The sequence below is a fragment of the Mercenaria mercenaria genome, chromosome 5, assembly GCF_021730395.1.
Source record: "Mercenaria mercenaria strain notata chromosome 5, MADL_Memer_1, whole genome shotgun sequence".
NCBI classification, from domain to species: Eukaryota; Metazoa; Mollusca; class Bivalvia; order Venerida; family Veneridae; genus Mercenaria; species Mercenaria mercenaria.
This window is the reverse complement of record NC_069365.1, coordinates 23690768-23834946: the sequence shown is the minus strand read 5'-3', so window position 1 is coordinate 23834946 and position 144179 is coordinate 23690768. Positions and strand designations below refer to the sequence as shown.

Here is a 144179-nt window from a genome sequence, read left to right as displayed (position 1 = left end):
TCTGTATTGCATGTGAAAAAAATCATAAGTTCGAGCAAATGTTTGACGATATGTATAATATTTACATCGTCGTTTGGCCATTCAATATGATCAATACCTTACAAATGTACATCATTCCTTATTTTAATAAAAAAGCACATTATTTTAATAAAAAAAGCAACAGATCACATACTTATTAATTGCCCTAATTGATTCTCTAAAACGACTGAAACCGTGTGTGTGAAATGAAGCCGAAACAGTTGCAGACTGAGAGATATTTATTTTAAACAGCTTTTGAACAGGAAAGGAATACGAACCGCAGCCTCATTGATATTTAATAATGCAAAGGTAATTAGTTATCTGCAGTTGTATCCCGAGAGGTTCGAGTTACTGTTAAACATTTGTTGATTTTACCATACAAGTCTGTTTGTTCTAACGAACGTATAACTGCTGTGTAACCTTGACCTTGGACGTAGTGACCTGGGTTGTGCACTCTGCATATGGTCTTGGTGAAATTAATATTCTTATCCTTATGATATATATGAAGAAACCTAGAAACCAAGATAGTGTGCTTTGCATGTCGTCTAGATAAGGTTTTAATTGATGTTTGTTTTATTAACATATTCCCTGCAGTTTACAAGACGATATGAAGTGACGGACGGAAATGCACGTAGCAATATAGCTCTCCATAAACTTTGTTTCAGGGAGTATTATAAAGAAAAGTTGTTTTAAACAACAAATCCAATTGTGGCATGTCGACGACGACTGGTAGATTTAATATTATATTATAACTTTGTAGGCTGTGTACTTGACTCCTGACCTAATGACTTCATAAACAACATCTACGGACAACATGCAATCATCGAGAGCAGTTCGAAGGCTGTATGTCCAAGCGTTGACCAGTAAATGATCAAAAACAAATTTTAAATTCAATCACAGTACATTTAACAACAGTGTTACTGACAACAAAACAAAAAGCTCATCTTCTGTCCTACAAAATCTGACGGCAGTTAACACAACAAAAATGCTCAAGTAACTGATTAAAAAAAAAAGTTTTCAGTTTCTAGATCACTATGACCTTGACCATTGACCTGCAGACATCAGAAACAATACGCATCTTTTGAAAGAGAAATAAGCTTTATGCAGTATAAAAACAGTAGCCAAGAACAATCTTTAGTTTTCAGTCTCGGAGCCATTGTGACCATTGACATTTTAATCCTCTCAACAATAGGGATCATTTACTGAGTTCAAGCAATTACACTATAAAATGTGGCTACTGCAGACATAAACTTTCTTTAGTTACTGATTGGAAACCAGATATGATCAAAAGAATATATCGGGTGCATAAATATGTATACATGTTGAGAGTGTTTCATACCTTCATCAAAGTCGGGTACAATATTTGAATCATATCTCGAGGTATTCAGCAAATATGAAGTTATCTGGCGCCTGCAAATTATAATACAAGTTTATTGTTTTCTAGAAAGCATGTACAAAATACTTTTCCTACGAAATTAAGGACAAGTCAGCGCATAAAATGTTTCTATAAGGTTAAGTCAAATTAGGCTCTTCGTGTGTCATATAGTTTTATCATAACTTAAGCCTAGTGCGACATTGGAGAACCTTAAACATGAAATAAGCGGAAATGTAATTCTAGACAATTAGAAATTAATTTAGACTTCTTTATATTCAGTATTTGGGATGTTTCTTCTATTCCAAAAACGTCGACAGACATCCCTTTATACAGAAGCTCTGATACATTTCCTTCGAAAACAACAAAACGTCAACTATCAGAAAAATTATTAGTCTAAAAAATGAAAATCCGAACTATTCAATTTTTCCGCCTGTATTATACCATTAAATATATCATTTGCTTTTGTGGTTATATAATATTACCTTGTTAATTCCTCGCATCCAATTCTGGAAGAAAGTATAACCACAGAAAAAACTAGGTATACAAGAAGAGTGTATATCTCCATATTTGTCAACATGTAGATTTACCTGAAACTAATACAAGGAAAAATGTTCTACTATAAATTCCAAACTATAGTTGTATTAGTGTCACTTAACATTTAACAGTGCGATAAAACACACAAATTTAATTGCAAAGTAATGTCTCATTCCAACAATGTTTTTTGTGTTATTTTTGTGTTACTTCGGTCTCCTTCGGAAATGATAGAAAAATACCTTTCCTTAACAAATGGAGAACATGATATCAATTGCCTTGACGATTATAGTGTTAATGAATTTTGCCTCTTTAAATATGTTGGGATTTGGTTCATTGAAGTCCAAAACGTATGAATGACTTATTACTCTTATTTTGCTGAAAATAAATATCAAAATTTAATTATTAAATTAATATCCATTAAACTTGTCTAAGTATTTTATAATATTATGGATTGACAGTGATGTAAATAGCAATTAGATAATTGAACGCTGCTACTTTTTGATCAGTGTTAAGTACCTGTTTTTGTTTTTGTTTTTTGTTGTTGTTTTTTTTTTTCATCTGAAGAGCTATAAATTTCTTTAATGGCGGAATATTTAAAGACTTTGCCAATATTAATTCATATGAAAGCAGATATGATTATACATGTAGGTATAAAACACTTTAACGTACAATCACATTTCTCACGATTAATGTAAGACTTGTGAATTTATCCATTCTTACGTTCGATCTATTTCCAGAACTATAACATACCAAAGATGCAACATACATTAATTTCAAACTGCAACTACATGCAAATTAATGCACCGAGTGTCTGCCAATCTATGCATACAAGCTAGCAGTTTTTATCTGTCGCTATGCTGACATGGTTCTGCATCTGTTTTTGTTGTTCTTGTTTTTCTCATAGGTATCCCAATCAATATCATGCAAACACAATGCAAAAACAAAACTGCAGAAACTATAGCTAAAGTAATGTGTAGCACCAAAACCTGATAATTTAAAGATTCCTTAAATATTATTTCGCAACGTGTCCAAAAGTGAGGGAACATTCCACTTAGAAATTTCAAGGTTTAATTATATTAATTAAAAGGTAGCAAAATGACATATATATTTGTAACTGTATATTGAAAATGACATGTCTAGTATGCAAAGCTGATTAACTGGTTTTACTGAAAGAACTAATTTTCATTTTTGACAGCAAGAATTAATTAAGATTAACTTTGACATCGTGACAGGCAGTGGACAAAAGCGACCTTGTTAACATTGTCACAGGAACATTTTTCTACATTGATATAATTGTAAGGCATGAATGTAACACGCTATAGAGACATGTCGTACATTATATCTGTGAAAGCCATTTCAACTTCAAGAATTTATATCTGAAGACGTTTCTATTAGGAATAGTCTTGTTACTGCTATTGGCAATTAATAGCATCTGTGATATGACTGGTTGCTGTAACGCTATACTTAAGTTTATAGCCGTTTTCAATTTCGTGTACTAATCAAATCACGCCTGACTATGGTTTTCAATATATAAGAACCGCAAGAATTGTTGTAACTGTAAAAAAGAGTTTTGCCTGTGACGCTGTTATTAGACAATTAACATGCTACCGGTATAAAAAATATTGTGACACTGTTATTACTGTCATTGATAGTATTAATGCCGGATGGTATGCAAATGTACTGCGATCATATTAAACAATTAACGTCTGGTATGCAGATATTGACATATGTACGTATAGCTTCCAAGACATTACAACCATACAAAGAAATGTTAGTAAGAGTTTTATTAATTACACGTTCATACCAATATGTAAAGACCAAGGTTGTGGTCTTAAACATTTTTTTTCTATTCTTCATGGAAATGATTCTGTCGTCTTATCTTTACCTTAGCTGTGTTACATTTTGTATCCAGCTTCATACAGAAATCGCAAGAACGTCATAAAACATAAATGTAAATTTCGTTGTTTTGAACATGAGGGATTTCTTTCCTTTTACTTATAATTACGTTCTATACACTGTTATCTGACATGATTATTTTATACAAAATATAAATCTATGTACCTAATATCGCAATTGGTACTTTTGGTTTGATCGGCGAATTTCTCACAAATAAGAAACCGTACTGTTTTCTCAGCGACAACAACCATGTATGAGAGGATTTACTCGCAATACCTTCAAAACTGTTGCTTTAATCATAAAGAGAGAGAATTATTTTAATTTGTTATCGTAAAATATGAGAGATAATTAGATTATATAGGACAAGACTAAAATTCAATGCATTATAGGTCAGAACCATTTTGTTTTCATCGTTGCATAAAACTACTGTTTTGAATGAATTTGTAAACATATAAGCTACTTTAATAAAAAGAGCTGAAAGAAAAGTAATTCATTTATTTTGTTTCTTTAAATACTGGTTGAAGACGATATCCTTGCAAACTAGAATATCCGGTTCTTTGCTAACAGTTGATAACGATCGTTTACTCGGTAATCTTGCAACTGAATCAGTAAAGTTCATGGAAACGACAACTTTCACACAGGAAACCTAAATAGAAATGACAGCTGTCACATTCACGTTGCGACGTTGCGAGTCTGCCAAGTAAACTTTATAAATTAGAGACCACTAATTGTTTTCTTAAATTATCGGGTGTACGGCCTTCCATAAATCGAAATGCGTGAATGATATTACCACTGTTTACATCGTTGGCACGGCGGGAGAATCATTTCAGGAAACAGTATTGTCTTAAGGTTCAGCGTAGAACAATAATCACTTCTTTGTTTACATAGCATACCAGTCAGAAGTACTTAACATTACTTTATTCCCAGATATACGATTATCTTATTGCCAGTAAGTCCCCTGTATTTTTGAACTGGTGGTCTCTGACCTTAACGAAACGACAACTGTTCTATTCACATTACGCGTCCACACAGTGCACCTTAGAAAACGACAAGTCCACCAAGTAAAAGTTACAAAAATGAAACTATTCATTGACATTACGAGTCCACCCAGTACAAGTTACAGAAGCGATGACGTTACGAATTTACTTAGTAAATGTATAGAAATACAACTATTCTCTTGACGTTACAAGTCCACCCAGTAAAAGTTACAGAAACAGAACTGTTCCCCTGGCGTTATGAGTCCACCCAGTAAGAGTTACAGAAACGGCAAGCATTCCATTGACGTAGGGAGTCCAGGTAAACGTTAACTATTCCCTTGATGTAGGCAGTCTTCCTTGAACAAATTATAGAAACGACAGCTGTCCACACGGAGCACGTTTAAGAAACGACAACGACTCCTCATCGTATTCGTTGTACTCTTATCTCGTCGAAATGAGCAAAATTACGTTATTAAGATGAGCGGACGCAATAAACCATGTAAAGAGAAGTGTGTTGGGGTTTCACACAAATGTCCTGAAAATTATCTGTATTTTTTACATTTCGTGCTTTTTTGAAATTACATGTGCCTTGCGTAAGTTAAAAAAATGTTTATGTTACGTATCGTGAAAGAAACATCATACACTATAGATGGTAGTTATTTTGTCTTTTCTTACTTTAAGCACTGTTTTCTACAATATTCAATTATTTCCGAGCAAATGTCACGCTGGTTATTGGGCTACCTACTAGTGTGAGCGATTCCATCCTCGTGTGATTTATATACATGTAGGTGTACTGGATATTCCCACCTAAACATTAGTATTTATTCCGTATTTTAATGAAGATTTGAAACGTTTTAGTATTGAGTGTGTAAGATCATACCTTAACTATATCCATGTCAAATTTCTATCTCATATGACATAAATAATTGTGAAAAAATACGTTTCTTTTGTCGTGAACATTTTAAAGCGATACTATCTGTTTTCATAAATAATGGTATTATTTAGAATTATATTAGGAAATCTTTGTTAAGAAAATTTAAAGCAGGCATCCTGTGCGTTAGCCATTGTTTTCGTTTCACAAAAACTGGAAGCACAGTAAAATTAGAGCGTTTTCTCCGAAGACATTGTGTAGAAAACGGGATACCTCTGACGATGTACCATGATACAATTGTATCGTTGTTTCTGTCAATCGAGTGGATACCGTCCTCGTTATTGAAATGAACATTACATTGACACAGATCCCTTTTCTTTAATTTAGCGAAATATGCAATGACCAACCAAGATAAAGATTAAACTTGGGTCTTCTATACCTTTCAGCTACTAGAAGCAGACTATCCGAAGAAAACGTCCTCTTGCATAATTTGCTCTTGCATAAATTTGCTACCAAGATCTAGGCCAACTCGTGACGTAATTATCACCTTCATTTCTTTTCAGTCAGGGGAGGTAACTAGAGTCACGGATTGGAACTAACCAAGATCCATCCACATATACCCATTCTTGTGTATTCTAACCGGATTGCTACTTTAGAGCAGCAAAGTCTGACAGTATGTGTTGTTTTGTCTTGTTAAAATATTCACCCGTCAAGAAGATATGAATTCGGCTGTTCCACTAATATTTCATTGCAGCGGTGTCTACAGATAGACGTATTGCCTGTAGACATTGTGACGCTCCCTTACTGGAGATGTAAAGCCTTCCCTTTTGTTAATGTCTGCTACTCGAATTTTTGCCAAGATTAGGAGCATGTGCCCCCTTGCCCCCGCCCCTTTCCACCGCCCTCGTTCCTACGCCTCTATGAACCGAAGAGACCCAGGGGACCATAGGCCCTGCAGACATTGAAGTTGAGACTGACAGTAACATTAATGTTTCATTGTTACCCCCTCTAGTAGCAGGTTTGCAGGTTTGTCGAACAAATTCAAGCCTCAGGAAATTTGCTAATTATCAAAATTTTGAAGATCGGACCTAAAATGGTGGGAAATGAAAAAGGTGAAAACGACGAGAAATTTTGGTGAAACTATATACTTTTTGCAGTTTGGCCCCATTGATAAAAATCCTGGATCCGCCCTTGGCTTGGTCTATGTAACTATTTGTATATCATTTCAAAGTTATTACAGTTCGTCTGAAACTTAAACTTTATTTAAATACCATCTTACCTGTTTTGGCGTCTGTCGTCATGTTGTGAATTCATGTATTGCAAATGGTGATTATGAATCTGAAGCCGGGGAGTAAGTTGAAGTACATGCATGAACAAACCAATCTGTTTATATTGTATGCACTTGTAAATAAGTCACCTTAATGGAGGTTGCGCCTATAAACAGAGGCGAATATTACCCGATACGATATAAGGCATACATATGCAGATCACGAGAGGGGGTCGAATTCTTTTTAGCGAAGAAAAGGAAGGTCTTACCATATGCACAGGTACACGGTGCGTCCACAAGTTTTGTCGATTTCAGAAAGTCATTGTCAGAGAAAAAGAAGAAGAATTTCAAGAAGACGAGAAGATTAAAGTGTAGGAGTAGAGGGTGGGTGTTATGGAAGGCTTAATATTGATGAAATACTGTCAACACGGTCCACTCTCAGTTCTTTACATCTTAAAAGTTAACATTCTAATCATATAAATCTACTTAAGGTCGGGTTTCATATGATGTACTCCATCATCTAGTTCTTATAAATTACCAAGCTCCTCACAGCGGTAACTTCCATTGCGTTCATTTAGTGTACCGTAATGGGGTAGTCGCTGCGGGGAGTTTTATAAATGTTCATTAACATAATGAGGACGGTATCTATGTGCAAACGGATAGGTATCTTTGTTAATTTTCATCCATCGTCAGAGTATCATTAAATACAGCGACAGGGTGCATATAATTGAAATTTTATCAACAAAAATAAATTTAAGGGATAGGATCTATACGTTTTGTAGTTGAGTATGTATAGTTCTAATTAAGGAGAGTGGCAAATTCAGTTATCTGAACTTTAAACAAAGAAAAATACGTCTTAAAACATCAAAATACACGAATTTCGATACAAAGTATTCAACATCCTTAAATATGTGTCATACGTTGGTGGCATTGTTTTTATTTACTCTATACAGCCTACATGAATATAAGTCACACGAGGACGGTATCGCTCACGCGAGTAGGTGGCCGAATAACCAGTGTGAATGTGTAATATATATTTTCATCCCAGTTCATAAAGTGTCTGCTAAAGACGAAACGCTCCTTTACAGTCTACCTCTAATTTATATAGTGACTTTGCAAAGAATAAATTTGTACCCTCTGCGGAAAATTCAGGAAACCCGGAATAGATTTACTAGCCACCTTTTAAAAGGTATGCACAATCAAAAAGTAATCAACCAATAACATAAAATATCATTTGCTTTCAGCCTTTCATTGTTATAAAATGTTTACACAGTAATTGTGAAACACGACTGTTTCAGCAAACAGGTTTTAATATCATGTCATCTTCAATGGATTGTGACTCGTGTTTCTGAAATATATCTTTATTATTTATGTTTATTTATCAATCTTTAATATTCAATTATTTCATGTCATGCACCGCCTGTAGAAAGTCATCTGATAACAGGAATATTGATGATGTCGACTGTCTATTTATGGGACGAATATAAATTTCAAATCCACCATTAAGAGCAGTGAGTGTCTTATTTTTCAATCATAACTGTAAACTATATGAAGGAGGGAACGTTTTGATGTATAAGGTTTTTCCCTAGGGAAATCGTTTTGAACAAGTGCCTATAAATCTTTTATGATTAACTTTTAAAATTGACAGAAAAATATTCACCATAATAATTAATAACTTAATATCAAAGTATATAAATGGTAAAAATTCGACTGGTTTTCAACAGGAAAACGCTGTAAGTCATTATTTTGCTGCATATATTATTATCTTGAAAGTTCAACTAATTCCCCTGTGTCATTTAGTAATAACTTTAAACATTCTCTCCCGTTTTGTCATGGGTCACATATATATTTCTCATTCTCATCCATCAGATGTTCGTCAAAATCCCGAGATGGACTCATCCGGGGAACCACGGTAGACCTCTGGTATGCGAGAATGATATTTCTATGCATCTGCAAACATTTTTATGTCGATATATACTGCCTTAAATAAATATATGAATCATTTATTTACAGCTGTTACATTATGCCGTAATATATGTGAGGGAATTTCATGAACAATCTTGACAAATTCTCAATAACATTAGAATTGTTTGCTGCATTAATATATTGTCAAAAGATGCGGCACTAAGTAGGTTTCAGCATTTTTTAATTCCATTTTTACGAATGGTCACGATCTTTGTTTCATTTTTCTTCTCGCGTTTACTTTTATGGAAGAATGAACTTACTATCTGGACATTCTACGGGAAATCGTCCGCTTTATGTAAAAGCTTACTCTCTGGACATTCTACGGAATATCGTCCTTAGAATAACATTTATTGTGTAGATAAACTTACTATGTGGACTTTTTATGAAATATAGACGTATAGCCTGTATATTGAATAATGGCAACTTGCATAAAGACGATAGAAATATACGAGTAAACATTTCAAGAAAGTCGCTAAGCGGTCTGATTTAAGATTTTATAGGAGGGATTAATTAAAATAATTTCAGTCACATAAACGCCGCCATTTTATCAGAATCACAATAACTTCTATATCGTTTCCAGGAGTTCGCATTGGATAGTGTATATTATGGATGTGCAACACTAAAGAATATATAGAGGATATTTGTTTGTTTCAGTGTAATATTGAAATATCTTCCAATAGCAAACACAAGACGCAATATCTTATGTCACTCGCGAAAATGTTAGATATGGTGTTCATGGACGAAATGTATTTTGATTTTACATGCAATCAAACCAATTTTCATTTTATTTCATATTTTGACTAAATTATCCCATTCCATAGTTTCTTACCAGTGACAATATTTTTCACTGTGAAAATACCAGATATAGTTCTCTCAAATATTTCGATTATGCACTGAAAGAAATGTAACAAAAACATTGTCTGCCTCTCAAGTTAAAGAAGAGTATGGTGATAGTGCTTATATAAAGATTTGAAAATTGCTGACAGATTTCAATCCTACTGAAAATCTTGGTTTGAATTTGCTGACTTGTATTTTAATCTTCTTCAAAAGACATATTTGTATTGTCTTCTGTTGCACAGTTGCAACTCTCCCGCATTAAGGAGGTAGGTTACCTTGTTACAAGGGTAAATTCAAATTAGTTGAACCGCAGCATCTTTTTGTATTTCGTGTAATATGAAGTTTTAACTGCTAAAATCTCAGTTTCGTTTGTCTCTGTCCCTTCAAGTTCAATTTTTATCCAGGTTTGAAGAACATGACCCTCCAAGGGTATTTCATATTGAAAGAAGAAGGAAAATACGGATATTTAACACTTTTCAGTGTATTTTAGTTTCATTGGTATCCGTAGAAGTCAGCATAATCTATAATTTTACTAGTATGCACGCTAGCTTTCTAATATAAGCTTAAAATGTATATGTCGCGGGGCTCGTGTTTCCATGGTAACGCATTTTCCCTCATTTTTAAACAACTATGTATAAAAATAGGGGTTTTCGACGGCTTCAGTGCCATTCTGTTAATGACCAACATGGAATATTTGGGTAATATTATTAGCAAAATACCAAGCACTATACATGGTACCCTGTTTTTCTTAAAGTTTAAAGTAACCATGGCAACAGAGATGTTTAAAATGGCTTATATCTTGCTTTTTGTCGTAATTTCTTATAAAATGATATTGAATAAGATTATCTTTCTAGCTGATGTAGCTTTAAAACATATTATTTCTAACGTAAGTTATATTTTCGTGTTATCTGCATTTATTCAAACAAATTTCTGAGCTTAGAATACTTACAGCAGTACCTCCGTCTGGCATTTTTCATGGAAAAATCGTTCAGCATGCTACTATTATTCTCATGGATATTGTTGAAATGAAAATAAAAAGCCGAAGTTGTGTTTCTTAAATAGACTAGTGTCAACGCTTTTGAATTTTACATTTAGATACATAGGTCACGGGCTTCGTTTCCATGGTAACATCAGTTCAATTCAAGAAACCACAATTTTCTACTAAAATTTGAACAATTTTAGATCTTAGTTTTAGTATATAAGTAACAAATTATCAACGTAACCTGAAAAATAGGTATTACAAATCAAACTGCTAGATTTTTTATTTGAAAATGGCCGTGACAAGTAACCTCTCACCCAACTATATTCCAGATAACATTGGTTACCATCATCCATTTTCTTACATTCCGCATTACATTTCAATATAACTACATAAAAGAAGCAAAATATTGATTATTATTCAGAGCAAAAGACTCATAAAAAATAGTTCAGCAAATAATGGTTATTTGAAAATAGTTTGAATAAAGAAAATGCACAGAATTACGTACTTTCAAGATAAAAGCTATTAATTTTGCGCGGTAACTGACACGTAACGTCATGACGTCAATGACGTCATTTTAAGGCAACATTGTTTTGAAGCGTTTCTGCGGCAATTTATTCATTATTTCTGCATTATTAAACCATAAAGCGTCAGATCGAAGACAGGTCTATGATTTGTTTTCAGAAGAATGAATAATTTAACACATTTAGTTTGTCGTAAACGTTGTCGTAAATCGTCACGTTAGCTTCCGGTTGGACATGCGCACATACAAATATAAAGGTAACCTACCTCCTTAACTCAAACAAATTCGTATGAATTCGATATTTTTTAAAGAACTTCCTTGCTATTTCGTCAATGCTAATGCAGACGAGTCACAATGTTATTTATTATACTTCATCATAAACTGAGTGAATGAACGAATTGAATTGAACTGGATAATTTACGTATTCACAAGTAGTAAGCTCTAAGGTATATCTACCGATCCCAATAAACTCCTAAACTGGTCCGGAGACTTAACGTTAATATACAATAATTGTAGATATATAACTATCCGAACCTTTTTACATAGACTATGCTGTATGCAGAACATGAACTATTCTAATTGTTTGTACACTTTTCATCATTCCCTTCAAATATTTCGAAATATTAGATTGTTCACGCATATTTCGAAAAGCAGCCCTACTCTTCACGTTTCCACTTCTTTTTTAAATGTCGACACTATGACAAAAGTGTTTATGCGAGCAAATACGTGGCAATTTAGGTGTGAAATTTATCTGTTTTCTTTAACGCATTTCTAGCTCAACGACAATTCAGGCCAAAGTTTTGAAATTTCAATTATAATTTAAAACTTTCTTTTTTTCTGATTGGCAACTTTACATAACACGAAGTAGCAAGTGGTCTTAGGCAATCTTCATTATATAGATTTAACTTAGAACTGAATTAGAGAGTACGCGATTGCTTACGTGCATTTTCTCGAGAAATCAAGTTCATTAATAATGCAGTTTTACAAATAACATGAAATGTAATGGTTTAAGTAAAATAAGAAAACGTAAAAAATTACTTACAGCAATTATTCACAAAACTCCGTCTTTCCGTTTGGGTTGTTATAAGAAATAAGTAGTAAATGTAATTCACAGATGCACAATTTATTGCGACAATAATTCCAAGAGGTCAACAAAAATGAAATCAGCAAAGAGAACCTTTACCCATCTGTTTAACACGTGTTTTCGTAATCAAGAAAACGTATGTATGTCTCTTTATAAACAGGGGATCAAACAATACCTGAAATCGATTGGTCTCGTGGTATTATATAATCAATTCCAAAGAGATTATCGCATTGAATATTTTAAGCACTTCCCAACATATTAGTTACAAACATAGAATTTAATTATTCAGAAGTGAAGAAAGATCGACTCTTATTATGTTATAATTGAATTATATATATATTGCAATTTTAAATGAGTCATGACAAATTTCATCATCAATTGATAAAACTACATTCTGGTTATCTTTTTACATTTTTTATATCCCAGATCTTTCAAGTTTTGCCAGAGTTTCTTTGAGGTATAACGGTTTTCCTCTATCTTGTCTGAAAAATAACTGGATTTAGCAGATTTAATTTATCTCTGTATTAAATTTCTATAAGACAAAATTTTTTTAAAGTCCTCTTTCTGCCCAGACTTTTTAAAACTGTAAAGGAAGCTACCTCTTAACTTTATTTTCTCTAAGATCTCAGAAGTCATCCAAGTTTCCGACTTTGACTTCAGCCGAACTTCCTTAATAGGTGCTACAGAATCTAAAATTTTGGTAAAAATGTCTCTAAGGATGACCAGGCACTATTCACATATGTCGATAAAAACAAGAGCTCTAGTCGGTTTGTGTTAACCTATAAATAAAATCTTCCTTACAGTAATTTTTTAAGGATCTTATTTTAACAGTGTTATGTCGATAACTTTTAACTTTATAACTTTTCCTTGTACAAAAAGTCATAAAATGATCACTAAGGCCCACAGGTATAACACAACTCTGTGAAATTTTCAAATTGTCAAATTTCTATCTCTTATGACATAAATAATTGTGAAAAAAATACGTTTCTTTTGTCGTGAAAATTTTAAGGCGATGCTATCTATTTTCATAAATAATGGTATTATTTAGGATTGTATTAGGAAATCTTTGTTAAAAAAACGTAAAGCAGGCATCCTGTGCGTTAGCCATTGTTTTCGTTTCACAAAAACTGGAAGCACAGTAAAATTAGAGCGTTTTATCCGAAGACATTGTGTAGAAAAAGGGATACCTCTGTCGATGTACCATGATACCATACTCGTTGTTTCTGTCAATCGAGTGAAAACCGTCCTCGTTATTGAAATGAACATTACATTGACACATATCCCTTTTCTAAAATTTAGCGAAATATGCAATGACAAACCAAGATAAAGATAAATCTTGGGTCTTCTATACCTTTCAGCTACTGGAAGCAGACTATCCGAAGAAAACGTCTTTTTGCATAATTTCTTCAAATTTGCTACCAAGATCTTGGCCAACTCGTGACGTAATTATCACTTTCATTTCTTTTCAGTCAGGGGAGGTAACTAGAGTCACGGATTAGGACTAACCAAGATCCATCCACATATACCCATTCTTGTGTGTACTAACCGAATTGCAACTTCAGAGCAGCAAAGTCTGTCAGTGCGTGTTGTCTTGTCTTGTTAAAAATATTCACCCGTCAAAAAGATATGAATTCGGCTGTTCCACTAATATTTCATTGCAGCGGTGTCTACAGATAGAAGTATTGCCTATAGACATTGTGACGCTCCCTTACAGGAGATGTAAATTTTCCTTCCCTTTTTTTAATGTCTGCTACTCGAATTTTGGCCAGGGTTAGGGGCCCCCTTGCCACCGCCCTCTTTAAACCGAAGAGACCCAGGACCGTAGACCCTGCAGACATTGAAATTGAGACTGACAGTAACAACAGTGTTTCATTGTTACTCCCTCTAGTAGGTTTGCAGGTTTGTCGAACAAATTCAAGTCTCGGGAAATTTGCTAATTATCAAAGTTTTGAAAATCGGACCTAAAATGGTGGGAAATGAAAAAAGTGAAACTATATACCTTTTGCAGTTTGGCCCCATTGATAAAAATCCTGGATCCGCCATTGGATTGATCTATGTAACTATTTGTATATTATTTCAAAGTTATTACAGCTCGTCTGACACTTAAACTTTATTAAAATACCATCTTACCTGTTTTGGCGTCTGTCGTCATGTTGTGAATTCATGTATTGCAAATGGTGACTATGAATCTGAAGCCGGGGAGTAAGTTGAAGTACATGTATGAACAAACCAATCCGTGTATATTGTATGCACTTGTAAATAAGTCGCGTAATGAGCACTACCTTAATGGAGGTTGCGCCTATAAACAGAGGCGAATATTACCCGATACGATATAAGGCCAAGCCTCTCCCTATACGCATACATGCGCAGATCACGAGAGGGGATCCGAATTCTCTTTAGTGAGGAAAAGGAAGGTCTTACCATATGCACAGGTACACGGTGCGTCCACAAGTTTTGTCGATTTCAGAAAGTCATTGAAGGAGAAAAAGAAGAAGATCTTCAAGAAGACGAGAATATTAAAGTGTAGGAGTAGAGGGTTGGTGTTATGGAACGCTGAATATTGATGAAGTACTGTCAACACGGTCCACTCAATTCTTTATTCATGTATTGCAAATGGTGACTATGAATCTGAAGCCGAAGAGTAAGTTGAAGTACATGTATGAACAAACCAATCTGTGTATATTGTATGCACTTATAAATAAGTCGCGTAATGAGCACTACCTTAATGGAGGTTTAAAAGTTTGCATTCTAATCATATAAATCTACTTAAGGTCGGGTTTCACATGATGTACTCCATCATCTAGTTCTTATAAATTACCAAGCTCCTCACAGCGGTACCTTCCATTGCGTTCATTTAGTGTACCGTAAGGGGAAGTCGCTGCGGGGAGTTTTATAAATGTTCTTTGGCATAACGAGGATGGTATCTATGTGCAAACGGATAGGTATCTTTGTTTATTTTCATCCATAGTCAGAGTGTCATTAAATACAGCGACAGGGTGCATATAATTAAAATTTTATCAACAAAAATAATTTTCAGGGATAGGATCCATACGTTTTATAGTTGAGTATGTATAGTTCTACTAAGGAGAGTGGCAAATTCAGTTATCTGAACTTTGAACAAAGAAAAATACGTCTCAAAACGTCAAAATACACGAATTTCGATACAAAGTATTCAACATCCTTAAATATGTGTCATACGTTGGTGGCATTGTTTTTATTTACTCTATACAGCCTACATGAATATAAGTCACACGAGGACGGTATCGCTCACACGAGTAGGTAGCCGAATAACCAGTGCGAATGTGTAATATATATTTTCATCCCAGTTCATAAAGTGTCTGCTAAAGACGAAACGCTCCTTTACAGTCTACCTCTAATTTATATAGTGACTTTGCAAAAAATGAATTTGTACCCTCTGCGAAAAATTCAGGAAACCCGGAATAGATTTACTAGCCACCTTTTAAAAGGTATGCACAATCAAAAAGTAATCAACCAATAACATAAAATATCATTTGCTTTCAGCCTTTCATTGTTATAAAATGTTTACACAGTAATTTTATTTTTTATTGTGAAACACGACTGTTTCAGCAAACAGGTTTTAATATCATATCATCTTCAATGGATTGTGACTCGTGTTTCTGAAATATATCTTTATTATTTATGTTTATTTGTCAATCTTTAATATTCAATTATTTCATGTCATGCACCGCCTGTAGAAAATCATCTGATAACAGGAATATTGATGATGTCGACTGTCTATTTATGAGACGAATATAAATTTCAAATCCACCATTAAGGGCAGTGAGTGTCTTATTTTTATATCATAACTGTAAACTATATGAAGGAGGGAACGTTTTGATGTATAAGGTTTTTCCCTTGCGAAATCGTTTTGAACAAGTGCTTACAAATCTTATGACTGACTTTTAAAGTTGACAGAAAAATATTTCACAATAATAATTAATAACTTAATTTCAAAGTATATAAATGGTAAACATGCGACTGGTTTTCAACAGGAAAAGGCTATAAGTTATCATTTTGCTGCATGTATTGTTATCTTGAAAGTTCAACTAATTACCTTGTCTCATTTAGTAATAACTTTAAACATTCTCTCCCGTTGTCATGGGTCACTTATATATTTCTATGCATCTGCAAACATTTTTATGTCGATACATACTGCCTTAAATAAATATATGAATCATTTATCTACAGCTGTTAAATTATGCCGTAATATATGTGAGCTATTTTCATGAACAATCTTGACAAATTCTCAATAACATTAGAATTGTTTGCTGAATTAAAATATTGTCAAAAGATGCGGCACTAAGTAGGTTTCAGCATTTTTTAATTCCATTTTTACGAATGGTCACGATCTTTGTTTCATTTTTCTTCTCGCGTTTACTTTTATGGAAGAATGAACGTACTATCTGGACATTCTACGGGAAATCGTCCGCTTTATGTAAAAGCTTGCTGTCTGGACATTCTACCGAATATTGTCCTTAGAATAACATTTATTGTGTAGATAAACTTACTATGTGGACTTTTTATGAAATATAGACGTATAGCCTGTATATTGAATAATGGCAACTTGCATAAAGACGATAGAAATATACGAGTAAACATTTCAAGAAAGTCGCTAAGCGGTCTGATTTAAGATTTAAGATTTTATAGGAGGGATTAATTAAAATAATTTCAGTCACATTAACGCCGCCATTTAGTTGATGAGAATCACAATAACTTCTATGTCGTTTCCAGGAGTTCGCATTGGATAGTGTATATGATGGATGTGCAACACTGAAGAATATATAGAGGATATTTGTTTGTTTCAGTGTAATATTGAAATATCTTCCAATAGCAAACACAAGACGCAATATCTTATGTCACTCGCGAAAATGTTAGATATGGTGTTCATGGACGAAATGTATTTTGATTTTACAATTTGGCGATCAAACCAATTTTCATTTTATTTCATATTTTGACTAAATTATCCCATTCCATAGTTTCTTACCAGTGAAAATACCAGATATATTTCTCTCAAATATTTCGATTATGCACTGAAAGAAATGAAACAAAACATTCTCAACTTAAAGAAGAGTATGGTGATAGTGCTTATATAAAGATTTGAAAATTGTTGACAGATTTCAATCCTACTGAAAATCTTGGTTCGAATTTGCTGACTTGTATTTTAATCTTCTTCAAAAGACATATTTGTATTGTCTTCTGTTGCACAGTTGCAACTCTCCCGCATTAACTCAAACAAATTCGTATGAATTCGATATTTTTGAAAGAACTTCCTTGCTATTTCGTCAATGCTAATGCAGACGAGTCACAATGTTATTTATTATACTTCATCATAAACTGAGTGAATGAACGAATTGAATTGAACTGGATAATTTACGTATTCACAAGTAGTAAGCTCTAAGGTATATCTACCGATCCCAATAAACTCCTAAACTGGTCCGGAGACTTAACGTTAATATACAATAATTGTAGATATATAACTATCCGAACCTTTTTACGTAGACTATGTCAGTTTTCATTTTAGAAATAATGGCTACTACATGCTGTATGCAGAACATGAACTATTCTAATTGTTTGTACACTTTTCATCATTCCCTTCAAATTTTTCGAAATATTAGATTGTTCACGCATATTTCGAAAAGCAGCCCTACTCTTCACGTTTCCACATTTTTTTTAAATGTCGACACTATGACAAAAGTGTTTTTTGCGAACAACATACGTGGTAATTTAGTTGTGAAATTTATTTGTTTTCTTTAACGCATTTCTAGCTCACCGTCAATTCAGGCCAAAGTTTTGAAATTTCAATTATAATTTAAAACTTTCTTTTTTTTTTCTGATTGGCAACTTTACATAACACGAAGTAGCAAGTGATCTTAGGCAATCTTCATTATATAGATTTAACTTAGAACTGAATTAGAGAGTACGCGATTGCTTGTGGTCTTACGTGCATTTTCTCGAGAAATCAAGTTCATTAATAATGCAGTTTTACTAATAACATGAAATCTAATGGTTTAAGTAAAATAAGAAAACGTAAAAAATTACTTACAGCAATTACTCACAAAACTCCGTCTTTCCGTTTGGGTTGTTATAAGAAATAAGTAGTAAATGTAATTCACAGATGCACAATTTATTGCGACAATAATTCCAATAGGTCAACAAAAATGAAATCAGCAAAGAGAACCTTTACCCATCTGTTTAACACGTGTTTTCGTAATCAAGAAAACGTATGTATGTCTCTTTATATACAGGGGATCAAATAATACCTGAAATCGATTGGTCTCGTGGTATTATATAATCAATTCCAACGAGATTATCGCTTTGAATATTTTAAGCACTTCCCAACATATTAGTTACAAACATAGAATTTAATTATTCAAAAGTGAAGAAAGATCCACTCTTATTCTGTTATAATTGAATTATACGTAACCTGCAGTTAACTGACTACTAAATTAATTTTCTACGGGTTTCAATAATTTTTAGAAAATTGAAAAGACTTTAAAAACGTTTAGTATTTTGTAATAAATACTAAACAAAATACAAGACGGTTTCAAAAACGTTCTTTTTTCAGTAATGAAAGAAAATGAACTATAGATGCTATATTTCGTATTTCAATCGGTTACAAATGGTTGTTATATAGCTATTTTATAACAAGGTTGTAATATATCTTGGACAAAGAGCTTAATATTAGATAATTTTACTTTGGAGCTATGTTCATGACAATAATCTATTCATAACAAACATTGCCTTTCGTTGATTTTGATGCCTTGTGTGTAATTAAAGTAGAGACGTTTTTAAAGAAAATATAAAAAGAAGAGACTTATGTAAGTAATCACACTGTCTTCATGAAAATTATATAAGCTGCCAGCAAGCTTTCATCATAAGTATAGTCTCAATTCAACAGAATCACTAAAACTATTGATCTTGAAACATGTGTAGTACCAGGGCTGTTCACCTAGCAATATACAGTTTAAAACTTGATTAACCCAACTAGCCGAAGCTTTGAACTTTTTTATGTAATAGCGTTGACATTGTCGACCGAAATAGACACTGGACAAATCGGATATGTATTTTACTGTAGCTTTACATGAGCATTTATTTAAGAAATTAGATATTCTTTTTCGGTGTTCATGCAAAATGAACGACAAAATAGGATCGGCAAATCCATTAATCGCGCTAGCGATTAATTTTTAGTTTGCCGATCCTATTCTGTCGTTCATTTCAGGAATATATTATAAATTGCACACATTTTGATGCATTTAACATTAGAATCAGCTTCCTGGCTATTCTGTTTCACCAGACGGGAACAACTGAGACGTCATCTAAGGAACGTCTCTCTGACTTACGCGGACGCCGTCAAAACAACGGCCCATTATCATTAAACAGTGTTGTCTAACTTTGGCACCTTTCGATTTGCTTTTCATACAAAATGAACATCACAATTCTCAACAGAAAGGAATAGGGTGAATGTAAATATTATTCATTCAAGATTATCTCACCATCTTAATATAGTCAGGGCAATATGTTCTGTTCCCAGTACGCCTGTTTATTTTTTTCACTAAACTATCCTCAGTGTAAAGTTAATGGTTTTTACAATGCAGCAGTTTTCACATACGGCATAACTGCATGGTTAAGTTTTTTATTCGAGATATCACGCCTATTAAGAGACTTGCATTAAGATACCACCTTTCCAGTTCCTTTATGTGTTGTTACAGAACAAATTATGTTGTAGTAAGAGACCGTTTGTGTAAAGAGAACTCTCTTTGTCCTCTCATACAAATTGTATTGTAAATGTTATACAACTATAATCATTTGATGTATGTATGAACTGACTTTCAAAGGCACTCACGAAGGACATGCAAACATCCATATTACCTGTCCGTCCTTGCACTGTACATCTACCTAGGCATTAGATGCCAATTTAACTTGGTATGCGTGTCGTTCTAGTACCAGCCCTACGTATCAGCCAACAATCTGTTTACATTCAAATGTCTCTTCTACGAGAGTACTACGGCTTTGTAAATGATCAACTTGCGTAACGTTTCATTGCATAAGATGGGTCTATTTACATATGTATAAATGTGAAAATATACAAATGTAAATTGGAACTTCCAATATTGATTAGAAAACAAATCATGTTTTAAGTTCAATCAATGAAGTTGCTATTTACATCTCTTTTTTTTCAACTTGATGGTGAACAGTAAAATTTCTGTATTTGTTTCTACTTTCAATGCAAAACCATTTTATGAACACAATATCCAGTAGTATCTTTTAATATATGTGTAAGCTCACGATTACTTGATTATCAGAGTGTAATTATTTCATTAAATCTGGTGCAAGAAAACCGAACTGGTACGTTATAATCTGTATCATTTTCTGGGCAATATTTTAGCGTGTGATAATAAAAGATGAAATAGAAGCTGTATACGTGCAACGAGCTCAGTTTTATTGCAAACTGTTTTATTATTATTTCTCAGCAGCTAAAACACAACTGGCGTCATCTTCGCCAATTGAAGTTCTACTTAGTTTTGCTGATACTCGTTGAACTGACTAGTGTATGCCAACAAACGGGCAATGGAATGCTTAAGAATGGAAAACTGTAATACAATAATGATACATATAAAGATATAAGAGTGATGACTGTAGCTGTTAGAACCTGTACATACTTTGTAGCGCTACCGTGAGAGCTGAGATGGACAATTGTATTGTCATGATTTTTGTGGTATTATTTAATGTAACTTTACTCACGGTGATACATTGTACAGCGGATGTAGCTGGCAAGTGAGCCAAAATATACAAGAAGGTTGAGGCAATGAAGCTTTTAAATCCATATTTTATGTTTTTACATAAAAGTTGTTTACATTCGAACTGCAAATAGCTATAGAGGGGATAGACAATGCACGTGGATCATATAAAGCATATTATCATGGCCCAAAAGTTAACTGCGTTAAGTTCGGATGCTCGCCGCTGAATAGAGCACGCTTGCAAAGTGTTTTTCGTTAAAAATGATAAACTGCATCGATTTGTTGATTGTAATGTTAGAACAATCCATGTCAAATACTGGAGCTTTGCGAGTTCAACTTACTGTGAAATACATCACCAATCATACCCATGGGCTATACAGGGTATAGTTCCTATCGCCTGTATACTATTGCTATAACTCAATTGATTGTTAATATCTATATGTTGCTATAATTATATATATACATGTATTATAAGCAATAAAATATGTTTAAACTAAACTATACTGTAAGGGAAACAGTTGTAATATGTACGGAGTATAGAAGTACATATCTTAAACGGATTCGAATGTTCGTTTTAAATGTCGGCATTGATTCTTAGCCCCATAAATTTAACTCACCACTAGAAGAAGAGTTTATCTTTTGTCCATCTGCACATAACTTCTCTGTCATTTTGTCAATGCTACTGGCCTTTCTATGGTAACCATTGGACTCTCCGTCTTAAGAACGAGACGATCGAGCACAATGACGTTTCCTTTTGACTTTTCTGATGAGTAGTAAAGCAGGGGATTCATGCAGGTCATTAACTTGTACGTTATGTTTTGGCTCACCCATAAATCTCAAGAAACTTTAGGTCCGTACCCCAAAACAGTTTACACACTTCAATGTACCTCATTAATGTTGTATACATTTCCAAAGCAAATAATCTTACTACATGAAAAAAGTTGCAATGCTGTATTGTCTAGTGGAAACTTCCCTTCAATTACGAGGTTGTTGAATGCAACAAAATCTAATTTACCACATTCACCAAATGATTTAATATCACCAGGTAACATCAATATGAGATCTTTAAAACCTTTCGTTTTTATAACTCAAATTATGCTTCGTTCTCTCATCTTCTATAAATCCCTCACCAGCATGTCCTCTTTGCTTTGAATAATGTCAGGTTTCACTATTTTTAAAAGGCTTTCTTATGGGAATGAGTTTTGTTTAGAAACATGCAATTGTAACCCTAAAACTTCCTGCAAAGTTTTTCACTATTATTCGATACCGGCGTTTGCTTAATGTGCATCGCATCCATTAAAATGGCATGTGGATGTTTTACAGCTATAACATGTTTATTCCTGTTCGGGGTGGTGAATATTGTGAAATTGTCGTTTATGTCAGTGTTTCGGTACGAATTTTATCATTACTATACTAGCTATCTGCATTTAAAGACTTCGTTTGATCATAATTTAAGTTGAGGTTAGTTATCTGCTACATATGCCCTATTGGCATCCTACCGGGCATTATTTTAAGGACAGTGACTTATTTTCCGCGACACTAATATACATTTCTACACTGGCCATAAAATGGGCTCACTAAACAAAATGAAATACATCTGCTTCGCTGTTTTTTTTTTAAATAGTGTGAAAAAAGATGATTCGTTTCCATAGTTCCGTGACAATAAGTTTCAATATTTGAATTTAGATTTGCATGTAATACATCCAAGGGATCTTACTATAAATTTTATTAACTGGTCGCAACAGCAGTTTTTAACGGTACCCTTTACTTGGAGCTGATGTTGTTATTTTTACTGGTCCTTTGAAATCAAAGAATCCATTCACATTTATATGCACAAATAAGAGTTACACTGAAGCCGGTACTAGGCGGCTCGGGTGTGTTTCACATTTAATTACCTCTTGTGAACAGTCTTAGTCAACTTGGGTCAACTAATATTTTGTTTGGTTGCATCCTAACCTTCGAAAATATCTTCGTATAACTTGTTTTTTGGTTTAGCAATAACAGTTCTAATGTTTGGGATGACAAAACTGTAAGTTATTAAGAAGAATTTAAATACGTTTTTATTTCTTGTAATATTGTTTGTTTATTTTATGGCATGCTTGTGAAAAGTAAAAGTCTGTAAATAATATAACAATAAATTTTTGTCTTCGTCTCTGTGTTTGTTCATATGTCAATCGTTATATGTTAACACAACCAGCGGAGTGTGGTTTCAGGAAGGCTTCTTTCTTGGAACACGGCTATTTCTAGTGGATCATTGTCCTTGTGTTTAAAGATAGAAAAGTACTTTTGAGGACCACTTGTAATAATTCAAAGGTTTGGTCCTTTTGTCTAAAAATAGAAAAGTATTTTATGAGTGCCACTTGTATCATTTTACAGATTTGGTCCTTGTATTGTACCATTTTAAAGGTTTGGTCCTTGTGTTTAAAAATAGAAAAGTACTTCTGATGGCCGTTTGTAACATTTCGAGATTTGGGGCTTGTGTTTAAAGGTAGAAGAGTACTTTTTAGGGCCTCTTGTAACATATCAAAGATTCTATCCATGTTTTTAAAGAGGGAAAATTTCTTTTGAGGACTGGTTTTAACATACCAAGGATTTGTCATTGTTAATTATAGGGTCTCTTGTAATAACTCTATACTAAGGAGCTTTGTCGCCTCTAGTTAGTCACAGATAACTTATGTAAAGGCAGAACGATATGATTAATTGATTATGTCTATAGATCACACTAGATACTACAAAATATATACATTGTATACCGAAATTGTTTCAGGTCTGTAATTATCTTTATACTAAATTATCTTTATTTCATACCGTATCTCTTAATATTTCAATCGGATTAATATCTTTTACTGCATGACACCTTATATAAATCATCAGTCTATAGTATGTGCTAAATGTTATGTGTATACTTACTGTTTCCTAGGTTAAAGTTCGCCAATGGCCTCTGAGCTTGACATTTTGACGAGTTTGTGACTGTCATACTTTGTATCTATTAAGTTAGCAGTTAGTATCTGGAAAATGAAAGGTTAGCTCAACAAGTAAAATTGTCATGTTTTGGGTGTATATAAAATAGGTTTGGATCCTGTCTTGAGGAATTCTATTAACATTGTTTTGCATTCTGTGATGCTGATTCAATTTATTAGTTCAAAGCATACTATGTTTTGTTCTGTTCTCTTCTGTTAGGTAATTATGACAAGTCAATAAATGTTATAAATGTTTATTACTGTTTATACAGATTCTACTTTGATTTGAACATACATTTATACTCATATTGCATGTTTGTCATACATCCTATATTTGTTTTATTGCAATACAGTTTATAGTATTAATAAAGTCAGGTGACTTATCGCGCATTGAAATGTTCACATTTTGTACTTCTGTTTATTAAAATATGAATGTTGAAATATTGAAATACAGTTTATAGTGTTAATAAAGTCAGGTGACTTATTTACGCATGTATTATTCAGCCTTAACATTATTATGTTAGCTGAAATATGTTTAATTGTATATCATTATAATTATATTGTATATGATGGTTGTATATGATAATTTACTATACACAAGTCAAAATAAAATGTATGTTTTGTTCTCTAAATTATTTACCAATTTTAGGCCAATGATAGTGGGCTCTTGAACTTGATCTGTAGGAAAATCTTCAATGCGGTATTTGTTTTCAGTGCAAATCAAAAACAAATAATAAAAACAAAAGAAGCAGAAAAATGGGCATTTGGATCATAGACCAACATATTTTGTTTGTTTGTTACATGCGTACCATTTGAGCTACCAAGCGTTTCCGTCATACGTTACCAAACATCCTCTAAGCTAGGGACTGACTGTATATATTTCACAGTGCAGTAAGGTCTCAATATAAAGAGGCAATCCTAATTATAGTGACACGTATGTTTATTATTCATAAACATAAAGTTCATAATCATGAAAACAAGCATCGGCCAAGTGGGACTATAACGTCACCTAGTCTAACCAGAAAACAAATATACGTGATTAAAGTATATATATGATAAGTGTATCTATACGTGAAATAATATGCTGTAGAATATTTGAAAGATAAATATTTCCATCAGTTTATAAAGAACATAAAATACAAAATAAATACAAGAATAACTACATGTGTCACTACATATCAATGTGAGACAGTATAAGAAGATATCGTTAACATGTAAAAAACGGTTAATTTTCCTAGTCTGGTAGGCTTGAAGTATGACTTTGGAAAATTTTCATGGATATTCATTTAACAAGAAAAAAACACTAATGAATCACATATTTCAAAATGATACTGTTAAAATTAGTTGTAATACACTTTTAGATGTCAACTTTGAATGAACTAGTGGTATTAAATAAATAATTTGTGGGTAACATAATTCTTTTAGGAACACGTCAAATGCTTAATAAGCAACTGGACTGAAATTCTAAAGATGCACTTACGTCCGCACGAAAAGTCACCACTTCTATATATACACTAAAAATAAAAGTGTAATACCCATTGATGGTAAATATTGCATCCGTGCAACTCGTATATAAAATTAGTAAATGTTTGTTTGTTTTTATCAATTCCGATCAAATGTTGTGGTTTCGTTTGTGATACTTTAAGCGTGACCATTGCCGCCAGTGCGCTTGAAGCTTGTGTTGTAATTCATGTCATACCAAATCCATAGAATGAAATGTTATATTGAACCATAGCACTGAATTCTATTAATAACTCTTCCAAAATCACCCAATTTTCTTAAATGTAATATATGTGTTTTAAAATCGATAGCGATTTGAATATTAGGGAGTCCCCAAAAGTATATCGCATAGACAACGAAGTAGGTTACATCGTGTAATATCTCACCAACATAGACAAATAGCTAGCATATACAGTAACATAATAAAATATACATGTCCATTTAGACTGAATTATAAGAAACAATCACTTAACAAAACGGCAATGCATTATATACACGATAATCAGCAAATATTGATGAACTATTTGCCATTTACTATCCTTCAAACAAATACTGAAAAAAAATCTGGCAAACGGAAAACAAACAATAACGTTCTCTTTTAGAAGTTTTAAAACATGACATTATCCTGACCAGATCAAAAATAATCAAGTTAATATTTGCTTCTCAGATTACACGATTTCCGTTGTTGAAAAATGTTTTAAACACGTTCCGGCTTTTTTCTCTTAACAAGTCAGGATTGCGTGTAGATATCACCTTGAGCAATTTTTGTACATTAATGAACGCACTCAACCTAAAAAGTCGACAGAACCTGTGGTTATTGAGCCATTCTTCACATCTTTGACTTCAATGATAAGTTCTGTTCCTCCGAAAATTAGTTTTACCATTAGTTTGGACCATATGTCTCCTCTTGGGTCTATGTCTACCCTTATGAGCCCTACAAACTCACAACCATCCTCATCAATAAATACAGGATTCCTCTTTTTTGTTTTATATACTTCTAACACTGCTTGTCTTTGCTCAGCCGCAGCAGGAAAATACTCATGTGCTTTGGCTTTTTCTGGCGTATTAACGCTTACATCAGTACCTACTTCTATATGTTTATTAAACGCGTCATCACAATATGTGAATTTGTCCATTCTGACTTTCTTTTTCTCAGGGTGTTTTTCTGGATCGAACTTTATCATTCGCGCAATGCCATAAGTGTAACTGCACTTGCGGGATGATATTGCTTTTGTTTCATGGCCATAGATCACTGCTCCTTTCAGAACGGCTCCTGCTGGTTCTTTCGGAAGAACGATAAGATTGTCAAAGTTTTGTTTCATTACGTTCTGCAGATATAAAGACTCCGAGAATCCCCCAACCAGTAAAATACAGTCGATATTATCAACTTTTTCAAGTAGTTCACTAGTTTTATCTTTGATTTTTGCCACGGCAGAATTGAAAATGTCTTCCATCAGATTTTCTGTCATAAACATTTTGCCCTGTTTGAATTCAACATGCCCTGTCAAGGTCGAATACATCAGAGTTTCTTCAACGGTCTCTCCCACATCATCCTCGTACAATTCTAACATTCGCACTGGAAATTTGAGAACAACCCTTCCTGAACCATCAAATTTCCGCTTTTTGATTTCGAAGTCAGACATCAGCTCCCAGTACTCATTCGTGTAATACGTTTTGAAACGTTTTATGATATCACCACCAAATATTCTATTCAGAATGTTTATAAAGCTGTTGTCTACAGTTGTGCCACCAAAGTCTCCCCCCGTCGGCGGGTGTAATTCTTTCAAGGTTCCATCAACGTTAACTTCATGGCACGTGATGTCAGCTGTGCCACCTACATTTTAAATAGCAAATGGAAAAGCACTTTCATTTTGTACAATTTTCTCATAAGTAAAACGAAAATACATGTTTCATATTCATTATCTTAAGCAAATTCGGTGAATTTAAGTCCCCACTTTATAGGATGTTTTGTGAAAGAGAGACTATATCTTCTTAGATATTTAATGTCCATATAAACACAGCTTATATAAAAATGACTGTGCAATGGTTTTTTTGGTTGCTACTCTTTACAAATCATGTTTAAAAACTCTGCCCTATAATGACCTACATTTGTGTTAAGTTGGAGATCCATCGATGTGTTTATTTGTTTTGTGGAAATTTTATGAATTTTAATGAAAAAGGCGATAACTCTGATGTTACTTAAGAGATCCTAATCAAAGATGTGCACGTGCCTTCGCACTATAACGATCTATAATTATGTGTGATGAATTTCATGAACATCTATTGTTGGATTACTTTGTTCTGTTGGAATTTATGGATTGTAAAATAATAAAAGGACAGCAGCTCCGACGACGAAAATGTGTATGCACTACCACCATATAATGATCTACATTTGTGTAAAGTTTAATGAAGATGCATAAAAATGTTACTTAGATACAGCCATAAATTCCCTATTTTCAATCAAGGGGTAAAACCTGCTTTTACTCGGTGTAGCAGGATAATACTATATGTAAGCAAAGCTTATGTGCTAATTAATAATCAGGTGAGGTTTAGTAAATTCAGTTAAAATACTTTTTGAATTATAAGCGTTTTCATTTTGTTTATAAAATCAAGGGTTTACTGGATAAAATATATAAACAAAGGACATACGCTTATTAATGATAATTTGAGGTTTGATTATTCAAAATGAAATACAGTTTGAATTATAAGCATTTTCAATTTCGGTCGAACGGACGGTTTCCATCATTTCCGGTTTATGGAATCTCTCTCTCTCTCTCTCTCTCCCTCTCTCTCTCCCTCTCTCTCTCTCTCTCTCTCTCTCTCTCTCTGTATTTGTGCGCGCCTGCGTGCGTGTGTGTGTGTGAAGCAAATAAGCATCAAATAGGACCTAGATTCACAGGAATCGCCATATACATTAAATTCCATCTTCCAAAGCAGACCACTAGGTCACAAAACAAGAAATTTGAAACTAAAAATCTACCATTAAACATCACAGTCGAATAAACGAAATGAAAATCTCTGGATCCGCTTTGGAAATGTATGCAGCAAGAGCAAGAAGCTAAAAGGAAAATCCCGATGTGCACCGTTTTGGAAAGATCTGCAGCAAAAGCAAGAAGCCACAAGAAAAATCTCGAGGGATACCACCTTGGAAAGGTCTGCAGTAAAAGCAAGAAGCAACATGGAAAATCTCGAGGGATACCACCTTGGAAAGGTCTGTAGCACCAGCAAGAAGCCACAAGGAAAATACCTAGGCATATCACATTCAAAGGTCCGCAACATAAGCGAGAAGCCACAAGGAGAATCTCGAGGCTTAACGCCATGGAAGTGTCTGCAGCAAAAGCAAAAAGCCACAAGGAAAATCACGAAGCATACGGCCTTGGAAAGGTCTGCAGCAAAAGCAAGAAGCCACTAGGAAAATCTCGAGGGATACCGCCTTGGAAAGGTCTGCAGCATAAAGAAGAAACCACAAAGAAAATCGAGGAATACCGCCTTGGGAAGGTCTGCCTCAACAGCAAGATGCTACAAGCAAAAGCAAGAAGCCACAAGAAAAATCCCGGTGCATACGGCCTTGGAAAGGTCTGCAGCAAAAGCAAGAAGCCAAAAGGAAAATCCCGAAGCATACCGCCTTGGAAAGGTCTGCAGCATAAACAAGAAACCACAAAGAAAATCTTGATGCCTACCGCCTTGGAGAGGTCTGTGGCATAAGCAAGAAGCAACATGGAAAACCTCAAGGAATACCGCCTTGGAAAGGTCTGCAACAAAAGCAAGAAGCCACAAGGAGAATCTCGGGGGATACCACCTTAGAAAGGTCTGCAGCAAATGCAAGAAGCCACAAGGTAAATCTCGAGGGATACCACCTTGGAAAGGTCTGTAGCAACAGCAAGAAGCCACAAGGAAAATACCTAGGCATATCACATTGAAAAGGTCCGCAACATAAGCAAGAAGCCACAAGGAAAATCTCGAGGCTTTACGCCATGGAAGTGTCTGCAGCAAAAGCAAAAAGCCACAAGGAAAATCACGAAGCATACGGCCTTGGAAAGGTCTGCAGCAAAAGCAAGAAGCCACAAGGAAAATCTCGAGTGATACCGCCTTGGGACGGTCTGCCTCAAGATGCTACAAGGACAATTCCGAGGCAAACCGCACTGGAAAGGTCCACGGCAAAAGCAAGAAGCCACAAGGAAAATCCCTAGGCATATCACCTTAGAAAGGTCCGTAGCATAAGCAAGAAGCCACAAGGAAAATCTCGAGGGATACCGCCTTGGAAAGGTCCGTAGCATAAGCAAGAAGCCACAAGGAAAATCCCGAAGCATACCGCCTTGGATAGGTCTGCAGCAAAAGCAAGAAACCACAAGGAAAATCCAGAAGCATACCGCCCTGGCAAGGTCTGCAGCAAAAGCAAGAAACCACAAGAAAAATTCAGAAGCATGCCGCCTTGGAAAGGTCTGCAGCATAAGCAAGAAGCCACAAGGAAAATCTCGATGCTTACCGCCTTGGAGAGGTCTGCAGCATAAGCAAGAAGCAACATGGAAAACCTCAAGGAATACCGCCTTGGAAAGGTCTGCAGTAAAAGCAAGAAATCACAAGGAAAATCTCGAAGCATACCGGCTTGGAAAGGTCTGCAGCAAAAGCAAGAAACCACAAGGAAAATCCAGAAGCATACCGCCTTGGCAAGGTCTGCAGCAAAACGAAGAAACCACAAGAAAAATCCAGAAGCATACCGCCTTGGAAAGGTCTGCAGCGAAAGCAAGAAGCCACAAGGAAAATCTTGATGCTTACCGCCTTGGAAAGGTCTGCAGCAAAAGCAAGAAACCACAAGGAAAATCCAGAAGCATACCGCCTTGGAAAGGTCTGCAGCAAAAGCAAGAAACCACAAGGAAAATCCAGAAGCATACCGCCTTGGAAAGGTCTGCAGAATAAGCAAGAAGCCACAAGGAAAATCTCGATGCTTACCGCCTTGGAGAGGTCTGCAGCATAAGCAAGAAGCAACATGGAAAACCACAAGGAATACCGCCTTGGAAAGGTCTGCAGCAAAAGTAAGACATCACAAGGAAAATCCAGAAGCATACGCCTTGGAAATGTCTGCAGCAAAAGCAAGAAACCACAAGGAAAATCCCGAAGCATACCGCCTTGGAAAGGTCTGCAGCATAAGCAAGAAGCATCAAGGAAAATCTCGATGCTTACCGCCTTGGAAAGGTCTGCAGCATAAGCAAGAAGCAACATGGAAAACCTCAAGGAATACCGCCTTGGAAAGGTCTGCAGCAAAAGCAAGAAATCACAAGGAAAATCCCGAAGCATACCGCCTTGGAAAGGTCTGCAGCAAAAGCAAGAAACCACAGGGAAAATCCAGAAGCATACCGCCTTGGAAAGGTCTGCAGCAAAAGCAAGAAACCACAAGGAAAATCCAGAAGCATACCGCCTTGGAAAGGTCTGCAGAATAAGCAAGAAGCCACAAGGAAAATCTCGATGCTTACCGCCTTGGAGAGGTCTGCAGCATAAGCAAGAAGCAACATGGAAAACCTCAAGGAATACCGCCTTGGAAAGGTCTGCAGCAAAAGTAAGACATCACAAGGAAAATCCAGAAGCATACGCCTTGGAAATGTCTGCAGCAAAAGCAAGAAACCACAAGGAAAATCCCGAAGCATACCGCCTTGGAAAGGTCTGCAGCATAAGCAAGAAGCATCAAGGAAAATCTCGATGCTTACCGCCTTGGAAAGGTCTGCAGCATAAGCAAGAAGCAACATGGAAAACCTCAAGGAATACCGACTTGGAAAGGTCTGCAGCAAAAGCAAGAAGTCACAAGGAAAATCCCGAAGCATACCGCCTTGGAAACGTCTGCAGCAAAAGCTAGAAGCCACAAGGAAAATCTCGATGCTTACCGCCTTGGAGAGGTCTGCAGCATAAGCAAGAAGCAACACGGAAAACCTCAAGGAATACCGCCTTGGAAAGGTCTGCAGCAAAAGCAAAAAGCCACAAGGAAAATCCCGAAGCATACCGCCTTTGAAAGGTCTGCAGCAAAAACGAGAAGCCACAAGGAAAATCTCGATGTTTACCGCCTTGGAGAGGTCTGCAGCATAAGCAAGAAGCAATACGTAAAACCTCAAGGAATACCGCCTTGGAAAGGTCTGCAGCAAAAGCAAGAAGCCACAAGGAGAATCTCGAGGTTTACCGCATTGGAAAGGTCTGCAGCAAAAGCAAGAAGCCACAAGAAGAATCTCGAGGCTTACCGCCTTGGAAAAGTCTGCAGCAAAAGCAAGAAGCCACAAGGAAAATCTCGAGGCTTACCGCATTGGAAAGGCCGCAGCATAAGCAAGAAGCCACATGAAATACCGCCTTGGAAAGGCCTGCAGCAAAAGCAAGAAGCCACAAGGAAAATATCGAGGCTTGCGCCTTGGAAAGGTCTGCAGCATAAGCAAAAAGCCACATGGAATTCCGCCTTGGAAAGGTCGGCAGCAAAAACAAGAAGCCACAAGGAAAATCTCGAGGCATACCGCCTTAAATATTTTTCAACAACTTATAAATGACCTTGTTAATAGGTCAGTTTTCAATTATCTTCTCTGTACTATTTGTCAGACTAGATAAAATCTGAACGGACAAATGTGACATATTTACCAAGCGGCATACATTAAGGCCCTTAATAGGGTATAAAGTATATTTACCTATTGTAATATGTTTCTATCAATATCATGTACTGTGACACCAGAAACTAAGGTCTTCAGCGATATTCCAGTGTCAAATGTCTGGTTGATGGAGGCTTAAGGTACTGATCCGGATATCATTTCCGGCATTTATGTTTTTGTGTATATTACCGATGTTCCACCAGCAAGCATGCTGATTTTAGACCTGATTTTACCGGAACGGCCCCTATATCATAGTGATGAAAATGTTTGAAAACAATTCTGCACGTTAGACAGGTCAACTGTTTGCTTTGATTGTAGAGTAAATCCTACAGATAAAGTTATATTTGTTTGTTTTAAATCAAGTCCATTAATAGGAGATAAAGACAACAGTTATTATTGACGTAAAAGACCATATGTCTAACCCTCACCTCCAAGGTCAAGAACCAGGTATCTACATCCTACAGGAACTCTATCAATTCCTAGTTCTCTCTTGCAGAAAACGGAAGCTGCCTCAGGTTCAAGTGCCAGTAGAAGCATGTCATCAGGAATGCCAGCCTGGATGAAAAATAAAAGTGAGTATTCATATGACTTGGTGACAATTGAGGTATTTCATGTTATAAGACCTTTTACAAGGTTGCTTTGTGTTTAGATTTTGAAAAAAAAGTCCAAATGTTATGATTGCCAGGTGTTTCCAATGTATTTGTTCAAGTAAAAATGTAATACGTAAATCGTTGTACATAATGAATTTAAATTATGATAGTACATTGTACAAATCAGCTTGAGAGATAGCAATATATTGCAAAACACTGTCGAAAGCTTCTACTCTGTAAGATAAATCTATGACGGATACGTAATATTAATTTTGATTAAAACCTATATAGACTAAAAACCGCTGAAACTCTACTGTTTGTTTGAATCTGAAAGATTTATGTTGTTGTTTATATGTAGAACATGTATAAAACCTGTTTTATATAATTTTGTTGATACTATTATTCAGATATTACTTTATTTCTATACGAAATATAAACAAGTTTTTCAGATATATGTAAACAGTTAAAGGCAACTGTTCATACATTTTTGGCGGCTTCCCTCATGAACTTCTTGGAAAGATCATTCCATATAGCAGGCACTGTAAGGACCCATCGTATGTCTGTATCCTTTTGTATCGGCACATGGCTTTCTCTTGTAGGATCATTAAGAACACCTTCAAGATGTTCTTTAATATATCTGATAGCTTCAGTGAAAACGTCAATCGCCTTCATAGGCTTACCAAGAATATCTTCAATTTCAACGTCTTTTTGAAGCGGCTGAAAATGAATAGTATTAATCTTTCTTTATATTCCATTACAATAATACGTTTGAACTTTTTATGTAAAACCTTTGTTTAGTATGAAATAAGTCTATAATGAAATAAAACATATGTTAAGTTTACATTATTTTGCTCATTGCCTTTATGTCAAGGAATTTGCATAATCAAAATTATTATTCTTTCAAAACTTGTTTATTTCAACATTAAACAGAACCTCATAGATATCCAAATATTTTCAGATTAATAAAACATTTTATACTTAATATAAAACAAGAGGGCCAAGATGACCCTAGGTCGCTCACCTGAGAAACACACCATAACACACCATAACAGTGTAAACATGTTTGACCTAGTGAGTTCATGGAAATAAATATTCTGACCAACTATCATTAAAATTGGAGCAAAAATCTTGAGTATAAACAAGTATTTTCTTTGATTTGACCTAGTGACCTAGTTTTTGACCAGATAACCCATATTCGAACTGGACCTAGATTTCACAAAGTCTATCATTCTTACCAAATTTCATGAAGATCAATTGAAAAATACAGCCTCTATCGCATACACAAGGTTTTTCTTTGATTTGACCTAGTGACCAGGTTTATGACCCCAGACCATCCATATTCGAACTTGGCCTAGATTTCATCAAGGCAACCAATCTGATTAAATTTTACGAAAATCCAGTGTAAAATGCAGCCCCTACTGCATACACAAGGTTTTTCCTTGATTTGACCTAGTGACCTAGTTTTTAAACCCAGATGACGTATATTCGAACTTAACCTAGATTTTATCAAGGCTATCATTCTAACAAAATTTCATGAAGATCAGTTGAAAAATACAGCCTCTATCGCATACACGAGGTTTTTCTTTTATTTAACCTAGTGACCTAGTTTTTTACCCTAGATGACCCATATTCCAATTCTATCTAGATTTCATCAAGGCAATCATTCTAACAAAATTTCATGAAGATCAGTTGAAAAATACAGCCTCTATCGCATACACGAGGTTTTTCTTTTATTTAACCTAGTGACCTATTTTTTTATTCTAGATGACCCATATTCCAATTCTATTTAGATTTCATCAAGGCAATCATTCTGACTTAATTTCATGAACATCAATTGAAAAATACAGCCTCTATCGCATACACAAGGTTTTCCTTTGATTTGAGCTAGTGACCTACTTTTTGACCCAGATGACCCATATTCGATCTTGACCTAAATTTCATCAAGGCATTTATTCAGACTAAAAATCATGAAGATTAATAAAAAAATACACCCTCTATCACATACACAAGGTCTTTTTTATTTGACCTAGTGACCTAGTTTTTTGACCTCAGATGACCCATTTTCGAATTTATCCTAGATTTCATCATGGTAATCATTCTGACCAAAATTCATGAAGACTAACTGAAAAATACAGCCTCTATCGCATACACAAGGTTTTTCTTTGATTCGACCTAGTGACCTAGTTTTTGACCCCAGATAACCCATTTTCAAACTAGGCTTAAATTTCATCAAGGTAATTATTCTGACTAAAATTCATGAAGACTAATTGAAAATTACAGCCTCTATCGCATACACAAGGTTTTTCTTTGATCTGACCTAGTGACCTAGTTTTTGACACCAGATGACCCATTTTCGAATTCGGCCTAGATTTCATCAAGGTAATCATTCTGACAAAATTTCATGAAGATCAGTTGAAAAAAAGCCTGTATCGCATACACAAGCTAAATGTTGACAGGCAACAGACAGACAGACGACGGACGCCGGACATCGAGCGATCACAAAAACTCACCTGAGGTGAGCTAAAAACAGAGCTACCATAACATGTATTTGACGTTGGATACTATTAAAATAGCACATTTGTCAGACTATTTTGCAAGATTTATAAATAATACGTACCGTTTCTTTCACGAACAGTTTCATTTTGAATCTTTCGAACAGATACCATTTTTTGTGGGCGCCTGTTTTCATTAACTGCTCATAATCCCTTCTTGCTTCATCTCCAAAAGAATGAAACCTCTTTTGGGGATCCATCAACACTACGGTTGGAGTCTGTTGCAAGGTCAAAATTAATATTTAACATGAGAATAATGCAAACATTTTCTACGTATTGTAAAGATATATACTGTGTAATGGTAAGTTATTACTCCCTTTAGCTATTATAATATAGAGTTTTAATTCCTACCTCTAGGTATATTATAATGATTGATAATTCTGCTTGTCCAGAATAGAACTTTTTATAGCATGTGTTTTACCTGTGGAGTTTGTTAATTAGAATTGAAATATCTCGAACAGTTCTAATGGGCTTAAGTATAAATTCCTCGGGCTGGGTCCTGGTGATATTATTTCTTCTTACCTGAATTCAAAACAATAAATCACATTTTGGGATATATTATTTCTTAAACAAATCAATTAATCACCTAGCATGGTTTTCAAACGTGTCATTTATCTGAATAATCGTCCATACTAAATTTGCATAAATGTACAATTTACGGATATTTGTTATAATATTTATACAATACCACATAAAAAGATTGCATTTCCTATGATAGATAGTTGAACGCCTACAGATATTATAGGCGAAAAACATGCTACTAAAACATGTAGGTTTAGATGTTTCAGATGATCAAAGATAATTTGACACAATACACCAGAGGTATCTGTATTTCTCAAACAAGGAGCAAAATGTTTGATATAGGAAACAATGATAAAAATGATGATAAAATTTGAAGTGCTTTTACCACGATACATCCATTAAAGTTTGGAGTTTTAATTGAAACATGCATTTATTGCAGAAGTCTTTTCCACCCTCCTGGTGTATTAAGAAGAGATAAACCTATTTAACGTTTGCTTCAAACACAAACGAAATATATATATAATGTATATATTTGACTTTCAAAAGACGTAAACAGCTTGCAAATAAACTATTTATCTAGCATGATATTCAGAGTACATTTTTTCTTTGAACTATCTTTTTTTTAAAAAATTAAAATATGAAAATATACAGATACTCAGCAGAACATTTCTACGGTGCCCCTAAAGTGACATGTTACACACATTTTTTCCAATTAGGTAATGTGAGACTTTTTTTTATTTCGTTTAAACGAAATAAAAAAAAAGTCTCACATTACCTAATTGGAAAAAATATGTATTACATGTCACTTTAGGGGCACCGTACATTTCAAAATACTCCAAAAGATATTTACTTGCAAGGCTTTCATTTTGTATGACATTTCTAAACTCCAACAGGTTTCATAGAAAATAAACCCATACACCTGTGTTAAATTTAATTCAGGGGGAATTATAACTACAGCGTTCTATTGTATTTTTAAAACTACTGTATCTTTTAAGTAGTTAAAAATAACATAGTCCAGTTATTCATGTTTCCAGATTACTTTTTGTGCTTTCACAGAGAAATATACTAGTAAAACATAATAAATATGGGTATTTTTCAAATTGGATTTTCAAACACTTCCTTACTATTTTAAAAGTGTTTTTCAGTTGCATGTACAGTTCTCATCACGAGAAGGAAGTAAAATAATAATGATTGCGCGGTTTACGAATTTCTGTGACTGATTCGGGGTGCTCGGATGTTCATGCAGACAAACAGTCTGTGGTGTGTACATAAACTGGAACCGGAAAACATCGAAACAATTGCCTCAGTATATGCAGACAACAAAGACGAATAATTATATATGGACGTTACCGTCTCGGGGATTTTCATCCCCGGCGCTTCGCGTCGTGGATAAATCCCCTATTACAGTTTAAAAGTAAAAATGCTGCATTACAGGTCTATATTACCTTCATCGCCGTATTTTCCCAGTAATTTGTGAGTATTTCATTCGGTGTCTTGATAAACGAGTAGGCGTAGCCACTGTATGTTGTACCAAAGTCTATTGCAGCAACTAAGAGTGCACTACTTGTCTTACGCTGTATCACCTGGTATATACATATATATATATGTTATAAGATAATAGACTGATGCATTAAACATGCGATTGCTATTGTAAGATCTAAACAAGGTTAGTTTATTGCAAAAGCTTGTTTAACATGACGGAGACTGCGAAATCCATATACTACTATGCGCAAAAGGAAACAGCTTACATAAGGAAAGAGACTCTTTGCGTTTATATATTGCAATAGCTGGTGCCCTGCTTGCTTATGCATTTGCAGTTGCTCGCACACACACAAAGCAAGGTAAAAAGTATCAATACGATTCAAAAGCTTTTTTAAAGTTTAAAGCTTTTAAACAAAAGTTATATCGTAATACCAGGCCAGAATTAGATGTCTTTTAAGACGGAGAATAATGCAGATTTACAACTGCCGATACAGCGCTATATGGATATCGGTGCTGTTTTACTTTATTTGATGTAAGATCTGAAGGTAAAAACAAACGTTTTTTTATGTGTAGGCGTTTTAAGGTAATGATTACATGCGCATTTTTCCATTCTAATGAATCTGATGCTACATGCACCTTTATTTGTCATAATATATTAATATCTGTTAAAATATCAAGTATTCCTGAAATTCCTGCATTTTATACGAGTAGTAACATGTTCTGTCAAGGTAATGACAATTTCCCGCACAGAAATCACAGATAAAAGACAAACTTATTGTCTTCTGATAGAATTTTCCTCGTCTAGCCTTTAATGAGGCTTTTACTTGTTCTACCCACTGCGCGTAATGCTTACTTCGTAATATGAACTGCACTATACAGGTAAACATGAATTAAACTATACAGGTAAATATGAACTAAACTATACAGGTAATTATTATTCAACTTTACAATATTACACACTGTATTAGATCAATTGCAAACATCATATGAAACAGACAGAGCTAATACAAAACATAACTGAGCCAATATGAGAAAAACAGGGCCAATACGAAAAAACAGGGCCAATACGGAATTCAAGCATTTTGATTGGTTCAAAAGAGAGGGCCAATACGGAGAAGCCACTTCCGTTTGATTTTTAAATGACGCCATTTTGTTTTACATCAGAGTTATAGATTACATTTTTTTTTCACATTTTGATAAAAAAAGTCATCCAACATGTTCATTTAATAACCAAGTATGACTGAGCGGGATGTACGTCTTCGGAGATTACAACGGTACTTTCGCTTATTCGGTATTGTGTAAAATGCAAGTGTTTCCTGTCAGAAATTCTAACAGTTGTCAAGGAAAATAATAAGAAAATATGGAAACTCAGATTAATTAAAAGGATGAGACTTATCTTTAACAGACATTTGATAGTGTGGACTATTTGTGCAATGATAAATAGCGATTCAAGTGCCGGAAAGTGGTTATTAAATAAATTGGCGGACAAGAGTGTCAGTTGTGAACTGCAAACAATTTCGGATAAGAATTAAACGAGGCATGGGACTATATAATATGTGCTTGATTGGTTGTATTATCTTGATCAACACATATGTGTATAATTTTGTGTCTCGTTGCTTGCAGCCTAAAAGGAAACGACTTTTAAAGCAGTTTTTATCACAGTTCAAATGGTATGGTACTCGCTAAAGAAAATAAATAGGAATTCCAAAAAATAAGGTATGTTCTAGTTACTCTTGATTTTGTCGCATTAAAAGTAGCTTTCAAAATTATTCTCAAGTACCTACATACAACTCATTCTGTTTTACTGGCGAAAATGATCATGATTTCTAAAATACGTCTAAACTGTAAACAACTTGTCAAAGAATGACACGATTTTTCACCTGAACGTGCATAGCTGTCATAAGGTAACTCACAGAGTTCTTATACTGTTACCGCCAACAGTTGAAAGTTGAATAATAATATTATCATTAATCAAGCGATTTCATATTGGCCTAGTTATTTGTCCTCGGGCAGTCGTATTGGCCCTCGGCCTACGGCCTCGGGCCAATACGACTACCCTTGGACAAATAACAAGGCCAATATGAAATTGCTTGATTAATAACATTATAATATGAATTAATATGATACTAGCTAGTTATCTAGCTATTGTAAGTAATATTTTCTGTAATATAATTCACGTACCGTATGCGTGAGCTTCCTGGGTCTTTCCCGGAGACGGTCTGTAAAAATAACAGATACGTGTAATACATTTTGCATGCGTAACCTGATCTGCGAAGATTCAGCATTTGATTTGATACAAGAACATATGAAATTTATTTCATTTAGTCATTCTGATCATAGAATAATTCAATAATTCGAAGGCAAACGCACAGGAGACCCACTTCAATCAAACATTTAATTTAAGAAATGCTTTAAATTCATAAAACAAACCAAATATTAGTATCTTTTTAAACGGAAATTTATTCCATATTGATTAACCTAGTATCCGCTCTCTTGGCATTTTTATTAGTTCACATATATAACATCCTTTACTTAGCAAAGAATTAGACTGTCTAATCCATTACTATGAAATCTTTTATAATTTCTAAGTGAAACTACATGATATTTGCACCATATACATTTTCTGACTATATGTTTTTTACGCTTTGTATAAAGAAAATAGTGCCAGTTATGTACTTACTTAAAGAATGTGGGATTAAAAGTACAGGTCGTGGACAGTTGACTGCCCTTATCTAAAGATTGTACAGTTAATATGAAAAAAAAATATTGTTCAGTATTCATAGCAACTGCACCTAAGTCTGTCGCAGATTTGGAGTAGCGAGCCCTGTATGAACGGTATTGCGTAGACGTAGCATCATCCAAAATATTTTCTGACCTGCTGTATACCAATTCGGATGTTGCATCGTTTGTCCTAGTGGCTGATTTCTCTGTAATACATTTAGGAACTTCACTTAATTGTCTTTAAACGTTTAAATATAATCTGGCAAATGACAATAAAGATCTTTAATCTTACAGAAATTGATAATACCCACTAGGCAGTTACAAAAAATTATTCCTGATGTCACAGTGTTCGATTGGTTACGTGCTTACATACGTCTCGTCGTCAATTTTGTGTTTAAATAGCATCTTCGGTCTCAGTACATCAAAATGAAAACTACTCAACAGCGGTTCATTTCTCATATACTTTGTTTTAAAACCTATTCTCATCCCGTATACATTTTGGATTCGTTTGTATCAAAACGAAGAACATTCCATGCTATCACATTAATAGTTCAAGTGCAAGCCTGCTGATGGCCGCTAAACACTCATTTGTATATCAGTTACTGGTAAAATACGTTGACTTCTAAGATTTGGTATAACTTGAGTCACAACGCTCGGCCGACCGCATTTGTTTTATCTATGTGACCCACTAATATGAAAAAAATGCAATTACCGGACATTGCCAGAGGAAAGCGTGAGTTATGATACGAACGTATTCTTTAGCCAACAAATGTCGCTATTTGAAAGATGTTTTTCTTTTCTTAAAAGACGAAACTTTAATTATAAGAAACTTAGATATTCTATAAGTACCTTCACCCAATTATCAAAGCGCATACTCACATTTTGGACGTTAGAGGTTAGTACTGATGAAACAAAAACAACAAGTAATATACACAAACCAAAGCAAACTACGTGTCAAATAAATCCAATGTAAATAAACAAACATGCATGGAGCACATATGAACGCAAATCACCAAAGACAATACGTTAACCGCAACACATGATACATTAGTTAACTAATTGTACCTGCAGAGATATCGTCACCGCTGACCACTTCCGTGTAGTTTATTGAGAGTTCTTCTGAATCAAGATTTAATTAAAACAATATAGATACTCCACATTTATATTCAAATATTATTACTTTTTGTTGGGATTTAGATCACCCGACACAGTTCTGGAAAAATGTCGAGTTTTTTTAAAGGTGCCAATTACCCCATCTTCCACCCCAACCTCTTGTATTATTTTAGTTCGGATGGACACTGTAGTAGGACAACAACCTTTTCGCAAGCAAACTGTATAGCTTTCTCATATGATCATGGAAGCTCTTTATAAACCAAAAGAAGTATTGTTTTAAAGTACAGATATGTTATATGAACATAGGCCTAATGAAATATAAGCATTATTGTAAACTTTTGCTTGCTTAGAAACATTTACTTTCCAAAACGACAGAAAGCCAGTAAGTTAATATTATACTTACCGGTACCTGGACGTAATGTCTGTCCTCCGACCGCACCATCTATACAATAAACAAATTTTGCAAGTTGTATATATTATTACAGAACATAAATTAACTCTCTAGAAAAGGCGTGTACTAATTATTGTGACGATTGCCCCTAGAATTTTCATTAAAAAGATAGGTCCATTTCAGTTTTACGGTAATGATTTATACTTTAACATTGGTTTACGGATGTGCGAGTGTTCTTTTTATCAGGATGAAATAAAAGTTAAGTCATCAAAATATGGCTAACAGTGTTTACTTAACTATTCATATTCTACTTGTTGCGAAAAACTGACCTTTAGTTTTGTCCGGAATTTGCCTTAATCTGATGTAAGATGCACCGTGGGGTAGCATCGCGTATTTATTCGTAGTAAACTTTAAGACTTGAAATACCTATGACATTAAGTTGAATATTATGTGTTCTATAAAGTACCCCTACTTGTAAGTCTACCTAATTCTGATATATCTTAATACTAGGGGGGAGAAATGCCGTATAAAAAAATAAAACGAATGCAATGACATGTGCTTTTTTGTTCTTATATGTCTCAGAACCTAAGATAAACGAGCAAAATCAGTGAATTCATATCCACGCCGAATAGGTTGTTTTTGTGAGTGAGAGGACTATATTTTCCAGATATGCACAAGTTATGTATAACAGAATTGTGCCATGGTTTAATCGTTCCTTTTTTGTACCAAATAAAGAGGAAACACTCTGTCCTATACACGCCTGGTAAACTACAAAGCTATCTCTTTAAGAGGTATACGGTAAACTGCTCTGTCGCAACTTCCGAGGTAGTGCACGTCGCGATAAAAGAACATCAACAAAGGTGAGTGTCACCATATTTTTTGCATTTTTACAAGCAGTGTATCGAATATCAAAAATCAGGGAATGGTAGGCGATGTAGATATGATTTAACTTTACAGAGAACTTCATCTTTGCTAATTCATTCTTAATTTGTGGTCGTGGTGATGTTTACCAACAAGCTGATTTTGCAGTAAATTTGGCCATTTCGGCAGGAAAGCACTTTCATTGTCAAATATTTACATTTTAACTAATAGTTAGAAGCAAACCGAGTAGGCGTGAGACAGCTGTAAAATATACAATGCATTTCGAAATAAAATATGTACCGAAAATGGTTCGGGAGTACAATTATTCAATTTTTATTGTGAGAGATAGCTCTTTCGTGACGGAGATAGTCATGTCGCTAAGGAGATAGCTCTGTGTAACATAAACAGAGCTCTGTGTTCATAATTTAAACGTTTAAATATTTACCTTGGGTTGTCCTCATTTGGAAGAATATAATGTTACTGTTCCATTTGATATACATATATAATTTTCCAAGTATTGTTTTGATTAAGGTTTTTCATGAGGTTATAATTGTAAATTTTGAATAGTTGTACATTTTATTTACTTTTTTGCTCAGGTGAGTTTGTTCGATGTCCGTCGTCAGTCGTCTGTTTGTCTGTCTGTCAACATTTAGCTTGTGTATGCAATGTAACAGTGATCTATATTTATGTTAAATTTCATGGATTTCCATTAATGGATTACTTTATATGGGAATTTGTGGATTATAAAAACATTAGAGGGCAATAACTCTGGTTACTGAACTGATCCTGACGAACGTTGGGTGTGCACCAACGCTTTAAAGTGATTTACATTTGTGTAAACTTTCACGAAGAACCAGCTCACTTAGATACAGTCAACAATCGCTATTTTGGCCAAATCAAGGGGAAAAACTCTGAATTTACTTAGTCAAGGGGCGATTATACTCATTGTTACTAAAGTTTATTTGATAACTAATAATTATATGAGGTAAGGTAAAATGGTTTTTGAGTTATATGTATAAACATTGTCATTGCTTTTTACCAAATCAAGGGAAATTCTCTGTCTTAACTGGGTCAAGGGGAACAATATCACGAGAGCAAACTTAAGGTCGTGTGTCAATGAATAATTATATGAGGTGTGGTGGTTTTTATGCTAAAATATTTTTTCACCAAATCAAGGGGGAAATATATATACTGGGCCAATGGGGGTAATACCATTTGTAAGAAAAGGACATGTGTTAATTAATGATGAGGTTTGGAGTTTTAAGTTGAAAAAAAACAAACTTTTTTAGCATTTTCCATTTCGGACGGACGCACGTACAGACGGATGAACAGCCGCACATACAACGCAAAATCAAAAATACAATAGCAGTTTTTGTCTAGTGGTTTTATATTAATTCGTGGTTTGAGACAAAATGGTGTTATTATATATACATGTACTTACCTGTAGGTCTATTCTTTTGGCGGACCGGTGGTGGGGAAGGTTTCTTGACCTCTGTAAATAAAAGTATGTGTTTATTATTCATTACTGCAAAGGTGTGCATGTCTGAGATAAATGTGTTAGTTTATTTACTATCAATCAAGTAGGATAGGATTTTTTAAAATTGCAAACCAGCATTTCATGATTGATGTTCATGTCTCATGTTATCCTTTTGTTGTGACAATTAAAGTTCAACTAAAGAGGTTCATAATTAGCAAAACACCACCAAACTATTTCGTTGGTTTATCGCATTATGTCATTCAAAAGAAAAAGACACGTGGCAGTAATGAAATACGTAAAAAGGATTACCTTCTTTTGGAGGCTCTTTTGTTTGTTTACCTCCCATTGTCAGAGAGTGTTCATTTTAGCTTCAGATGATGATTTTTGTTCTTCTGAAATTCAAAAATTAATTATATATATATATATATATATATATATATATATATATATATAATATTTTATGTTAATATAAAGTTAATACATTAGCTGAAAATAATCAGAATAAAAAAGTTAGTAACAGTATATTCCGCGATAAGAGGATTCGGATGAATAATTGTCAATGTATATAACACGAGTCGTACTCGGCAATTTGTTTTTGAACTTCATGTAAACTATAGGCATATCTCCCATGCTTGGAGACAGAATAAACTCCCTTGCACAACCTACCTGTTTGTTATTGAACAGACTGTTCGAATCATCACAGTACAGTTTACCGGCATCTTGGCTATGTCTAAATCCAATCCCGTATCATGTAGGTATCCGCACTATTCATGAACCGGTTTACAAGTAGTCCAAACAGAGAATTATTTTTAAAAAATGTGAGAAAGGAACCTTATATCTCCGTTACGCCCCTTCTAACACAGAATGCAAATTTCTGATGATGACATTATCTTTTTTCATTTCACTTTTGATCAATAAATATCATATGTAAACGACACACAGGATACCATTGTGTGTAAACAAAGTTAACGTCATGACGATCCAGAGGCGTATTAAAATTTCTTTAGAGAATGCTTCGGCAAACGAACTTCCAACTTGTTTTGCAGATGGCCCCTATTGATTTCGAACTCGGTTGTTCAAAGATCATGGAAAGGGCATGGTAACCTTGGCCTTGACCTATATTAGGATCATGTTTAGATCATGTGTACAGTAAACATTTAGACATGAATTGTAGAAAAGTTGACTGCTACTGCAGTGATCATCACTGGATGACTTGTGCAGTTATTCCCGACAATCAGTATGGAAACTAAACTTTTTTCTTAAAGGTACTATGTGATGTGTAATAAAGACAGTTTTCATACCGTTTTTGTCAATTATACGGCTCTCATTTAATCAGTGTCTGTGTCAAAGCATGTCTGCCAGTTTGTCGACCATGGGTTTCTTATCGATTACTGAAGAATGCTTAGGTCTACAGGCGTCAGACTTCTTAGGATGACTGCCAGTGGTCAGTAATAACCCTTATTGTGTTGCGGTTAATTGGGGGCATAATGCCATAGTGAGTTCGGGAGGCATCATAGGGAAATGCCTGTTTATCAAACACAATCTATTTACTATACAATTAAAAATAATTGAAATTATATCAAATTTCAAAAACTTTCATTCTTTCAATGATGAAGGGAATATTCGGAAAAGATGACATTGATTTTATCTTCTTAATGCAAATTCAAATGACAATAGTTTTATTTATCATATAATAAAACGTTGTTGCCATTGATATAATGAATGAAACATAACATGCACCGGCTTGACTTTAAAAGCTACTTAATAGATTACAGAAATATATGGCTTTATAACTTGATATTCAAGGACTTTGTTCCCGCTAATTTATTGTACTTCCTACTCTCCTATCAAATAGATTCAGTGATACCGCCGTAAACAGAAGATTTTCAAGAAAAGTTTTAGTGTGGTCTTGAATGTGTCATCCAACTGGAAAGCATTTGAAGGTATTCCTGTTAACTTGTAGTAACCTCAACCAATTGGAATTTTCATGTACCCACTCACCTATGTTATTTTTCAGAAAACGAAGTAAATGTGTTTTATAATTCTGTAATTGCAGAATATTGATTTGCAGACGGACAGACGGATAGACGAACGGACGGACGGAGGACATTCCTATAGTCCCCTCCGACGTTCCACCGGTAGGAGACTAATAACGTAGACGTACAGGTTAACGATTATAGAGTAATACTGTTATGTATTATGTAACATTATACTGTTATGTATTATGTAACATTATATATTATCAGGACAATTTAAGTTGTCAAAGATAACATTTTATCTCAAAGTGTACGCCGTTTCACCTCCCACGTGCCCGATCACTGATCAAACATTTGATCACGAGATAAAGAGCACGTTTCAAATTTGCGGACATAAACAGAATTCTTTATGTCTAAACCTAAGAAAAAATAAAAGGTTATCTATTTTAAATTCTAACACGACCAGCAAATAACCTATATACACATATTAGGAGAAAATCAATCAACGGTTATCTTGCGATAACCCATGCGCGTGCAAAGTAGTGACGTCATCTTCTATGTATAAAATGATCCAGGTGCGTAGCACGAAGTGTAGTTCATGTCGTAAAAAGTGGTAACCATTTTTTTCTAACACTGTTAATACTAGTATGTCGTGTTAGAATTAAAATAACAAGTTCCCGAGTGTGATTTATCGTAGAATAACCAGAGCTTTTCGTTCATATGCGAAACAATAAATCAATCAGGCCTACGGCCATCGTGATATATTCTTACGCATAAGAACTCAAAACACGGGTTATTCTAGAATAAACCACACTTGGGAATTTATTATTTCTTAAATAAAACAATTGTGGACTGGCAGTTTACCTAAACGTGTAGAGACATTGCTTTAACAATTGTTTGTATTTATTTTTAACAAACCACTACCAATGGAACACTGTTATAAGTTCAAAAATCATTTTCAACAAATAAATGAAGAAAATGCTACTTTTACAAGTTACCTTTGTTTTGTTTAGTCTAAGAGCAATTTCTATATCGTGAAATTTTAGATTAGGTTCAAATTAGTGTGTAAAAAATATAATCCTCAGGGGATAAAATAACTTGCTAAAGTAAGAATAAGAAATTTTGATAAGTGTACTAAGATCAAAAATTCCCTACAGATAGCCAAAATTTGCTTTTTGTTGAATACTCTCTTCCCACGGAATGCAACTGTTTGACTTGTCATAAAATTGTGCTTTTCTCATTGCTTGCTTTTAGCTGTGTTTTGAATTTTGACAAGTTTATTGAAATAATATGAAACATCAATAGGCTTATAGATAATGATATTATTATTACTATCATGTTAGACAAATACCATTAACAGGAAGACAATATCGTTATTTAAATGAATTTGAATCAGCAAAATTTTATTTCTACTCTAAATATTTATAAATAAGTTATAAAACTTTGTTCCGAATACGGCGCGCAAATTTAAAATTAAGTCTTAAGTTTCTGGCAACAAATTTCATTTTAATGATGAGAAGAATGATTATTCCGATTTTTATTAAGTCATATAATTATAGCCAATTAATGCCGATATGTTTACATATTTATTTTTGTGAAAAAAAAAAAACAAAAACAAAAAGAACGTAATTTTCTGTAAAGAATGCCTTTAATTTACCGCCGATAAATTGTCAAGTTTTGAGAATACACGAGTGTCTTTTTACATATTTTATTGAACATATATATTTTTTTGTAGGAAATAAGTATGGATAACTTTGTGCTTAATTGTCTTCGCGCATCACTCAAAGCGCGAAATAAGAAAAAATTCGTCTTGCTCGAACAAAACTGATTTCACAGTATTCCACTAATGTTTACTTTGTCCAACTTTTAAGAATGGAACTTTGAAAATTAATTTATCATGCCATGTTTCGAAATAATTGGTGAATGGTTTGCCGACCGACAGTCATAACTATTGCCCGTGATCCAAAGGACTTAGACATGTAATGTTTCCGTATCAGCTATGTATATCAATTTGATTATAGAAATTTGACGAGGCTGCTGATGTTTTAATTCGAAAAACTTAATTTCTAAATATATTTGGCAGTATAGTTCATACATTTCAGTCAGAAGTTGTTTTAATCCTTTAAAATGCATTTTTTGCTACACAATCAGAATTATTAAAAATATCTCCAAAAGTAGAAGTGTCATCCTTTCACTACATTGGACATTCAAAAAGATACTACTGATTAAATATGGTCAATGCAAAATCATGAGGAGAACAGGTTTATCTATTGTATTATCAAACGCCGTCGTCATTGCTTCAAGGAAACAAACATTAAATAGGCCAGCTTATCTTCATAAGCAATTCGTAGCTTAGTGTGCATTGATAACTGCGGACGTGTATTTTTTAAAAGATACTTCTTGTTAAATAATTGATAAAACGATCACTTAAACAAGTGTTTAACTGTAACCGCTTTGGCCCATATGCGTCAAACGTCAGAGAATGACACAGACAAGGTCACCTTAGGACTGAAAATGGTTTCCGCCAGATAACTGATTTGTTTGTTTTGTTTGTTTGTTTTGGGTTTAACGCCGTTTTTCAACAGTATTTCAGTTATGTAATGGCGGACAGTTAACCTAACCAGTGTTCCTGGATTCTGTACCAGTACAAACCTTTTCTACGCAAGTAACTGCCAACTTCCCCACATGAAACAGAGGTGGAGGACGAATGATTTCAGACACGATGTCTTTTATCAAATCGTCATGGAGAACATACGCCTCGCCCAGGGCTCGAACTCACGGCCACGCGATCCGTAGCTCTTCGCTCTCCCTATTTAGCGGGTGGGCTCCTAGATAACTGAAGAATACTTTAGGGCCCCTATTGATGTCGAAGTCGGTTGTTCAAAGATCACGGAAAGGTCATGTTGACCTTGGCTTTGACCTACATCAGGATCTTGTTTAGATCATGGGTACATTAAACATTTAGACATGAATTGTAGAAAAATTGACTGCTTCTGTAGTGACCATGATTGGGTGACCGTCAGTTATGACCCATAACCTTTTGCTTAAAGGTACGATGTAATGTGTAATAAAGACAGTTTTCACACCATATTGTCAATTATACGGCTCTCATTTAATCAGTGTTTGTGTCAAAGCATGGGTGTCAGTCTGTCGACCATGGGTTTCTTATTGATAACTGAAGAATGCTTTGTTCTACAGGCGTCAAACTTCTTAGGATGATTGCCTTTGGTCAGTTGATAACCCCTATTGTGTTGCGGTTAACTGAGTTCGGGAGGCATCATAGGGGTGCCTGCTTTGCAAACACATCCTGTTTAATATACTATCAAAATAATTGAATGATGAAGGGGATATTCGGAAAAAATGACATCGATGTTATCTTATTAATGCAGATACGGAAGAAAATAATTTTATTTATCATATAAAAAAACGTTGTTGTCATTGATGCAGTGAATGAAACATTACCTGCACTACATGCACCACTACATGACTGTACATTGCGCAAGTAAACTAGAATTGTTTTACACCCTAAATATATTTTTCATGTAATTCTGTTAAAGAAACTCAACTTTCTTTTTTGTCATAGTATGTAGAAGATAGAGTGTATTAGCGGACATAAGTTATAATAATATAACAATATTATTATTATTATCAACAGAAATGTCTTGCGCAAAATCAATGAGTAATCGATATCAGTATTTTAGTTCAAAATCGAGAAAATAACTAAGATATGACAGACAATATATTCACAAATAAAAAGCTATTTTCGAACAAAGTTCCGAGAATTTGTATTAGCTAAATATGAAAAAACATTTAACTGATTTCGGACGATTTAACATTGAATGATTGAGCTCCGCTATACATTTTTTAAATGTCACTTTGCCGCTAAAGGTCAAAGGATCTTAGTTTACCAATGTTTAACACAAAATTCTTGCACTTCGCCATGTCGTCACACTATAACATATACTAGAATCGAAATAATATTTAGGAGAACCATTAGACCTAGTGAAAAGTTTCGCAGCCGTATAACTTCTTCTTCGTGTTTAAATGTATGAAGCACACTATTCTATGTATGTATCATCTCTAAAATAATACGATAATAGACTCCTTATTTTACGAATGTAACGCTTCTTGTTCAAAATGTGGCCTAAGAACACAACAAATGACCGTAGTGAATAAAAGCCCCAGTCACATTGTCAGATATTAAGGGCTATGTATTACTACGTTTCCCATCCCTACAGAGAGCTAGATGTTTGCCCCGTAATATAAAATGTAGCAAGACGTAGTAAAGACGTACGAAAGCTTAGATAAAACGTAATAGTACGCGAAACATTGTCTCGTCGTGTGCAGTACTAAGATAATCCATCATGGCACATAAAAGTATTGAGTGGAAACAATTTTACTTGACCTTCAATAGTGACCTTGACATTTGACAGGGGCCTCCGTGGCCGAATCGTTAAGGCCGCTGACTTCAAATCAATGGGTCATATGCGCGACACAAAGTCTAATCATGGGAAACATTTCTGTGTAGTAATAGAAAAATCCTTCAATGTAATTATAAGTTATGGAGTGGCAAAAAATTGTACTTGAACTTAAACAGTGATCTTGACTATAGATCAGGTGTTGACACATTGTCTCATCATGGGGAACTGTCGTGTATAGCACTAAGATAATCCATTAATGCATATAAAAGTTATGGTTGGGAGACAATTTTTACTTGACCTTCAATAGTGACATTGACCTATGACCTACAAGCATAAGTCATGTATGTGAATATTTTACATTTTGCCCTCTATTCACATACCAAGTTTTATTAACCTAGATTGAACACTTTTTGAGTAATTGCAGGATCCTGATTTGCAGACGGACAGACAGACGAACGGATGGACAGACGCATTGAAGGACGGAGGGCATTCCTATAGTCCCCTCCGGTGTTCCACCGGTAGGGGTCTAATAACGTAGACGTACAGGTTAACGATTATGGAGTAATACTGTTATGTAACATTATTTAACATCAGGACAATTTAAGTTATCAAAGATAACATTTTATCTCAAAGTGTACCCCGATTAATCTGATACGTACCCGATCACTGATTAAACATTTGATCACGATTTCAAAGTTGCGGACATAAACAGAATTCTAGGTTGAGAATTATTTAAGTCTACACCTAAAAAAAAACCAAAAGGTTATCTATTTCAAAATAACACAATTGTGGACTGGCAGTGTACCTAAACGTGTAGATACATTGCTTTGATTTTAGACATCTGGAGAGGCTGCTGATTTTACAATTCAAAGAACTGAATTTCTAAATATATTTGGCAGTATATTTCATACATTTCAGTCAGTAGTAACTGTTGTTTTAATCCTTTAAAGTACATTTTTGCTGTACAGTCAAAACTATTAAAATATCTTCAAAATCAAAGTTTCACCCTTTCACTACATGGGACATTCGAAAAAAAAGAATACTACTGATTACATACTGTCAATGCAAGATAATGAGGAGAAACAGGTTTATCTATTATATTATCAAACGACGTCGTCATTGCTTCAAGGAAACAAGCATTAAATAATCAGCTTATCTTAATACGCAATTCAACGCGTCCGCTTCGTGTGCGGGAGGTCGTGGGTTCGATCCCCGGCTGCGTCATACCAAAGACGTGAAAAATTGAACCAGTAGCTCCCTTGCTTGACGCTCAGCATTAAAAGTTAAACTGGCCTCTTCTCTCATACCCTCGTGGCGATGGATTCCATGAGGAATGAAGTGTCGAGAGTGATTAATATAAGTTGTAGAACTTCCTTCACAATCGACCTTAAATGAATTATGTATAAACTAAAAAACTAACTTATTTCACAGAAATAAAGTTAAATAACCTGTGATATTCACGGACTGAGTTTCCGTTGTTTCGATGCACTCCTTTACCTTATTAAAACTTATATGATTTAGAGATTTCGCTGTAAACAGAAAATTTTCCTGAATACATTTTAGTTCCCTCATAAAGATGTCATCAAACTTAAGAGCTTTTGTAAGTGTTCCTATTAATTCGAAATAACTACAGCCAATGGGAATGTTCATATACAGATTAACGTCTGTCGATTATCAGAAAGAAAATGAAAAACATGTTACGGAATTAATGAAACATTACTTGAATGTATCAGCTGAATTTTTTCACACTTTACTTATTTCGGAGAAAATAAGGTCATAAATTCCGGAATAGTAACGCACTTTGATATAAACTCTGTAATCAGGATATAGTAGTGTTAATTCTCAAAAATCATTTAAAACACGTGGTTTTACAAAGGTCTTTCTCGCAAGTTAACTTGTTTCGAAATATTTTTATGCAATTCAGTCTTTCAGAGGAAATGCTCTTTTGAAATAAAAAGCCTGGTTTCGTTCTCGTTTCCGGAACATATTTTGATATTTTAGACTGCGCGTTGTACAAGTAAGCTACATTCATTTTAGACTGTAGATAAACTGTGTCATAAAAATTTGGTAAAAAAAACCGGTCACCGCCAGTGTCCTTGTCATAGTCGATAACAGTTAGACTGTATTACCTTATACAAAATCAATAACTAATGTTGTGTTAAAATCGATTTCGATATAAAATCACGAAAAACAAATTTTTAAGATATGACAGAGAACAAATTAAGATATAAAAAACAAATCGTCAATGTTTCAAAAATTCATCAAAGCAAAATTTTTTATAAAACCATTTAATTGATCAATATAACAAAAATGTTCTAGGTCCAATGTCAGCGACTTGAACCATTCGAATCAATCCGGGACTAAAACTTACTGCTTACGGTTTAGAATGATTTAGCATTGAATATTTGTTGCTCCGCTAAACGTCATAAAGCCGCATAACGTCACAAACCGCCGAGCGCTTTGCCATGGCGTCACACTATAAAAATACATGTTAACAAAATAGGAATGTTCTGTAGCATTTATCGAAATATATCACGAAGTGGTATATATTTTTGTATGAAATTATGTAAATCTGAAACTGAAACTTGAGTGTTTATTCGTGTTATTTATTGATTTATTATTTAAAATTAGTCAAAATATATTTCAATAATTTATTGTATGTATTCATTTTTCTTGTATAAATATCCCCCAATGGACCTTTGCCGTCGCTAACTCGCCATGTATTGCACATTCGATTATAAATAAACCAGGAATTTCATATTCATACCATGAAATCGGTCAGTGACCTGGTTTTATTACAGGTACTTCCCGTTTCACAGAGCACATGAACAATTATAGTAAACATAGTATTTTTTATTGATTTATTATTTAAAATAAGTTTAAATAAAAGTACTAATTAGGGTTTCTCTAAATGATTTTTTGTCGTCGCTTATACGTCATTTATTGCACATTTGATTATATATAAACCAAAAATTACATATTAAAACCAGAAAGTCGGTCAGTGACTTGGTTTTATTCCTGATATTTCCAGGTTCACATACTTCATGAATAGTTATCATACTTGATTGTTCTAACCTTCAAATGTACATAATAATTCAAAAGTTTTGAACCAATAGAATCTCAGAAGTTCTTTATAAAGAGCATGATTAAATATAACATTTCTACAATATATTCTAAATCAATTTTACTGCGTGACATAGGTTGTATATAGCTTTATAAATAGACTTAACATTCTAAGAAATTATTGTCTTTTCAACATTTTTTCATACGTCCAAATTCTAGAAACGTTTATAATTTAACACTATGGATGAAATGGACAATGAAACTTTGTCTGAATACAACTGGCTGATAGTTAAATAAATTTATGAGATGTAGGCCAGTTATATTTATAAACTAATTATTAACAGAATTTATCTGAATTGAAAATGAGCAAACAATTCCATAACAGATTATTCTATTTTTCAAAATTCCATTAGATATATATCTTTAGTAACCAGAAGGATATATAAATATTGCGCGGTTCAAACTCAAAAACGAATATAAATACACTTTAGATTAGTGTACGCTTTGTAACATTCCAACACCATGTCATGCATTATTCCTTTCCATCTGTAAATGTTTGTTATTTGCTAGTTTTGAAAAATATTGTTTAATTCAATACCTCGACAATCAATTATTTCACATTATAGATACAGTATATGCATATTTAGCAACTAAGAATTCTTTTAAATGTTTTATAGTCTCTTGACTGAGGCAAAATATTAACTCCAAAAATTTAATAGAAGCTTTGAGATAAATGAAAATACAAAACAAAATCCTCGAAAATGTGTTTTATAATGTGCTGAAGGGCATCTACGCATAAGCTGACGGAAAAGATGCTCCATACCAGCAGACAATAACATACCCTGTCAATATATCTTCAACAGCATGCGGACTCAAAACACAGCAGTAAGTTTGTCCATTTAAAGAAATATTAGAACATGATCGGATCCTGTCAATTACCATGCTATAATTCATTAGCATTTATGAATATTATTAAGTCGCGATACAACGTACACTTTCTATACGTAACGTCCAATAACAATGTATATTGAAGCAACGTACCTGACAAACGCATATAGAATGAAAATAGCTTAGCGTGGTAATGAAACATCAAAGATGGGAAGTCATATATATTACTATAGTAAAGCTGACCTTAGGTGACTGGCTAATATTTGAAGAAATACAATGTCATCATTATTTATATACTTCCTTTGGTAGATGTAACCTGTTCGATAGTTCTACTACAATATTACTCAGATAAACCTTATAATAGCTTGATTAAAACAGGAGCATCACAGTTTTTTTGTGTTTTTTTTTTAATTAAAAATGACAGACTATTTTGCTGTAATGAAGATATTATTTTACAAACAGGTAATTAGTATATTCACTTGAAGTAGTCAGACTTGTTTCGTTTCTATGCCAGTTTCAATATAAAAGGCGACATTTTACGACCGCCACAAGGCAATTACATGATTTTCAACAGCCTTTGAGTACTTCCTCTTTAGTTGATTACGTAGGTTTGAAGATTTTGAGTGTTTGACAACATTATCAAACAGATTTACAAATGTAATCTTTACTGTTTAAAACCTTAGTCCGTAGTGAACTAAATTGTTTGAGATTTAAGTGTACTCGCTGACATTCTTCTAGTATCTGATTTGTGTATTTGTTAAATTCGCTCATAATATTTTCGTTTGTAGTCCTGCTTATTTCAGAACTAAACTTGAAAAAAAAATATTTCGGTTGTGTTGTCGCTCTCTTTGTGTATATGATTTGTTAGTAGATAATAAATTTGGCAACAGATCTGTTATATTCAACGTTAAACAGTCTACATAGAAAAGACCATAATGCTCACTTTTTCGTCATAATATAACGGAAAATACATTAAATCATAAATATATAGAGCAAAATACCAAATGTAATATCCGATTACTGTCCCAAAGTAAAAAGATGTTACAAATACTTCAATAATGGATCATTACTGCAATAATCTTTCCAACACATAAAAATATAGTTTCACGCAAAATAATGACAATCTAAAAAGTAATATTAAACGGTCAAACAATATCATCATACATTAATTAAAAGTTGAGGAATTCGTGTATCGAATAGAAAAAAAAAATATTTTGAGTAGTTGATTTCATTTCGTGAATTTCAGATGTGGCCAACTTAAATATAGATTTGATTTATTTTCTCTTTATGAAATCCTGTTGAAGAATAGTACTAATAAAAAAAAGTATAATAAAAGAAAAATGCATCTGATTAAAAACTTTGATACTACTAAGATAGGATATATAATTTCCTGTTTAAAACTTTTGCACATTATTTCGTAACTCTATTTAAGAACTGATGCATTTCCATGACCAGGAACTAAAACAATGATTAAATAACTCGGTCAGTTAAGTCACAGGAAACACGATTTGCTACTTTATAAATAGTATTATTTAAATAACTGTAGTTACATTTAGAAAAGTAAATGATTTCATTTTGTAGCATTGTGTGCTTCGTGTAACGATTTTGCATTTTTCCGTGGCAACACAAAATCACAAAAGTGACCGTGTTGACAACTGAGTGGTTAAATATCGCAAACTTGACCAATACGGTCCCGTCATTCAATACTGAACAAAACAGCTAAAGTTTTCACAATTTCAAAAAAGATCATATAATTTCGCTCATTTTACGACTCAACCCCATTTTTAAAAAATCACAGAAATACACTAAAACATCTAGAATTTATTAACTAGCGAAAACCGTTATGAGGGAAGAAAATGACAACAAAAACAAAATAATAGCGTGTTCATGCCCTATCGTAAAAGAGCATTCAATATGTCTGTGCAATTTACACATTTCCTAATAAAAATTCAAAATCTAATCTACGTTATTTCTATAAATCGTATATATTCATTTTTTAAAAAACATCTTTCATGTGTATTTTTATGACTTCATAAAAATGGGCTTTGCTAGTAAAATGAATAAAGTTACAGTTTTTGCGTAATTTAATACTACTGAAATTTTTCATACGTTAATATTGATAGACCGATCTAACTGTCCCCTTAATTTAAGAAATGTACTTGCAGTATGCAAAATAGCAAATGGCGGGTTAGCTCTTTTGTTCAGCATATTGCCAAATCTTATTTTCCAGCAATTTTTTATTCAAAACAATTAGCAAATCCTCTTTATTCAAATAAAACGATGGAAATATATTTGAGGGCTTCAACAAGTAACTTCATGATAGGAATCATTGTTTGAAAAATACACCGACAACAAAAGCACCCATTATATCATAATGATAAAGTGCATGGATATCTCGTACACCTCTCCTAATATACGATGTGTAGGTGGACGTTAACGTATCCTTAAAATAGCTCTTCTCACTAATATAATTTTAAGAATTAATATGATAAGATTATACAAGTAAAGGACAAATCCAATATTTATTTATTCAGATGACATTTGTGGAAACTTTTATCTACATTTTATATAGTTTTCGCTGCAAAAGTACACAAATTCTTTAAGTGCATGTGGTAGGTAAACACTCCCATACCATAAGTATCTCCTGTTCTACGAAATCGAAACAAGTAATTTCAACAATACTGGCGTTATGTCAGGTCAAGGCAAACAAATAACTGAACGCTCTAGAGACAGATTTAGGTGAGAGTTTACCAATTTATTTTCCTTTTTGACAGGAAAGTACATGTATATACTTTATTCAGACTGGACGTTGGTGCTTTTCTGATTTCGAAACATTCATATTAATTTAAAGTCCTGTGGAATATTGTTTTTTCAGTCAGTAGGTAAAAGGTCAAGGTCACCTTGGGACTGAAAACTGTTTCTGCTCGATAACTGAAGAATGCTTTAGCCTATACTCGTCAAACTTCATAGGATAGTTGCCTGTGGTCAGTAAAAGAATCCTACATTTTTAAGGGTTAGTAGGTCGAAGGTGAAATGTGCAGTTATCTTGAGACTCAAAACGATAACTGAAGAACGCTTCGGCAAACGAACCTCCAACGTGGTTGACAGATGGCCCCTATTAATTTTTAAGTTCATCGAAAGATCATGCTGATATTGGCCTTGATCTACATCGGGATCATGTTTTGATCATATATGTACAGTAAACATTTAGACATCAGTGATAGAAAAGTAAACTGCTACTGCAGTGACCATGACTTTGTGACCTGTGGAGTTATTTCCGACAGTCAGTAATGACCCTAAACCTTTTGCTTAAAGGTACGATGTAATGTGTAATAAAGACAGTTTTCACACCATATGGTCAATTATACGGCTCTCATTTAATCAGTGTTTGTGTCAAGGCCTCTCTGTCGGTCTGTCGACCATGGGTTTCTTATTGATAACTGAAGAATGCTTCGGCCTACAGACGTCACACTTCTTAGGATGACTGCATGTGGTCAGTTGATACCCCCTACTGTTTTGCGGTTAATTGATCAAAGGACATAATGTCATAGTGACTTCGGGAGTGCGGGGGAGCATCATAGGGGACTTGCCTGTTTTGCAAACACATCCTGTTTACTATACAATCAAAATAATTGAAATTATATCAAATTTCGAAAGCTTTCATTTCTTCAATAATGATAATGGGATATTCGGAAAAGATGGCACTTATGTTATCTTCTTAACGCTTATCATGCTGAACACGATTGATTTTGCCTTTGCGACCAGTGTAGATCATGATCGCCATTCAGTCAGTACTTTTTGTTAAACACCCCTTTTAACAGTTAATGATACTGTCCGAATTGAAAGATGGACAAGTTCATTATAGAAATTTAGCAAGGTAAGGGTCAATGCAAATATTGAAGAAAATATATTTATCATATGATGAAACGATGTTGTCTTTGATTAAGTGAATGAAACATTACATGCACTACATGCACAAGCTTTACTTGATGAGCTACTTAATTGATTATAGAATAATAAGGTTTTATAATTTAATATTCAAGGACTTTGTTTCCGCTATTTTATTGCACATCCTACTTCCCTATCGAATAGATTCAGTGATATCACGGTAAACACAAGATTTATAAGAAAAAGTTGAGTGTGGTCTTGAATGTGTCACCCATTAGAGAGTATTTGAAGGTATTCCTTTAACTTGTAGCAACTTCAACCAATTGGAATTTTCATGTACCCACTCACCTATGTTAATTGTCAGAAAATGATATAAAACGTGTTGCAAAATAAATGAAATATCGCATGTATCAACCGGATTTTCTCAGAGGTAAAGTTATTACTTATTGTTTAGAGGAAATACGTTCATATTTTCCGTACTATTTTTATCACTGTCAATAGAATTGTCTGAAATTAGGATATTAGCGTTTATTCTTACATATCATCAAAGGATGCGGTTTCTAGAAGCCACTCTCCTCAGTGCACATGTTGCTATAAATCATTCTTTATTTCTTAATAGCCTGGTTTCGTTCACGTTTCGGGAAATAATTTATTAGTTTAGACTGTACATTGCGCAAGTAAACTAGATTAGTGTTACACCGTAAATATACTGTTTCATGCGATTCTGTTCAAGAAACTCAAATTGTCTTTTTGTCATAGCATGTAGCAGTCAGAGTGTATAAGCGGACATAAGTTATAAATTAAGATAATAATAATATAATTATTATTATCAACAGAAATATCTTGTGCAAAATCAAAGAATAATGATTGTGTTAACATCGATATCAGTATTTCAGTTCAAATTCGAGAAAATAGCTAAGAATGACAGAAAACATATTCACAAATAAAACGATATTGTCGAACAAAGTTCTGAAAATTTGTATTAGCTAAATATGAAAAACCATTTAACTGATTTCGGACGATTTAACATTGAATGTTTGAGCTCCGCTATATATTTTTTAAATGTCACTTTGTCGCTAAAGGTCAAAGGATCCTTTACCAAATTTACCACAAATTCATGCACTTCGCCATGTCGTCACACTATAACATATACTAGAATCGAAATAATATTTAGGAGAACCATTAGACCTCGTGAAAAGATTCCGCAGCCGTATAACTTCTTCGTCGTGTTTAAAAGTAGTAAAACATTAATCTCTATATATATCACGATAATATACTCCTTACTTTACGAATGCAACGCTTTTTGTTCAAATTGAGGCCTTAGAACACAACAAATGAACATAGTGAATATAAGCCCCAGTCGCATTGTCAGATATTAAGGCCTATGTATTACTACGTTTACCATCCCTACAGATTGCCAGATGTTTGCACTGTATAATAAAACGTAGCAAGACGTAGTAAAGACGTACTAAAGCTTAGGTGAAACGTAATAGTGCGCGAAACATTGTCTCATCATCGGGAACAATAGTGTGCAGTACTAAGATAATCCATCAATGCACATACAAGTATTGAGTGGAAACAATTTTACTTGAGCTTCAATAGTGACCTTGACATTTGACAGGGGCCTCCGTGGCCGAATGGTTAATGTCGCTGACTTCAAATCACTTGCCCCTCGTCGATGTGGGTTCGAGCCTCATTTGGGGCGTTGAATTCTTCATGTGTGGAAGCCATCCAGCTGGCTTACGGAGGGTCGGTGGTTCTACCCAGGTGCCCGCTCGTGATGAAATAATGCACGAAGGGGCACCTGGGGTCTTCCTCCACCATTAAAGCTGGAAAGTCGCCGTATGACCTTTCATGTGTCGGTGCGACGTTAAATCCAAAAAAAAAAAAATTAAAAACAATTGACATTTGACCGACAACCATGGGTCATATGCGCGACACATAGTCTAATCATGGGGAACATTTCTGTGTAGTAATAAAAACAATTCTTCAATGTAATTATAAGTCATGGAGTGGAAACAAATTTTACTTGACTAAAACAGTGATCTTGACCTTTTTATCCGACAAGCATAGATCATGTGTTGCCACACTGTCCCATCATGGGGAACGGTTGTGTATAGCACCAAGATAATCCATTAATGCATATAAAAGTTATAGTTGGAAAACAATATTACTTGACCTTCCATGGTGAAATTGACCTATGACCTACAAGCATAAGTCACGTACGTGTATATTTTACATATTGCCCTCTATACACATACCGAGTTTTTTTAACCTAGATTGAATACTTTTTGAGTAATTGCAGGATCCTGATTTGCAGACGGACAGATAGACGAACGGACGGACGGACACACGAACGGAGGGAATTCCTATAGTCCCCTCCGTTGTTCCATCGGTAGGGGACTAATAACGTAGACGTACAGGGTAACGATTATGGAGTAATACTGTTATGTAACATTATTTAACATCAGGACAATTTAAGTTATCAAAGGTAACATTTTATCTCAAAGTGTACGCCGATTAATCTGCCACGTACCCGATCACTGATTAAACATTTGATCGCGAATTCAAAGTTGCGGACATAAACAGAATTCTAGGTTGAAAATTACTTCAATGTACACCTAAAAACCCAAAATGTAATCTGTTTTAAAATAACACAATTGTGGACTGGCAGTTTACCTAAACGTGTAGAGGCATTGCTTTGATTTTAGACATTTGACAAGGCTGCAGATTTTACAATTCAAAGAACTGAATTTCTAAATATGTTTGGCAGTATATTTCATACATTTCAGTCAGTAGTAATTGTTGTTTTAATCATTTAAAATGCGTTTTTGCTGTAAAGTCACAACTATTAAAATATCTTCCAAATCAGAAGTTTCATCCTTTCACTACATGGGACATTCAAAAAAGAATGCTACTGATTACATACGGTCAATGCAAAATAATGAGAACAGGTTTATCTATTACATTATCAAACGACGTCGACATTGCTTCAAGGAAGTAAACATTAAATAGGCCAGCTCATCTTAATAAGCAATACAATTTATTTCACAGAAATTCCGTGACCGAATTAAAGTTAAATAATCTGTAATATTCACGGACTGCGTTTCCGTTGTTTCAAAGCACTCATTTAACTTATTAAAACTGATATGATTTGGAGATTCGCTGTAAACAGGAAATTTTCCTGAAAACATTTGTCAACAACTGAAGAGCTTTTGTAGGTATTCATGTTAATTCTAAACAACTACAGCCAATGAGAATGTTCATATACACATTCACGTCTGTCGATTCTCAGAAAGATAAGAAAAACATGTTACGGAATTAATGAAACATTAATGTATCAGCTGAATATTTTAAGTGGTCACATTTGACTTATTTCAGAGTAAATAAGGCTATAATTTCCGGAATATAAACCAACTTTGTTGCAAAATTCTCTGTAATCAGGATATAGTAGTGTTAATTCTCAAAAATCATTTAAAACACGTGGTTTTAAAATCGTTTTTCTCGCAAGTTAACTTGTTTCGAAATATTTGTATGCGATTTAGTTGCTCTTTTGAAGTCTAAAGCCTGGTTTCGTTCACGTTTCCGGAACATATTTTGATATTTTAAACTGCAGTCAGTAAAATCTGTGTATAACATGTATTTGTTTATAAAATGTTTTTCCATACGAAATAATCCACACAGACTTTTACTTATTTGTAAATTGCTACGCCCTTGCTTAAATAATCCCCCACGACGAGTGGTGGGGGTTATAGAAATGGTCCTCGTCCGTCCTTCTGTGCTTACATTTGCAAGTGGCTTTAGAAACAATTATAGGTAACTGTACTTTGATGTCATTCATTCCGTAAGATTTTATATGGCTACTTTTTACGTGACTAAAGGAATAATACAGATAGCAAGAGTGTGTGTGCGTGCGTGCGTGCGTGTGTTCGGGTTTAACGTCTTTTTCAACAATTTTCCAGTCATATAAACGACGGAGTCTACTTGTAGCAGTGAGCACAATGCCCAACTTCATAGTGCTGCCTCACTGGAATATCTCGCCGTAGACACGTGACATGATACCCCACCCAGTCACTTATACTGCCACTGGGCTGACCAGTCCTAGCTCTACCCTCGTAATGCCGAGCGCCAAGCGAGGAAGCTGCTAGTACCATTTTTTACGTCTTTGGTATGACGCGGCCGGGGATCGAACCCACGTCCTCCCGCTCTCGAAGCGGACGCTCTACCACTAGGCTACCGAGGCGGTTAAACAAAAGAGTAGCCACATGAAGAGTAGCCACATGAATACACATATGGAGGGACAGCCGTCATTCCGTCCGTCCGTAACACATTGTGTCTGCTCCATATAACTTAAACTTCTTGAAAGATTTTCGTGAAACTTGGGTCCAACGATCACCTCATCAAGACGATGTGCAGAACTTATGAGTCAGCCATGTCGGCTCAAGGTCTAGGTCACAACTCAAAGTTTGAGCCTTCCATTCTGTGTCCGCTCTGTATCCCCTAAACCCCTTGAAGGATAAGCTACATTCATGTTAGACTGTCATATAATTTGGTCAAAGAAACTAAAATACACGTTTCGGTACACCGCCATTGTCCTTGTCATAGTCGGTAGCAGTTAGACTGTATTACCTTATACAAAATCAATAACTAATGTTGTGGTATAAAATCACGAAAAATTTTAAAATATGACAGAGAACATATTAAAATAAAAAACAATCCTCAATGTTTCAAAATGCATCATCAAAGCAAAAATTTTAATAAAACCATTTAATTGATCAATATAACAAAAATGTTCTAGGTCCAATGTTAGCGACTTTAACTATTCGAATCAATCCGGGACCAAAACTTATTACTTAGGGTTTAGAATGATTCAGCATTGAATATTCGTTGCTCCGATAAACGTCATAAAGCCGCATAACGTCATAGGATTTTAGTTTCAAACCGCGAGCGCCATGCCACGGCGTCACACTATAAAAACACATGTTAATAAAATAGGAATGTTCCGTAGCATTTATCGAAATATATCATGTAGGGGGAAATATTTTTGTAAGAAATTATGTAAATCTGAAACTGAAACTTGAAATGAGTGTTTATTCGCGTTATTTCTCTATTCAGTTGTAAGCAATGGAAAAAATAACAAGTGTCTAGGTTTAAACGGTTCCTTTAGTTGAATATAATCTGTCGTTATCATTTTTTTTTCATTATGTTTTTACATGACATAAATACAAATAAATACGTTAAAGTTTCTAAGATAAGCAATTAGCATTTATTGCTAGAAGGCACTACTGTCAACTTTTCTACAAGTCACATAAAGCTGTCCTCGTTGTAGGGTAAAATAGAACAATAGCTTTGACCTATTTTGCCATTCAATATATATCATCTGATAAAACTGACGAAAGCTAACTCTGATAAATACTTATATTCCAGAGATTTTCACGAATAGCCTTGCAAGTTGTTACGTGTTTGGTAACATTGCTAATTTAGTTTGATACAAGCATTTTGGGTGCGGGGGTCTTAAATAAGAATTAACACATGCAAGATTGTTTATTTTGTCAATATCAAGATATCTTTCATTGATTTATTATTTAAAATTAATCCAAATATGTACCAATAATTTATTGTATGTATTCATGTTTCTTGCATAAATAACATTCTAATGGATTTTTGTCGTCATTATTGCACATTTGATTATAAATAAACCAGGAATTACAAATTCATACAATAAAATCGGTCAGTGACTTGGTTTTATTACAGGTATTTCCCGTTTCACAGAGCACATGAACAATTATAGTTAACATAGTATTTTCATTGATATAATTTTACAAATAAGTCTAAAAATAAGCACTAATTAATTCTGTCGTCGCTTACACGTCATGTATTGCACTTTCGATTATATATAAACCAGGAATTATATATTAAAACCAGAAAGTCGTTCAGTGACCTGGTTTTATTCCTGATATTTACAGGCTCACATACTACATGAATAGTTATTATACTTAATTGATCATACCTTCAAACGTACATCATAATTTAAAAGTTTTGAACCAATAGAATCGCAGAAGTACATTATAAAGAGCATGATTAAACATCCATAAACATTTTACAATATATTCTTAGTAAAATTACTGCGTGACTAAGGTTGTATATAGCTTTACAAATATACTTAACGTTCTAAAAAGAGTATTGTCTTTTAAACATTTTTCATCAGTCCAAAGTCTAGAAATGTTACTCATTTAACACTATGGATGAAACGGACAATGAAACGTGGTGAAAAATACTTCGTCTGAATACAATTGGCTGATTAAATAAATAGTTAAATAAATTTATGAGATCTAGGCCAGTTATAGTTATAAACAAATTATTAACACAATTCATCCGACTTGAAAATGAGCTAACAATTCCATAACCGAGTATTCTATTTTTCAAAATTCCATTAAATATACATTTGTAGTAACCAGAATGATATATAAATATTGCGCGGTTCAAACTCAAAACTGTGTTTGAAATAACGAATATAAATACACTTATAATAGTGTACGGTTTGTAACATTCCAACACCGTGTCATGCATTATTCCTTCCCATCTATAAATGTTTGTTATTTGCTAGTTTTAAAAAATACCTCTTGATTCAGTACATCGACGATCACATTATAGCATCATAGATACGTTGTATGCCTATTTATACGACTATACCACCAGCAGAGCTATTGTAAAAGTGTCTTCTTACGGTTGTAAGCTGACACTTTATAAATAGAAGTGTCAGTTAACTACCTGCACGTGAAAATCGTGAACGAAGTCATAAACTATGCCTGATGTAAGAATGTCCCTTTTCAAGATGAATTAATTTTAGACTATCTTGTGTTGAAGGTATCAATACTTTAAAATTGCAATGCAAATAAAGCTTTTTAAACAATATAAGAAAGAATTATTAATTTCAACTTATAAACAGAACGGCAACGATAGCTTTAGACCGCACTGCAATACCTGACAAATTAAAAATTAAGTGCGCCGCGCCATGTGAAAACTACGGTGTTCCGTTAAGGCCAGCGACTGTTCCCTATGAAGGCGAAGGTACGATTGTACGATGACGAAGCGCGATAGTACGATGAAGTTAACACGACAGTCTGATGGTGCAGCGCGACAGTATGATGGTGACAGTCCATCGTACTGTTGCGCTCTGCCGTCGCAGCTTCGTTCTTCACCATCGTACTGTTGCCGTCCTGTCAATCATGCGCAGAACTTATTTTTACGACTTATTACCACCCGAGTGTATAAATAGTGTTAAAACACGGTTTGCTATATATTATTTCGATTCTACTATGCCCTTTATCTAAAACAATAGATAAGATTTAGTAGCGCCCTTTTTTGGTTGCAACAAAAACTTTGACGTCACCGCACGTTAACGTGATGTCATTCTAGCGTAAACTTGTTTTAACAAAGACAAGCACATTAGAATTACTAATAATCTTGTGTAAAGTAAATTTATAAGAACATAACCGAACTTTATTGAAGGAACACAGATTACCAAAAGATTAGCGATAACAAACGACTGTTTTCTAGACCTAATCAAATATTATTTATATTAGGAGCTAAATATTTTTCAATTTCTCACGAGAAAAGTAAACAATTTGTTATTAATTTTGTATATAAATAACACTCTGACTGGTGATATTAGTTTGGGTATTGTGTTCAAGTTAGATACGCAATGATTTATCAAGGTTATCAATATAAACACGGAGCAGGCATTCATCGATCCTTACATAGCATTATGTCCTCAGATGAGCTTAGTAACCGTTCTTTTTGTGAGTCTGCATAGCTCACGTTACCTCTTGTGGCCTTTTTCCGTTTAACAGGCTGTTTTTAAAACATTAAGGTGAGTGTATTGATAACATATATTATAGACCCCTTTTACGAAGTCCAAGATTAAAATCACAACAAACCTCTATACCTAAACTGTTGAAACGTAATATTTATAAACAAATAAAATATATCGTACCTACATTACAAAATGACACATCCAGCAATGGAGCTCCGATGCCTCAAAGTAAACAGTTAAGGATGGTACTAAGAGGTCTAGGATTTCGTCCTGTTCGTTCGCTTCCTTGTCAAAAAAGCGTCTGTCATTTTTAGAACTTGTATATTATGTAGTGATGCATACCAATGTACAAACACATGTACAGCCACCCGTTTGAAATTTGAATGCACGAAAATTTCGGGTTATACCACTAGTTGAGACAGTATATTTAGAAAGGCACACGATAATAATTTAATGTTTATCTTTCGAAAAAAAGTCTATTCATTTACATTGTATTTATTCATTCATTAATATATTCTATACAATTATCGTCGTTAAAGTCAGATACAGGTACTCGTTTTTCTTCAAAAGTGTCCTCTTACAGACGTAAGAAGCCGTTTCACTAGGACGAACACCAATTTTATCCTTGGCTTCGCCTCGGACAATATTGGTGTTCCTCCTAGCGAAACGGCTTCTTACGTCTGTAAGAGGACACTTTCGAAGAAAAACTCGTATTGTATCTATTACTTAGCAACTAAGAATGTTTTATAGTCTCTGATCTGAGACAAAATATTAACTGAATGATTTTAATAGAAGCTTTGAGATAAATGAAAATATAAAACAAAATTCCCGAAAATGTGTTTTGTAATGTGCTGAAGGCATCTGCGCATAAACGACGGAAAAGATGCTCCCGACCAGCAGACAACAACATACCCAGTCAAGATATCTTCAACATCATGCAGTCTCAAAACACAATATTTTAAATGTTGCAGTAAGTTTTTTCATTTTATAAAATATTAGCAACATGATCAGACACTGTCAATGACCGAGCTACAATTGATTAGCATTTATGAATATTAAACAGTGTAATCTGCTAAGTCGTGATACAATGTACGCTTTCTATACGTAACGTCCATTAACGGTGTATAAAGCAAACGTAACTGACAAACGCATATAGAATGGAAATAGCTTGGTGTGGTAATGATACAACAAAGATGGAAAGTCATAATATATATTAATATAGTATGGCTGACTTAAAGTGACTGGCTAATATTTGAAGAAATACAATTTCATCTTTATTATGAACTTCCTTTAGTAGATGCAATCTGTTTGATAGTTCTACTACAATATTACTCAGATAAATAATTAAAACAGGAGCGTCACAATTATTTGTAATAAAACTGACTATTTTGCTGTAATAAAAATGTTATTTTACAAACAGGTAATTAGTATATTCACTTGAGTTAGTCAGACTTGTTTCGCTTTTATGCTGGTTTCAATATAGAAGGAAAAAATCCAATAGGATGATTGTCGTCATTAACAAAACACTTTTTACAATTGATGACCTTATTACAGACCCTATGAACCAGGAAATGAATTATTTCTACAAATATAACGACCAATTTCCATGTTTATTTATGGTTGCAATTTTTAAAAATCATAATAGTGTCACACTTCCGTGAAAACAACGTTATTTTTAGCAAAATATGTTAATCAACACAACAAGGGAAAAATAGTAAGTCATTAACGAAAGGGTTTAAGGAATTCGTTCAAATTGAAAAACTAACAAGCAAAGCTAAAACATGAAAAGTTTGTTTTTTTCAGTCAAAGTAAATGGATATATTATGTTAACTTACTCTTCTATAACTTCAGATTGTCTTAATGGTTTGAGTGTAATTAATGCTTAATGAGTAAACCTACTTAGAAAATCAACTTTTGAAAACAACAAGAATTACTTCCGTATTTAATACACCACGATTTGATAATTGTTTGTACAAAACCAACTCAGTCAAACATATAATGTGTATTGTTTACGTTGTAAGTGACCTACCCTTAGAACTTTAGTGGAAGTTGCGATTTTCTTAAACGATGTATGAAAAATGCAAGCTTTCATCGAATGTCATGCATTCATAAGAATTTGTCTGGTAATAAACCTCAAAATATTTTTTCAGAGATAGTAAGGACTTTTTACTGTCTTTTACATTATAGCAGTTATACAATATATTCTGACGGATATATTATATGTCATGCTAGCAACACCATGGTTTGTAAGTTGCCTTTGTCATGTACACATTTTTCAAAATCCTCAAATTGCAAAGTACCATGCATATATTTCAAATGATGATGTAAGCTAATTTGTGTAAAATGATATACATTTACATATCAATGTTACAAGTAAACGTTCTCAAGTAGAATTTTATACAAATGGCACTAGAAGACTTGATTGAGAAAATGTTTAAGGTGTTGCAACGTATGCTTCTTGACTGCATTCTTTGCTTCCAAAGGATCTTTTTACAGATTTTATTCTTTATTTGGACGCAAACTGTACGTACCTAATAAGATCAGAAGGTACCTGAACAAAAACACGATAAAATAATTCAAGTACAAGGCATTCCGTTTAGAACCCTAGTATCTCAGAAAATCATGCTTTGACTTCAACACGTGTATCATTGAAGGTTCCATGTTCACCGCCGTTTGAATACATCTGCGGATGTCTCTTAATTGCTTTTTTGTACTTTTAGCATGTGTAAATGTTGAGTTCTGCTCAACCCAGGGCTAGAGGGCGTGGACGGTAGCATACATTTCCACTACCGTCCATGAACAGGCTCAATCAAACCGAGCCTGCAACATTTTCGTTTTTGTCGTGTTGAGCGACCTGTGAAGTTTTCACTTTTCTCCATTCAATGTAAAGCTGGATAAGAATTACTTCTTTGTTATGTATTTATAAATGACAAAATTTGAAAATCCACCTGGACAAACTTTGTACAAAACTGTTTATTGTCATGTCGGTTAAAAATCGTCTGCACGAAGTGCGCTCTTCTAGATAATTATTCCGTTAAATTTCATACATATTCATATTTTACCAAAATTAGTAGCTTAAATAAGGGGATTTTCAGTTTTGTTACTTATCTTTAGTATGTATGTCCGTCAATCTTTGCTGTTGTTGTAACAGATTGGCAAGACAAAACAAATATCCATATACACCCTAACAGAGCTTAACCTATAAAATTACGATTCATTGCTTCACACGTTGGAACACATTCTACGTTGCGTTTCGGGTAAAACAGCAAAATACATGTTTCATCTCTTAATATTTGCTGAAACTCAAATCACAACACTCAAGCACTATTGATGTGTTCAAAATTATTGTTAAGATTAAATATTAACTCAACTGACACAATAGCAATAATTGCTTTAATCATATTTACCACATTCAATTTAATCTTTTGTGGTTTCTCGTCTTGACTGAATTCGGCGTTGTTTCTTTCCTTGTGGGTCATGGAAGTTCAGCCATACTTTGAATATTCGTATATGCTTATCTAATTGCCACAACATCAGTCGGTACGTGCACTTCTGACCATGAGAAAGGGTTTGCGATTTTCATTGTTTCTTAAGAACAGACTAATCACTCAAAGTATTCTATTATTTTACTTGATAGTGGAATATTCTTCCAGATGACCTTCTAAAAGACTTGTAAGAATAGTTTAAATAAATTTGTAATTGCCTTGTGGCGGCCGTAAAAAGTCGCCAAGTAGTTTGTCCGTTTGACTTATGGTTCCATTCAATGTTAATTATAACGCTATAGCCGGTGCTAGGGAGGGGAATAAAACTGTATCACGTTTCATTAATTGTCATAAAAGTTTACTTGGTTGCGTTCAATGCTTGCAAAAAATAGGCTAATCAAGCTTTTTTCATATCACAACATTAGCTTTTAGATCTCTTAGCGACCCCGAAAAAGCGTCGAGTATTTGGACTTAGTGTACAGGCTCCAGAAACTTGGGTCCCCTCTGGTTAGTTTAAACCTAAGCTTTCTAGTTTAGGTCTGGTCCATTATTTTAACTGGGGACCAAACTCTAGTGTATTATTGAGGGTTCAATGTACATCGCTGTATGAACACCTCTGCGGATGCCTTAAAATTGTTTTTGGTACTTGTGAATTGTGTTAAACTCGTGGCTAGAGGATGGTATCATGCATTCATACTACCGTCCTTCAGCAGACTCAAACAGGCGACCTGTGAATTTTCACTTTTACTATTTCGGTTATCATATCTAGTACTTCGGGACCCTTAAATCTTTCCAATACACATTTATAATAAAATCTGTAAAAAGATCCTTTGGAAGCAAAGAATGCAACCAAAACAGCATAACAGCAAACATGGTTTGATTGAGTCTGTACATGAGAGGTAATGAAATGTGCAACACCTCTCACCCCCCCCCCCCCCCCCCCAACCAATGGGTATGTTTAATTTTATCTTTATAAAATCATGTCGAAGAATACTATTATTATAAAAGAAAAATGCATCTGATTAAAATCTTTGATACTAGTAAGACAGGTTACATGATTTCCTGTATACAACTTTTGCATGTCTTTCTTTTCGTAACTCTAGTTATGAATTTAGGTATTTCCATGACCAGAAACTAAAAACCATTCAATGGTTAAATAACTCGGTCAGTAACCGGCACAGGAAACATGATTTGGTACTTAAATAATATTATAAAGTGATATACGTTTTACTTAGAAAGTATGATCCGAATTGTGTGTTGTGTAGCATTAGATTTTCGTGTGACTTCGTACAATGCATAACAATGACAGTTGAACAATGATTGAATATCGCAAACTTCCCATTAATGCTTATTTATACTGAAGAACACTAACGGCATTGTCCTTTGCAGTAACAATATGAACCGTACAACATTTGAAATTGAATTACGCTAAACTATTACCTGTTAATAAGTTTTCATAGTTAAAAAATCAAATTAGGCCTTTGCCAGTAATAATATACGACGCAATTTGGATCGACAACTGCGCATCGACATTCTGTGATAGTTTCCTAATGTTAAAAAATCTTTGTTAGGCTTTAAAAGCGAACAGCATGGAGCCTGACCAGACTGCGCGGATGCGCAGGCTGGTCTGGATCCATGCTGGTCGCATACCCACTATGTTGGTTTTCTTATGGCACGGCTCAAATTATGCTATCATATAAGTCCGCTCATGTTACGACTCCCACCTATCTTTGAAAGGCCACAAAATATACGCTAATACATCTAGAATTTATAACCTAACGAAAAAAAGTTGAGGGAACAAACTTACAACAAAAACAAAATAATGGCGTTGTCATGCCCTGTCGTAAAAGAATATATAACACGAGTGTGAAATTTACACATGGTAAGTAATCAAAATCTTCCCTTTCTTATTTCTATCAATTGTATAATTATATTCATTTTCTAAAACAGCATCTTTCATGTGTATTTTCATGACATTTTACAAATGGGCTTTGGTAATAAACTGAATAACAGTACGTTTGTTCGTAATCTATTGGAATTTTGATATGCTAATATTGATAGTTCGATCTAACTGTCCCCTTAATTACTTTCAGTAATTTCTAAACTATTTGCAAAATATGGCGGGTTAGCTCTTCGGTTCAGTATATTTGCCAAATCGTGTTTTCTAGCAATGTTTTATTCAAAATAATTAGTAAATCATTTCTTATTCAAACCGAACGACGGGAATATATTTGAGTGCATCAAGAAATCACTTCTTGAAATCATCGAAATCATAATGATAAAAGTGCATGGACATCTCGTACACCTCACCTAATGTTCGATGTGTAGGTGGACATTTACCTATCCTTAAAATAACTATTATCACTAATATAATTTTAAGAATTAATGAGATAAGATTATATCAGTAAAGGACAAATCATACATTCATTTATTCAGATGACTTTTGTGGTAATTTTTATCTACATTCTGCAAAAGTACACGAGTTCTTTAAGTACATGTGGTAGGTAAGCACTCCTATACCATTAGTCTCTCCTATTCTACGAAATCGAAACAAGCAATAATTAACAATACTAACAAATAACCGAACAGATTTAGGTGAGGGTTTACCTGTTGTTATATATAAATTATATATATTTTAGCAGAAAAAGTGCATGCATTTACATTGTTCAGACTGGACGTTGATGCTTTTCTGATTTCGAAAGTAGCATTCATATCAATATAAAGTCATGTCGCTCTTTCGCAAAGTTATCTGTAGGTTATTGCCTAATTATTGACTTTTTTCACGAGGCCGGAACTGAATCATTTGACCATTACATACTAGGTTTTACAATTTGTAAAACTTGACTTTTCCTCTGATAAAAATGTTCGTCTACAATGTCTTGCAGCTGCATTTGTTGACATTATAAAATAACAATTCTAACATGATCTGCAGCAATTGCTATATAAACATATAGCGAAATCGCCTATACATGAATCTACGATAAAATATGGTTGGCTGTTACATTTCACCCCCTATGATTGTGGCATAAGAGATTCGACTTCAGTTCCATTACATACAAATTCTTTCAGGGCCAAACGGTTGAAAACAAGATTTCAAAAACATAAATATGATAAAAAGTCATACTGACTTATGTGTAGGACCTTAAAACACAGTAAAACACGTTTTGATCTCTACGAGCGAATTCAATTAGCTTAATTAAGCTTCTGCGGTGATGTCATAAATGTATGACATAAAGTATGACGTCATGATGATGTGACGCCATATAAAGTTAACCTCGTAACTTGTAACACTGGGTCAACTCGCCTAATTTGATGATTCTCTTCATAATTAGTTTGCGAGATGTTAGATTACTAAATTATAAAAACTTCTCAAAATTCTGATAAAAAAGAAAAAAATATCTATACGTTCCATTGGCTATGCAACTCTTTCTAACCATAGGGGGTAAATTGTAATAGCATATGACCCGAATGACGTATTACGCTGAAAATGTAGTACTGTAAAATGGGAATTATTTGCGATGTTAGAATCGAAATAATAAATATGTTCCAATAATTTTATCAATTAATAAAACATGGGTAGTCGTTTGGATGCGAATGATTAAATCACCCGTGCTACGCACTCGTGATTTAATTATTACGCACCCAAACTCCTGCCCATATGTTATTAACTGATAAAATATAGGAACAGATTTATTATTTCTTGATTAATAATAAATACCAAATAAATTGTCCAGGAACTATACATTAACAAGTTACTTTTGTCTGGATTACAAATACGGAACTGTTTCACGTTGTACATCAGTATTTCGCAAATCTGGTTCCATTTAACCACAATTAAGATGTTAATATGTAACATAAGACCGCAGGTGGCTGTTTACAGACCTTTTATGTTAAATGAGATGTTTTTGCGGTTTTTCTAGAAGCATTCAAAGATAAGTGTCTTGAAGTAGCAAATGTATATACTAGTATATCTTTTATACTAATGTCAGTATATATGACATCAAACATGTATTTACATTCTAAAATGATCAATGCTGTTTCTCTTCATTACGGATGTTCTAATAGTTAAGAAGGACATTCACGTAGTCCGCCTATCCTATCTAATTTTGTACAACCATAATTATATTGACATACAAAACTTTCCGAAATCCGAATCCGTTAAAAACAATTAATTCAAAATCGTCAGACTTCCTAAATGACTATGTCATTTTGTTTCTTCTGGCATCCTGCAATGATTGTTCCCAAGTTAACACGTGGCTTCCTGTAATAACCACTTTCCTGGTTTAAGAACTGACCTGTAGTATATAAACGACACAAAATGTCAAGTTATAAAAAAAATGTGTGAATATGCAAAGGATCAAGATACCATTTTAAGTCAGGTAAGAAAGTAACGAACTATTTAAAAGGATTATGATTTTTGAAATTAATAAAAACTTTCCAGTTGTCAGTCCGGAAACACTTCGGTAAACGTTAAATACTAGCATTTTAATACTGACAAAAATACGAATTAACGAATTTTATACCGGTATTTATCCCTTTTCGTCCACTTTCTTTTCCGTCCAGATTATTCTTTTTTACTTAATAATATTGTTCAAATGAAATGAAAGTTATTTTCTTGATAATGCTGTAACAAAATTATAACAGCATGAAACAGAAATGTGTTGTATTTTTTAAAATCGAAAGTGTATTTTTGTTCTATAAATAGCGTTATTAGGTACAATTTGATAGACTTTTACCAAAAAGATAACAATAAATTGTGTTACGGTAATAATCATTAGTGTATCAACCTAGAGTATGCTGTACATCACATTCATTGTCAATTTCGTCTCCATATTAAAGTATAAAGCACAACTGGTAAATCTAAACGTGATTACAAGGTTTCCCTATTTTTTATTATCATAGTAAGATAAATTTAACAAACAAATCTTTTTTCGGACAAAATCAACTGAATTTTTGCATATACTTTATTTTTCCAAACATTCGGTGTCAAGCGAATGCATATAAATTTATGTTCAGAAACTCGCTTCTGACACTGGAGGCTGGCTGGTAAACGAAGGTGAAAGAAAATTAGTTTTAATACAATAAAGATATACATTTACACCTAAGATTTAGCACATTTAATACATTTCTTTAATGTCTCCCATTAAGAGCTACACACATTTTTTCTTCAAGTGGGTTGATGCATTACATTTACTTTTTTTTTTTGGAAATTTTACTATCTAGACAAATTCTCGGAAGGTTGCTAATATTTTACTTATATTTTTACAATCGTTAGTTAGATGTGAACTTCTACGATAAGGTATATCAAACCCTGATTTTTACAGGGACATTATTTTAAATGTTTCTTTTAATCTCATCCGACACAAACTTTATCAGCGATTTTACGAATTGCCAAATAAGGCTTTATCCGCATATATGTTATTTTACTCACACAAAAATTTAAATAGGAAAAATAGTAGAAAACTATAACACGTTTGACAACTATGTTTTATCTATTAATATATATCTCTACATATCTGTGATTGTCAACGTTATCATTGTAATAAATTGATTTTACAGATATAATATTCGTACATTGTTACATGCCTTACAACAAACTTCGTACAAAACAAGCGATCAATTTCCTTATTCCGTACTGAACAGAAGTTGTAAGGTTTTAAACACAGCTATACTGAGTAATTAATTGGCGTATTTATCTAAATTGGTCAAAACATCTTTCAGTATGACATATTTTGTTTGTATCCCTTTTTATTTCGATACATACATTGATTACAAATTAAAGTCATATAATATTTGTTTATGTCGTCGCTCCTTTTCAAGGACGTACTAGTTATGGATTATTTTCAGCTAATTGGGTCATAGGCTTATTTTTGTCTCTTATAAAATGTCCACATGGTCATCGAAAAATTATATTCAACAATATAGAAACAAATAGGTCGGGTACTGCGAAAAAAAGTCTCAATATGGTGACAAGTAAAGTTTTCACTGTTATCAGAATATGTTAAAATGCGTGTATACATTATCTCAATTTAGGTTTGATATTTCTTGAGATATTTAAAGGCCTATCGTTAAATTTTATTACAAATGTAAATGCTCGTCTAAAGTCTTTTGCACGGGTTTTCCGTAGGTCTATTTTGTATGTGTTTAGGTATTTCCATGACAGGCAAATAAATAACATTCAACGATTAATAAATATGTAAGTGACCCGTTTAGGTGAATGTCAAGAAAACTTTATATAAGACTTTACAAAACAATATAATCTATAAAACATACATTTTCATCTAAAAACTACCAAACATATTCGAATTTAGTAATAAAATATGATATCTGGTTTACTTCTAGTCTTAGGACATTGTAATGAAAAGGATTCTGTTCGGGTGGTATCATAATTCAGTCTAGCAGTTAGGTGCGTGTCATCCCATGTAGATTTAATAGCACGCTCAAGTTTGGAACAACGTAAGATTGTGCAATAACAATGACAATCATGTTGAATATCTGCATAAGAATATTTGGCTCTTCATTGTAACCTTGCGGCCCTTCACTAGAGGTCTAAAGCCCCAGTCATATTGTCAGGTATTAAGGACTTGGTTTTACTACGTTTTTAAAACATAGAACAACGGCATTACACGTTGAAAAAACGTATTACATACGGTTATATACGAAATACGTATCATATTCGTTCATATACGTAACGATGATTTCTCCTGACATATTTGTTTTGTACTGTTCAAAACTACTTTGGGAATTCGAAATAAGTGGCACATACGTAATAAAACGTTTTGGAACGTACTTAGAACGTAGTGGAAATGTAATAAACATGTACAGACACATGCTAAGTAAAATATTGTTTCCATCTACGTACTACTACGAATTATCTAGGTTTTAATATACGAATTAACTAAGTCTTACTACGTCTTATTCTACTTTTTATTAGATTTTTGTATGTTTTGCTTCACTTGGAATTAGTGCGTATAACTGCGAGTGTTTTAACTTTAGGTTTTCGTTAGGTGGTTTTGTTTGGTATCACTTCGTATTAGTACGTATTACTACGAGTAGCTACGTTACCTAGTAACCGTTAGTAAACACGTAATAAATCGGAGGTAAACGTAGCTAATCGTGACAGACACGTAGTTGACACTGGGCCGCTTTGTTAACCGAACAAGATTGTCACAAGATCTTGAAAGATTTTTGCTTTCATTTCAATCAAACTGATGGTACCAGTGAGATAATATGCAAGTAGATCTACATAATGTTTGTATCAGTTCAAAAATTAATCCGGTTCCACATTCGGCGCTTGAAAAATTATATCAACGCCAATCAGGCCATCTATGATTATAATATTAAGGGCTTCAGAGGATGTACAATAATCAGATCATGAACTTTTTTGTTGAATAAGAAATTCCTTACTTTCTGGTGGCGCTATCTTTCCGAAACATTTGGATTTGAGAAGTTTATTTTGTCTCATTGTCCTACACAAAATAATTAATTTACGTTATTGAATAATACAGTAACCCAGTCAGTGCATTTCTACTACATATTATTTTTTTCTGATGACATTTTGGCATAAGATTTCAAATAAGGAATCATTTCGCGTAGTACATGAGCATTTGGAAATATATCATCTACTGTACAGGTTTCCGTAAAGCTATATCATATCTCACTAATATTTATTGTTGACTGTTTAATACCATTTCAAACCCAGTTAAACAGAGATTTACAATTAATTTCAATATATTTTATCTTGCATTTAAATGAAAATTTCTAATTGGAAAACATAATACCATTTTTATATTTCCATTTAAAGATCAGGGACAGTTTAAATATCAGTCAGAAAATATCACTAATATATAAAGGTTTAGCATAATTTACAACGTCTGTGTTTACCTATATGTTTACAGACACGTATGTTATACGACACAGGTTTTTGCACCTGTTAACCGATACTTCCGTTTACTTTCATTTACATGCAGATTCATTGCCTACGTAAAAGTGTGGTTCCACTAATGAAATTGACACAGTGATTTCTTGAAAAAAGAACTACAATGTACGTTTCAAAACCGAAAGTAAACACAAAATAATGTTAACAATTAAAATGTTTTAACGTAACTACCAAACTATCGACATCAGAATAACAACAGTGTTAATAGCATTTAAATGTCCTTACTTTGATTAATGCTGCAAATTACAATCCATTTTCAAATCATCTCCATAACAAAAACGGAGACACGCCTTGACTGGCATGTCGATATACTTCCGGGTAGAAAACAAGGCCGTTGTACACTGTACGTAAAAATAGATAGATATTCATAAATAGAAATAGTAGAAATTATACTTTACAATTTTAATTGCAACAAGGCATGACATATAAATAGTTTTCTGTCTGACGTTCGTGTCCATCAGTCAAATACAAAACGATAATACCTCTGATATTGACCAAGTCCTGTTCACTTATCAGTCAGAGTATTTGTATATTTACCTCCCTTAACGGTAATTTGTATTTCAACGTGAAATAAAGAATTGTTTCAAAAATGTTTTCCACAACACGTATTATAATTGTTAATGTGAAACCATTTTCTAGGATAATTCAATGGTGTTTTAGCTAACATAGAGTTGCATGTAGTAATTTTAACTGCCCTTTCATTTGTTTTTACACTTGGGCTAGCTACCTGGTGAGATAAAAACCAGAATGAACAGACAATTTGAGATCGAACATTGACACTGTAGAGTCCCTGTTACAAATGTTACAAAGGGTGAATGTATTGGCAAATAAAATATTTTAACGGAATTTCACATTACATATTTTGGCAGATAGTCTCATTGACCAAGTGTTACAAAGACATATTTCGGATTATACTGTCTAATCTAAAAGAAATTATCATAAAATAAGAAAAGTGGAAACTCAACAGATCGCTTAACACACACTTATATCAACACATTTAATAAAGAGAGGTAATGACCCAACTATTTTCAGTGCATTAAGTGAGTCTGTTTGCATAATTTTATTATCGCATTTCGAATATATATACAGGGATATGTATTATTCAAAAGTTCTTGACAATTTTCAAACTGTATTTTGTAAATTTAACGAAATATTAACGCACATCGCATGATATTTATACCACTGTGTTCTCTTATGACAATAACCTCCTCCCTGAAAGTGGCCGTAGGCAAAGCCCGTGATCACGATGGTGAAGCGCAAAATTACGAGATTTCTCTTCATTTGGTGCTTCGCCGTCGTGCTATCGCACTTCGCCTTAATTATTTCATGCAGTTAAATTTCACCAGCATTATTAAATACTTTCTTGATGACAATAATGTTGTAAAAAGTCATGTAAATCAATGTATAAATTATAATGTCCCTACCCTTTATTGCATCCCTAAACTTCACAAAACTCCATATAAAGCTCGATTCATTGCAAATTCAACCTTATGCACTACAAAAAAAAATTCTTTACTTTTGACTTCTTGTCTTACTGCAATAAAAGATCACGTACAGAAGTATTGCTCCAAGGTATATGAGAACTCGGGTGTTGATATGTTTTGGTCCATCAAGATGTAACAAAAAGCTAAAAAAAAGCAGACACTTCAAATGTTCGAGTATAAGTATTTATGACTTTTATACTCTTTATACTGACTTACCACATAATTTTATTAAAGAAAATCTGGTAGCTTTAATTAAGAAATCATTTGCAAGAGAAAACGTTAATTACCTTGCTTGCAATGAAACTAGAGCATTCTTTTCAAACAGTACATTTAAGAGATACAACCTATGGAGTTGTGATCAGGTTTTCGAAGCTCTAGGGTTTCTGCTTGATAATATTTCTATCAAATTTAACAATAAAACTTACAGACAAGCAATCCCGATGGGAACCAACTGCGCCCCACGCATTGCTGATTTAGTCTTATACTGTTATGAACGAGATTTTATGCTTAGTTTATCCACTGGGACACAATTTGAAATCATTGAAGCTTTTAATGGAACCTCAAGGTTTCTTGATATTTTAAATATGAACAACCTATATTTTTTGTCAGAAATGGTGAAACACATTTACCCAAAAGAGTTACAGCCTAAGAAGGCTAATACTTCAGATTTAAAAGGGTCATTTTTGGATTTAAATTTAACAATTGTGAATAATAATCTAGAAATGAAAATATATGATAAAAGGGACGATTTTAATTTTGAAATTATCAACTTCCTCCACCTAGATGGAGATGTCCCTCGAGCAACATCATACGGTGTCCATATTTCACAACTTATTCGTTTTGTAAGTGCTTGCTCAAAGATAGAAGATTTTAATGATAGAAATCTTCATATCACTAAGAAATTATTACAACAGAGTTACCGTTATCATAAGCTACGGAAAGCTTTCAGTAAATTTTACTACAGATCGTCCGAACTGTTAGATAAATACAATTCTAACCTAAAATACTTACAAAACTTGGACTTACACACCCGGAATACTATGGAGTTGTAGTTAATAAAATTCGGAAAAACATAGTCCTTATTTTAATCAGATATTTGTAAAAATCGTTACAGGTTTATCAAAAGAGGATACGGTGCGAAAATCGTGAAGTGAAGTGCATGTTTAGTGATTGACCCCTCTACAGTTAATCGCTACGCTTTCCTATTTGATGGTGCGATGACTAGTGAAGTGTAACACGCCATGATGATTTTCTCCTAAATCCTTCATACAACTGACGGAGGGAGTTGAATTTTGTCTTGCAGCTTTCTTAGTCGTGCCGTTAAAAGTTAGGCTCTTTGTGCTCTGACTTCAGAAGAGTTGTTGAGTATAATTAGTGTGATAATACCTTAGATTTACCTTAATTTTGTGTTTACTTACTTAATCTGGTATTTTTTCGCTAATGTTACAGCCTTTCTCAGCGGGGATTTTATTTACATTGTGTTGTCTAACATGTCTAAAATAGGGTAAGCGCGAGGTTGGCATGCCCTAAAAACGTTTAAACCTCTTTTCCCTTAAACAGGTCACTGGCCGTTCCAAGGCGGTGCCCCTATTTTCAACTGGTTTTCTGTCTCGTCTTGTATTTTCTGCGTATATTGTCTTGTTTGTTTTCGTGACAAACGAAGGGTATTTAATACGACATGAAAAGTCAAGTTGATTTAGTTTTGAAATATAAAGTATGTAAGATGTAATTTCTAATAGTTCCTGCTTCCCTTTTCATTCATAATATTTCGCCAAGAAGGTACTTTAAAATGTCAAATCGTATGAAATTATATGGGTAATTTAAATATAAAGAAGGAAGTAACTCAGATTATATACAATTTTGAAGTAACATTATCAGCATATCTCAAAGGTACGGATTTAGTATTGTGGTTTACGTGCATATCAACATATTTACCTTTTTCAAAAAAAAATCCGGCTTCAATTCAGTATCATCAGTGATTTTCTTTTCCGTCGTCAGCATTCTCTTTTGATCGAGACTGTTGATTGATAATTTATAACTGGTTTTTTTTCTTCTTAATGCTATACAAACATAGTCATATACATACTTGAAGAATAGAATATATTTGAAAAAAAAAGTTAAATTGAAAATAAGCATTAACTTTGAAACAACACAATGACAGTTATCTTAATATTGTGAATGTTTTTATCGTTCATTATCAATGTGTTCAACTTTGTTTTGACGATAAAGTTAAAAAATATATTTAGACAATATGAGGATGTTGTTTAATGTTGATTTAATGAAATAAAGCTACACATTAACGGCACCGTATTTCATTAATAAATTAGCTTCTTTGGTGTTGTTTAAGAAAATACACCAAATCGCTTTATTCATGTATTTATGTATCGAAACTTTCATTCATATTTATTTAACGCTTGATGAAATTATTTGTCCTCTCAAGGTGTCAACAATTGGCCTTTTCATGAACCAGGAACATAATTATTTCACCAATAAATCGAGTGGTGACCTGGTTTTATTTATGTTACACAGATTCAAAAATAATTCAGTTTCAATATCAATAGTTTTGTTTTATAGTTTATTTAAACTTAACTTAAAATTATTATATATATTACACATACAAATGTGTAATTATAATGCATTCTAGCCAGTACGTTGTCAGATAAAACATACTAAATCAACTAAATTAATATTCTAACAAATTATAAAGAATGCTGACAAAAATAACGAAAACAAAAGACATTTCATTACGGAAATACAGGAATACAGGACTTTTGAAGCAAGGAGTCCATTCTTATGTTTACGTATAACAGAATTCCGCTTACAGTGGTGCTAGTGGGTGCGACGGGTGTTTGCCTTTTACATTACCTTCAATAGAGTCTGCCATTACTTTATTTAGGTGCAATTTTTGCTTCCAGATAAGGCTTAAAAAATTCTTTGTTTCCGGTAACATGCTCAAAAAATTAGGGTAGGTAGGTCGGAAAAGAATTTTTTTTTGGAATATATTTTATTAAGGGAGACTTTTCGGAAATTATTTTTGTGTCAAAAAATGAATACAAATAAGAGGGTTATGCCTTTAGAGCATCAGGAAGTTGATTTCTAATATTAGCGACCATGTTTAAAGCAAAACAAGTGCAGTTTGGCAACTTTTTGTCAAAACGTTGAAAAAATTATTATCAAAGGCCATAAAAACATTTAGGGTTGGGCCAAAATTTTAGGGAAGGTCGGGATACCGGAAACAAACATTTTTTTACGCCTAACCTTTCTCTATATTGCATACACCAGAAACAGATCCGTTAGCTTAATTACACGTCTTACATAAAAATGAATTACCGTTAAATAGCACACAGTAAATCTTGCAAATTTCAAATTCGAAATAATTGTGCATCTGAATTAATCTGCACTAAGACAATATTTCAGTCAGAACAAACCATCAACAGTGGTTCCTATTTCCAAGAATACACTATGAATATATCTTAGAGTGCTTCAAAATGACTTTTTAGCTTTTCTATTTACTGATTAATCCATCTGAACACGAGTAAATAAAACTTCTTGAAACAGTTCTGAAGTGGAATGGGAGTTAGTCAGAACTAGACGAAGAAATAATATGACTAACTGAATACTTTCCTAGACGAATATTTCAATAACGTCATATTATATTTTTATATCATAATAGTTCTGCACGTTCGAATATTTTTTTCCTACAAAGTAGACTTTCAATAAAACTCGATTCATCAAAACTTCAAATAATTAGGCAAATATAAAGGTGCGTTCTTTTGCTGGAATTTTGCTAGAGTCAATGGGAAAATCACAATTTTAATAATATTTTCGCGAATAAACGTTTCTCTACATTGAAACTACTAATAAACAGAGGACAAAGACATCTGCAGTGAACAGTGTTCGAAAGAAAGTGAACGAATCTCTCCGCAATATGTGGTATATCTTTGCACGAAGGTGGGTGCGTTTTATGCTAAAAAAGGATCTTCTTAATGATTTAATTAATAGGTGTGGTGCATTGTATTGCTTAAGGTAGATGTCCCGTGAACAAGTTTATGGACAACGCTTAACATAATATTTTCAAACTGTTTTTAGAACCTTGTCCCTGTAAAACATTCAAGTAATATATAAGAATGATTAAAGTTTTTGATAATACTTAGATAGGATGCATGATTTCCTGTATATGAAACTTCTAATTTTGCACGTCTTTTCGTAACTCAATTTTTGTGAATTTAAATATTTCCGTGACCACGAACTTGTAAACAGCGACTCAATAATCTGTAACCTGTTTTACTGAGGTCAAAGGAAAATGTATGTTGTACTTAATACAAAATAATATTATTTATATACCAATACCAAAAAATTTATTACGTAAAACATTTTTACAATGTTTATAGTAACAAAGAGAAAAGAGAGAAAACATGGAAATACATAAAACTATAAGAACCATTGTCTGAAGAAAACTATAAGAACCATTTTCTGAAGGGTCATTACAAGTTCAGTAAAAACGGTTGCAAATATAGATTCTCTATATAAATATTTTGACAGATTCTAAATATAACATACAAGTTAACAAGCAGAGAAAATACATTCTGTAGCTTATTCTTATTCAGTAACCCTAATTCTATTTGCGAAATAGATAAATTTTGACAAGTTATTTATTACTAATTTGGAAGAAGAATTCATGAGTAGCACAAACTTATTCAGATTCGGCCAATGGCAAAAATATGGCTTACAGTACCTTTTCCTTAAATCTCGGTATTTGGGACAAACAAGTAGAAAATGAAATTCCGATTCGATTTTATTCATAGTACATGATTTGCAGAGCCGTTGTTCTCGAGGTATATTGTTGTATCTTCCTGTTTTGATAAGTAACTGATGGGCAGATACCCGAAATTTAGAGAGAGCTAATAAATATTTCCGGTTATGTATGCTTTCCAGATATTTCTCGCGCTCAAAAGGTATGCTTGAAAAGACAATATGAATGTAAACGCGGTGAATTATTTATGTCAAAGTACCACGACTGATAATAATTATCAAATATTCTTTGTTTGATCAGCATCAAAGTATTTGTATCAATCAATTGATCCCTCCATAGGTACGCAAAGCCGTGTTCTTCCAGTATATTTTTAACATGGAATGCCCAATTTTTCCCCCGTATGTTAAATTATTTTCGGCATCATTTCTCAAAAGAGTGTAAACTTTAAACGTCAGAGAAGAATACAATTTTCTCCAGTATTTCAGGATATTTATTTTACGAAATAAATGTAGCGGTACTCTACCCAATTCCCCATACAGGGCGGATAAATTTGTTGATTTCCTAACACCTAATATACGTCGAAGAATTCCACATGAATCATTTCAATGTTTGCGGTATGCACTCCCCAGATTTCTGAGCAAAAGTTTAGGACGGAACCGACTAATATATCAAATAACTGGATTTTTCTAGATAATGGTAATTCAATCTGTTGAAATATAGAAAACATGTTGTGCAATGAAAAAGAGGCATGTTGCGCTATTTGTTTTTGTGTGCGTAGCCAGTTTCCGTTTTTATATAAACTGATACCCAAGTATTTAAACGAGCTTACGTTCTCTAGTTTTGTACCGTAAATGTACATGTCAATTAATGTGGGTCGACCATTTTCAAAAATCATAACCTTGGTTTTATTTACATTAATTTTTAAACCCCAGGTTTCACAATAAGTCTCTACGTCTTTGAACATTGACTGTAGAGATTCAGGCGAACGTGCAAATAAGACCATCATCTGCATACAATATAAGGAAAAGTTTCAAGTCATCAATGGATATAATATCATCGAAATCCGAATTGATATTTTGAATAATATCATTCACGAAAAACATGAACAGTAAAGGAGAACTCGGGTCTCCCTGCTTCAATCCAGTTTCAGAATTGAAAAAGTTCGAAACGTTTGATTTATACCTTACACATGATTTAACTGTATTATACATAGCACGCAGTGCTTTTACAAATTTTCCACTGACATTTTCTCTTATTACATGCCATAAATGGTGTCTATGCCATAAATGGTGTCTATCAATGGAATCAAAGCACTGTTGGTAATCAATGAATGCACAGTATACCCTTTGTTTTTCACTTAGTGTTTTGGAAATAATTGCTTGAAGAATAAAAATACAATCACTTATACATTTACCTTTCTGGAAACCAAACTGATTTTTTGAAAGTTTGTCGTGCATTTTTGACCATTTGTCCAACCTATTTAATAATAGTTGTGAATATATTTTAGCTAGTATATTTATCAAAATTACACCTCGGTAATTACTTGCCAAATTTGGGTCCCCTTTCTTGTATATTGGTGCAATAATACCTTGGCCCCACGAGACTGGGTATTCGTTACTGGTAAATATTCTGTTAAACAAGTTGCTCAAAAATGGCGATAATATATCAAAAGCGGACTAAAAGATTTCTGCTGGAATGTTATCGACGCCTGGGCTTTTATTATTATTTTGCGAAAAGACAGCCTCCCGAATTACTCATTCGGAAATTTCAATGTCCAATTCCTCATTATATAAGTCAGAATTTTCCCCAATTTCTTGGTCATTATCATTCGAGGGTGTACCGCCGAACATATCCTTGAAATGGGTAAACAGTTCTTCAATTGTCAATGAATCTGCAAAATTTGTTTTCTTTTTATATGTCTTTTCAATATTTTCCCAAAATTTCCGGGGTTGTGAGGATGCTAAATTGTTTATTCTTAATCCTTCTTTTACCCGGTAAGCATGTCTGGACTTCTGTTTTATTTTATTATAATATGTCCGTACTCTTACAAAATTTTAACGATTTTCATCATTTTTATCCCTATTATACCGGTTTCGATGCATTTTAAACGATCGCTTTGCATTATAGCAGCTGTCATCAAACCACGGCTTACTGGTTTGTTTACTTTTATTATTTCTATTACTACGCTGGGATGTTCCGAAAATGGCATGCGCATTTGTGAAAATAAATTGTGTAAAATAAATGTACATTTGTAAATAGAAACGAAAATGATGCTGTTATGTGGCATTCAGAGTCAAGCGTTGTGATTACGCATTTTTGCCAGGGCTTGATGTATTTTATTCAGAATATTTAGCAAATTCGTTTTATTCAAATAATACGTCAGAATTACATTTTAAATGTTTTTAGAAATTAGTTCTAAAGTACACCGATCCAACATGTACTGGTGATATCATAATATTATGTTTAAGGTGCAGCCACACCTTATAGACTTCAAGTACCACATGCATGGGGATATTAACATATTCTTAAAATAACTATTCTCACTAATCTAATTTTAAGATTTTTTATATCTAGATAACATCAAGTGGTGACAAATCAAACACTTTATTCAGAAGATTTTTATGTGTGTTTTTATCCAGATTATATATAGTTTCTGTTAAGAGAAAAATATTTTCCAAAAGTATACTAATCCTTTACCTGAATGTGGCAGGGGAACACACCTATAAATATATCATTAGTCTCTTCGGTCTACGAAATCGAAACAAGCAATGAACTACTAAAATTATGTCAGGTCAAGGCAAACAAATAACAGAACGATCTCTAGATACATATTTAGGTGGGAGTTTATCTGTGTTTCTTTTTTCTTCTTTTTTCTTCTTTTTTGACAGAAAAAAAAGATCTACATGCATATGCTTTGTTCAGACTGGACGTTCAGGCTTGACGTTAGTGCTCTTTGATTTCGGAAATAGCATTCATAGTAATCTTAAGTCCAGTGGATTTTCTGTAGGTCATAACCTAATTATAGACTTTTTCACGAAACAGGAACTTAATGATTTCACCATTACCTCGGCCAGTGACCAGAGTTTATTTTTTGTAAGCTGCCATATCCAAAAATAGCCCCTTGTTCAGGTAATTAATGATAATGATTGTTTTGTATCGTATAATTTTAGTAACAATGTTGTCGAGGAAACGTCACTGTATGCCATGCTGATAAATTATATTAATAAATTCAATAAATTGGAAAGCTCTTTGCATGACATTTAATCTATTTGGATGCAAAATGACACACAGCAGACGACAATCATAAGTAGAAAGAAACATACAGATGATCAGATATACAGTTAGCAAATAGCAAATAAACACTTCCATGTTGAGCAGTATAATATGAGATAATTATTTCGCTTCTACATATTGAAATGTATTTATTGCAAATTTTTGTGCTACATTTTAGGAATACTGCTATAGCTATCTCGAAATCAGTAAAATACAAAGGGTTGCTCATTATATACGACTAGATGCTCGCAAGTTATATGTAAAGGGTCACCTTTATAAATGAATATAGCATCATAAAATGATAGTAAAATTCTTGTAAGTTTTATATAAAACGTCCATGGTAACAGGGAAAGATATTGACGGACTTTTATATAGTTGTTAACTTCAGAATTCCGTTAACTGAACACGATCTGATACGCTGCGGTATAAAGTCAGTTAAATCGTTATTTCCTAGTCAAACTTAGCATTAATTAATCAGAAGATGTTCTAGAAAACTTTGAATTGAGGATTTCGGTTTCTTATAAAATCTTTCATATATTTCTCTTTTCTGATCGAAATGTTTGTCTACAGACTCCTGTAGCTGCATTTGTTGACGTTATGACCTAAAGATTAAGGATAAAAATCAAATAAATGGAGCAGGAACTAAATTCCATTCAAACATCAGTACCTTAGCCGGTGACATTTTCTACTAAATGCTACTTTCGTCAATCCAATGTACTGAATTACAAATACGGATCTCTTTCGTCAGCATTAAGCAAAAAAAAAACACGTTTCAGTGTAACCACAATTCAGATGTTATGTAACATTTGATCACAGTTGACTGTATAAAATCATTTATATTAAATGAAATGCGGGTTCTTCTTGAAACATTCAAAGATTGGCATCTTGAAGTATCAAGTGTAACTATATACATGTACTTATGTCAGTATTTGAGACATCATACATGTGTTTTATTTCAAAATGATCAGTGTTATTTCTCCTTATCACGAATTTTCGAAAATTTAAGAATGACATTCATCCTAACTATCCCTACTAATCTTGTACAACCATAATGATATTGACATATAAAACTTTCCGCACACGTGCCGTTTTCAAGGATTCCGTTAAAAATGATTAATATAAAACAACCATTGGTTCAGGCGATGACTACGTCATTTAGTTGCTTTGGCATCCTGCATCGATTTTCCCAAAAGTACACAAAAACTTTATACAAGTTAACACGCGGCTTCCTGTAATACCTACTTTCCTGGTTTAACTGACCTATATGTATATAAACGACATAACATGTCAAGTTATAAAGGTTGAAAGGATTAAGTTACCATTTTGAATCAGGTAAGAAATTAATTGACAAATTGAAATATTTATATTACAACAATATTGACCCTATTTTGTCTACTTTCGTATTTGTTACTTAAAATGTTGTTCAAATGAAATACAGATGATAATTTATCAGGTATTTTCTTAGTTTAGTTTAATTCAATTTAATCATATTTTATTGTATATATATACATATTCAATACTTACACATACAACAAGCATACATAAATACATCGATGTAAATAAAAAAAAAAGTTGGGCTAGAAGTTATAACAACATTCATAAGGATCTTGTTATTGTTTATAAATTATGCAGGCGACTTTACGAATCGCCAAATCACGCCATGTACCCGGATAATCTTAACTCTGTTCAGCGACCCTAACTCAGTGCCAACATGGCGGATGTAAAGCCGATACAACTTGGTTTTCTGTGTAATTACGATGTATAAAGGAGTGTTTCTGTTGTTATATCTATCTCCATTGATCAAGTGTATATTTATTTCAAAATGTAACATGTTAGATATATCAACCTTTGTGTATTCAGGTGGAAAAACGACGAACAAGACAACTTTTTCAATGAAAACTTTTACAAAAAATCTTTAAAAATACTTCTATGCTTTTGATGCCTCGACTAAGGCCAAAAAATTTGAAAGTCGTAACCCAGAAATTAGGCAAAGGTTGAGCTATACCATGATGTTATACTATCATTCAGGAAACTTTTAAGGGTGGATGTCGGTCTGAGCGACATGTCAGTAAAATTTAATGACGATTTTAAAAACGTTGGTGTCTAATAAATACGATTTAGCATTGCATAGGGATATCGCCGATTTGGATGGTAAAAGAGATATTTATGCGACATTTCCTATAACAAATCTTATCTTTTAATGTCTGAAATAATCAATAATTTACTTTTGTTGTCAAAGAATGCTACGATATGTATTATATACTGAATAAAATGTAAAAAGTAGGGGTTGATGTACCCCACCCACCACATTAGTACATATATTTATGCGGGAAATCTTTAGAACTTTTAATCCTTTATAAAGGAACAGAATCCTAATGTTTACAGTAATGAAAACGAAATGAATGAATAACTAACTAAAATTTCAGACACCTTTACACTTTATTATCAGTTGGCTAAACCTATGGTTTATGTTTTATTTCTGGGCGAATTGCATACTGACAGACCTATTCTTTGCTAGTGCAATAAAAATGATGAAAGTATTGCAAAAACTAAAACGACCGCAAACGTTTTATGGAAGTTCCCTATGGAGAACATCAAAAATGGAAGCAGATCCAGCAATATAAGTCTTTATTCAAGATGACAGCTATTTCAAATTAATCCAAAATTATTATACATATGAGTTAAATGCAACAAAAGTTTTTATATTTTGATGACTTTAGTTCTCTTCTAGCTTAGGTCTTCTTAGTAGTCATTTTGTACGTAGTTATTAAATCACCCAAACTTTATGTTTGTTAAACTACCAACAAATTAGGTTATTTAGTTACGCAGACTATACAAATTTTAGACGGCCACCACTTTCCAAATTTCCAAATAACTGCTTTAAATTTGATCACACATGCACATATGAAAGAGCGTAGCTCTTTAAAAGTCAAAACTATAACACGAATCACTTGATATTGATTGAAACATGTTACAGAGGATTTTACCGCTCACAAAATGACCACCTAAAATCGGCTACATGTACAAATATTGATGAGCTACTACTGATATTCAGTATTATAAAACAAACCAAATAAATTTCCAAGGATTGAAGTTTGGTTATCCAGATCAATCTCATAAAGATACTGTCCTGTCATTTTCAAACTGGTCGCCAAAAGTAAGTTTGCAAACATACATATGGATAAGATTAAAGTAATCATTGCTGTAATAGAAGTTAAAATAATTTCAATTGAAAACTACGTTACCAATATGAACTACTTCTATTGTTTTAATCAAGATGGCGCCATTTTCAAAATGCGTACCATAAAAGACATAACAGTAATATGATTTAAATACTGCTTTTATTTCTTTTAAATCTAAACATGTTACTCTCAATTTTCATTCAAAGGATTTTGAATGTAGTTAAAATGTAATATTAATTTGTATCAGAATGGCTGCCTGATAGATGTTACATATACAGTGTATCCTAGTGGAATAATGAGAAATGGAGAATGGAACATATCATGAAATTGTCACTTTCTTCTGAGGTAGTGAAAAAGATCATTGTACAAACACTTATGTCCTTTTAAACATTTTAAAGGATTTATAATGTTCAATTGAAAACTACGTTACCAATATGAACTACTTTTATTGTTATAATCAGGATGGCACCATTTTCAAAATGCGTACCATAAAAGACATAATAGTAATATGATTTAAATACTGCTTTTATTTCTTTTAAAACTAAACATGTTACTCTCAATTTTCATTCAAAGGATTTTGAATGTAGCTAAAATGTAATATTAATTTGTATCAGAATGGCTGACTGATAGATGTTACATATACAGTGTATCCTAGAAATGAGCATATACAGTTCTAACCTATCAAAGCAATTTAAGATGCATATATTTTGATGTACCTTTAGGTTGTGCTTGAAAGTTTTATCTGTTTTGTTTGAAATAGAAATAGTCAGATATATCATACATCATTCAACAAAATCCTTTCAATGCGTATTCCTCTGAAATAATGCCAAACTGTTATGAATATATCTGTAGTCATGCATTTGCTTGACATAATGAACAGGTAGTTCAGAGCTTCGCAGCTATAAATTGAGCAAGTCCTGGAATCAAAAAGTCGTGTATCGTATCTGTTTTTTTTATTTGGTTGTATGAGCAATAATTATTGGTATTGTTGTAATTAACATTTAAAGTAACGTATGTTTAAATCCCTTTTAGGATGTAGCTTAATGATTTCACTACGGAATAAAGCACTTAACTAAAAAGAGTTTTTACAGATATGTCATGAAGATATCAAATTACCACTGGCGTTTTCCAAGCAAATAGTACAGACTCTGTAAGTATGTACATATGCATTTATACGTGTATGATGAACTTATTCTGATACTGATACCGAAAAGTGACTTCCACGCAACCTCTCATATCAAAATTTAGAGTATATTTCTGTCATATGGTGTACATAGGTGTTATAATGTGTCCTCTTGTGTAGTTCTGAAACATACGTTCCGAAATTAGATTAAGGTAGTTACTAGACTTAATGGTTGAAACACAGTTACATACCAAAGTAATCTAAACGTAACAGTTGAAATACACCAATTTTAAACGAACTAGTTTCTTTGTATTTGTTAAAAGTTTTGAAAATAGCATATTGAATTTTAGTAAGAACGTCGAACTGACAATAATGATACCACAATCAGGATATGAACAAGGAGTCTTATCTATGTTTCCGTTAAGGGAATGTAATATGAATTCGTAGTTCAGTAATTTCCGTCCCATATTTTAAGTGATATTTGAAAATCATCATGGTCAGAAACAGAACTATTTTAAAAAGCATGTTTTACAAAAAGTGTCATTTGTTTCACTACATGTACCCATGTTGTACTGTATATGTATGATGCTGCATAAGTTCAAAATGTGCCGTGTTTATTTACTTCAGGAATTATATCAGCAACTTTGAACACATAATGCATATAAACCGATAATTTCAGTGATGAATACAATCTTACCTTCTGTGAATATCAAAACAACGCATTAAAATATAAAATCCTCTGTCTTGAAACCGCCTAAGTCCATCGAAACCCCAAAACTATAATCGCTTTAATGTTACTTAATGTAGCTTTAATATAACTTTATGTTTGTGTAATCTGGTAACGTAGTTTCATAATATATTATTCATTTCATCTTTGTAATGCTGTAAAAAACTGATGAGTTGGTGCTTTGCGATGCCAGTAAGCATGATATGTATTAGCCTAGAATAATTATATACGAAATATAAAATTGAATAGGTGACCTTTAAAACCTAGGTAGGAGAGGTGGTCTAGTGGATAAGGTGCCGGCCGCTCAATCCAGTGGTTCTGGTTTCGAGCCTCACTAGGATCACGACCATGACCTCTCATATGGCACCAGTATTGGTTTCTCCAGGAAGCGGACTCAAAGAGTGGTTTCAAAAGGCTTGAAGCTTTCATTACAATCGAGCTATAACAAATAAGTATAAACTAAAACCTAGGTAACGTACATTTGATTCTTAGATACCCTCACGTTCTGTATTTATTTTGAATGAAAGACAAAAATATTCAGACTGCGTACAAACTGTAACCAAGTCTATTGTTAATTATCAATATGCTATCTTTTGAAGCAGAATCCATAAAATGCTATTAAATCTGTGCTATCTTTACAGTGATGCTGAAAGAGGCACCGTTGTTTTACTGTTGTTTGTCGACATCCTATAATTGAGAATAGTTACAGGGTTAAGTCCAACAAAATTATAACGGTCATGTGTGCATAGTTTATTTTAATTAAAAGCATACAAATGCAATTGCTGGAGTATCTTCAATGTTGCTAATTCTTCAAGGTGGAAAATTTGAGTGGCGGCTGTTACGTATGTTACACTTTAAAGTATCTTTATCAAATAAAGATTAAAATTATACATGTAAGCTTACTTTGACATCTAAAATAGAAGAAAATTATTGGTACCCAAAACCTTTCTGAATGAAACACAAATAGGCTTGATTTATTGAGAAACAGCATGTGATTTATATGTATTACATTTGCATGCACGTTGTCTATAACCTAAAGTGATTGCAATAATTCACATTTTCTCATGAAAATATATAAAATTGTGAATCTTAACACAATTATTTGATGATGTCTTATTAAAAAATATAGTAATTTTGATAATTTTATGGGTTATCTAAAATGGCAAAAATGTAGCTCGGGTGGGTGGGGTATTTTGACCCCTAAATTTTGGTAGAAATCGTCAAAATCTGGAAAATTTTGTTACAGTGAAGCTTTAATTGATTTAGAACAGTTACATAGCAAAACTCTAATATCTGAAAGTCAGTATTGAAACAATTTGTTAAGAATTCGTGTGTAGCCAACAATACTTTCAAAGAGAGAGAATTCCGCATTTTTCATACACAAGGTTTACTAAAATGTGTATAATTTTTATTTGACATACGGTAGAAAGCGACATCCGGTCTTAAACAATCCCGGAATGAATGTATTAATGGCTGAAGTGGATGAACCTTTGCCTAATTTCTGGGTTACGAAATCGAAAAACTAGAGGACTTTCAGAAACTGGCCCACAGACCAATTTTGTTGTTTGAAAGCAAAGATATACTGCTTTATATGCCCCTTTACACTATGTTGTTAACCCACTACATGTTGACACAATACATGTTCAGATGTACTGACAGCGAGAAAAGGAATAAAACCCTAACTTTGATTTGATAAAAACCGAACTCAGTTTACATGAGGATGGATAAAAACCTAACTTACACAAAATTGTGTGACGGATAAACACCTAACTGACTAGTATTCTATAGAAATGAATGAGTTGACATGTACATGGTCTGATTATTGTAAACATTACTTTATAAGCGGTATTGTCTTCAAACTTTGTCATTAATTTTAAGATGTTATATGTATGCCCACTACAGTCAAATATTTTTTCATAATTTTAATATTATGCAAATAGCAATGTTCGGAAAAATCTGGATACACCCTAAAAATAACTCAGTATAAAAGTCAAAATTATTATATTTACATAAGAAATTATCTAATACCACCGATGTTCGAAGTTCTGTAGTCCCCAACCCTCTCTCCCTCTCTCTCTCACACACACGCACACGCACACGCACACACACACACTGTTTCAGAAGAATTGTGTTTGTTTCAAATCTTGTATATCGTTTAGTGTAAGAGATTTTTATACAGGTGCTAATGGAATATTTTTGATATTGTTTAAATGGGATTAGATTTATGATTAATTATTAAATATGATATTTTTCAGACGGTAAATAGGGAAGAAAAGTGTGTGTGTGTGTGTGTGTGTGTGTGTGTGTGTGTGTGTGTGTGTGTGGTGTGGTGTGGTGTGGTGTGGTGGGTGGGGGAGTGATGCATGGACTGACGGGACGGGGTGTGGGTATTCTTACATTTTTCACTTGTCCACGGACACTTAAAATCCACTTGTCCATAGTCAAATTTCACTTGCTCTGATTTGTAATATTAAACCTTCATGAAAGCGCAAATAGACTGGAGATCGAGTTTTTTATTTAGGACAATGAAAAGAAAAGCATATCACAGTAACTGTGGTAAAATATAAGCTGTTGAAATATTTGCCTTTTAACGTTTATAAAAGTCTGAAATCGCGTAAGCAGTGTTCGGGATCTTTTGAGGTCATGCCCGAAACACTGCCCACGCAATGGTGCAAAGCCAGATGAATTCAGAGAAAGACCTTAAAACATTCCGACTTGTTTAGTCATACTTGCGATCTCTGTGTGCTTGATTTTAATTTGGCTGACTACTGGGTCAAATATTTCCTTTGACAGTGACTTATTGTCTCAGCAGTTGGAATTCGACTTACAAACTTGTCATAATACTTTTTATAAGTTGTTTACGTTTCTGATGTCTTTAAATGTCCTTTTAGTTCTCTGTGTGTAACCCTTGTTTTCCTTTGTTTTAGTTTTAGTTACAGAATGCTATATGCTGATGATGCAAATATTTTTCTTCAGTTACTTTAAGTAGTTCTTATGTTCCTTTTAGCATGTATATGGTTTCTTCTTTTATGTTTTTTTAAATGCATGTTGTAAAATGTGACTCTTCTTATTTTTGTGTGTAGTGTCAGTTATTTTTTTTATGTTGCTTTAAATGTGCTAAATCTGTATGTGGTAAATTACTTTTTCGTTTTATTTGCTAGTACATATGTGCTATTTTGTTTTAATGCGCTGTAACATGTATGTGATAATTTGTGATTTGTTTCTTATCTACTTAGAGCCAGATGCTTTATTTGCTTTAATGTGCTTTAACATATTTGCATTTTATTACAGCTGTTTTACTTATGTTGAGCTTATTTACATGTGTTTGTCGGAAAATAGCTTTAAGCTAGTGTTATATGTTTATACCTTTCCGACGTTAAATAAATCTTCTTGTATCTAAATCTTCTCTGATATCTTATCATAGTCACCAAGTTACAGTGTGCGCGAGACCTAGTCAAAGAACCCATTATCTTTATCACCTCCATACACTTGAAGCAAGACACAATCTAAATAATTTTATGTTTTCTCATTTTATACCTGAAAAAGTATGCTTGTCCGCGGACACTCAGAATAAAAAATGCACTTGTCCGCCCGCAAAAAATCACGAGTCGGATAAGTTGGACATAGGAATCCCACATCCCTGAAGGGGCGGGTAGATCAAAGAACTTCGAGCATCAGCAGTCCATAAAAAAGCACAGACGAACAGCAGTTTTCGTTTGGTTAGGTGTTTATCCATTCTAAGTTCGTATTTATCCAGCACTGTTTCCTATACCAGTTAGGAATTATCCGCAAATTTAAACCCACCTCATAATCAATACAATTTTTAAGCTATAAAAATCGATTTCAAACTTTGATACTGTTAAACATTGTCAAAGATATATTTATGGAACTAATACATTTAATAAATAAGGTCTTACTGCAATTTCTGGTACTTTAAAACAGTTAGAAACATAAAACATGTTCATTTTGAAGACTTTTTTGAGTACATTTTAATGAATTTCAGCCACATAATGTGACATTTCGATTGAAATATTTAGTACACAAAACATGTTATCAATACAGGATATTATGACTATCAAAAGTTTTACGCTAACATTGCATACTCACATAAAAACACGAAAAAAGACAAGGAAATTAACTACATACATCGTCTTTCTGTCAGCCATGTTGGCACTGAGTTAGGGTCGCTGAACAGAGTTAGGATTATTCGGGTACATGGCGTGCAAATAAGTTGTCATCTCGCATGTCATGTTAATTGATCCAAAATTTAGATAGGAAAATAGAAGGAAACTATAACACGTGTATCTATTAAGATTCATAACTACGTATTTGTGATTATCAAAAAAATTAAAGAGGTAATCAGTTTAACAGATATAATATAGAATGTTGCATGCCCTCACTATACTGAGGACATTCTTCCGGTAATTAATCAGTGCAGGTCAAAATATCTTTCAGTATATGAAATATAGGACATTATTCTATTTTACGATACTTAGATTGGTTACTAATTACAGTCAAAGGTGGTTTTTTTTTGTTTTGTGTGTGTGTGGGGGGGGGGGGGGGTTGCTCTCTTTCAAGGCCGTACTAGTTATTGATTATTACCAGTTAATTCGGTTATCGGCCTATTGTTATCTATTGTGAAATGTTCACATATTACAGGAAAATTATATTCAAACTATAGGCACAGTACATATTTATAGACCGGAGAATATTTTAAATAGAAAAACATAAAAAACAAGCGAATTCGATGAATTATAATTTTATTACATTTAAATGTAAAAGAACAGATGTCCTCAAGAGATCACAATCAAGTAAGAAATCTCGAACATGGGTTGAGACGTGGTTGGGGTGGAGGGGGGTACAACTTCACATGTTGATAAATATTCATAAAAGGTTTGATTTTATTTTGAAAGAGGAATGAAAACACCTTTTTTCGTGGGTGTGCTGGGGGGAGGGGGGTAAAACACTTCACATGTTGGTAATAAATATTGATGGAAAAATAAAAACTGAAGAAGAAAAAAATGTTGGGGTGCATGATTTGGTGGTGGAGGGAGGTGAAGGAGGGTCCAACTTTGCATGTTGATAAATGTTCATGGAAGGCTTATGGTTTAATAAAAGGAGAAGAAATGAAGAAAAAATACTTTTGGTGGAAAGAGGGTTGGGGAGGGGGGGGGGGGGGGGGGGGGGGGGTGACCTGGTGTGTGTACACTATTTCATACGATGATAATAAATGTTCATCAAAAAAATGAAAGACGTTAAATGAGATTCTACCTGTTGGTAGTGTGTTATGTACAGATATGTGCTTTTTAAATAATTAAAGGACAATTACTCTGAAACTCGTGAAGAAATTCTTACGAAATTGTGTGTGCACTAATATATTATGGTGATCTAAATTTAATTGAAGTTTCATAGTTCTAAGTCAAATATGTCACAAGTTATGAAGCAGAAATTGCCATATTTAAAGTACCAAAGAAGAAACTACTAGGGGCTATAACTTTAGTGTTACTTCGGCAATCTGACTGAAAATCGACATGTCGCATTTTTCTTTTTAGTGGTGAACATGTTTATGAAGTTTTATTTAAATATTCCTAACCACTTCCTAGATATGGCTCGATGGACTTAAAATGGGCGGACGATCAACGCCAAAACTATATTCCTCCGCCTTCAGAACAAATACGTCCAGTGATCCGAAATAGAATTTTTAAAAGGATGACGAGTAAAGTTTTCTCTATTACCAGAAAATATTTTCTCAATTTAGGTTTGATGTTATTTGAGATATTTGAATGTTCTTTACAAATGTAAATGTTAGCACTGGTTTTCCGTAGGTTCATTTTATACGAGTTCAGGTATTTCCGAGACCGGCATTTAAATCAAATTTAACGTTTGATAAATGGGTCAGTGACCCGTTTAAGGGAATGTCGCCATTTCAGAGAAAAGAAAACTTTATAAAAAAAATAATAAACTGTATTTAACAGTATTGTTTCATAACATTAACCATTCATTTTAAATCTGCAGTAGGTATTCAAATTAAGCAGTGTAAGATTATTATTACACATGGTTATGAATATGATTTTGTTTTTATGGTACTATAATGCAGTCTAGCGATTAGGCGCGTGGAATTCCATATAGCTTTTATGGTCCACTAAAGTTGAGAAAAACGTAAAATAACAATGGCCACCATGTTGAATGTCTGCATCATTATATGTTGCTCTGAAATGCCATTGAACCTTGCGGCTCTTAACTTTGAGATATAACGCACAAGTCATCCTGTTTGGTATTAAGGGCTAGGTATTTCTGCGTCAAATGTATATATGAAACGTAATAATTTTAAATCGTTTTACTTCGTTCTTGGTTTTTGACTTTACCTAGTTATCGCTAGTAACGTACTAAATCGTAGGAAAAGGTGACAGACACCTAGTTAAGCGTTTCCATTCACACTAAGTCGATTTGATAATTGGGCTTTGCATAAGTATTCCCGTTACAAGTTTATGGAAACGCTTAACATAATTTCTACTGATTTAGACTTGTCTGTAAACTTTCAAGTAAACATGCCAATGCACTGGTATTTGCAAATTGTGACAAGTTCATTTAATCTCCTTTCATCGCATTACAGATTTTAGAAGGTTTGCAACATTGCACCCTTTGGACTTTTGCATTTTGGTCAAAAGACAGGGTACGCAACTTGAACACACATCTGACAATTTCAAGTGTCTGAAATACCCTTTTATGCAGATATTGCGGCACTACATATCCTGTGCCTTCTGCTAATATGACTGCTACAGTAGCAATGTTATGAGAGGATGGTGACGTTTTAAGGCACCCCTTACGAGGTAGATCTTGGACTCTACATTCTCCCATATTAAATCCCCTACCCGCCTACAGTGACGTTTGATAGCTAAGAATTTCCGTAAACTGTTTAGTATTCTTGAAGGATCTGCTTTCAGAGAGCAGCGCATCTGTAGGACCTAATTTCCTTCTTACCCGGAGCCATCATACTTACGATGAAAATATACAAGTGTATACGAGTGTAGTGTATTAAAACGCTTGTACCTCAGCTATAAGAAAACAAGTTGGGTTGAAAGTTTCAATAAACACGGCTACTGAAACCGCCTAGAAGTCCATGATTGGGCTTGTACCTCACAGTTCTATAGTTTCTACGCATTGAAGCGCGTTTGCCTCAATTTTTTCTCACTTCCGCTCGTATTTCAATAACGGATTTAACAGCATAAAAGAAACCTTTCATTAATCTGTGCAACATATGATATAATGTTTTTTCACTCACAAGTATCAGAATCTTAAGGGTCAAGCAATATCATCATACATGAAGGAATTCATGTCCACAATTTGATCAAAGTATAGAATAAGAAAAGTATTCTGAATTGTTATCTCTATTTAGTACATTTCACTTGTAAGACATTTCTATATTGGATTATTTCCTTTTTATCTTTATGAAGTACACCGATCCAACATGTACTGGTGATATCATATGTTTAAGGTGCATCTACACCTTATAGACTTCAAGTACATGCATTGGGATATTAACATATTCTTAAAATAACTATTCTCACTAATCTAATTTTAAGATTTTTTATATCTAGATAATATCAAGTGGTGACAAATCAAACATTTTTATTCAGAATATTTTTATGTGTGCTTTATCCAGATTATATATAGTTTCGCTGTTAAGAGAAAAATATTTTCCAAAAGTATACCAATCCTTTACCTGAATGTGGCAGGGGAACACTCCCATAGATATAGCATTAGTCTCTTCAGTTCTACGAAATCGAAACAAGCAATGAACTACTAAAATTATGTCAGGTCAAGGAAAACAAATAACAGAACGCCCTAGATACATATTCAGGTGGGAGTTTATTTGTGTCTCTTCTTCTTTTTTGACAGAAGTAGATCTACATGCATATGCTTTGTTCAGACTGGACGTTCAGGCGTGACGTTGGCGCACTTTTGATTTCGAAACTAGCATTCATAGTAATCTAAAGTCCGGTGGATTTTTTCTAGGTCATAACCTAATTATAGACTTTTTCACGAAACAGGAACTTAATCATTTCACCATTACCTCGGCCAGTGATTGGAGTATATTTTTTGTAAGCTGCCATATCCAAAAATAGCCCCTTGTTCAGGTAATTAATGATAATGATTGTTTTGTATCGTATAATTTTAGTAATAATGTTGTCGAGGAAACGTTACTGTATGCCATGCTGATAAATTATATAAATAAATTCAATAAATTGGAAAGGTCTTTGCATGACATTGTAATCTATTTTGATGCAAAATGACTCACAGCAGACGACAATCATAGTAGAAAGAAATACACAGATCATCCAGGGACTTGATCAGATACAGTTAGGAAATAAACACTTTCATGTTGAGCAGTAAAGTAGCGCGATCTTTCTTAATACTCTTTGACCCTTCGATAATTATTTCGCTTCTACATATTGAAATGTATTTATTGCAAATTTATGTGCTACATTTTAGGGATACTGCTATAGCTCGAAATCAGTAATATACAAAGGGCTGTTTATTATATACGACTAGATGCTCGCAAGTTATATGTAACGGGTCAGCTTTGTATGTGAATATTGCATCATAAAATGGAAGTAAAACTCTTGTAAGTTTGATATAAAACGTCCATGGTAACAGGGAAAGATATTGACAGACTTTATATATAGTTGTCAACTTCAGAATTTCGTTAACTGAACATGATCGCGCCGCAGTATAAAGTCAGTTAAATCGTTATTTCCGTGTCAAACTTAGCATTAATTATTCAAAGAGGGCTCTAGAAAAGTTCGAATATCTTCGTATGATATGAATTAATTATTTCGCTTTCTTGGGTTTCTTATAAAATCTTCTATTTCTCTTTTTTAGTCGAAATGTTTGTCCACAGACTCCTGTAGCTGTATAAATATCAAATAAATGGAGCAAGAACTAAATTCCATTCAAATATCAGTACCTTAGCCGGTGACATTTTCTACTAAATGCTACTTTTGTCAATCCAATGTACTGAATTACAAATACAGATTTGTTTCGTCAGCATTAAGCAGAAAAAACACGTCTCAGTGTAACCACAATTCAGATGTTATGTAAAATTTGATCACAATTGACTGTTTTAAATTCATTTACATGAAACGAAATGCGGGTTCTTCTTGAAACATTCAAAGATTATCATCTTGAAGTAGCAAGTGTAACTATGTGTATAATACATGTACTAAGGTCAGTATTTGAGACATCATACATGTGTTTCATTTCAAATTGATCAGTGCTATAGTGCATATTTTCTGACCTGGCAGAGATATTTATAGAACGGTCATCAATGAGCCATTCCATCATTTAGTTTAGGGTAATCGGTTACATCATTAGATTTGGTTTCATTCCGTTTGAATAAATCCGATATGCACCAAGTTGCCTATTGATTTTAATGATAAAGCCTGTACTAAAAATATCTCCGCCAGGTCAGAAAATATGCACTATATTTCTCCCCATCACGAATTTTCGAAAATGTAAGAAAGGCATTCATCCTAACTATCCTTACTAATCTTGTACAACCATAATGATATTAACATATACAACTTTCCGCACATGTGCCGTTTTCAAGGAATCCGTTAAAAATGATTAATATAAATCAACCATTGGTTCAGGCGATGACTACGTCATTTAGTTGCTTTGGCATCCTGCATCAATTTTTCCCAAAAGTACACAAAAACTTTATACAAGTTAACACGCGGCTTCCTGTAATACCTACTTTCCTGGTTTAACTGACCTATATGTATATAAACGACATAACATGTCAAGTTATAAAGGTTGAAAGGATTAAGATACCATTTTGAATCAGGTAAGAAATTAATTGACAAATTGAAATATTTATATTATACCAATATTGACCGTATTTCGTCTACTTTCGTATTTGTTACTTACAAATGTTGTTCAGATGAAATACAGATGATAATTTATCAGTTATTTTCATAGTTTAGTTTAATTTAATTGAATTATATTTTATTGTATATATCTATACATATTCAATACACACACATACAACAAACATACATAAATACATCGATGTAAATATACAAAAAGGTTGGGCTAGAAGTTATAACAACATTCATAAGAATCTTGTTATTGTTTATAAATTATCCAGGTGACTTTACAAATCGCCAAATAAATTGTCATCTATACTCAGATGTCGTGTTAATTGACCCGAAATTTAGATAGGAAAATAAAAGGAAACTATAACACGCGTATCTATTAAGATATATAACTACGTGTTTGTGATTATCAAAATTAAAGATGTAATTAATTTAACAGATATAATATAGAATGGTGCATGCCCTTATTCCGTTCTTAACTAACATCATAGGATTCAATACAGTTGACAGCTATACGGAGGACATTCTTCCGGTACTGATTAATCAGTGCATTTGTTTAAATTGGTCAAAATATCTTTCAGTATATGAAATATAGGACATAATTCTATTTTTCGATACTTAGATTGGTTACTAATTACAGTCAAAGGTTTTTTGTTTTTGGTGTTTTTTTTTTTTGTGTGTTTTTTTTTTTTTCGCTCTCTTTCAAGGCCGTACTAGTTATTGATTATTATCAGTTAATTCGGTTATCGGCCTATTTTTATCTATCGTGAAATGTTCACATATTACAGGAAAATTATATTCAAACTATAGGCACAGTACATATTTATAGACCGGAGAATATTTTAAATAGAAAAACATAAAAAAACAAGCCTTCGGCGAATTCGATGAATTATAATTTTATTACATTTGAATGTAAAAGAACAGATGAACAGATATCCTTAAGAGATCACAATCAGTAAGAAATCTCGAACATGGGTTAAGATGTGGTTGTGGTGGAGGGGGTACATGTCCACATGTTGATAAATATCCATATACGGTTTGATTTTATTTTGAAATAGGAATGCAAACACTTTTTATCGGGGGTGGGGCGGGTAAGGGTAAAACACTTCACATGTTGTTAATAAATATTGATGGAAAAATAAAAAAAGAAGAAAAACAATGTTGGGGTGCATGATCTGGTGGGGGAGGGAGGTGAAGGAGGGTCCAGCTTTGCATGTTGATAAATTTTCAAGGAAGGTTCATGGTTTAATGAAAGGAGAACAAAAATGAAAAATAAACTTTTGGTGGAAAGGGGTGGGGAGGGCGAGGGTGTGTGGCCAGGGCGGTGGAGGTGACCTGGTGTGTGTACACAATTTCATACGATAATAATAAATGTTCATCGAAAAAATGAAAGACGTTTAATGAAATTCTACCTGTTGATTAGTGTGTTATGTACAAATATGTTGTTTTTAAACAATTAAAGGACAATTACTTTGAAACTTGTAAAGACATTCTTACGAAATTGTCTGTGCACTACCATATTATGGTGACCTAACTTTAATTGAAGTTTCATAGTTCTAAGTCAAATATGTCACAAGTTATGAAACAGAAATTGCCATATTTAAAGTACCAAAGAAATAAAGAAACTGGTAAGGGCTATAACTTTGGTGTTACTTCGGCAATCTGACTGAAACTTGACGTGTCGGATTTTCCTTCTTACTGGTGAACATGTTTATGAAGTTTTATTTCAATATTCCAAACCACTTCCTATATATGGCTCGACGGACTTAAAAACGGACGGACGAACAACGCCAAAACTATATCCCTCCGCCTTCAGAACAAATACGTCCAGTGATCCGGAATAAAAATTTTAAAAGGATGACAAGTAAAAATTTCTTTACAAATGTAAATGTTAGCACTGGTTTTCCGTAGGTTCATTTTGTATGAGTTTAGGTATTTCCGAGACCGGCATTTAAATAAAATTTAACGTTTGATAAATGGGTCAGTGACCCGTTTAAAGGAATCTCGCCATTTCAGAGAAATGGAAACTTTGTAAAAAAAAAAAAATAATAATAATAAACTGCACTTAACAGTATTGTTTCATAACATTAACCATTCACCTTAAATATTCAAATTAAGCAGTGTAAGATTATTATTACACATGGTAATGAATATGATTCTGTTTTTGTGGTATTATAATGCAGTCTAGCGATTAGGCGCGTGCAATTCCAGATATTTTTTTTGCCCCACCACTAAAATCAAAATAAAAAGTAAAATAATGGCCATCATGTTAAATATCTGCATTAGTACATGTTGCTCTGAAATGCCATTGAACCTTGCAGCTCTTAACTAGAGACGTAAGGCACAAGTCATCCTTTTGGGTATTAAGGGCTAGGTATTTCTACGTTTTTAAAATGCAGTTAAACGAAAACGTACTAGATACGGCTATATATACGTAACGGTGATTCTCCTAATACGTCGCCTGTATGTACTAAAAGGTAGCAATTTTAAAACGTTTTACTTTGTTCTTGGTTTTTGACTTTACCTAGTTATCGCTAGTAACGTACTGAATCGTAGGAAAACGTGACAGACACCTAGTTAAATGTTTCCATTCACACTTAGTCGATTTGATAATTAGGCTTTGCCTATCGAACCGGGCAATCTGTAGTAAAACGAAATGGAAGCTTACTATTGATTTATGCAAAACTTAACTTAAGTGTCCCCCAAACTGGGAAAAAATCGGCAATCCCAGGTGCATGACGGGAAACGTGGTATTACCTAGCCTTTAATACCCTAAAATGAGACTGGGGCAAGAAAAGCTTTACAAAAAGTTCAATGTCATTTCACATTTTAAGCTCACCTAAGTGTATTCCAGGGTATATCAGACCCTTGCGTATGTGTATTCCAGGGTGTATCAGACTCTTGCGTAAGTGCTTTCCAGAATATACCGGATTCTCATGTATGTCTTTTCATATCTCTGTATTGTACCCTATGTATATCAGGGGCATTTGTCAGTCCTTTTCTGTTAAATCAAAACATTCAATGATTATGATGATGCATAATCTATATCAGTTCAAGACAACAGAAACTGAACGCTTAAGGGATTTTCTGTTATGCAATATTTGATTTATTCTGAACTTACATTCATATTGTTGTTCTCCAAATAATGTTTCTGCTATAATAATTCAGAATCTTACTATAAACCATTTCTCGAACAAGAGGCGAAATCATTTCACAATTAAACCGGGCAGTTACCTGATTTTGTATTTTGCATCAGTTCCGAGAATAATCCAGGTTCACATTCTACGCTTGAAGAATGATAATAATTGTATTGTCACGTACAAATTTTGTAAAATACAATTTAATAATGTCAAGGAAAATTTTGCCATCATGTCAAAATGTACAAAATGTACTAAGCTGATAAAAATATATTAATAACTCTAATAAGTTAAAAAAAAAAGAATTTTCGTCTAATTGTTTGTATTATTTTAAACAAATGATAGTCATGAATTACTGTAAGTGTAAATAAAAATGAAATAGTTTTGTCATTCCAGTGTACAGTCGTAAAACCATAAAGTTTGTTCTTTTCAACTTTACGGTGGCGTTATTTTTCTGAAACATTTTTGTGTCCCCTCTCCCAATTCCTTTTTTAGGGGGTGGGGTGGCCGCGGCGAGTGCACTTAGGGTTGTCCTTGTGCGGCCGTCCGTCCGAATTCGTGTCCTTCATATCTCAAACAAATAATACCTTTAAGAAAGATGGTCGGCGAATTGTAATAAGACAAGATAATTATGAGGTTCTCTAATCATGGGTTATTCTATCTAACATTTTTCAAATAGCAAAACTAAACACCACACTTTAACAATTTAAATCGTTCTCTTTTAACTTTTCACAAAGGTTTCGTAGGGTTGCAGTTTTGTTTCTTTATCCTAAGACGAATAATTACAGCAGTGGTCTTGAAGGCACTTCTTTACCTTAATCGATCAGCTAATCACACCCTTATTAATGTGATACGAAGACCGTATCAGCTTTCTCTGTAAATTGATTGATGTTGGTATTTGAACATGTTTGTATTATATTCATAAAACTTATCATTTTAAGATATATAAATATTCTTCTAAATACACTGAGCGAAATTAGCTTTAAAACTATAAACAGCGTCATTAAGGACAAACGTTTTGTCTGTCATTTCACTCAGAATCAGAAAAGTGAAAAAATCAACCTCGTCCAATCAGGCAAAGTGTTGCATAAATCTTTCATTTTGATAAATTATCTATTATGTGTTATCAAGTAGTCTGATTCGCAAATTTCAGCCACGTGGCATGGGTCAATCCAGGTCACGAATTCGTTCTTAGACGGCGTTCGCCGAAAAATTATTTGACCCTGAGTCATCAGTCCTCACAGGATTGTAAATCAGCACGGGAAGCTGGACACCAGGGGTTTTAACTTGGATCTCACACAGTCAGACCAGAGTTTTAGCCCTTGACTTACGCATATAAAAGGCCTAAGTTTATGTCGCATGTATCTCAAAAAGTATCTAACCCAGTATTTAAGAGCATTACAGGAATGTGAAGTTGTAAATCCGTGGTTCTGATGGAGGTATCACTCAGTCAGAACAGAGTTATGGCCCTTGACATAGTAAAAATAGGCATTAAAAGGCACAAAAGTTGTGTCGCAAAGTCTCAAAAAAGTATATAACCTAGGGTCATGAAACATCATAGAAATATTATCAAGCATATGAAGTTGTGCATATTGTTAATTCCAGATTTTTATTAAGTCAGACCAGATTTATGGTCCTTGATTGTCAAAAATATGCATAAATGGTGTCACATGTATCTCAAAAAGTATTTGACTTACAGTAATTAAACATGAGGGGATATAACATGTGATGTTGCACATCTGGTATTCTGTTTTGGATTTCAATCAGCCAGACTGTAATTAGGGTACTTGACTTTGTGAAAAATACATATAATGTGATGTGATGTGTATATCTTAAAACAATTCACATAGAGTCATGAAACAATGTTATGAATGAATATTATCCAGCACGTGAACTTGTGCGCCTGTTTTTGTTTTCACTTTGCAAGAACATTTCTATGGCCCGCTGTAAGTCAAAATATGCTGGACTTAGAGTCATAAAATATTAGAAGGTATTGTTTTATGAAGTTTTGCACCGGGTGTTGTCTTTGGGAGTTATGGTCCTTCACTACATGAAAAAAAAACATTAAGTTCTTAAATTTTTGTGTTGCAAATATCTTAAATATGTTTCAACTTGAGTTATAAAAACATGCACCGTGACAGGAGTGGGAGTCACTTGTGTCATATATATCTAGATGGATATGAGATATGTGTTATGTCTCATTGTCCTACATGTCATAGTAAATAATTCAATAACTCAGTCAGTGCTTTTTTACTGCGAGTTTCTTTTTTAGTTTTACATAGTGCCTGAGCATGGCAAAATATCTATTGAACACAATTATATTTAGCAGTAATAAAAATGTACACAATATCAAATTACTGTTAGTACTATTAATTGTTCACTGTTTCAAAATATTATACACAGTAATTTACAATTAATTTAAGTGCATTTTATATTGCATTTAAATAGAATTTTCCAATTGGAAAAATAAAATATACGGGTATGATTTATCTTCATTTAAAGATCAACACCTTTTCCACCGGGGTAGTTTAAATTTTAGTCAAAAAGTATCGCTGATAGCACATTTCACGACAAAAATAGTTTACGGTACGGGTGTTTTCCCCTGTTTACCGATACTTCCATTTACATTTAATTCCATGCAGATTAATTTCCTACTAAATAGTGTTGTTCAAATGAAATTGAAAACAGTGGTCATTTATTTTCTTATCATTGCTTATTATGATAGCTTGAAAACAGAACTAAAATGTATGCTTCAAAACCGAAAGTAGACACAAAATATTGTTAACAGTTTAAATGTTTTAACGTATTCACCAAACTTTCGACATCAAAATAATATCCATGTTAATGTTATTAGAATGTCCTTACCTTGCTTATGCTTGAAAACAAAATCCAATTTTAATTTCGTCTCCATAACAAAAATGAGACACACTGAGAGATTACAAATTTGAATTGCATGTTATCGATATACTACCGGGTAACCGGTTATGAAATAAAGCTGTTTTACACTGGGCGCAACACGATTTATTTGTTTAGTTTATACTAATTTATTTTAGGTCGATTGTGAAGCAGTATCTACAACTTATATTAATCTCTCTTAACACCTCATTCCTGACGGAATCCGCCGCCACGGGGAGTATGAAAGAAGAGTAGCCAATTTTCCTTTTAATGCGGAGTGCCAAACAATTTTTCACGTAGCCGGGGATCGAACCGACGGCCTCCTGCACTCAAAGCGGATGCTCTACCACTAAGCTATCGAGGTGGTTTATTACAGTAAGTAATAGAAAGAAATGTATTCTTTCTTTAGACGAAAAACTTTTCTTCTACTTTTGAAATTTAATTGCCACCGGGCATTATATATACTTCAGCTTAGGTATGAGGTGTTCCTAGGAGGTTGTGTACTTTTTGTGCGAGAAAAAATGACGTCTCTCTGACGGCCGTGCCCATCAAGTAAAATCCTAATGATAATATCTTTGATACTGACCACTTGCTGTTCACTCATCAGGCAATGTATATGATGAATTTCCTCTCCTAACGTAAATTTTGCATTGTAACATAATATTTCTTTTTCTTCTTAAACCCTACTATTATGTATATGCCAAAATAAGAAAGTGTTCCACAAATCATATTTAAACTGTGTCCGAGACAATTTTCTACTTACTTCACTTGGTGGATAATTCAATGATGTCTTATCTGAACTGTCCTCTCATTTATCAACTATGTTTTTTTTTTTAATTGCACTTTTAGCACTGATGCTAAGTACCTACACATAATTTTGATAGAGAAGTTTGATTTTCTATACGAGATCGACTGCTGACACCGGAATGTATGTCACAAATGTTACAAAGGGCGAGTGTATTTGCGAATAAAGTATATTTAATGGCATTCACCCTTTATGTGTACGGATTAGGCTAATACTTGAAAAGCTATATTGATGTAAAATCAAGATATCACGTAAAGGCTACCGTTATCTTAAACCGCCTAACGTTTTTTCTTCATAAAGTTTAACAGTAATATAAGTCATAGATGAGATGTTATGTAAAAACTGTCAGTGTAATTTTTCAAATCTATTTGAAAAATTACAAAACAGTTATGACTCGACCATTTTAATGCACAAAGTGTGTCTGGTGTTGCATGATTTCAGAGATATATAGAGATAAAAATCTTAGTAAATTTCAAACTGTAATCAGTAAAACTATGAAACGTTATTTTTAAAAGTAATTGTAACCAGACAATTTAACACACATCACATTGTATTTATTCAACGAGATACCGTCATTTCTTGTGACAGCCGTACGTGAAGCGCGTGATCAGAGGCATCGTATTCCCGTGCTTCGCGCACTGCCAACACAGGGGAGATGCGATGGCCCTAATTCTACTGTTGGACTTTATGTTTGTTTTACGGAACATTCAATGATAGGTCACTGGGACTGAAGTTGCTTTGATTTTTGTATTCTTGCCTGTTGTATTCGGCATTTAATGCTATTTCTCTGATTTCTTACCGTTTGTTGGCAATTTAAGCACATACATTTGCTTATTCGTTTGATCTCTCAATATTATTTCTGCAACAGCATGTCTATGTCCTTTAATATTGGCGCGTGTTATCGGTCCAACTTGCGGGAATAATACTTGCAGTCAATTTCTTCTAAATATAATTAATTAAATTACATTGTGAAATGTTGAATTAATTTATAGTTACAATACTATCAATTTTATAGATTTATTATCCATATTACATTTAATTAAAAAACCAAGTGGAACAAAGTTCTATACTGATAAGTGATCACTCAAAATGATTTGCAAGCACATGATAATGCAAACATAAATAATCAGTTGTTATTCCTAAATCACATTATTGCACAAAGAAACATCATGTCTTAAATATGTGCAGTGAGAGAACATTCAGTCCCAAATATTTTAGAATAAACTGGAGCAAAAGACACAAGTACAAATACTTCTCTTAGGTACAGGTCATTTAATGCACAGGATTCATGTGATAAACATGATTAATTAATAACTATTGTAAACATTTGCGTTTACATTTAGTCTACATTCAGACCCTGTGTTTGTCCACGGGAGATATCTCCTGAGACTGTTCAAATTTTGTATAATTATGTCCCCTTTCATTTCAAAACACTGGATATTCAGAGCCAAGACTGATGAAGTCAGAATATATAACAGAAGTATTGTTTCTATAAAAACGATTATCTAGTCGGTAGCCAGACTAGTTTACATTTTATGTACCACTATTTTTTATCCTTGATATTACCTGTTTCTTTGAAAGGAATGTTTTACAGATTTTATTAACTATCACAACAGCAATCTTTAAGTGCCGTGTGGCGGTTGTAAAAATGTCTCCCCGTACTTGTGATTCAGTGCTGTTATATTTTCTGGTTCTTTGGGATCATGGAGTCCATTTAACATTTAACTTTCCTTTTCAACAGAAAACGTGACCACCGTATATATCTTGCTGAATAGGTAATTTGAAAGGTCAAATTATTGTAAAATTTATGGGTAATCTAAATATCAAGAAGGAAGTATGTAATTCAGACTGTATCAGTTTTGTAGTAAAATAATCTGCATACCTCATCACATGGAAGATACGGATTTAGTGTTGCGGTTTACCTGTATATTTATATATTTACCTTTTGGGGAAAAACACCGGCTTTACACCAGTACGGTCAGTGATTTTCTTTTCCCTCAGCTTTCTCTTTTTAATGGAGACATTTACATGTTCGAAGAATAGAAAATATTTGAAAATAATAAAACTTAAAATAAGCATAAAACTTTCAACAAAACAATAGCAATTATTTCAATACCGTGAGGGTGTCAGTCATCAGTTAACAATGCGTCCAACTTTGTCTTGAAGATAAAAGTCAATACTAGTATCTTCGTTCGATAAGGCTATCAACATTCGATATGAAATGCGGTCACGTTTCATTTTATCTACAACAATAACCACAGTGCAAATGATTTTTTTGTTGTTTTGGGTTTAACGCCGTTTTCACAGTGCAAATGATTTTTTGTTGTTTTGGGTTTAACGCCGTTTTCACAGTGCAAATGATTTTTTTGTTGTTTTGGGTTTAATGCCGTTTTCACAGTGCAAATGAACATAGAATTCAATTGTCATAGGGTATCATACAATCAAAATTCTCTATTTTCAAACAATCTGAGATGGTTGTTTAATATTCATATTTAGAACGATAAACTTTTGATAACTAAAGGAAATCACAGGAAATTTGATAACTAAAGGCATCACGGGAAATCTTAAACAATGAAGCTACACATTCACAACCCTGTGTTTTATTTAGACTCTAAACATAATAAAACAGCTGCTCTTCTTATCTCTGATACGTTCGTATATCATTAATGAATAGTAGAGGATTTTTTCCGTTCGGGAAATAAACTTAGATTTTACATATTTCCTACACGGGGAAAGTTGTTATAAATATAATTCTTTGTTTCCCGTTCGTAAAGTACAATTACCATTAACGACTTGTCTCGTGCAAAAGTATGAACGTGTCATCAATAAATAAAACACGAAAGGCTTGTGTCTACCGGTCAATTTCTTTTTCAGTGTCCAAATAAAAATTTGGAAATATAACTACCCAACTTGAAGATAAGTTAAGCCTTCGAACGAGTTATATGACCTGTATAATCAACATAGTATGTTTCTAAAGATGTGTAGCGAGTTAAAGTCAGATTTTAAACAAACATTATAGAAACAGTGTCAGGTTAATTGAAGTAAGAAGAAAAAAGACAAAAAGACAAAACATCATTTATTGCCATTATTGCGCACAGTAGTGGCATCACTACTGGTTGAGAAATAATGTCGATTATGTATCAGTGGCGAGAAGAATTGATATGTATTCTAAGTCAGTCATTCCTCCAGCAATACAACTTTGAAATGAAATTTAGATACTACAGAATCAGAGTCATTAGCAGTTAAAACAGAAAACTCAAAGATATATACAATCATATTTTACAAGTGGTGAACGTTCACCATCAGTACATCAAGCACGCATTAGAAACAACTGTATCATCCTAAATTCCAACCCTGCATGTGAATGTGGCGGTGTGATGGAAGACACAAAGCAATATCTATTTCGATGCCAAAAAAAAACAGTAACCAAAGGAGACATCTCTCTATAAACACATGCCAATCCAGCCTGTCAGCACGAAGTTTTAGTATGAAAACTCAGAACTGATTCTCAGAATGGGCTTTTATTTCATTATGTACATCACTTTTTAAAAGGATAATAACTAAGCGATTCTGATAACATTTGTACAATTTGACTCACTGTACACGGGAGATGGCGTTTAACGGATCAATGACAAATATTTCTATTTTCATCGTATTATTTTGCAGTTGTCATTTTTGTCTTTAACGTTGTTTACTATCCATTTTTTTCTTGAAATAAGAAGTCACATTTTATATATATCACGTAACGACAGTGTTTTAGATAACTTGTAGTCTGCTTTTTCAAAGGAGAGCCCCTACCTCTGTACCAACTCTTTTATTTATATACATTGATGTATTAATGTATGCTTGTTGTATAAATGAAATGAAACTATGTTAACGTTGATGATATGCTATGACCCGTCCTGTTAGAATGCTACATCAATATCCTTATGAAGTTCAAATGCCAATACCTTTGGGCAACATCAGCATATATGCCACTTTACAATATGCTATGATGATTAAATGTATATAAATACGTATAATGTGGTATAAGAACTGGTAACCCTGACTAAATTTCACATTGTACCAATTCGTGTTTGACAACAAGTCCTAAATGTCTAGGTATGTAAGAGGATGACCAAAGATGTACGCTGTATTATGTAAAATTACATGAGACACGATTTCTACAGCTTCAAAGAAAACTGACACTTTCTACCTCGACACTCTTCCAGTTTTACGTGTAATTGAGCTACTCCACACCTACATTTACTTAATATCGACTTATGTTGCATTGGCATAAGGCGTAAAAAAATTGTTTGTTTCCGGTATCCCGACCTACCCAAAATTTTTAGCCCGACCCTAAATGTTTTTATGGCCTTGGAGAATATTTTCTTCAACTTTTTAACAAAAAGATGCAAAACTGCACTTTTATGCTTTAAGCATGGCCAGTGATGTTAGAAATCAACTTACTGATGGTCTAAAGGCATAAACCCCTTAGTTGTAATCATTTTTTGACAAAAAATAATTTCCGAAAAGTCTCCCTTAATAAAAAAAATCCAAAAACAAAAAAATATTCCGACCTACCTACCCTAATTTTTTTGAGCATGTTACCGGAAACAAAGATTTTTTTAGGCCTAATTAACGTATACACATTGTATGTATGCAGTTTATTCAGTCTGACCCCCACCACCCCGCACCCCCACTCCACCCGCGTGCATTGAAGCTTAATATAAATACTTATTGTACCTTTGATGAGTTTGTTTCACGCGGACAAAAAATACAAAAAGGTGAACTCAGCCGGGCACTCGGTTTGATTGATAGATCAATGAAAATAGCTACTCCTGAAACTGGAATACTTCCTTATCTGTTAAACTTTGATAAAAACCAGATCACTGGTCTATGACTGGTGAATACTGTGTCACTTATCTTTGTTTATTTACATTTTTGGCACGTTATGTATTTTTTATTTATAGTTATGTATTTTTAGATATCTGGTTTTCCCAACCTTTTATTAGTAACATTCAGCTATATATACTTACATATTTAGATATCTGGTTTCCCAACTGTTATTAATAAACAGTAAGTAGTGATTCATTTTCGACCAAATTCACCCGGACAGACTGTATATTTAAATATGGTCAAGATACTATCGAGTTGTTAATAGATATCTGGTTTCCCAACTGTTATTAATAAACAGTAAGTAGTGATTCATTTTCGACCAAATTCGCCCGGACAGACTGTATATTTAAATATGGTCAAGATACTATCGAGTTGTTGATAGATATACTTTTTTAGATCTTTTTTTTCTTTGGACAACAATGATGCTCAATATAATGAAAATATCAATAGGCAGTCCAGCATCTATTTACTATATATTGATTACTCAAAGATGAATAAGTCAGCAGTGCTGCATTTTACGGCGACCTTCCTCATGCCAACAACACACATCGCGTGTATCTTTCAGTTCACGGGTAGATCTTTTACATGTAATTGTTCATTTTTGAGAAATATGTTTTAAAACATTGACAAAATTTCACAGTTGCGTTAGTCGTTATTTATTGGTATATTTGATGGTAGGGTGAGGGTGGGACCTGACAACAACTAAAATTACCATCAATTAGCAATTTTGTAAATCATTTGTACACAAGTTCGAAATTATTGTGCATCGAAATAAACCTGTCTTTCGTAAATATTTCAATCAAAACAAACCATTAGCTAGAAGTTGTTCATACTTCCAAGATTAAACTATGTATAAATTTAAAGAGTGTTTTCAGTTTTTCAATTTCTTGATTGATCCAGGTATAAGGGTGTATAAAACTTCTTTAAACAGAACTTAAGTGGAAACGGATGACGAAGTGAGACCGAATATTAAAATAACTAAATACTTTTTATATTTAGAGGAACTCTCCATTTGGAATTCGTTTGCAAAATTTTAAATGATCAAATTAATTGTTATAGCAAACAGGTAGTTCAATAGGCTTTATCACACTCTGTATTGACGATAGTAATTTTCGCTATTCGTGCTATATAAATATAGGTCTAAATCGAAACTTCGAAAGTGCTGCCTTGGTTATGGAAATAACATATGATAAATTATTCTTAATGTAATCGACAAATGAAGACTTGAAATCATACAAGTAATCATCATAATCAAAAACAGAAAAGGAATGAAATAAATTCATTACAAGACCAATCGCCATAGGATAATATTATATACTATATATTTTACGTTTCATTTTTGACTTCCATTCAAAGATCCTGGTTAAATGCTCTTATACTGTTTATGTCTTTAGCCTGACAACTGAAGCTATTTTATCAATGGCCCAGTTGCTACCCTTGTATTTTCATTTTCTTAGAGAAAATTCCAAAATGGCCGCTTTAATATTCTCCGAGTCTATAAATGTTTACTACCGACAATGTTCTTACAAAACAGTTTTGATGTTCTATATGAACAATATGCGATTCTGTTATCTACTTGCTTTTATCAGAGCTGTGGTATCAACTCCTAGGACATTTTAATCAGACGTTAGTTATTTTAAAAATTCATAAATCCATATTATACCCTTATATATAGATAATATAGAAAATATTACCTTAATGTACATGTTAAACTTTACACATTCCATTTGATGGAGCTCAATTTCTGGCGGTCTTACATATCTCCAGACTTTCCTGTTAAAGTAGAAATTAAAGAAAGCCCCTTTAACATTGCTTATAATAAGAACAGCCAACCTAGACGGTATGCACTACTTCATTAAGGATGAATGACATGCAACAATATGTGGACATTCCATACGAAGAAAGAAGTTGGTTGTTTAAGCGTTTATACCATGACTGAATATCTCTCATCAAACATAACACTACAGGACCGCTATCAGATGATCCGATATCCTCTTGGAATTAAAATTTCTCTTGTAAGGTAATAATATTTTCACGTACTAACATATCTTCCAAACTCGAAAGAACTGTTCATCTTTCGACACAACGGTGCTGGTGTTGGGCCCAATTACGCGCCAGGATACACCCAAAATGCAACAAACTATAAAAATGTTTTAGTAAATGTGAGTTTCTAGGCTCGGTGTATTCTAAATGTTATTTGGACACATCAAACTATTCAAACAGGTGTAGATTCACTACAAATACTAGACTTATGAAAATTTAACTGCAACGTTTAATATTAAGCAGGTACTTAAATTATAAAACTTAGTACATACACAACAATTTCAGCATTAATCCTGCAGTTTATGTTAAAATATTACATTTCATGGATAACTACAGCATATAATGAATTATTATATTTACGATCGCTTGAAGAGATAATTCGCCAACATCATTGTGAAAATATGCATTGTTTATTCCAAAGCAGGATATGTTTAATGTACATTAGAGACTTTTCAAGAAAATGTGTCTTAGTCATTTCTATGTAAAGGCAAGGGGGTGGGGGATATAATAATTGACTTTCATTTTTATTGATAACACGGTCCAATGCAACTTCAGTTACGAAAATGACACTGGTGCTAATGAAACAAGTTGAAATTCCTGTTTGTGTCAAAACAATCGAAGTAAAGAATCCATAGAAATAAAGTTATATGTATAAAATGAAGGTAATACACATTAATTTAAATGCAGCTTTCACTTCTAAATGCCAGATAAAGTGATAACAGGCAGGGCATTAACTAGTACTGAAGAGAAACAAATGAAACCAAATATACCCAAAGTTTATATTATCCAAATAAAAGCAGTACGACCCTGTAAACATTTTTAATTTAAATAAAAAAAAAAATTGTGTTGCCTCTCCATCTATTGAACCATTTGAACTAAATTAGATAAATTTTGAAGAGTTTTTTTTTTTTTTATCAAAACGAGATCACTTTTGCATGACCCGATGAATTACCAATATGCCAATATACACAATAATTCACAGATAATTCACGATTGAATACAGAGTAACTTGTGGAATATTGAAGTTCACAACCCGCATCATGATTTGATACCAACCTCAATACAGTAAGGATATTTACAAGAACCACAAGAACCACACGGGTGTTTAATCTCAAACCAATCAGGAAGTGTTTCAGACTTTAAAAACCGCCTATTGCCGCCGCTGCGGCTTCTTTTAAAATTTGTGTCAGTAACTTAAGCTACAAGCGTTGAATATTCTTAGGTTTTCTCGTTCCTTAGGGATAATTCGTCAACATCATTCTAAGAAAAAAATGGTTCATTCAAAACATGATATATTTAATGTCAAGTTTGGACTTTTCAAGAATCATTTTGGTCTTTATCAGGACAACACAAGAGTATTATACAAGTAATTGTTGACTAACACAGTTCAAAAAGTACATTTCCTGTACCAATTAAATAGTAATAAGGATATTTACATAGTAAAGTATATTCACTTATCAGTGTTTCAGTCATTCATTCTTTTTCTGTTATGATCGTCAATGTAGTATCCTCCTACAAATGTTGAATGTTCTTAGGTTTCCGCGATTGTGGATACCGATACTGAGGTAATTTTGCGTTAACCAATAGCTGTTCTGACACTTACCCATTTTTTACACAAACACGCGTTGATACTTTAGATGGTGAGAGTGAAGATTTTGAGATACATTTATATAAGAAAGATATACCGTTCTTCACTACCTACGCAATCTACGAAATCAAACTGAAGAGTTGCTCTGTCAAATTTGTCTTTAAATATCCTTTGAAATTATAACTTTTAATGGAATCGTGTTTAAATTCAAAGTACGTAGGACACACTGAGAAAATTAAACATTAGATCTCTAATAAAATGACCGAGGACGACACAGGATTCTTTTAAATTAAATACTTTTCAAATGAACAATAATGACGGCTAAAATGATGTGTATATGGTATGCATAAATAGAATTTATTTGTGTATTTGGACTGGGTATAAAATGTTTATTTACAGGTTACTTCACTTCGAGTTTTTTATTCCCTGCCGAAGGCAAAGGGAACATTTTTCGGTGTTGTCCATCCGGGTGTCCGTCCGAACTTGAAAATATTTATAATTCAATTCTCACATGACCTTCGCTCACGTATAACATTATCACCTTAACCCGGTAAAGGCAGAGTTTTTCCCTTGATATGGATGAATAGGGATTGTTGACTGTATCTAAGTAACCTATAGATAGATCTCAATGAAACTTTACACAAATGAAGATCACTACAGGGCTGTTGTGTACGGGCAGCTTTCATCAGGATCGCTCTAGTAACCAGATTTATTACCCTTTAATTGTTTTGCAATCTATAACTTCCCACCTAACAAAGTAATTAATTGATGGATCTTCGTGAAATCCATTGTCTTAAAATTCATAAATTATCTCCAAACAAAGTAACCCATCCATTGATATTCGTGAAACTTAGTAAAAATATAGATCTCTATCGGGCGGAAGTTTCCCCTTGATTTTGTAAAAACAAACAGGGAAGCAGCAAAACCCATTGCACAGTCCTATTATACATAAATATAATCCCTTCATTCACAAAAACAACCTACATGTATTTGGTGGGGGATAAAATCCTCCGAATTTGCTGGTTTATGTTTGATTCAATACTGTCGAGAACGTTTTAATATGATCTCATGTGAAAACCATGTCTAAGTTTGACACACTGAGGGAAATATACCTTGAGTCTCTAATAATTACTGAGGATGACACAGGATCCATCTATAATACCAAAATAAAAAATGATTATATCCATTTAATGTTTAGTGATTTCTGTGAATAGAGTAGTTTATATATTTTTGTTATGACGTGACGTCATTGTATTATTTCAAAATGTAAACTGCCTGAAGATATGTGTACAATTGAAAGCGCTTGCAGTGAAGAATTAAAATAATTGAAAAACACAGAAGTCTGCTGCTGTTAATTCCTTGCAAATTGAACTTTTATATATTTTATACCTGCACAAGGATTTTACTGACTTTTTTTAATATATATATATAAGCTGAGATCAACGATATGAAAAATGTACACCACTCTCTCAAACAGATACAGGAATATTTTTCATGTTAACAGGTGCACAGTTACGCTATTGTTCATTTTACTCTCTTGTTATAACCTGTAACAAAAAAAACTTGCCTATATAGATTTCACGCCAGGATTGACCATACCGTGGCTCATTGCCTATCACCATAATCAAAAAAAAAACCTTCGTTTATAAATGTACATAATTATTGCTTTTCGTCCGTTTCTATACCAAGACCCACTATGTTTATATACAAAATCTAATCATAGATTGTAATGTCTTTAAAATATAGCATTTCAATAAAATAGAAAAAGTGGGAAAGTCGCCCAATACCACTGTAATAACCTACATACATTGGACGAAATGTACTTAAATATTGTTCCAGGAAAAACAGGACTATGTTGTATATAAACAGTTTCAAATCCATGTTATGTTAAAATCAGCAGAATAACTGTTTTAACTTTACCGCGATTTTTATTACTAAAGTTAATTTATATCGATTTTGACATTAGGTAAGTAAGATTTTCATAATCAGTAATTCATGATTCATATGACATCAAGGAAGTAGACATTTTAAGATAACTTTTTATTTTCTAATACTTCACAAAATGTTAGATCTTTCAGTCATTGTTAACCATTGCTGCCAATATAAATATATTGATACATAGGACTTAGGACTTATTGTGCATAATTTATACCAAAAAAAAACAATAATCAATTGTAATTTGCGTGCACGCTACATCCGTTTTACTTTTATATTCTATTGGTAACAACAGAACGGTATTTAGTGCTAGATTTTAATTTTTGTACAGATTTCAATATACCGAGTATGTTTAAGAAATTGCATTCACATTCGCCCTATTCTTTTATTTGGTTCGCAAATATCTAAAATCCAATGAAATGTGTGTTAGCGCTCTCTCACAAGTTTTTCTGTAATTCATTACCTAATTATAGAACTTTCCACGAACCAGGGACTTAATCTTTTTACTATGACATCGACTAATTACCTGGTTTTATTCAGGTTTAACAAATCCAGTTTACATAAGGACAAAATTAATTATTTTGTATGTTTATATTCAGTTATATAGGCAATTCGAGCAAATTTTAAATTGCCAGTTTTCAGTCAATTAACGATCCGCCTAGAAACATAATTCACGAACTATTTTTGTTCTAATAACTTGATTATTCCCGATCAGGATATTTTAAATGTCAAGTAATCAGTTTGATCTTTCATTCAGAGATTATTCTCAAAACAACACATAGTATCATTCAAGTAGTTGCTAAGTATCACAGTTCAAAAAGTATATTTCCTGTTTCCGCACTATAGCCGTTGTTTTTCTTAGCAATAAGGATATTTACATTAGTATATTCAAAATGTGTTTCATGACTTGAGGTCATTAAGTTTTTCTGTTGTGATTGTGAAATAGTATCCTCCTACGTATGTTGAATGTTCCTTTATTCCCGCGATTGCGAATACCGATACTGAGGTAATTGTGCGTTGAACAATAGCCTAGTTTTACGGACGCTTAACCAATTCTTATAAAAAAGAAGCCCGCTGATATGGTAAGAGAAGAGTGAACACTTTTAGATATATTTATAAAAATATGCTGTTTTTCATTACACCTACGCAATTTATGAAATCATACTGAAGACTTGCTGTGTCAAATTTGTCTTTGAATGTCCTTTGAAATTAAAACTTTTGTGTCAGCTTTAACGGAATCGTGTTTAAGTTCAGAATACGTTTATTATGAGTAACAATCTGTAATGAAGTTCACACTGAGAAAGGTTTTATTTATGACAAAGTTGTAACTGACTGTGCGCTTGAATTTTGCTTGTAATTAATGCATCCACTGTTACTTCAGTTTTTTTATTTGTTGTGTCCTGATTTATCTATAGGCATGAGTCTCTATAATATTAATGTTGCATTTTTTTATTTTACCCTTTTTCAGTTGCTTTACGATGATTCTGCTTTAATGAGGTTACATTGCTAATTGATCTTGTTCGTGATTATTCCCATTATCTTTTATAAATTATCTTGCAAATGAAGACTTAAATGGAAACATCCGCAGTTTCGAACAAGTGATTTTACAATAATCAAAGAAAAGCAAATTTAGATAGAACTTGTATTCTTGTGTGCGTCCGCCCGTCCTATCGAACTTAAAATGTTTATTATTTAAAGGTAATTAGCTGGAATCACAAAACCTCGAGCTTTCCCTTTGATTTCGTAAAAAAATGTTGAAAATCATTATCGTGGCTAGAATCACTAAACTTCACATAATTACTTATTAGCATATGAACTTTGCACATATAAACATGATCTCCCTTCAACCAGTAAAAGCAAAGTTTTACTCCTTGCTAGGAATAAGTAGGGAATTTTAACTGTATCTAAGTAACATATTGATGGAACTTTGTTAAACACAAATGAAGATCACTATAGGGCTGTTGTGCACGGGCAACTTTCGTCAGAATCACTCTAGTAACCAGAGGTATTGCCCTTGAATTGGTTTACAAGCCATAACTTCCCACCTAACAAAGAAATCTATTAATACAAAGAAAGATCACTGTATGGCAGTGGTGTTTGTACATCTTTCATCAGAACCTCTTCAATTACTGCATAATTACTGCAGAATTGTTGTCCTTTAACTATTTCAGAATTCATAAATACACTCCAAACTAAGTAACCCATCGATCGATATTCCTGAAACTTAATACAAATAAAGACCACTATTTGGCAGAGATTTTCCCCTCGGTTTTGTAAAATAAAATTGGAGCCAGCAAACTATTGCACAGTCCTATTATACCTAAATATAATCCCCTCATTCACAAAACAATCTATAAGGCGGGGATAAAAATCGCCGAATTAGTTGGTTTATCATTGGTTCAATATTGTCGAAAAAGTTTTAATACGCTTTCATTTGAAGACTATGACTGAATCTGATATACATACTGAGGAGACTGAAACTTAACCAAACTAACAAATGATTACAACCAACTAAATTTAGTGATTTTTATGAATAGAGTAGTATCAGTTTAAATATGGATAAAAAGTAAGCCGAGATCACTGATGAGAAAAAACCGCCATCCCTCTCAGAGAGATGTGCACTGTCGGATACAGGAATAATTGTTTTTATGTAAACAGGTGCGCAGTAGTTTTACGAGTTCCTTACGCTATTGTTCATTTCCCCCTCTAACAAAGAAACATGCCGATATAGTCTGATCATACCATGGCTCATTGCCTATCAACCTATCGACCATAGTTTAAAAAAACTCCCCTTCATTTATATATGTACATAATAAGAGCTTTTCAGCAGAAAAGATCAAGACCCACTATGTTTATAGCTATTTTGTCATATCTTTAAAAAATTTTTATGTATGAAAAGCATTTAATAAAACTTACATTTCATTTGGACGAAATGAACTTGGCTCGTGTCTAAAGGTACACCGATCCTTAATACATTTACGTGTTCAAGTGGGCGCCGTTAATTTTTTTTTATGAGAGGGCTACGCTGTTTATAAAAGGTCTCAAATCCATGTTATGTTAAAACTTAAAAAATCTGCAGAAGAACTGTTTTAACTACACAATGATTTTTATTACTAACATTAACTTATAAAAGGAAGTTTATTTCATCCAATGAGAAATCGATTTTGACATTAAGTAAGTAAGATATTCATTATCAGTGATCATATCACACTTAGAATATCTTAAACGCCATCAAGGAAGTAGACATTTTAAAATAACTTTCATTTATTAATATTTCACAAAATAAATAGGACTTATTGTGCATAATTTATATAGAAAAAAAAACAATGATTAATTGTAATCTGCTTCCATTTACTTTTATATTCTATTGATAACCATCGGTCCTTTGACAATCAAATTCCTGTCAATGCTATAATGGTAATATTATTAATGTTTTGTCTGTAACCAAGCATTTTTGTACATTTCAAAACCGAAAGTACTTTTCATTTAATAATATTAACAAAAAGTAGGCTAAACCTTCCTATAATGATCATATCAAAAGAATATTTTACAGATGTGTTTATTATAGAATGAATTACCTTTAATATGTTCTTGAATACATTCCTGGTTTACAACGTGGCGTTATCGTTTTACACCTCAACAATATTACCAAAATCAAGAAAGATAACTCTAAAGAATGTAATCAATATAGATAAACGGTATGACAAGTATAATCGATCTATGTATATCTTCTTGATAAATATAGACAATGGCTAAAGAAATCAAGATTTTAAAAATACGAAAACACTGTTGCAACAAAGCGGTCAGTTGCACTGATATCATTGAGACTACTAACAAAATTTTACAAACAGTCTTCGTTTATTGTTATGTTGTGTCGTCTTACAATTCATTCATGATTTTGTGATGTCCTAAATTTGTTTATGGGTAACTACAATTAGTTTATGGATATCACAAGTTCGTTTCATGATTTCACACAAATACATTTTTGGATATTACAAATTCATTTTATAATATCTTTGATTATTTTGGGATAAAATTAAATAAAGTTATAGAAAACAAATTGATTTATAGATAGCTATAATTATTTTATGCTATCTTCAATTCAAATTAATAACATCTTTAATTCCGTTATTGGTACAAATAACTATATTTTGGATTTCTGAAAATAAATTTAAACAGAAATCAGGATTTCATAAAATAAATCAATTTAGTATATCATTCAATTGATTATGGATACATTAAATTCGATTTTAGGAAATGATTAAATTATTGATCGCCAAAATAAAAGATCAGTATTTTATATCTTAAGATCAATTTTATGATACATTGTGTATCATTAATTAAGTAAAATCATACTGTAGATCTAATACTAGTGTGTATGAATTATTCTATTGTGAAAAATCCATGCAATTTCCGTTAAATACGGAAATTTGACGTCACGTCGACATATCATTTGGCATCATACAGGTGCCAAAATTAGTACTACCGCATTTGATAAAGTACTTTATATAAAAGACGTTTCAGAATGGAAATGATATACAGACCGATGTTAAACTTATTTCACACCCACTTTATCAATTATAAGACGCGTTGAATAGCTCTCTGGACGTTTATGCACTCCTACATTATTTCCCAGGACATGTTACTTCCCGTATTTTTTACACTGTTAAAACACTGTTACGCGTTGACGTCACGTCGACTTTCTATATGGCACCATATATGCGCAATGAAAAAGTGCTTTCTTTTCTACATGAAATACATACCTGACTTTAAACAATTATGTAACTGAATGAAGGATATGAAAACGATGTTCATTATCTCTTAAATCAAAATCACTTAAGAATATCACAAAATACTTTTAATGATAAATTAAAATGTAATTAGTGTTATCATTAATTAAATACACCTTATATTAAGTTACCATAAAGTACATTTTAATTAACATAAAATGAATAAAGGATAACACAAAACGAGTGTAGGATATCACAAAATAGTGAACAAATGTTATAACGGTACCCAATTAATATTGTTAATATTCGTGTTTAAATTGATACGCAGTGTTGGCTAGTTCTATACCTGATCTTTGGTAAATAACCTAGTATATAGTTACTTCCAGGGAAAGGTATAAGGTACTTGTGGGACTGGTACAGTATTCATAGAAACAAGATCGCTTAAATGGCCACACTTGCATAACTAAATTACCGTTTCGTATGACTTTACATCCATAACAAACAAACAAAACAGCTCCTACTCACGTTTACATGGTGATGCAGCAATTTTCATTGATCATGTTACGTCACACATCACGTGTTTTCTGTTCATTTCTAAATTCCCCCATTTATAAATAGAATGTTTTAGTTACCATTGTATACAATTAAAAATCGATATCGGGTAGTGCATTGCAGTATATTTAATACCCGTAAATATCTATATATAGTTTTATACATAAATCAGAAGTGTCAGCAAACATATTTTGATTGGTTCATCATAAATGATTAAACATCTACATTCGATGTGGAAGTTCTGCGAGTTTTTACAAGATTTTATTTCGAAATAGAAAAATAAAAATGAAGTATCCTCTCAAAATATATATAGCAGTTCATGGAGTAAAACAAAATGGAATGGTTTTAGAATGCTTTATTGTTTAGACTTTTTTTCGGAATTAGCATATTAATTCCTTATTTGTGTGTACTGAGCCTATAAATGTCCCTCCAGCCGGTACCTGGGCTTGTCAACAACAATATATACAATGTATTGCCCATTTAGGGATATATAGCATAGTAATTGATGTATGATGGTGTATTTTGATATAGTGTTTCACTATCTACTGCGAGTTATGACATAGCGTTTGTATATTTTAGCTTATTAGTATATTCAATGACAATAATATACGACTGCGAAGAATTCTTTTCCTCAATTTTATCGTACAAAATCATTCTAGTATAAAAAATAACAGTTTCTTTAGTATAAAAATAACAAAACTTTATTAGAAATTGGTATTCCCAAAATGTATAATGCTACAATTCATCTACGGGGCTACTAACCCAGACCCTAGCTCCGCCACCTTGTTTCCGTGGTGCACATGCCACCGGTAAATATTATCATACGGCACTACATTCACCAATTTTCGAATTGATTTCTATGCAAAAAATGTAGAATAAAATTATCTGAACTAAACAAAATGTTTGACCTTTCCTTTCGAAAAATGATTTTAATGAATTCAAGAAGTACATTCTTTCAAAGGTGGTGTTAAAAGAGACACTACCGAAACACAAAATAGCATATGGTACATGACATGTCAGGCACCGCTTTAAACGGCCAGAAGATTGGCAATTAAAGCTAATATTGGCTTATCTTTTAACTGATAGATGGGAAAGTTACTGCCTCCAAACTCTGTCGTGTTTATTTTAATGAATACTAACCGGACAAAGATACATCTGAATATTTCCCTTCTTATTTTTGAAGTCGCTAATGTACTTCGAAGGTACAGAGTCTTAAATTAGCAATTTGATAATGGAATTTCTGAACATTTCTTTTTATTTTAGAATAAAAATTATTTCAACCCGTTGCAAAATAAAGTTGTAATAATATGATAAAAGAAACATTAAACATTTCTATACAAGTATACGATATATTTATTTATTGCTAATCATGTATCCTATTACACCGATTGATCTGCCACGTTTAACTAGCCAGGGTGACTGTTGTATCATGTGCTGTTACTAATATATGTCAAGATAGTGACACATTCCAATAGCTCTTATACAAAAATAAAGTTTCCAAATTTATTCAGAATCCAAGAGAATAATATTTATTTTAAAAATGTATAATTAATTCACTGGAATAACCTGGATATATATAGTTCATTTAGTTATATTTAAAAGTGTTCCAGCAACAAAGTTCCTTTTAAACTTACGGATTTGATAATATCATGTACGTATTCTTTTAAATACTTCCTAGCATTACTTCTGTTACTGGAGATGTGTTTAACCCTTACCTTGCTAATTTTCTATAATGAACTTGTCCATCTTTCAAGGTGGACAGTACCATTAACTGTTAAAAGGGATGTATACAAAAAAAGATACTGACTGCAGGTCATGATCAGTGTGCGGGCTGAGCATAATCTGCACTAGTCGCATAGGTAGAATTAAAACGTGTCCAGCGTGATAAAGGTTTATAAATCAATATTTGTAAGTTTAACAATTAATCAAGCAGATCATACTTTTGAATCGAGTCCAACATTACCTATATTTGCCATATTTTGTAATGTTACGCAAGAACGTACAGGTTTTTATCGTGTTACTATAAATATAGGCGCTGTGTTTATATATTACAAACAGACAGGTATATAATATTCATAAACTGGTTGAATATACAGTTAATAGCGTGGTTAGCGGTGCATGTTTATGAAAGGTAAATTATATAACACTTTTGTTAGTCTCATATAGACAAAACAAATACAGTTGGTAATATATATCCTTTCTTAAAACTTTATTTTATAGGGTAAAACAAACCTGTATTTTCAATATAGACTAGAAAATAAACGTATCCGATATAATCAAAATCTGCTAGGTTTAGTTTTATTAAAATGTGTGTCAGCAACATGGTTATTTTAGATTACATTTTGTCTTTAACTTATGGACTTGTCGCAATTTAACAGTTAAGCTTGGTGGATATTTTTTTTATTTAGCCATATTTTTGATAGATTGAGTAATTATTTTTTAAATTTATGATTTACATAAACCTTTCAATACTCAAACTGTGCCTAAGAGCGAATAATTCCAGTGTAGCGAATACGATTTGATGTGGTTGTTAATAATGTCACTTTATAGACGCTTTAGACAACTACAGGATAGGTGTTTATATAATTGGTGTTTTAAAACTTAAATGATGAAAAGACACAATAATTGTTTTCATTTAAAAGACACTCCTAAATATAAAGACATTAAACATACACGGATAAAACGGACAGGTCTTTAATTACGAATTTCAGGAAATATCTAGAAAAGTCACGATTTAAGGTTAACAAATAGTACGGTGTATAAGTTTATTTATAGTAGCTAACCACGCGTACGTGAGTCATCAACACACTATAAAATACTTCTGTATGCTCTAGATACAGGAAAACATTTATACTGTTTACGTGTCGGATACGTACATTACGTTAATAACATAAGGTACGGATTTTATGTAAAACAAATCATTTCGTTTAATTTTTTTTTAATTAAGGCTTTTCATATTCATTAACTCTGAATATGGATTGTTAGTTGACACTCAAACTGACAGGTGTAATTTTACCAACGAATCTCTGTATTTAAACTAGGATTTAGCGCTCATCAGGTAAAAGACGAACATTTTTCGAATTTCTTTTATGTAACGTGAATGTGTTACAGAGATTTTAATGTTACTGTGTTCTCATTGCTATCAAGGAAAATGTTTATTAGAACATTAATAAAGTGAAGATACAGTATGCATGTATATAGGATTACGAAAGACGCGTATGGTTTTTTTGTCTTCTAACACATCTGAAGACATGTTTCTGTTACTGATGCTGAGGTAAACGGTTTAATATATTCGTTTCGCTGAAATTTGAAAATACTATGGCTTGTTTTAACAAGATCTGTTGACTAATGCCTACTACGATTATGGCCATAGCTTGAAGCTTTCATCACAATCGAGCTAAAACAAATTAGTACCTGTTTCCATGTAGAGTTATATTTTAATTATATGTTTTTCAGACTACCAAAATGACTATGATGAATGAATATGAAACACAGCATGACACATGCCAGGACATAGAACCAAATGTGATCCAACAAAATCGGTACCAGCCAGATATAGTTCAAAGTGCGATGGATCGTACATTGATAACTAATGATATGCCAGGCTTTACTGAATACGGTCGATGTCTAAGGACAGAAACTAATGGTCATAGTGGAAATGGCCTAAGATTCTTAGATAGCACATCCCTGTTTTCATGTCAAAACGGGAACATGAAAGATTATGCAGAAAATACTGAAATGGCCACCCTGTGTGAACAGCTTGGATCTGTGGAAATGGAAGATGTGCAACAGAAAGGAGAAAGTTTTAATGACATGAACATCACTGAGAGAACACAACATAACATGGCAGAAAACTTTGATTCGCCGACAATATATACCCAAGACAAAGACGGCGATACTCTTTTACACACGGCGATAATTTTGCGAGAGATAGCATTAGTAATGTCATTTATTGCGAAAGCTCCGTCAAACACCTGGTTGTCTTTCAAAAATCTGCTATTTCAAACACCTCTACATCTCTCAGTATTGACTGATCAACCGGAAATTACTAGGAGGTTAGTCGTAGCTGGCGCGGAAGTAGATGCAAGAGACAGAGATGGTAACACTGCCTTGCATATCGCGTGTCGTCAGGGGCAACTGAGAAACGTACAAAACCTTCTTGAGCCTGTGAGATACCATGAAACTAAGCAAAATAGATATGAAATACCGTATCAGACAATACCTCAGAATTTGTCCATAAAAAACTATGATGGTGTACATTGTCTCCAATTAGCTGCAACGAATGGACATTTGGATATTGTGGAAGCGCTGCTTGACAAAGACGTTGATGTGAATATGAAGGAGGGGAAAACAGGTAGAACTATTCTCCACAATGCTTGTCTCAGTGGCAACATCAATCTAGTTAAATTGCTGCTACGTCACAGGGCTTGTAATATCAATGCAAGAGCCTTCGATGAGAGCACACCATTTGACCTTGCGCGAGCTAGAGGTCATGACCAAGTATGTATGGTTCTTGCTGCAGCAGGAGCAAGATATGGCGAAGAATTTTCAGATTCTGACTGAATTTAGTTGTGTTCGTATATCTTTGTTACATTAAATAAACATTTATCAGTTACTGTTCATATGATTCCGAGAAAATACCCATGATTTGCTTTTATCATTGGATTTTCTTAACTGTAAAAATCAATTACGTTTGTAATTGATTTAGACTGTTTATACATTAGAATACTTTTACATTTAAATAAATGTCATTTTAATGCATTTTGGGAGAAATGTTTTTGTACATAATATTGAATTAATATTGTGCATGCATGCACCATTCATAACTTTCTCATAACATTCTGTTTTATAGTTGAGATTGACTGATTTTAAAACATGTTGGAAAGTTTGCTGACAAACATTTTAAATCAGTTTTACATCTTGAGAGATGAGTACATGCATAGCAAGTTCACTGACCGAATTGGCTTTCTTAGTTACGTAATTATTTGAGCAATTTAACTAATGTTTGCTTATTTTTCTGACATATATATGTATCTAGTCATATAATTTAACACTGTTGTTGTATAAACCAAATACCTCAGATGTAAATGCATATCAGTTACCATCCTTAATGTTTTACTCAAAGTCATTTTGTTAATATAAAATGTTTGAATGGCACAATGCAATATTTTTATATGTGTGAATATATTGTATTTATCTTTTAAGTTAATTGTTTTATATAGAATATTTTTGAATGAATGTAATGTTTACGATTTTATTATTTTAGACACGTTGAAAGCATAGTCCCTTCTTTTTATACTTTTTATATATATATTAGCTGAGTTCATACCTCTAATATAATACCATGTGTTTTATGACATTTGTCGCCGACGTTTAACATTCTAGTGATTTCTTACAAGTATATAGTTCAGTTTAGTGTCAGAATTACTGACCAGGTCTTGTTTTAAAACATTAAATGTCATATACATGAAAATTTACATGCAAAATGCAAACTCCTTCTTTGTGAATATTTTAAATAATGACGGTTGTGTAGTGCACGCTTATATATATAACATATGCAAAATATTTGTATACATGAACATATTTGATGTGATGTAGTAATTTCTACCTGTATTTGACAACAATAGGACGGGCAAATTTCCACACTTTACTCAGGATTTATTTATTATTACATCTTTGCTGGCATAATAACATTTGAATGGGTCTTCCCATAAATCTACTCGTAATTTACATAATATCATACCATGACAGAACTATTTTAAAGACACTGACCTCCAGATCGTACGACAACAAAAAAGATAACCGTTTTAGATATCAGAAAAATTATTGCTATATTTCTTAGGATGTCTTTGAAACTTAGTTTCTAACAGATTATAAGTTATGGAAACACATAAGAGTTAGTTATTTGCGCTATTTTCTCTATTTAAAATTGAAAAACATTTGGAACGGAGTACTTGAGGTAAACTGCCTTATTTATGAAGCTTTATATGCCGATGTTCATAATATGACCAAACTTCAATTTTAAAGAAAGTTCAGTTTTAGCCAAAATCTGGAGGTCAATGCCTTTAGCGAATTCTGGTGTCAATATTCTGATCTCTTTTTAGTGCAAGTACATGTTAACCCTTACCCTGCTAAATTTCTAAAATGGACTGATCCATCTTTCAATTTGGACAGTAGTATGTGCAGGCTGATCATGATCTGCACCGGTCGCAAAGGCAGAATCAATCGTGTCCAGCATGATAAGGGTTAATGGACTCAAATTCTTTAAAACAAATTCTTTATTGCTTTTTACATTTTATGTTTTGTTTATTTGTTTTGCTTTGTATTTTATATGAAATGACTTTTAAAACACAATTAGTGTTTTTTTTTTCCTTTACATCGGGTATTTCAGACTGTTGTTTATTTTATTGTGTATGATTTGTTGAGCTAAGTAGCATCCTTAAAAATATTTCAAACCTATTTTTAAATGTACCTTCTTGTGTTCTGTTATCGGATTCATTATCGAATTCATTCTGTTATATCTATGGAGTGTTTATCGTGCTAATATGTAACATTAAGTAATTATAAAGTTCGTGCCAAACTTCCCAGTCTTTCTATACTTGTTGGTTTTAAAGTTACATACATCGTTTGTTATACTGATGAATTTGTTACTTTTTTGAAAACATCAGTGTATTTTTATTCATATTTTAATAAAAAAAAGTATAACAAAAAATTGTTTTATCGTGTATTTACCTGCCAACGGAGTTTGGACAGTCGGGTCTAGATAAATAAATCGCATTGTTTCAAGACGTAATAAGTAAACACTCTACAAGATCCACATTATTGTAGTAAAAAGACATTGACACTGATTTGTCTTAGTGAAATTATTCGTGCTTTTTTGTCGCAGAAACTGTCACAGTGTTCACTATTGTGTTAGCGGCTGAGGCAGATCAGGCAGTGCAATGTCATATACAATCAATCTTAACATAACTAAGCTTTTAAGACCCAATTATGAAAATTTTGCAACTTGGAATATAGCTTATCATTTACAAATAACTTATCTACAGCATATACAGTCAAGAAACAATATTCATTCGGAGTAAATAAAACAACTGCACGTAAAGAACATAGTAAAAAGTAGAAACTATTTAGTTATAGCTTTTGAGTTGCAAACAATATGGATTTGCATGTTTTGCGAATATTCAAAATATCTGTCTGACGATTTTTTAAATTTTCATCAGTAAATATATATAATATTCAATGTTTCAAGTATGTATAATTTTAAGGTTCATGGGAAAGGGCTTACATTATCTGCAATGATACGAAAATGAACTTGTTCCATCAATTACCCAGAAAAAAAAATAGTTATGCTCAGTTCAGATTTCGTCTAATCAGTCATACTAAAATGCAATTTTATGATATATATCATATGAACAAAAAACAAAACACTTCTCATGATTCAATTCAACAAGCACTTCCTATTCTTTGTGACGTTTCGAGTGTCGAGCTGCTGCTATATAGGCATAAATTCAGTTGTTGATTAATGCCAGTGAACAACAAACTCAAACTTCAACTGGTTCATTGCATTTAAGGCCTGAAGCCAATGCACATATACGCTACTAACAGCAATCACAAATGTATAAAGCAAATTCAAAAGTACTTTTGAGAAACCATTACAAAAGTACAATGTAGCAATTAATGTTACAAGTTGATACAAATGATTAATTATCAGCCATCATTATAAAGAAATATTATATTCAAGTCTATTCAGTGTAATTCAGCAAAACTTCTTGATCAATAAATAAATAATATTTATATGCAAGTTATATACAACAACTTTTTCTATATAACAACAATAATTAAATGTTCTTTGAATTATACATCAAGAAAATAATTCAAAAATATTGCAAGAATTTTAACAGCATCTCACACTTTATTGACATCAGCATATTAAACTAATGCAAAATAGGATTAGTACAAAAGCGTTCATCTATGTATGTTGTCCTACGGACATACCAATAAAAATGGTATTCATTTTCAACAGATAAAATATCTTTGTTCCCTTTCTAAACCATTTATTATTAAAAAAAGTCTTAAAATATCTACATGACAAGAGTTTAACTATTACTACACTCGTTGTTCCACAAACTGGATTCACTGATCTTTTAACATGTAAAGCAAAGTTTTCATTTTGTCCCCATATATATCCATATCCATTGCTTCATTTCAATTGCTAAGTTTATGTACCAATTCTATCGCAATATAAATGCACATCCTTACATTTTAAGATATCTATGTTATTCTTAGCCAGTACATGATACAACGTTTAGCAGCAATAATTTGCATTGGTATCTTTCACAAAAATAAATAACGCTAGTATTACACGCTGGATTAAGGGCTGATATAAAGAGTTTGCAAGTATATATTTGAATTCTTTCTGTGTGTTTTGAAGCCCCCACATCACTGGCTCATATAATAGAATCGGTTCAATTTTTAAATGAAACAATATGAAAATGAACAAGAAGTGTCTTTACATTAGGTTCTTCAAAGAAGACAATAGTTGTATTATTTTTTTTTTGGCTTTCACCGCCATATTCTTTGACATTTGAACATTTATTGTTAATTTCCAGTCTTTATAATAGTTAAACAGAATATCAAGTTCTCTCTGTTAACACTACCTAAGGTCTTGTACATTTAGATAATTGTAAAGTAATAACGTCAATTAGAGTTTCATGGATTATCTTGACTGAGATTGTTTTAGAAACTTTGGAACAATATGGTGGATCCAGACTGTGGCTTGGTTCACGATTAACCACTTTAAAGCCTATAGTGTTATTGTTAAGAATTGACAGGTCCAATGCGGTGTTCCGCCATGTTTTTTCATAAGCTTACTTTGTCTGTATTTTGTATATTCTATGATATCCGAATCCAATTGGTTAAGGTTCCCGACTTCGAATCACTTGCACCTCGCCGATGCAGGTCCGAAACCTCGCTTTGGGTTTAGAATTCTTTCACGGACGGTCCATGATTCTATCCCGCCTGTGTTCGAAATAACTCACGATGGAGCACTTGAGGTTTTCCTCCATCATGAAAAGCTGGAAAGTCACCATATTACCTGGTGACGTTAAACCTAATAAAAGCAAAAATAATCTTTTACAATATGAACCTCCAAACGTACATAAACCGCTGCTATATGGTTATAAAGTGAGAGGATAGGGCTGCATTCTTTAAACGTTTGTTTTATTTCTATTGGATCATTGGATCATTGTTCACCTTTTACGTCATAATTTGTGCCTATGATATTCAAATACTGAGTATCAAAGAATAGTAATTATGCGGTGTGTGTCGATTTACTGCTCATAATTTATTGCTCACGATTTGTTCTGTCTATTGACATAGCACTAAGATAAATAACTACTTGCACGTCTCTGTAACATAAACACTGTTTCGAAATAACTGTTAAATCTGATATTCTGCGAGTGATTTCTATTCCTTGTCGTTTGACAGGCCTATCCATTAGGCTGTCATATAATCTTATGGTATCTTAATCTGACATTTACCTAAAGTTAGTTTTTGAAGTTTTCAAGGAAATTTTAGGTTTCCCTGATTGAATTTAAATGTTAAATAAGTAGGAAAATATCACATATAATAATATTAAAGAAGATCAATCATTTGTTGAAATGTTGCAAGTAGGCGGGAAGGAAGTTTAATTATGACATAGTTAATACAATTAGACCAATAGTGTCAAAGTATGAAAAGTTAACAAGTGCAATATAGATAAACTTATGACCGCATGCTTTGTCAGTTCTTCCGTCTTTTTCAAGTTTATGTGGTTGGTCTATTTTCCAAATTGAATCGATGTGATTGATTTGTTTCCTTTTTCATCAATGAGCATGTCTGTCAGTCCAGTGTCCGTGTAAACATATTTAGGGGGACAATTCTACATCTTGTGGGTTTGATTTACATAACGTGTCTTTTGTAACCACTATGTTTGTAACAGAAACATGTGGCGGGGGTAAGCATTACATTGCCCTTTTAATTCGCAATGTGGTTGAATTTAACTGGTTCAACTGTCGTTCCATGGCAGTGCCTGTCTGCGTTTGTTAGTTTCGCCTACATTATATATATTTATATATATATATTATACCTTTTCTATGAAGTTATCGTGCGCATATCTATACCGTTAAAGATATTTTATGTTTGAAACCTTCCTTGTTTGGACTTGGCTTTTCAAATAATAGTTAATAGTTTCCATTTGGGTATGAAATACATGGGCGTGTTTAAAGCGAATGAAAGCTGAAGTGCGCGAGAATGTTTAATGTGTGTAAAAACATTTGGAAATGGCAACGACACAGATCTAGGCATGAACACGTTCTACGAGCTCTGCCACGATTAATGTCTTATAAATCCAGTTCAAATGCACTTAAATTCCTTTCATTTCTTATAAAGCGGAAAATTTATGAATAAACAGTGTATTGTCCTTCATACGCAAGCTGTAATATCAAGGAAATGAGTTTGCCGGCTATCAAGTATCCTTTGTTTTATCAATCATAACAAGAAATGACACTTAATCACCACCTACAGTTGAAATTTTATACTACTAAACAAAAGATCAACTAAAGGTCTTTCCAACATGTGTATGGTTTCGCATATTTTAACTCACAGAATCATTTATTCTTAATTTCTTTATAGAAGATCCCCACCTTTGATGATGCATAATATGTTAGAATAGTTGTAGATAGATATGATTCAAATCTAGTCACATAATTATTATATTACCTTTAAATTGTTAAAGATTAATTTAAAGAATTTAGTAAATGTTGTAGTCATCGTTATTCCGTCATTTCATGAATAAATGACCATATTCAATCAACACTGCTTTAGTCTTCACTAAGAAGAGCCCATCAAACAAAACTTATAAGTGTATACCCCAAGACTTAGGAGCTTTCGTAAGGAGTTTCTTTTCTTATTATGATGCACTTGCCGTCACATTCCATCGCAAAATTATCAAAAGGTCCGCTATTTCTTTTGTTAGTATGTCTACAGTAATAATTTATTAAGAAATTACATGTAATGTTTTCTTTCATGTGTCAGTTCTAGCGTGCATACTGAAGAATTGGGCAAAAATCGATTCTATTATCTTTCCTTGCTTATTGAGATCAACGCTATACATTATTGTCTCCCTTCGATCGTCTAACTAAATATCGATCACTATCGGATATTTTTAGCGAGTGTTGCAGATCGTTATGGTTCGGCTATCTCCGCTTATCGTATCACGGGAGGTGCCGATCATAAAAAACAAGGATTAGAGATCTACTGTTAAAACGTAGTGGGAAGGGTGATTTATTTTACACCAGTTTTAAGTACTGGTAAACAACAACAGCAAATACAGTCGTCTTTATATGTATCAGGTTACATACAGAGTAACAACTTGGTTTAATTCTGTTTTTCAATCATGTAAAATACAGGACACTAAGTTATTTATTCTTTTATTTTGCATAGTATATGAAAATATGATCAACACTATATTACCGTCTTTATATTTTATATTTTACATTAAAGAAACTGAGACTAAAAACAAATATAAATACACAAAATCGTGGATGTTAGGCGAGCATAACATACATGTACATGAAACTACTATTATCTTAAAAAATAGAAAGCAGGAAAAAATTATAATTTTTAAAAGTGCTTACAAACTTGACAATTTCATTTTCAGTTATTATAAATAGATGTGAAATACGTTTTTTTATTACATTCAATGGGGTGAAAATTTTAGTAATTAATCAATTGATTGCATTTAATCATATTTAACTTGTCAAAAATAATTTTGCTATGTAATGAACATTTGAAAAACATATTGTTACACACTAATGAAAAATGAACAGAAAAACAAACGTAATTGACAAAATAAAAAGCATCCTTTATGACACCAGAGCCTGTTTAATTGGAAGTGTGACCTATTTGCCCCCGAGCCAGTCATTGTGTAGTAAAGTATGTGCGAATTATGACTTTTCAAGGTTTCTCAAAGGGACTGACTGGTTGATTTAATAAATGTCAGTTTTTTAAAATAAAAAGCGGAAAACCTAAGAACAAAACAAACTCATCATAGAAAAAAAGTCTTTTAGAAAAGATTTAGGATAATGTGACACTTATGTAGTGTAAAGGTTATTCATAATAACTATCACGGATATTTTTACTATATGAACAAGGGATTACAGAATTTACATATCTTTTAGCGTGTGCTATACCTTCTTCAGATTAGCTGTGCGTACATTCAGTTCAAATGACGAGAAAGTTGGTTACTTATTCCTTATTCCTTATTCCTTTTTCGAATAAGGAATAAGTAACAGGATTCATTTTGTTACTTATCCCTTATTCAAATGCGAATAAGTAACAGACAAATTTACAACAAAATAAAGTGTCATCGCTTTCACTATTTCTCCAGCATGATTTAATTATTTACTTTAAGACCTATTAAACGTTTTCTGAAGTCATGTCATATTGTTTTCTCCGAGAAATGAAAAAACTCGAATAAGGAATAAGTAACTGGCGTTACTGGCTGTTACTTATTCGCGTTTGAATAAGGAATAAGTAACAGGCAAATTAATACCATATAAAGTCTCATATCGTTCACCATTTCTTCAATATGATTTAATTACTCATTATTAGACCTACAAAACGTGTTGTGAACACATGTCATATTGTTTTCGCCGAGAAATGATAAAACTCGAATAAGAAATACGTAACTGGATTCATTTTGTTACTTATTCCTTATTCAAACGCGAATAAGTAACAGAGAAATAAACACCAGATTAAGTCTCATCTCGTTCACAATTTTTTCAATATCTTTTAGTAACACACTTTTCAACCTACAAAACGTGTTCCGAACACATGATATTTATCTTTTATCAGAAAATTGCAGAAGTCGAATAATTAGAACTGGAAAAAGTAAAAGATGAATAAACTTAAGATAACACCTCATATCGTTCATCATTTCTTCAACTTAATTTTATTACTCACTTTAACACCTACAAAACGTGTTCTGAACACATGTCATATCGTTTCCGCCGAGAACTGATATACTTCGAATAAGGAATAAGTAACTGGATTCATTTTGTTACTTATTCCTTATTCAAACGCGAATAAGTAACAGACAAATTTACATCAAAATAAAGTGTCATCGCTTTCACTATTTCTTCAGCATGATTTAATTATTCACTTTAAGACCTACTAAACGTGTTCTGAAGTCATGTCATATTGTTTTCTCCGAGAAATGAGAAAACACGAATAAGGAATAAGTAACTGGTTTCATTTTGTTACTTAATCCTTATTCAAAAGCGAATAGGTAACAAAGAAATTAACAATAACTAATATCACTCCTATTTAAATGTTTGAATATTTCAATTTCTCTCACAATTTCTGTTCAGAGGGTTCATGGTTGGCGTTCAATTATAAATAACATGGAATGCCAGAGAGTTACAGATAGCGACTTTACATTGGCTTTTAATAACCCTATCAAATTACTAGCACCCTTCTTCACGGTGAGCTTTTGACATTGAAATGAACATAAGGTCAGTTTATATATGTTTATGGGTTTCATTGCATGAGAAATAACAGATTGCTTCAAGTAAAAGATACAATTGATGTAGTACTAAAATCTTATTTTAAATTGAATGCTTAGGAAATTTAATGCACTTCGAATTTAAATATAGCAAATGAAAGTTACTTAATCTTTATAACTTTGAAAAGAAACAATTAGCATTTCATATACTATAGTTATCATAAGGGATAGTTTAATGGCCAAATAATACTTCGAATGTAATAATTGCAAGTAGCATTTATTTAACCAAAAAAGTTATCTTTCGGACAAAATTAGCGTTTATTTGCTCAGAAAATAATCACAGTGTTACTTTTTAACTTGAAATTATACAACAGAAATATAGGACAGTATCTTTTCAATGATATTACAAAAAAAAAGAAGAGTGAAATGTCTTCCGTTTTCAATGTAGAAACAAGTAAAATGTCACAAAAGATATGGTAACATGTTTTAGAGTAAAATAAAACATAGTTTTATCTTTAAACTATTAACAACAAATAATGTTCTGTAAGTTCATTCTAAGTGTTATTGGACCTTTAAAAAAGAAAACAATCATGTTTGAAAAGAACTGTCTAATAATGGCAAGGACCGGCAAGTCATTTCAGGATATAGTTTCATACATTTGCATAACTAGGCAAAAACAAAATGTCATGCATTATCACCTGATGTTTTTTTAATATAATATAAAAAGTTTCATCAAACAAGTTCAAGCTATTGCATTATCCATTTTTTGTACACTTATTGAAATGATTTTACGAACGTTCTGGCGGGCGGACTTTAAGATTTGAGACTTCGTCTTGTGGTAATTCTTCTGTTACTTATTCGCGGCCGAATAAGTAACAAGTAACGTGCAATTTCAATATAATTCAGACATGTTCAAAATCGGTTTCATAGGACTTGTTGAGGGTTTGTGAATCATGCTGAACATAAGATTTGGCACTGCATCTAGTGCTAGTGCATGTTTTACTTATTTGTGCACAAATAAGTTATAAGTAATGTATGGGTTTAATATAATTCAGACATGTTCAGGACCAAATTTATATGACTTATTATCGCTTTCCCAATCACACTTGACATAAGTATGTTCGATTTGCGACTTCATCTTGTGGTAATTCTTCTGTTACTTATTCGCGGCCGAATAAGTAACAAGTAACATGCGGCTTCAATATAATTCAGACATGTTCAAAATCGGTTTTACAGGACTTGTTGAGAGCTAGTCAATCAGGCTGAACATAAGATTTGGCTCTGCCTCTAGTGCTAGTGCAAGTTTTACTTACTTGTGCGCAAATAAGTAATAAGTATAGTATGGGTTTAATATAATTCAGACATGTTTAGAACCAAATTTATATGACTTGTTATAGCTTACTCAATCACACTCGACATAAGTATGTTCGATTTGCGACTTCATCTTGTGGTAATTCTTCTGTTACTTATTCGCGGCCGAATAAGTAACAAGTAACGTGCGGGTTCAATATAATTCAGACATGTTCAAAATCGGTTTCATAGGACTTGTTGAGGGTTAGTTAATCATGCTGAACATAAGATTTGGCACTGCATCTAGTGCTAGTGCATGTTTTACTTATTTGTGCACAAATAATTAATAAGTAATGTATGGGTTTAATATAATTCAGACATGTTCAGAACAAAACTTATTTGAGTTGTTATAGCTTTCTCAATCACACTCGACATAAGCATGTCCGATTTGCGACTTCATCTTGTGGTAATTCTTCTGTTACTTATTCGCGGCCGAATAAGTAACAAGTAACGTGCGGGTTCAATATAATTCAGATATGTTCAAAATCGGTTTCATAGGACTTGTTGAGGGTTAGATAAAATGACTTGCCGGTCCTTGCCATTATTAGACAGTTCTTTTCAAATGGTATGGGATGAGTTGAAGTCGGATGGATTCCCGATTGAGGCAGTGCTCTTTTTCATATTATCTAAACATGATTGTTTTCTTTTTTAAAGGTCCAATAACACTTAGAATGAACTTACAGAACATTATTTGTTGTTAATAGTTTAAAGATAAAACTATGTTTTATTTTACTCTAAAACATGTTACCATATCTTTTGTGACATTTTACTTGTTTCTACATTGAAAACGGAAGACATTTCACTCTTCTTTTTTTTTGTAATATCATTGAAAAGATACTGTCCTATATTTCTGTTGTATAATTTCAAGTTAAAAAGTAACACTGTGATTATTTTCTGAGCAAATAAACGCTAATTTTGTCCGAAAGATAACTTTTTTGGTTAAATAAATGCTACTTGTAATTATTACATTCGAAGTATTACTGGGCCTTTAAACTATCTCTTCAGCACAGGAAGTTAATAGGCAGCAGTATAATGCCAATGACGAAACAACAACAACATCTCTTATGATAACTACAGTATATGAAATGCTAATTGTTTCTTTTCGAAGTGATAAAGATTAAGTAACTTTCATAGGTTCATTTGCTATACTTAAATTCCAAGTGCATTAAATTTCCTAAGCATTCAATTCAAAATAAGATTTTAGTACTACATCAATTGTATCTTTTACTTGAAGCAATCTGTTATTTCTCATGCAATGAAACCCATAAACATATATAAACTGAACTTATGTTCATTTCAATGTCAAAAGCTCACCGTGAAGAAGGGTGCTAGTAATTTGATTGGGTTAATAAAAGCCAATGTAAAGTCGCTATCTGTAACTCTCCGGCATTCCATGTTATTTATAATTGAACGCCAATCATTAACCCTCTGAACAGAAATTGTGAGAGAAATTGAAATATTCAAACATTTAAGTAGGAGTGATATTAGTTATTGTTAATTTCTTTGTTACCTATTCGCTTTTGAATAAGGAATAAGTAACAAAATGAAACCAGTTACTTATTCCTTATTCGAGTTTTCTCATTTCTCGGAGAAAACAATATGACATGACTTCAGAACACGTTTAGTAGGTCTTAAAGTGAATAATTAAATCATGCTGAAGAAATAGTGAAAGCGATGACACTTTATTTTGATGTAAATTTGTCTGTTACTTATTCGCGTTTGAATAAGGAATAAGTAACAAAATGAATCCCGTAACTTAATCCTTATTCCAAGTATATCAGTTCTCGGCGGAAACGATATGACATGTGTTCAGAACACGTTTTGTAGGTGTTAAAGTGAGTAATAAAATCAAGTTGAAGAAATGATGAACGAGAAGAGGTGTTATCTTAAGTTCATTCATCTTTTACTTTTTCCAGTTCTAATTATTCGAAATCTGCAATTTTCTGATGATAGAAAAATGTCATGTGTTCGGACCACGTTTTGTAGGTTGAAAAGTGTGTTACTAAATCATATTGAAAAAATGGTGAACGTGATGAGACTTAATCTGGTGTTTATTTCTCTGTTACTTATTCGCGTTTGAATAAGGAATAAGGAATAAGTAACAAAATGAAACTAGTTACTTATTCCTTATTCGACTTAATAATATTTCTGGGCGGAAAAAGGCATGGCATGTGTTCAGAACACATTTTGTAGGTCTTATAGTGAGTAATTAAGTCATGTTGAAAAAAATAGTGAACGCGATGAGACCTTTTTGTTGTTAATTTGTCTGTTACTTATTCGCGTTTGAATAAGGAATAAGTAACAAAATAAATCCAGTTACTTATTCCTTATTCGAGTTTAATCATTTCTCGGCGAAAACAATATGACGTGTGTTCACAACACGTTTTGTAGGTCTAATAGTGAGTAATTAAATCATATTGAAGAAATGGGGAACGAGGTGAGACTTTATATGGTATTAATTTGCCTGTTACTTATTCGCGTTTGAATAAGGAATCAGTAACAAAATAACGCCAGTTACTTATTCCTTATTCGAGTTTTTTCATTTCTCGGAGAAAACAATATGACATGACTTCAGAAAACGTTTAATAGGTTTTAAAGTGAATAATTAAATCATGCTGGAGAAATAGTGAAAGCGATGACACTTTATTTTGTTGTAAATTTGTCTGTTACTTATTCGCGTTTGAATAAGAAATAAGTAACAAAATGAATCCAGTTACTTATTCCTTATTCGACTTTTATCATTGCTTTGCGAAATAGATATGAGATGTGTTCAGAACACGTTTTTGTAGGAGATTAGACTTTATCTGGTGTTAATTAGTCTGTTACTTATTCGCATTTGAATAAGGAATAAGTAACAAAAAGTACCTAGTTACTTATTCCTTATTCGAAAAAGGAATAAGGAATAAGTAACCAACTTTCTCGTCATTCAGTTCAATTCAATTTCGATTTATTGCATAAATACAATGCCTACAGCAAGTGAAAGCATTATATAATATGGAGCAGAGAGAGTACATAATAATTTTCAGGAGAGACAATAAACCAAAGAGCTATAAAAATGTATTTTATACTTCTTTGAATAAACTAATAAATCAATAAACGACAAATTTTCACAATGTTGTCACAAAACTTTTATAGTATAATATTTTCTCTCTAAGGCGAACCTTTAACATGTGTTCTATATATCTATACTTTAATATCGAACAATTAACCTGTATTCAGGAAAAAATACTGTTAATCAAATACAAATAAATATTCAGTCACTGACATTATCTTATGTATCTAACAACATTTGTACTTGAAAATGAAAATATATATATTTATTGTGTATTTAAATCTCGTTCATTAAACGGAGCTAGTTTGTATCTCCTATCAAATATCAAAGTCTAGTACTATCCGAAATTTTACAGTCCAAGTTTAAGGATTGGTTTCTTGGATAAAGCCTAACTGAAACCAGTCAGTGGTTTACTACCTCTGTTAATCTAAGTAAATGGAAGAAGCTTGAAGATAGAAGTATGAATAGTTCTAGGGTAATTTAATATTGAATTTGTTTAATATCAGTTTCATTTTCTAAGTAATTCTTACATGAAAAAACGTACTGAACGTCTGTACAATATCTCAGATTTCACTCCTTTGTAATATTAATAGAATTAAATATATATTTTCGAAATGTTTCTGTTATCAGTTTAGCGGCTAGTCCAACTTTCAACTCTCTATAATAAGGTTTTATTACTTATCGTATTTACTATTAAATAAGTTACATTTAGAATAAATCACGTAAAGTAGTTTTTAGGCTGGCGATATTCACCAGACTATTATAACCATATATCGAGTTTCCACAAAGTTCAACAGGTGCTGAGACTGACAACACAAAATATAATTTCATGCGCAATTCAAATAGTCCGCAACGTTTATCAGTTTTGCCATAGAGTTGTATTAAGATTGTTAAACTTACCTGTTTCAATAGATCTATTTGCTCAAACATGTTATAATAATGTTTTATGTTTCTAACGGTAAATACTTGAAAGATAACATTACTCTTATAACGCCTAAAATAACATTACAAAAGAAAATGAAGATGTTTCAATAGAATATAGAGATCACACAATTATTTAAATAATACATATTTAATTTTATACATGCATGTGAAATGTTAATTGTATGGTACAATAAATGTAACTTTTGTGTTGTGTATAATTGACTTGAAATTATGTGGTAATTGGATATGTACTTGTTTTATGATGATATTATTTGAAGATTTGTCGCCATATTTGTCTGTATTGTTGTTTATGCCACATGGGTCTAAGACCTTCTGGATGAAAATGAAATAAACTTGTAAACTTGTAAAACATTAGAAAATATTACATTATGATGGTAAATTAATTCGCCTCTATGAATGAAATGTCCGTACGAATGGAACTTTTTCGTAACTCAACACTGTTGACCGCTTCGTTATAGGTATGATGGTATTAAATGCCTCCGCTACTATTTTCTATATAAAATTAACAACTTATAACATATTTTTATCAAGATTTCTAGCCTTTCACTTCCTGCGAGACTACCGTTGTCTTGAAGGTCTGTCTTTAGGCAATCAAAATATACCCAAAAAATATGGGGTTGACCATAATGCAGTGAAACCATGGTCACGTGACTGAGACACGTGATGAAAACGCTAGTATTGCGTAGGTAGACATCAGGAAATACCTACTTTCACTTTCATTTTACAAGGCAGCTTCAAATCAACTTTTGAAGCATATAACGTAGCTTAAAATCATCTGCGGACATTCCTTTTTACAATCAAGCATCAATAAAGCTTATATCTGGCATGAAAATGGCCTTTACCAGGCGGGAAAATTGCACTATATATTGATATGGACTACATTCGAGTGGACCACGGAGGCATATCCGGCTAATTGCCCCCTTCATGCCTATAGATTATGACTCCGGTCTATAAATTCTTAT

General features: G+C 33.1%; 3 protein-coding genes across 14 annotated transcripts in view; 1 reads left to right on the top strand and 2 right to left on the bottom strand.

Moving 5' to 3' along the window:
• Positions 1-2027, bottom strand: part of LOC123558199 (glycine receptor subunit alpha-2-like) — an 8767-nt gene extending 6740 nt beyond the window's left edge. The window contains exons 1-2 of the mRNA XM_053544484.1: positions 1876-2027; positions 1358-1428 (exon numbers count right to left, since the gene is read on the bottom strand). Of these exons, the coding sequence (XP_053400459.1) occupies positions 1358-1428; positions 1876-1970 (166 nt within the window). The 5' untranslated portion in view covers positions 1971-2027. The remainder of the gene's footprint in view (positions 1-1357; positions 1429-1875) is intronic.
• A 22258-nt stretch (positions 2028-24285) lies between these two features.
• LOC123556656 (heat shock 70 kDa protein 12A-like) lies at positions 24286-124106 on the bottom strand. 8 transcript variants are annotated; one of them, XM_053542914.1, is made up of 15 exons: positions 122624-124106; positions 115174-115252; positions 104604-104765; positions 77570-77685; positions 44181-44263; positions 43836-43886; positions 41546-41584; positions 41095-41148; positions 40101-40235; positions 39490-39527; positions 37272-37409; positions 35370-35522; positions 33236-33469; positions 32591-32717; positions 24286-27379 (listed from the first exon to the last, which is right to left on the bottom strand). In XM_053542914.1, exons 5-15 carry the CDS (start codon positions 44215-44217, stop codon positions 26331-26333), a joined length of 2055 nt encoding a protein of 684 aa, XP_053398889.1. In that variant the 5' UTR covers positions 44218-44263; positions 77570-77685; positions 104604-104765; positions 115174-115252; positions 122624-124106; the 3' UTR covers positions 24286-26330. The 8 variants fall into 8 exon arrangements, with proteins under 8 accessions (XP_053398889.1, XP_053398890.1, XP_053398888.1 ...); XM_053542915.1 differs by lacking the exon at positions 104604-104765; XM_053542913.1 differs by lacking the exons at positions 115174-115252; positions 122624-124106 and adding an exon at positions 107767-107912.
• On the top strand, positions 122067-130715 carry LOC123556658 (NF-kappa-B inhibitor alpha-like). 5 transcript variants are annotated; one of them, XM_045347559.2, is made up of 2 exons: positions 122067-122219; positions 127784-130715. In XM_045347559.2, the coding sequence occupies exon 2, from the start codon at positions 127793-127795 to the stop codon at positions 128888-128890; it is 1098 nt and encodes a 365-aa protein (XP_045203494.1). In that variant the 5' UTR covers positions 122067-122219; positions 127784-127792; the 3' UTR covers positions 128891-130715. The 5 variants fall into 5 exon arrangements, with proteins under 5 accessions (XP_045203494.1, XP_045203496.1, XP_045203493.1 ...); XM_045347561.2 differs by lacking the exon at positions 122067-122219 and adding an exon at positions 126268-126458; XM_045347558.2 differs by lacking the exon at positions 122067-122219 and adding an exon at positions 126546-127222.
• Positions 130716-144179: the final 13464 nt, after the last annotated feature.

Excerpts from the sequence above, each read along its gene's own strand:
- LOC123556656 (XM_053542914.1), bottom strand. The coding sequence starts at position 44,217 with ATGGGAGGTAAACAAACAAAAGAGCCTCCAAAAGAAG. Across the intron at positions 32,718-33,235 it reads TGAGGGAAGCCGCCAAAAAT|GCTGGCATTCCTGATGACAT; the intron begins GTATGAACAGTT and ends TTTTTCATCCAG. Across the intron at positions 27,380-32,590 it reads CCTGGTTCTTGACCTTGGAG|GTGGCACAGCTGACATCACG; the intron begins GTGAGGGTTAGA and ends TTTAAAATGTAG.
- LOC123556658 (XM_045347559.2), top strand. The coding sequence starts at position 127,793 with ATGACTATGATGAATGAATATGAAACACAGCATGACACATGCCAGGAC.